General features: G+C 44.8%; 3 protein-coding genes across 5 annotated transcripts; all 3 read left to right on the forward strand.

Moving 5' to 3' along the window:
• The first annotated feature begins 4,350 nt into the window (after positions 1 to 4,350).
• Ampd1 (adenosine monophosphate deaminase 1) lies at positions 4,351 to 28,898 on the forward strand. Its single transcript, XM_059266604.1, has 15 exons — positions 4,351 to 4,372; positions 8,686 to 8,866; positions 10,725 to 10,890; positions 15,003 to 15,168; positions 17,677 to 17,896; positions 19,408 to 19,537; positions 21,815 to 22,009; positions 22,294 to 22,425; positions 23,007 to 23,170; positions 24,620 to 24,746; positions 24,920 to 25,083; positions 25,712 to 25,832; positions 27,643 to 27,816; positions 28,400 to 28,510; positions 28,722 to 28,898. The coding sequence occupies exons 1-15, from the start codon at positions 4,351 to 4,353 to the stop codon at positions 28,878 to 28,880; spliced, it is 2,232 nt and encodes a 743-aa protein (XP_059122587.1). The 3' UTR covers positions 28,881 to 28,898.
• Positions 28,899 to 31,663: 2,765 nt separating this feature from the next.
• Dennd2c (DENN domain containing 2C) lies at positions 31,664 to 106,692 on the forward strand. The gene is made up of 19 exons (XM_059265983.1): positions 31,664 to 31,770; positions 68,827 to 69,819; positions 70,774 to 70,904; positions 71,287 to 71,399; positions 73,506 to 73,676; positions 77,747 to 77,843; positions 83,356 to 83,400; positions 85,582 to 85,769; positions 89,359 to 89,468; positions 92,841 to 92,910; positions 93,735 to 93,812; positions 95,399 to 95,539; positions 96,485 to 96,633; positions 97,473 to 97,650; positions 101,107 to 101,148; positions 102,001 to 102,106; positions 103,966 to 104,202; positions 104,726 to 104,812; positions 106,061 to 106,692. Exons 2-19 carry the CDS (start codon positions 69,011 to 69,013, stop codon positions 106,090 to 106,092), a joined length of 2,784 nt encoding a protein of 927 aa, XP_059121966.1. The 5' UTR covers positions 31,664 to 31,770; positions 68,827 to 69,010; the 3' UTR covers positions 106,093 to 106,692.
• Positions 106,693 to 110,072: 3,380 nt separating this feature from the next.
• Bcas2 (BCAS2 pre-mRNA processing factor) lies at positions 110,073 to 119,707 on the forward strand. 3 transcript variants are annotated; one of them, XM_059265985.1, is made up of 7 exons: positions 110,075 to 110,212; positions 110,295 to 110,387; positions 112,556 to 112,626; positions 113,355 to 113,516; positions 116,541 to 116,591; positions 118,428 to 118,508; positions 119,422 to 119,707. In XM_059265985.1, the coding sequence occupies exons 1-7, from the start codon at positions 110,120 to 110,122 to the stop codon at positions 119,546 to 119,548; spliced, it is 678 nt and encodes a 225-aa protein (XP_059121968.1). In that variant the 5' UTR covers positions 110,075 to 110,119; the 3' UTR covers positions 119,549 to 119,707. The 3 variants fall into 3 exon arrangements, with proteins under 3 accessions (XP_059121969.1, XP_059121968.1, XP_059121970.1); XM_059265986.1 differs by lacking the exon at positions 113,355 to 113,516 and having other exon boundaries at positions 110,073 to 110,212; XM_059265987.1 differs by lacking the exon at positions 110,075 to 110,212 and having other exon boundaries at positions 110,296 to 110,387; positions 112,515 to 112,626.
• Positions 119,708 to 142,954: the final 23,247 nt, after the last annotated feature.

The raw sequence follows: 142,954 nt of genomic DNA on the forward strand, positions 1-142,954 counted from the left end.
CCATGGTACAGTTTTGGCTTCTTTGTCAAAAAACAGGTGTTCATATGTGCGTGGATTAATGTCAGGGTCTTCAATTCTATTCCATTGGTCTGTATGTTGGTTTTTATACCAGTACCAAGCTGTTTTTATTACTATAGCTCTAAAGTAGAGCTTGAGGTCAGGGATGATGATGCCTCCAGAGGTTGCTTTACTATACAGGATTCTTTTGGCTATCCTGGGTCTTTTGTTTTTCCATATGAAGTTGAATATTGTTCTTTCCAAGTCTGTGAAGAATTGTGTTGGGATTTTGATGGGGATTGCATTGAATCTGTAAATTGCTTTTGGTAAGATTGCCATTTTTTACTATGTTGATCCTACCTATCCATGAGCATGGGAGATACTTCCATTTTCTGATATCTTCTTCGATTCCTTTCTTTAGAGATTTAAAGTTCTTATCAAACAGGTCCTTCACTTGTTTAATTAGTGTTATCCCAAGGTATTTTATATTATTTGTGGCTATTGTAAAGGGTAATATTTCTCTGACTTCTTTCTCATCCCTTTTATCATTTGTATGTAGGATGGCTACTGATTTTTTTGAGTTGATCTTGTATCCTGTCACTTTACTGAAGGAGTTTATCAGTTGTAGGAGAGCTAAACAGAGAATTCTCAAAAGAAGAATCTCAAATGGCTGAAAGACATTTAAAGAAAGGCTCAACATCGTTAGTCATCAGAGAAATGCAAATCAAAACGACTCTGAGATACCATCTTACACCTGTCAGAATGGCTAAGATCAAAAACACTAATGACAGTCAATGTTGGAGAGGATGCAGAGCAAAGGGAACACTCCTCCACTGTTGGTGGGAATGCAAACTTGTACAACCACTGTGGAAATCAGTATGGCGGTTTCTAGGAAATTGGGAATTGATCTACCTCAAGACCCAGCCATACCACTCTTGGGCATATACCCAAGGAATGCTCAATCATACCACAAAGGTACATGCTCAACTGTGTTCATAGCAGCACTATTCTTAATAGCCAGAACCTGGAAACAACCTAGATGCCCGTCAACTGAAGAATGGATTAAGAAAATGTGGTACATATACACAATGGAGTACTACTCAGCAGAGAAAAAACGATGATAGCATGAAATTTGCAGGCAAATGGATGGAACTAGAAAATATCCTGAGTGAGGTAACCCAAACCCAGAAGGACAAACATGGTATGTACTCACTCATAAGTAGATACTAGATATAAAGCAAAGAACAATCAGACTGCAACCCACAGAACCAGGGAGGCTATATAGCAGGGGGGACCCTAGGGTGACTGTGGCTTATAATAAATTTTGGTTTTACTCAATCACTGGGCAAGCCTCAGTGAAACATTTCACTATTAGGATAAGAATTTATACTGTATCAAGCTGATACTAGAAAAAAATAATTAATAAAAACAATTAAAAAAAACAAAACAACAACAAAATCAGGTCTTACTATGTAGCACCTGCTTGCCTGTCCCAGAACTTGACATGTAGACCAGGCTGGCCTTGATCTGACAAAGACCAGATAGCCTCTGCCTCCTGAGTGCTGGGATCACAGGTGTGGGAGAGCTGGCCCTGATGGCATGGGCCTGTGAGAGCTGGCTCTGCCCCTCACCTCAGGGGCAGTCCCAGTGGCCCCGACTGGCCAGCTGAGCTACCACTCAGACCCACATCCGGGGCCTTGGGTTGGCCCACTCTAACAGCTGCCCCGTCTCTATGACCTGCTTGAGCTCGAGAAGGGACTGATCCTGCAGAAGGATAACTGTAGGATCTCCATGTCTCAAGGCAACAACAACAGGATATCTGAGAGGAGTTTTGATGAGGGCCCATTGATGATGGTGAGTCAGAAATCAGAGGCCTTGAACCAGATCAATGACTCACCGCAATGAACATTTGTGGGTGGGCCTGACTGGACAAAAGATGTACTGCGTTACATACCACAGCTCCAGATGCCACTAGGATGAATGAAGAGGGGTTGGAAAGGAGAAGCAACGTGGGTTTTTTGTTTGTTCGCTTGCTTGCTTTGTTTTGTTCTTCATTAACTGGGGTGGGGGCACACTGCAGGGGTGAGAGGGAAGGAAGGGTTCAGGGACCCTGGGAGGAGGCACACCCCAATGGGCACCAGGAAGGAGAAGTTTCCACTGCCTGTATCCCATTGGCCCACCCACCCAATAGCCACAGAGCCTATGCAGGAAGGATGGTCTGTGTAGGACTCCATAGCCTTGCCTAGGCTGAGGGACTAGGAGGTGAATGGGATAGGTGCATGATGAGAGATTTCCAAAGAATCAATAACGAATTATGTTTTTTTAAGGCAAAAAACAAAACAAAACAACAACAACAAAAAAAACTGTTTTCAGTCCATAGGAGCAGAATCCATAAGCATGGAGAGCAAGCTACTGTTCTTCTCATTCCATTCTGAGAGAAAGTGGAACCAAACTGCTGGCACATAGCTCAGGAAGCAGAGGAAGGAGGATGAAGAGTTGGAGGCTATACTGGACTTCATAGTGAGGATTTGTCTCAAGAAAAATCAAAATCAATGCTGAGGCTAGAGGTGTAGTTCAGTGGTAGAACACTTGTCTAGTAGGCACTGAGACTCTGGGTTTGAGAGACAGAGAGATATACATACATGAGTGTGTGCACCCAAGGAGGCCAGAAGAGGGTGTCAGAGCTGGAGCTAGAGTTGCAGGGGGTTGTGAGTCATCTGCTGTGGGGGCTGGGAATCAAACTTAGGTCCTCTGCAAGCACTCTTAACCAATGGGCCATCCCTCCAGCCCTAACTGTTTTTGAGAGAGGAGTAGGTGATCTGAGAGTGCACTATGCCATTCATGGATGGAGTCACTGAAATGTGTGCAGTATCTAAACTCCATACTAGTAACAATCCTGGGGGCCATGAAATGCCTCAGCAGGTAAAGGAACGCACTGCCGCGCCTGACAACCTGAGTCCCGTCCCTGGAATTCACATCACAGAAGGAGAGAACTGACTCTCAAAAGTTGTACTCTGTTTTCCATACAGCACAAATACATTTAAAAAATGTAATTTCGCCGGGCGGTGGTGGCTCATGCCTTTAATCCCAGTACTTGGGAGGCAGAATCAGGCAGATCTCTGTGAGTTCGAGGCCAGCCTGGTCTACAGCGTGAGATCCAGGACAGGCACCAAAACTACACAGAGAAACCCTGTCTCGGAAAAAAAAAAAATGTAATTTCAAGATTTTTAAAGATTTGAAACCAAGTTTAATGTATTTGTGTTGTGCCTGTGTGTATGTATGTGCTCTCTGTGTGTAGACTGGGTGCCCTAAGAGGCCAGAAGAGAACATTCAATTCCCTGGGGTTGAAGTTCCAGAAGGTTCTGAGCTGTCATATGCATGCCAGAAATCAAACCCAGGACCTTTGCAAGAGCAAGTGCTCTGAACCTCGGAGCCAACTCCAGCCCCCATTTTTCTTTTAGCACTAAGGAGTGGGCTACTCCTGTCCTGAGTCACAGCGTCAGCTGAAAGTCGTCTTTCACCAGTAGAAATCAGTGTGTTTTGTTTTCTTCACAGTACACCTATGTTAACACTTGATCTTAGAAATTTTGTTTTTGAGATGGTGTTTTATGTACCTCGAGTTTACATAGTCTTAACTTGCTATGTAGCTAAGGATGACCATGAACTTCTGATCCTGTCTCTACTTCCTGAGTGCACGTGTATTCCATCATGCCTGGTTTGAAAAAGTGTTTTATTGGATATTGTTTGTTAGAATTTCAGTAGGAGCTTTATCTTTCTTGCTCGCTATCCGCTACTGCCCAGGTCAGTCACAGTTAGCCTTTCAAATAATGAGGCCACACAGATAGTAACAGTGTGTGTGGGTGATGTGTAATGTAAGTGTGTGTTTGTGTGTGAGAGTGTGTGCTGAGGACTTGATGAATGTACCAGGGCATTCACCATACACAGAAAGCTCTCCTGGTGTTAGGACACCTGTTTTCAGAGCCCAGGAGACTCTGATGTAAGTGGGATAAAAAAAAAAAATAGATGCAGGTCACATCGTCTGAGAAAGTCACACTTGATGAGCCAGCATGATGTATGGTGGGTGTGGAATTTGATTTCCAGCCACTACAGCTACCTTCTCTAAAATCCCAAGATAAAGATTGGAGGCTTCCCCTGTTTGTCACTGTCATTGCCTAAAGCTATAAATAGGTCTGAAGCTCATCTCTCCTTTTAGCAGGGAAGGGTCAGGTTACAGGGGGCAAAACAAAATAACAAAATGAGTGTCCCAGTATTTCAAAGTGTCGGTCAGCCACCCCCACAGTCCCTCTCTCCTTCCTCTGCTGTGTTCTCCTAGAATCAAGGATCCCAGCCACAATGCCTCTGTTCAAACTTACAGGTAGGTGTGCAGAAAGTATTTGGAGAACTCAGGGATTTCTTTTCCATATGCAACCATTTCATTAACTGCCATGCCCGCTTCAGGAATCCTTTGTTTAGGATCCATAATAGCTTCAGATGTGCACGTCAGAGAGAGGCAAAGCATCTTCAAGTTGGCTTTCTTTCTGGTTGTAGGAAGAGGGTTATTTTCTCAAACTATGTCTTTGAAAGCTGAGCTGTGTCTTTGACTACTCTGAGCAAAAGCTAAGCTTTCACAGACCGGAGAAGGGCTGTTTGTCTACAGTGTAGGAAAGATCATGAGCATGGCGGGAACTTTAACCCAGAATCTTCCAGTGCTTTACAGGCCACACTTGCACTCAGAGGATTTTTTTAAAAAAGAAATCAATTGTATGTATGTTTCACTATAAAAAGCCAGGCATGTGAAATAAAAAGAATAATTACACCAAAAGTTAAAGTAATAAACACTCAGAGAAATTAGAAAGCAGTAGCTTTAAAAGTCATATTGTCTTGCCAATGGTTCAAGGATCCACTCAACATTTTGGAATTCAGCTTCTCTGTCTGTGTCCTATGTAAAAGTAAAGATGCTTTGAAGAACACAATTGTATTTGTGTTGCCCAGTGACTGTATAGCTTTTGGGCAGGAGTATGCTTTAGCTTACTGTTATAATGTGACTTATTATGTACTTATTCCAAACACTTCCTAAAACATTTGAAATGGCTGTATGGTATTCCAGTTTTCTTAATTTTTTAACCATATTTTATATGCATAAATGTCCTCTTGACCTTGTGCATCTAAAACTTTCCCTGTATTTCCATGGAACTGGGTCTCAGAAATGGTGGTTCAGTGGCTTACTAAATACGCTGGTTTTGTGTACCTATTCCAGCATTGTTGGAGAGTTCCTAGCCCTCCTCATCAGGTTCCTTTGTTTTGTTTCCTTTTCCATTTCCACCCTACAAAAAATACCTTTAGAGGAATGTGGCTCAGTAGTGAAGTGTGAGCTTGACATTGGCATGTGCAAGGCCCCAGGTTCAACCCCCAGCACCACAGCTCCCCAAAGAAGCACTTTTTAAAAGAGTAGTAATATGTGTTAAAGACACATGCTAGTAAGGAAGGGGATGAAACGTATGTAACGACCTTATTTATCCCTGTGATGTCCTTGGGCAGCCCTCGTGCGGTTTCCACGAGTGCTCAGAGTTGTTCACATGTTCTGTCTTGTTTTGTTTTACTTCACACAGGTCAAGGAAAACGTGAGTATCTTGGACTATTTTTCCTGCCACTTGCAAGTATCTGTAAAAGAAATAACAGTGTTTCTTAACTCGCAAAGGTGCTTATTGCTCAGCAGTGTTTAGAGATGGAACCACCAAAAGCCAGTAGCAATGAATAATAACCAGAGCTAGCAAACGGCCTTCGTGGATTCCCTGGGTTTCCAAAACACAAAGATTTAGTATATCTAAAACACCCACTACCCTTTCTCCCCCTAAAGGAAACATGAGCCTGACATGATGCTGAACACCTGTAATCTCAACACTAGGGAGGCTGAGGCAGGAGAATGGAGAGTTCAAGGTCAGCCTGGCCTCCATGGGGAGACCCTGTTTTAAAATACAACAACAAAACACACAAGAAAATAGAGGCTACCTCCCAAGTTGCTTGTTTGCTACTTCGAAATAAAACATACAGATGAGTCAGCAGAGGTCTGCTAAACCTTGCCTTATATGATCCTCAACTCTAGCGCAAAAAAAAAAAAAAAAAAAAAAAAAATCGTTGTGAATTTTTTGGCCAGATAAAACATGATTTTAGATAAACTAGCTTTAGTGGTGTGCTCCAGCCTCTCTCGAGTCTACTGCTCTTTTGCTGACTGATGTAGCTCTGCCTCCAAGTTCCTGTAAGATGAGATGTGGGAGGTGGGAGGCCTGCAAGCTGGCCTTCCCCACACAGGGATGACTCTGCTGGAAAATAAACCTGGGTTTCTGGGTCGGTTCTCGGTGTGGAAGCAAGCATGGTGATCTTTTTCTCAAGCCGTGTACTTCCTGCATTGGTAATCCCACATGTCGGGGAGAGACCTGCAGCATTTAAACATGTCATTGGAGATCTTCAGAGCAGCATTCTGAGGCTGACTTCTTACTAACGTTCCCCTTTTATGATGATGAACCCGAGGCTCCTGGTGACTGTGGTTTCCCAAGGCTACCCAGATGTCACGGACACCCTTTCTCACCTTAATCCAGTGCCCTAGTTTGCCACTTTACCTTTCTTTTTCCTCTTTGTCCTGATAAAGATGTCCTGTCTCCCGGACACCACCTCTCAGATGTCCCATGATCTCAAACAACATACTCAGAGGGAGTCAGCAATTATCTATGCAAGCCCGAGGAGACCATTTCTCCTTCCTGATTTGGGTTGTCTTCACATTTTATCTACTTACTTTTAAAATACGAGTTCCATTTTTCCTTCCCACAGCCACCACGCCCTGAGGTAGTTGGAAAGGCAAGGCTCTTGAATTAGAGATCAAATTTCAGCTGTGCTTGCATGGAGTCAAGACAGCTGTTTAATTCTGTGGAACCAAATATCAACCATATCATTTTTGGTAATCGTGTAAGCTACTTAAGATTGATTATAACGTTTACTTTCAACTGTTGTAGTGGTTTAGAGAGATACAACCTTAGTAAAGATATATGAGACAAATGTATACGAACAGTCCCAGGTAACAAACGATGCTCTAGAAGAGCCAAGGCATCCCCAGATGGGATTTCGTGTCTGTCCTTCCTGAGGTCTTCAGAAGCACTGCCACAGACCCAGCAGGACAAGCCATGGCATTGCCCCCTCCTTACCATCGCCATGACTGACTGGCCTGTTTCCATTTGCCCTTCGTGATGCATGAAGCGTCTTCTAACTTCTGCCTGCCACTCAGCTTTGAGGTGTCTGTGCTGCTATGGGAGGAAGGATGCTATTTCTAGGGATCAGCTGGTGGTAGGCTGGGGAGGGAGGCATGCTCAGCCATCACTTGTATCTACTCAGTGTTCCATTTGTTGCATTATGGACCGATGCGCTTGCCAGAGAACCACTAATAGCATCCAGACATGCTTCTCGGTTTCAGGAGGTGTTTGTGCTTAACAGGGCAAACAGATAGATGCTCGAGGTTCAGGCAGCGTCGTCTCTGCCCTGTTAACTCCGCCATCGCCAGCCAGGGTTTGGAACTAGCTTACCTGGCAGCATTGGTGAAGTGACGAGTCACTTGCTATCATTGCTAATGCATGCTTCATCCCATCCCGTCACAACTACATCTCAGCCTTAATGGCCCAAAGCTAAGCCAACTGTGAGCTTGCCCCATGCTGCCAAATTACCTCATTCGGTTGAATCTGATGCTTTGTTTTTCTGGAAGGGTTTCCACACACATTATCTCACTCATTATGTCACAACAGGCTGGCAAGTGAGGCTAGGCTGGCATTAGTGCCCCCACGTAACACACAAGGAAACTGAAACAGAGCGGGGTGAAGGAGTTGATAAGCGCAGGGCAGAAGCTTGCACTCATTATATCATGAAATCAGGCTGAAAATAATCACCATTTGGAGGCCTGCGGAGACGCTGGCCACAGAGGGTGGTTCTCTGTGTGGTGTGCTCCGCCATTTCCCTGGCAAGTTTCTGTATCAGCATTGCTCCAGCAGCCAGCTGTTGGCTGTCCTCATTCCTCACCAGCTATCTTCTGGAAGTACCAGGAGGCCGGGAGAAGAGCTGCAGCTGTGGGGAGTGGGGTGGCTAATGAGGTGTGAGCGAGCCCTGGAGAAGGAATGCCCCCCCCACCACCACATGGTCCTACGTTTTGGCAGCTTCCTTTCACCAAATCACACCATATCACAGTTGTCAGGTTCTTAAAAAATGGAGGTTGTTGTACGAGAGAAACTTTCCTTAGAAGGGGCTCTCGGGGCCACGTTCATTTCCTGTATCTGCTGATTTCTCAGTGACAAGCTCCAGGGATCAGCCGTCCTTCTCCTGTGTCTTTAAAACCACCAGGAGGACCCAGATAACCCAATGGAAAGGACTCTGTTGAGGATGACTATGAAATCAAACTTGGCTCCGCCAGGAACCAGCAATCTAACATTAAGAGTTTGTCCTGTAAGAGTCTAGCCGCATCTTTAGGGCCCTCCAGAAGTGTGCTCCATACACAGAATTCCACCAGTGGGAGAGCAGACCTGAGCTCTAGGTGAAGGTTAGCTAAGCCACGAAGCCAACACAAAGTATCCCAACCCTTGTGCCTGATGCCCAGAGACTCCTGGATGGCTTTTGGACGAGAATGTCAACTAATATGTGAAAAACCTCTTCTAGAAATCGATGATGCGATGCGTAGCTTTGCCGAAAAAGTGTTTGCCTCTGAGGTCAAAGATGAGGGAGGTCGGCACGAGATCTCCCCCTTCGACGTGGATGAGATCTGCCCAATTTCCCTTCATGAGATGCAAGCACACATATTCCACATGGAGAGTCTGTCCATGTCCATGGATGGCAGGAGGTAAGTGGTTAAGGCGAATGTGCAGCACCTTGGGAGAAACAGCAGGTCCTGATGAAGGTCTGTCTGAGTGCAGGTCACATAGAAAGGAAGGACTCTGCCAGGCTTCCAAGTGCTTCCTCCTTCCCACCGCCTCTGACCAGTGATGGAAAAAGAAGAGCGCAGTGGGGCCCCTACCCTCGTCTGCATCTCCTTGAGCTATATAAAGCCTTTCGGTCTGCCCCGGGGGACAGAGCCTCCAGAGTGGGCTGACAGCTGCAGCCTACACTCTTAACATAGACCCAGCCAGAGGGTGAACTGGAACTCAAATGCCTTCATCTTCACACACGCCCTAGTCAACAGCAGTGTTCTCCGGTGTGAACCCCTCTCCAGCCAGTCTGAGGGTACCTTGGCCTTGAAGGGACACTTCATCCCTGCCCATAGTACACCTGTTATACATGCCACCCTTCCTCCAGGAGTTATCAGTTATCAGTTATCTTTCATGAAAAGAATTATTCCCCTTGATTTCTAGCGCTCCCATAGCTCTTTACCACACAGTCCGCAAACCTTTCAGCCCTCCCTGATCCTGCCGGCCTCAGCCTGCTGTCTTCCTCCTGGTTTTATGCCTTCAAGGGAGGAACAGCAAACTCTTTTGGGGTCCCCTGAAGGATCTGGCCCAGGGCTTGTGTCTCTTCAAAGTAGAAACTCAAAAAAAAAAAAAAAAAAAGTCCATATAAGAAAACAGTATCAGCCAGGCATGGTAGTGCATGCCTTTAATCCCAGCACTGGGGAAGCAGAGGCAAGCAGATCTCTGAGTTTGAGGCCAGCCTGGTCTACAGAGTGAGTTCCAGGACAGCCAGGGCTACACTGAGGAATCCTGTCTCAACTGCCCCGCTCCCCTCCCCCCACATGCACACACAAAGAAGAAAAAAGAAAGAAAACAATATTAATAAAGTTTCTAATACTGTGCAAGCCATTCTATATACATTAAATCTCACAGAATCCAATAAGGTAGCTAGCTGTGTGACAAAATACCCAAGACGGATGAACTTAAGGGAAAAAGGCTTATTTGGGTCTGAGTTTCAGAGTTTTCAGTCCATGCTCAGTAGACCCTGTTGCTTTGGGCCTGTGATGAAGGGGGACATTGTGGAAGGGAATTCATGATAGAACAAAGCTGATCGCTTTATGGTAGGAGAAGGGAGGAGAGAGACTCGGGGTCTCATGTCCCCCTCAAGAGCATGTATCCGCTGGCTGATCTCAGTCCTTTCCACCAGACCACTTCAAAGCAGTTGTGTCTCCTTCCCTGGAGTGCCACAGACTGGGGAGCAAGCTGTCAGCACATGTGGGAGGGATTTCAGACGGGAGCCATAGCAGAACTGTACTAAGCCGTGGTACTAAGCTATGGTTCTAAGCTGTGGTTCTAAGCTGTGGCTCTAAGTTGTGGCTCTAAGCTGTGGTTCTAAGCTGTGGTAAGCTGTGGTTCTAAGCTGTGGCTTTAAGCTGTAGTTCTGTACTACTAGGGAGATGGAAGCTCAGAATTTAAGGAACATGAATAAAATGACACAGGCCACAGCTGCCGTTACCTGTGTTCACTGTAATAGCTGGATTGCCTATTCTATTCCTGCCAGACCATTGGGAAAGAAGGGTATAATGGTGAAGACCTTCTAGTATATTCCCTCAGGTCCCCTGCTCTAAAAGAAGCCGTCATATTTGTTTGGTGCGTTCTTCTTCCATTATGATGATATCTTGCTTCTGACACCCAATTCATATTTTAGTTTTTACCTTTTTTGCCTCAAAATAAACTGGCATGGTGAAAAGCGGTCTATTACAATGACCGTTCTGAGGGAGAGCAAGCTAATTCCTTTTGTTTGTTAATTTCAAGGAAAAGGTGCTTCCAAGGACGGAAGACTGTTAATTTGTCCGTTCCACAAAGTGAAACATCTTCTACCAAACTGTCCCACATTGAAGAATTTATTTCTTCATCCCCGACCTACGAGAGTGTGCCTGACTTCCAGAGGGTGCAGATCACTGGTGACTACGCCTCTGGGGTGAGTTGTGCTTGCCACGCCGATGTCTGCACAGCCAGCCAGACACGTGTAGCTCCGTGCCACCCTCCTTCCTGTCCAGGCAGAGGCAGCCTACCTCCTTTGCCATGCTCCATCCCCATTGCAGTACCAATGCTGAATGTCATGCTTCTGTGCTGCTCCATCATCCCACACAACACTGTGGGTGGCCCAGGCTACAGGGGACAGACTGAGCAAAGAGGGCTGCGACAAACAGAAGTTCTTTCTTGTGGACAGCATCATAAAGTAGGACAGAGGCGAGGGGATGAAGGGCAAGGGCATCGTAAGATAGCCCAGAGGGCAAAGACGCTTGCCACCAAGGCTGAAAACCAGAGTTCAATCCCCAGGCCCCATACGGTGGAAGGAGAGAACCAACTCCTGCAATTGTCTCTGACTTCCATGTGCACCATGGCACATGCGCAAAACAAAGGAAAATCCAAGGGAGGGGGCGCTGGAGGAATGGCTTGGCAATCGAGAGCACTTGTTGCTCTGGCAGAGGACCGAGGTTCACTTCCCAGCACCCACATGGTGGCTCACACTGTCTGGAGCTCCAGTTCCAGGGGATCCGACACCTTCTTTTGACCTCTGTGCACACAACTGTGGTGCACACACATGTATGCATGCAAAACATTCACACATAATAAACATTTTAAAAAGGAAAATTCCAATGAGACCATTGTCTCTAGGCCAGATAAAAGTCTCTGGGTTCATTACAGTTGCTTACACAGCAGATGTTGCTTGGAATGGATTCTAGTATGTCACAGGGAGACTGAACTCATGTTACTAACAATTTGTCCTGCTTGTCAATTAATAAATCTCTGCCACGCAGACTTGCAGTATCAGCATCGTATTGGTGAAACTGCAATCAAGCCCTCAGTCTCTGCTCCAAATATAGAATCAATACTGAGCCCCCTTCTCATGTAACTGCCTAAGATACTCCCCAGGCTCAGGGTGCCGAAATGCAAGTCATTCTTGTTTGTTTATTTTCTTCAGTATGGTAACCAGGGCGTTGGGCGAACAGCAGGGCAGGAGCAGACATTAAAGAATGGATGTGAAATGTTTAACGAAATGGTACATGCATGAGAAGCACAGACTCCATAGGCTTCAAAGGGCTTAAAAATCAGGAGCAAAGCTGGCATCTCTATGCTTGGTAGACAGGAGAACAGAAACAGAAAGGAAGATGATGCACAGAAGTCAGGGAAGCGTGACCCACATCGGAGACCTGGGCCCAGGGTCTTGTTGCTTCACTTGGCGGCTGAATATGGCTAAGCTGCTGAGCAATGTTCCACATGGCTGTGCTCTGTAGCCAACAGGGGCATCCTTGAAATGTAAACAGAGATGGAGAGGGTTGTCTCAGGGCTAAAGTCTCGGGCCTTTAGAACCTGATGAGCAATTGACTCAATTTAATTGGCCCTTACTGAGGCCAATTGCTAAGGCCTTGAATGCTAACGTGCTGAGGGCTGGGGACAGGGGGGTGCATGAGCTCCTTTGCCTGTGAGGAGCTGATGGGCCACTGGTCTACCACGGCTCTACATGGCAGTAGAACAGTGTCATTGGAAGCTGACCCCGAGATTTAGCACCTACTCCAGGCTCTTTGGGCTAAAGCTAGCGTCTATCTTTCAAAGCAGACTAACAGGAATGGAACTGTCTGGCTGTGATTTCTGCCATCCTGCTGATTGCCAGGGTTCATGTGCCGATCCGGCTGGCTGGCTGGGTGTCTCCTTCCTTACCAGCTCCATGTGTGTGTGCCGTTCCCTAAGTTGCACACTCCGTGTAAGAGGATCTGCCACAGAGGAGCATCCTTCTTCAGACAAGCGTGTACAGCAGCTGTGCTCCCCCATAGGCTTCGAAACGAGCTCTCAATAGACGTACCGCTCAGGATCTGTCGTCTGTATCTCCAGCCTTTGGGATCAGGCTTGTGCTGTGTTCAGAGAGAAGGTCTTTGGGGTCTGATAATATAGGAGGTGAGGCAGGGAATTTCCAGCTGCTCAAACCAAGTTTTATTCTAGAAGCTCTCTCTCTTTTTAGACAGAAATAAAATTCTCTAAGGCTATCTAAAAGAAGCTTGGCATGGGGACACATGCCTGTAATTCTAGGACTCGGAAAGATGAGACAGGAATTTGAGGCCAGCCAGGGCTACAAAGTGAGACAGTCTCGAAACATTTTTTTTTAAGATAGGCATGTTTGCTGGGCAGTGGTGGCTCACACCTTTAACCCCAGCATTCGGGAGGCAGAGACAGGAGGATTTTTCTGAGTTCGAGGCCAGCCTGGTCTACAGAGTGATTTCCAGGACAGGCTCCAAAGCTACAGAGAAACCCTATCTTGAACACCTCCCCCACAAAAAAAAGATAGGCATGTTGTCTCAGACCTAAAACCACAGCACTTGGGTGGTGGAGGTAGGGCGATAAGGAGTTTGGGGCTATCCTTGGCTACATAGTAAGTTGGAGGCCTGCCTGGCTACATGAGATCTTGTCTCTAAGGCAAGAGGATAAGGAGTTGGGAAGTCAAGCCTCAGCTATAAAGTGAGACCCTGACCCGACTCAACAACTGCTGACCCCTAGTCAATATATCTTGACAGTTTGAGATACTGGACTCCATTTACATTTTATTGTTTTGTTTTGTTTTGTTTGAGACAAGACCTTGACATATAGTGCTGGCTGTCTTGGAATGTCTGTGCAGATCAGGCTGGCCTTGAAATTACAGTGCTCCTCTCCTCCAGCCCCGGCCTCCTAAGTGCTGGGACTATAGACTTGGGCCATCACACCCAGTTTCCGAGGTTTGCACTTCCAATGTGCAAATGTCATGTGAAGGGAACAGAGCATATACAGTGTTAGAACGGGTTCTTCTTAAAAATGAAACCACAGGGCTTTGGGGAAGGCTCAGTGAGTCAGACCACTTAAAGTGAAAGAGGAAGGAACTGAGTTCAAATACCCAGCACCCATGTAAAAAGCTGGACATGGCCACACTTGCCTGTAACCCCAGTGCTGGGTGTAGGAGAGACAGGAGGGTCTCTGGGTCCCACTGGCTGCCAGACTAGCTCCAGGTTCAGTGAGAGACCCTCTCTCCAGGGATAAGGCAGAGAGTGATGGACACCCTGTGTCCTCCTTGGACACACATACCTGCAACATATGCACCTATTACCCCCCCCCACTATCAATTGTGAAATCATGACATTTTCAGAAGAGATGCAATTAGAAATCATTATGTTAAGTGCAATAAACCAGACTCAGAAAGACAATTATACCATATTTTCTTACATGCAGAACCTAGATTTAAAATTGTGTGTGTGACAAAACCAGAAATTGGAAAAGGGACCATGAAATGGGGGAAGAGATCTTTTTTTTTTTGGTTTTTCCAGACAGGGTTTCTCTGTGTAGCTTTGCGCCTTTCCTGGAACTCACTTGGTAGCCCAGGCTGGCCTCGAACTCACAGAGATCCGCCTGGCTCTGCCTCCCGAGTGCTGGGATTAAAGGCGTGCGCCACCACCGCCCGGCAGGGGAAGAGATCTTAAGAGAAGGAGGAAGTAGAGGACATGCAATAGGAAAGCAGAGGGAGACTAACTGGATGGGAAAGGGGTGCAGCTGTAGGAAGAGGGGGCACGGGGGAGGGTAACAGGCAAAGGAACCGGATAAGAACGAAATATATTGACACATATGAAGATGTCATGATGAAACCCACTACTTCGTGGGATAAGCTAAAAAAACAAACAAACAAAAACAGTGATAAAAAAAAAAGCCATCAGTTCTTTTAATCACTTTTTTAATTTAGATAATCACCACTATGTAGCAAAACCAAAACAGGTCCTGGAGATGCAATGATAGAGATTTGGCCTTGGATTTTGAGTCTTAGAACCAAAAACCTCAGAAACAAATGCAAAATTCATAGGAAAGATTCCTATCGCAGGTAAGGTATGGTAGAGTAATAAAAGAGGTGGAAAACTCCAGGAGTCGGTCCTAGGGAGAGTCCCAGAGTCCTGGGCCAGAAGGAACCAGCCAGGTAGTCAGGAGAGGCTCAGCAGGGCCACAGCACACAGGAAAGAGCTCAGCCTGACCACTTCCCAGTTTCTCACAGGCTCACCTCTGACACTTTCTTGGTAGGTAACAGTTGAAGACTTTGAGGTGGTTTGTAAAGGTCTCTATCGGGCGTTGTGCATACGGGAGAAATACATGCAGAAGTCATTCCAGAGGTTCCCCAAGACACCCTCCAAGTACCTGAGGAACATCGACGGCGAAGCCTTGGTAGCAAACGAGAGCTTCTATCCAGGTAACCTATTATTCGCTCATGAATGTGAGGAATATAGCTTTTGGCTTACCTACTCAATATGAATTTTAACCTATGTTCTTAGATTATCAGTGACCCAGCCTTAAGGTATCATAGTTGCCCATATGTCAATCACTGATTCTGTCCCTACAGTACCTCTCAATCTGTTCTTTTTTTAGTGGCTTCACACACCCTTAGGCCAGTGTGTTTCTGTGTTTCAGTGGTTATGAAAGCGTCCTAATTACTTGGCTACGATTTGGTCTCACTGTCTTTTGCTTTGCCCTCAATTCTATGCTGGTTATTAAAACACAGATCCAAGCACGTAATTTTCCTGATAAGGACTTTCCGCTGCTCCCCATCTCCTACAGAGCCAGTCCGTATCATCTGCCTTCATCCAAAAGGCATTGCAGCCATTCAGGTTCCTGCTTGCTCACTTAACCTGTTTCTACATTGATGATCTCTACTCCATCCTCCTTAGCCTTTGTTATGGACAGGAGTGTTTGTTTGAGACAGGATCTCAAGTTTACCCAGGTTGGCCTCAAACCCTGATCTGTAGCTGAGGATATCCTTGACTCTTAACCTCCTGTCTTACTCTCTCAAGTTCAGGCATTACAGGCCAGCATCTCCCCCTCAGCTTTAGTTGGAAGCCTTCCTAGATCTCTGTGTAGCTAGATCGGCATGTCTAGAGTCAACCTAAGCTTTCAGGGTGCAGCCCATACTCCATCATTTCTTACCTGCCTCTGGCCTCTGTATAAAAGGAATCTACAGGGCTGGTGAAATGGCTTAATGGGTACAGGAGACCTTCTGCTGAGCCTAAAGACCTGACTCTGATTCCCAGACCCACAAGGTGGGAAGAGAAAACTCTCACAAGTTGTCCTCACATGTGCTATGGCACACATGCACATATATTTACACATATGAATAAATGTAAAAATAAATAAATAAAACTTAAAAAAGAATCTAATGTCCTGACTTTCCTCAGCAGGTCTGTTTCATATAATTACAAAATTTAATAACCAGATTCCAACAATTTTAAATGTTTCTGTTGTATAATTGTATCACAATTGGTTTAGTCAATTCCTATTTTTAGGCATTTAGATTTATAACTTTTTTTTTTGGCTTTGGGCTCATGTAGCCCAGGCTGGCCTCAAACTTGTTAATATAGCCAAGATGACCTTAAACTCCTGATCATTTTTTGCCTTCATCTCCCAAATGCCAGGGTTACAAAAGTGTAATGCCACCAGGCAGCAGTGGTGCACGCCTTTAGTCCCAGCACTCAGGAGGCAGAGGCAGGTGGATCTCTGTGAGTTCGAGGCCAGCCTGGTCTACAGAGCGAGATCCAGGACAGGCAACAAAACTACACAGAGAAACCCTGTCTTGAAAAACCAAACCAAACAAACAAACAAATAAACAACACAAAAAAGATCCTCTTGCCAGGGATGGATACATACCTGGAACCCCAACATTTAGAAGGCTGAAGCAAAGGAATGGAAGGCTTGAGACCAGCCCGAGCAGCAGAGCAAGACCCTGGCACAAAACAAAACAGTTAAGACTCATAAAGGACACTGTTTTTTAAAAGGTAACAGTCTGTATCCTATTTTAAACTGGACTTTATCAGTACTTTATGCAATTATTTAATAAGCCAATAAGCTGCTCTAAGCAGGAAGCCTGTGCTGACCAATTTCAGGGAATTAAAAGTATCCATCACCAGTTATGATGACACCCGCCTGGAATCCCAGCACTTGAAGGTAGAAGCGAGAAATCAGGAGTGTAAGGTTATCCTTAGCCACAGAACAAGTTGGAGACCAGTGTGGGCTGTGAGACTCAGTCTCACGGATCTGACCCCACCCTATCTCCAAAGCTAACTATCTAAATAAACACACACATGAGTAAGTAGAAATAAGAAGTGGCTGCACACGCCTTTAATCCTGGCACTGAGGAGGCAGAGGCAGGTGGATCTCTGTGAGTTTGAGGCTAGCCTCATCTACATAGCAAGTGCCAGGCCAGCCAAGACAACATAATGAGACCTTGTCTCAAAAATAAATTTAAAAAAATGTATTTGTAAGTAGTATATTAATTACATTACATAAATACTACTTCTAAATAACTTGAAAATCATTCTTATTCTAGGTAAAATATTATGTTATTTATACTACCCACTTAGTCACTTTTGAAAAATCAGTGTGAAAACAAGCTTCATTTAAGAACAAGTGAGGCTAGGCACAGTGGCACACACCTTTAGTCCCAGGACTCAGGAGGCAGAGGCAAGAGGATCACTGTAAGTTCGAGGTCAGTCTGGTTTACACAGAAAGTTACAGGACAGCTAGGGATACGTAGTGAGACTCTGTCTTAAAAAAAAAAAAAAAAGACAAGTTAATAAAGCTGTATAATTATAACTCATCATTTGAGATGACAAACTAATGAGATATCTCAATATTTCTTATTTGGGTTATGTTTCCATGGTCCTTTGTCCTATATACTGATATATTACTCTGTGTTTTATTGAAAAAGTCTTTACCCCTCCTCCGAAGAAGGGAGAAGACCCCTTCCGCACAGAGGACCTTCCTGCAAACCTGGGCTATCACCTCAAGATGAAGGGTGGTGTGATTTACATCTACCCTGATGAAGCAGCAGCCAGCAGAGATGAGCCTAAGCCCTACCCTTACCCAAATCTGGATGACTTCCTGGATGACATGAATTTTTTGCTTGCTCTAATTGCACAAGGGCCTGTGTAAGTGTTAACTGAGATCTGAACATTAGTAACCAGTGTTATTGATGATTGTAAGAATGCCATCACATACTCACTATGTTAAAATACTACATTAAAATCCTTTATTCCTTGCGATAGCCTTATGCAATACATCTATTTTCTATCTATCTATCTATCTATCTATCTATCTATCTATCTATCACTCTGTCACTCTATCTATCCTATCAATCTATCAATCAATCAATCTATTTATCTATCTACTTTCTATCTATCACTCTATCACTCTATCACTATCCCTCTATCTATCCTATCAATCTATCCTATCTATCATCTATCATATCTATATATCTACCTATTATCTATCTATCTATCTATCTATCTATCTATCTATCTATCTATCTATCATCTATCCTAACCTATCTATCCTAAACTATCTATCTACCTATCTACCTATATATCCTAATCTATCTATCAATCATCTATCTATCTATCTATCTATCCATCCATCCATCCATCCATCCATCCATCCATCATCTGTTTATTTATTTGAAGTGTCTCAAACAGCCTGGGCTAACATCAAACTTGCTATGTAGTCCTGGCTGGCCTTGAACTTCTATCCCTCTGCCTTTACCTCCCAAGTGCTAGGACAGACTTGCACCGTCATGCTCCGTTTATGCAGTGCTGTGGATCGAACACAAGATTTCTTACATGCTAGGAAGGCACTCACCAATTGAGCTATAGCCCTACTCTGATATACTCGCTTTTTCTTTTAGATTTATTTTATTACTATTAATATTGTTTTGTTTTGTTTTGTTTTTTGAGACAGGGTTTCTCTGTGTAGCCCTGGATGTCCTGGAACTCATTCTGTAGACCAGGCTGGTCCTGAACTCACAGAGACCCACCCGCCTTTGCCTCCTGGGTGCTGGGATTAAAGGTGTGCGCCACCACTGCTCAGCTTATTTTATTTTTTTAATTACACGTATATGCAAGTGTCTGTGTGGGGGTATGTGCATGTGAGTACAGACCCCATGGTGGCCAGAGGCATCAGATCCCCTGTGCTGGTGGTAACAGGTGGAGTTGTGAGATGCCAGAGGTGGATTCTAGGAACCAAACTCAGGTCTTCTTAACCACTGAGGCACGTCCCCACCCCCACCATACCCTGAGATACTTTAATTACAGTTTAACAAGCTGAAGCATCTGAGAGATGAGGGACTTGAGTAACCAACTCTGTCTCACACAGTGCTGAAGCAGGATGGTGCCCAGTCTACTGGCTCCACAGTCAGGGACCTAGCCTTTGACCTACATGGTCCCCATAGATTTTTAAACGCTTTCCCAAGTCCTCCCTCAGTATTATGTCCAATTTTGCTGAAAAGCTGGGTACTTTAAGCTGGACTAATTGTGGAGGAATAAACAGTATTTCTTCCCACAACTGTTTCCTCCTGTGGGTGAAGAGAGTCCTGGAAGCTTCGAAATTGTTATTTTCCTTACCTGTCTGGAAAGATTTAAGAATCCCGTGCATTTACTTTTCACAGCAAGACTTATGCTCACCGGCGTCTGAAGTTCCTCTCATCCAAGTTCCAGGTCCATCAGATGCTGAATGAGATGGATGAGCTGAAGGAGCTGAAGAACAACCCCCATCGGGACTTCTATAACTGCAGGAAGGTGAGTGCACCCAGTTCAGAGCTCCCCAGGGAAACGCCATCTCTGATTTCTTCAGGGCAAGAAGCTGTTTGCTGATGAATGCGCCGCTTCTGCAGTTTGCAAGGATTGTAGTGAAGGCAGGTAGATCATATCGAGAAGATTTGAAGTGCCGTTCTGTTGTTTGCTCAAAAGGACAAGAAGATGACACTTGACATGGGAAAATTATCACTAAGAAGCAGCCCAGTGGGAGAGCAATTGCCCAACCTGAGGTGTGCAAGGTCCTGGTTTGGGGCCAATGCTGCGAAAATAAATCATAACTGTTGCCAACAAGAATAAAAGACAAGCCGGGTGGTGGTGGCGCACGCCTTTAGTCCCAGCACTCGGGAGGCAGAGCCAGGTGGATCTCTGTAAGTTCGAGGCCAGCCTGGTCTTCAGAGTGAGATCCAGGACAGCCTCCAAAGCTACACAGAGAAACCTTGTCTCGAAAAACCAAAAAAAAAAAAAAAAAAAAAAAAAGAATAAAAACCAAAACTAAATAGCATTTGAGTTCCAGTGTTTTGATTTGTAAAGCTGAGGAATAGATTTGCTCAACAAAGTTACATAAAGTTGCAAAACTCAGTCAGGAACACTTCCAATATATTTTCTGATCTTGCAAATGATTTCAAGGAAGTAGAAGTGGAAATATCTAAGCCATGTTTCAGGCTCAAGTCTTGCTTAGCTACCGTCAAATTTTGAACAAATACTTAGTCTATCAAAAATAAATTTATTAATAGGTTTTTATTTTATTTTTAAAAATAATGATTCCTTTAAATTTTTTAATTTTATTTAAAGTTGTATGTGAGTGTGTACTTAGGCAAGGGAGAGGGGAGAGATGTGTACATTGAGTGCAGGTACTCTCAGGGTCTACAGTATTGGATCCCCTGGAAATGGAGTTACAGGCAGCTGTGCACTACAATGTGCTGGGAACTGAACTCAGGTCCTCTGCAAGAGCAATAAGCACTCTTAACTGCTGAGCTATCCCTCTAGCCTTACCTACTGATTTTTGAGACGTGGTCACTGTGCGGCCCTGGCTGGCCTGGAACTCGTTATATATACCAGGCTGCCTTCCAACTCACAGTGATCCTCCTGCCTCTGCCTCCTGAATGCTGGGATTACAGCAAAATGGGCATGATAAACTAAGTGTGGTGGCCCACTTTTAATCCCAGTACTGGGGAGGCAGAGGCAATGGATCTCTGTGAGTTCAAGGCCAGTCTGATTTAGGTAAAGGTCTGTCTCTAAATAAATAAATAATGGCATGGACTACATGCCTGAAATCCCAGCCCTTGGGAGGTAAAAGCAGGAGGGTCAGGAATTTGAAGTCATCTTCAGCTACATATTAAGTCAGGGCCAGCCTGGGCTACATGAAATTGCCTGAAACAGACAAATAATATTATATTTATAAATTCCGTTTCTACCTCATCATCATTGTACCAAGACAGTTTTCGGGAGTCAGCTCTCTGTGGACATCAAGCTTGGTGCCCAATGCTTCTGCCTGCTGAGCCACCCTCCTGCTCTAACTTTGTTTGGTTTTGAAGCCGGGTCTCATGTAGCTCAATGTGGCTCAAACTTGATGTATAGTTGAAGATGACTTTAAACTCCTGATCCTCCTGCCTCCTCCTCCTCAGGGCTGGGATGTGGCTGGGATTATAGGCATGTGCCAGTGTAGCCAACAAGCTTCATAATTTCAATCTTAATTTCTTTGGGTGCAAAAGCTATGATAGTTACATTGCTTCCAATTGTACTTATGGAGTAGAGAATGAGCTATAAGAATTTTGTTTCAGGCCGGGCAGTGGTGGCGCACGCCTTTAGTCCCAGCACTCGGGAGGCAGAGCCAGGTGGATCTCTGTGAGTTCGAGGCCAGCCTGGTCTAAGAGCGAGATCCAGGACAGGCTCCAAAACTACACAGAGAAACCCTGTCTCAAAAAACCAAAAAAAAAAAAAAAAAAAGAATTTTGTTTCAAATGTAGGAAGCACATTGGGTGTGCTGATGTTTGGAAGGAGCAAACATCATCCCTGCACCCAGCTAAACCACTCACATTCTCGCACAGATGCAGAGAGGACACAAACAGGTCTTTACTCCTGGGCCACCTCCATCAACTATCCGTTCACATCTCTATCTGTTCTTTCTCCTTCCTCAGTGGGATCTGCAGACACTGTGGCCACTAACAGTGGTATAAAGATATATATATACTAGTTTATATAGTGGTATAAAATATATATATATGTTGCTGGTTTTTCTTTCTCTGAATGTGTACATAGGTGGATACTCACATCCATGCAGCCGCCTGCATGAACCAGAAGCATCTGCTGCGCTTTATTAAGAAGTCTTACCAGATTGATGCCGACAGAGTGGTCCACAGCACTAAAGAAAAGGATCTGACCCTAAAGGAACTTTTTGCTAAATTAAATATGCATCCGTATGACCTGACTGTTGACTCCCTGGACGTTCATGCTGTAGGTTGGAAAGATGCTAGTTCTACTTGCTCTAATGACACAGAACCCCAAATGTCCCGGCCCATCCCTCCCTTAGCATAGCCCTCTTAACTACCTTGGCTACTGTGATGACTGAAAGCACCCCTGATGAGTTTCGACGTTTACCCACTATCACTCACACCGAACCTCAGTCTTGGAGGCCATCCTCTTCCCCTGAGATCAGCCCCCTGCTCCACCTGGTCATTCCCAGGACTCTGTGTCCAGGAAGCTCTGGAAATCAAAACTGCTCTTGTTTCCTGATTCAGGGACGCCAGACATTCCAACGTTTTGATAAATTCAACGACAAATACAACCCTGTGGGTGCCAGTGAGCTTCGAGACCTCTACCTGAAAACAGATAATCACATTAACGGGGAGTATTTTGCCACTATCATCAAGGTGAGTAAAAAATACATAGTATGGCTCGTGAATAGGGGAGGAGAGAAGGAAAGGCAGGAAAGAAGGAAGAGGCAGAAAGGGAGGGGGAGGAGGGAGAGAGAGAGAGAGAGAGAGAGAGAGAGAGAGAGAGAGAGAGAGAGAGAGAGAGAGGAGGGAGGGAGATATCTCTGGGGAAATGCCTCTGTTTCTAGGGTAGAGAAGTTAAGGTGTGATTTAGGGGATAAGAACCTGGCCTTTGAGGTTTGGGCAGAGCTAGGAGCATCTCTTGTGATGCTGTGTTTTAAGAAGCAAGGGTAGCCTGTGCAGCCAGGACTTGTGTCCTGGGGGTGGGGGTATACACAGCTGTACTTGTCTTGCAGGCCCCATGGCTACCTCATCATCCTTAGCCTGACCCTTCCCCCGGTCTCTGTCACATCTTCTGAGTCTTTGTCCTCACCGAGTCTCTTCTGCTCCCTTAGGTCTTCGATACTTCTTGTCTCACTCCCTTAGGATACATTTCCTCTCCCTACATCCCACTGGTTTAGTCCTCTGCGGGGACTTGTGGGAATTGCCGGCCTCAGCTCCTTCTCTTGGCTTTACAGGAGGTGGGTGCGGACCTGGTGGAGGCCAAGTACCAGCATGCCGAGCCCCGCTTGTCCATCTACGGTCGCAGTCCTGATGAGTGGAGCAGACTCTCCTCTTGGTTTGTCTGCAACCGCATCTATTGCCCCAACATGACATGGATGATCCAAGTCCCCAGGATCTAGTATGTATCTGCCCCTCCCCATGGGGGGCAGGTTCTCAAGCCTGTTCCCCTCTCAACCAGACCAGAAAGCTATAGATCATTTAAATGAATGTCAGCTTTCCTGAAGGGGCTACACTGGCTTTTTTTTTTTTTTTAATTTTTGAGACAAGGCCTCACTATAACCCAGGCTAGACTTGAACTCATAATCCACCTGTTTCTGTCTCCTGAATGCTGGGATTACAGAATTGTGCCACCATGTCAGAATCCAATTATAGCTGTCTTGTATCCAAAACTTTACCACCACTGGCTGATTCACCCACAAGAGCCCAAGTTCTTTGTCATCAGCATTTGTCAGTAGGGCTGCTGAGGAAGTGTACTCCCTCCCACGGTATGTCCAGTCACCCCCTGCCTGCAGGGGTGGCTTCTCTCCGGTGTGCAGTATCATTGATCTTTTATCTAATTTACACACTCACGTAGTCTCTGGCAAGCTGCTCATGTGCCCTATGGCAATGCAAGGTTTCGTTCACTGGGACTGGAGAGATGGCTCAGCTGGCAGTGTTTGCCGCACAACCCCGAAGCTCAGATCATGAGTTCCGATCTCTCAAAATACCTAAAAATGGGACCTAATGTATTGAGTTGTTATGAGGATTAATGTAGCTAATATTTTTGGCTGTTTAGAAAAGTTTCTGGTGCTGGGCAGTGGGGGCACAAGCCTTTAATCACAGCAGAGGCAGAAATCTCTGAGTTTGAGGCCAGCCTGGTCTACAGAGTGAGTTCCAAGATAGCCAGGGCTACACAGAGAATCCCTGCCTTAAAAAACAAAAAACAAAAACAATAAAAAAAGTCTCTGGCATATATAAAGTGGTATAATTTATTGTTACCACAGATGAAGTGAGTGTGTGTGTGTGAGTGTGTGTGTGTGTGTGTGTGTGTGTGTGTGTGAATGAGAGAGAGAGAGAGAGAGAGAGAGAGAGAGAGAGAGAGAGAGAGAGTGACTCTCCCAGAATTATCAAATTCCAGGCATGCGCCACCATTTTGTCTGGTTTGTGGGGTTCAGGGGACTGAACCCAAGGCTTTGTGCACATTAGGCAAGCACTCTGCCAACTGAGCCACATCCCCAGCCCCAGAAAGGAACTCTCCATAGCAGCTTCCTGTTTTCTGTCTGTGACCACACGTGTATTTGATCGATGAGCTCCCTATGGCACAATTACCATACTCCTTCCTCATAGCTGGACTCGGTTGTAAAGGTTGAGTTTTCCTGCCACAGGGAGTTTATAGAAGAGCTGGGGTATGTGGTTCGATGTCCAGCCCAACCCAAACTCCTCTTCCTGTGTATGCAAGGAGACGATCGGCGTGGGTGCAGGATGAACACACTAGGTCCTTTTCTGACACATGACATCTCTGGCTTCCACACAGTGGGTCCTACTACGCTTCCTCTCCTCCTAAACTTCCCTTCCCTCTTGCCTTTAGTGATGTGTTCCGATCCAAGAATTTCCTGCCACACTTTGGAAAGATGCTGGAGAATATTTTCCTTCCGGTGTTTGAGGCCACCGTCAACCCCCACGCTCACCCAGTCCTCAGTGTCTTTCTCAAGCATGTAAGTATGACCCTTTGGGCTCTTCTGCTCCTTCTCATGGGCCAGCTGTCCTCGCTGGCCACCACCGTCTCTCTGATCTTTATACTGACCTCCCCTTTGGAGCCGTCTGAGGAGTTTCTCTGCGGGCAGAGCCTCTCGGACTGAACCCAGGGCATGGCTCCCTTTTCTGACAGATCACTGGCTTTGACAGTGTGGATGATGAGTCCAAACACAGTGGTCACATGTTTTCCTCCAAGAGTCCCAAGCCTGAGGAGTGGACAATGGAAAACAACCCGTCTTATACTTACTACGCCTATTACATGTACGCAAACATCACGGTGCTCAACAGCCTGAGGAAGTAAGTACAGGGGAAACGGGGCTGGAGGACTGTCTTTTGATGATGCATCTGCTTGCCAGTGTATGTGTGAGTGTGTGTGAGGGCAGAGGACGACTTTCAGGTGTTGGTTCCCTTTCTCCAGGTTACTGAGGCAGGGCCTCTCTTGTTCCTGGCAGGTCTTGTCTCAGCTTTCCTCCTCACCTCAGGAGTCCTGGGATCACAGACGCACATCGCTGCCTCTTGCTTTTATTTTATTTTTATTTTTTTAGTTCCTTTTAAAGATTTAACTATTTTTATTTTATGTGGATGAGTGTTTTGCCTGCATGTATGTCTGTGGACCAGGTATGTGCCTGGTATCCAGGGAGGCACGCGCTGAAACCGAAGATGTCCCTGCGTGGGGTACTCTATTCTCCATTGCCTCCGTGGCCCACCGTATCCCCCGCTGCCTCTTTTTTCTTAAAAAAAAAAAAAGAAAGAAAGAAAGAAAGAAAGTTTATATTTAGTAAGAATTACAATGAGGTTTTGCACGATGTTTTGCTGGATCTGTTTGGTGGCTGTTCCCTTCCCAAGTATTAACTCTGCCAAGGGATGCTCTTGTAAATCTCTCTGCCCAGAACCTGGGGTTCCCACAGCACTTTCCTTTTCACAGGGAACGAGGCATGAATACGTTTCTGTTCCGCCCTCACTGTGGGGAGGCAGGAGCTCTCACCCACCTCATGACAGCCTTTATGATTGCAGACAATATTTCTCACGGCCTGAATTTAAAGAAGGTGAGTTCGAAGCTTTTTTAATTAAATTTAATTTTGAGACAGGGTGTCATGTAGCCCAGGCTGGACTTGAATTTGCTATGTAGCTAAAGATGAGTTTAAATTCCCGATCCTCCTGCATCTACTTCTGACTGCTAGGATTTGGGATTACAGGTCAATACCAGCACATCTGGCTTAGAGTCTTTTCTTTTCTTTTTTTGAGACAGGGTTTCTCTGTGTAACAGTCCTGACTATACTGGAACTCACTCTGTAGACCAGGCTGGCCTCGAACTCACAGAGATCCGCCTGCCTCTGCTTCCCAAGTGCTGGGATTAAAGGCATGCGCCACCATGCCTGGCCAGAGTATTTTCTTTTTTTTTTTTTCTTTTTTTTTTTTTTTTTTTTTTTTTTTTTGGTTTTTCGAGACAGGGTTTCTCTGTGTAGCTTTGTGCCTCTCCTGGAACTCACTTGGTAGCCCAGGCTGGCCTCGAACTCACAGAGATCCGCCTGGCTCTGCCTCCCGAGTGCTGGGATTAAAGGCGTGCGCCACCACCGCCCGGCCAGAGTATTTTCTTAATAGTAATAACAATTCAATTCTATATTAGAGCCTGTAACAAATAAATCATTAGGTCCATTTTCAGTATGAGCTGTATTTTGAGCTCATCAGGGAATCAAGGATAAGGAGGAAATACTCCACCCATCTTCTCTAACTACCAGCTGGCATCTGATAGCCTGAATGCTCTGCACTTCCTCCTCAGGGTTGAAAAGCCCAAGGTATCAGGAGAGAGGAGGGATGGGCGGACTCAGGCCCCAGGAGGATGGGAAACTTGGGTTGGGACTATGCTAGACTATGCTAGACTACTGGGAAAGAGCGGAACTCCTTGGAGAACCCATGACACAAAGCGAGCAGGACAATTTCATGACCAGGGACTATGGAAACCACTGCTTCCCAGCAGCCACGGCTGCCTTTTCTCTGGGTTGCTACCCAGCTTTGTAAGGCTGAAACATGAACAGCGTCGACTTTGCCACTCTGAGTCTTTAGTACCCTTATTATGAAACGAGGCTCACTGAGCATCAAACATTTTGGGGGTTACTTAGGGAGCTCATTCTACAGAGAGTTGCAAAGGGTTTCTCTCAAGGTTACCTTGCTAGTTGCCCTCAGAGATGAATGAACACACATCTCCTGACTTCCATCTTAGAACTCTGACAGGTGAAGTCAGAGCGGTTTGGCTTCCCTGTAGCTCCTTTTTGCCAGGTTTCTTGTTGTAGCTTGCATTAAAATGTCTCTTGTGATAGTCATAACTTTGGTGTAGCCAAAAAAAAAAAAAAAAAAAAAAGCTGGTTTCGGGGAGACTTTCTTGAGCTGTAATTGCCCAGATCAGACTATCTAACTTTGATAACTTAATTCTCCGGTTAAAAGAACTGACTTTGCCCAATGCTTCTGAAAGCAATACCAGAACATTTAATTTTAAGTATTTACATTGAAAAACTACAATCAGCAGTGGCTGCTTTTCCAGAGGACCTGGGTTCAATTCCCGGCACCCACACAGCAGCTCACAACTGTCTGTAACTCCAGTTCCAGGGAATCTGGCACCCTCACACAGATACACATGCAGGCGAAACACCAATGCACATTTAAAGAAGAAGAAAGAGGAGGAGGAGGAGGAGGAGAAAAGAGAAAAGAAAGAAAGAAAAGGAAGATTATAATCACTTTCTAGGAGATTTAAGATATCTTGGTTGAAAGCTAAAGCCTAAGGCTGTCCATGGGATTTTTAAGGTTTCTAGTGTCTGTTCCCTTTCACTGTCCTCATTGTGACTTTTACTTTCTTTTCAGAGTCCTGTGTTACAGTACTTGTTTTTCTTAGCCCAGATTCCCATTGCCATGTCACCACTAAGTAACAACAGTCTGTTTCTCGAATACGCAAAAAATCCTTTCTTGGATTTCCTCCAGAAAGGCCTGATGATCTCACTGTCAACCGATGACCCCATGCAGTTCCATTTCACCAAGGTACACACGAAAGCCTGTTGAACACGAGTGTGCCTGCTGAGCTGGTGCCACACGAGTGTGTCTGCTGAGCCAGGGGCCCGTGCCACACGAGTGTGCCTGCTGAGCCGGGAGCCTGTGCCACACGAGTGTGCCTGCTGAGCTGGGAGCCTGTGCCACACGAGTGTGCCTGCTGAGCTGGGGGCCTGTGCCACACGAGTGTGCCTGCTGAGCTGGGAGCCTGTGCCACACGAGTGTGCCTGCTGAGCTGGTGCCACATGAGTGTGCCTGCTGAGCCAGGAGCCGGTGCCCCACGAGTGTGCCTGCTGAGCCGGGAGCCGGTGCCACACGAGTGTGCCTGCTGAGCTGGTGCCACACGAGTGTGCCTGCTGAGCTGGTGCCACACGAGTGTGCCTGCTGAGCTGGTGCCACACGAGTGTGCCTGCTGAGCCGGGAGCCGGTGCCACACGAGTGTGCCTGCTGAGCTATCACTCCCACCCGGAAACCGAGAGTCAGATCAAGGCACTTCTTTATTCTCTTTATGTAGGATGTGCACTGCTTCTTTTACTAATGCACCCCCTCTCCTTCTTTACACTAATAACTACAGGAGCCCCTGATGGAAGAATATGCCATCGCTGCCCAAGTCTTCAAGCTGAGCACCTGCGACATGTGTGAAGTGGCGAGGAACAGTGTTCTGCAGTGTGGAATTTCTCACGAGGTAGACTTGAGTTCTAGTTTCTGGCCTTGTCTCTCAGGAAATAATATACATTTGATTTCTCAGAAAACATGCACACAGAGGCACTCAATGAACAGGACACTGTTTTTCCTTTGGTTTATGAGTAACCTGAGGATTACGGTGGGGGGGTGCAATCACTGTCTAGCTCGGTGTGAAAAGAGACATTAAGCATTCCCCTCCCATTGTCTTACAGGAAAAAGCAAAGTTTCTGGGCAACAATTACCTTGAGGAAGGCCCTGTTGGAAATGATATCCGGAGGACAAATGTTGCTCAAATTCGCATGGCCTATCGCTATGAAACTTGGTGTTATGAACTCAATTTAATTGCTGAGGGTCTTAAACCAACAGAATAAATAAAGTAAATAAACTGAGTAACACTGTGAGTGGGGTTTTCATTGAGAGTTTGAATCCTATAGTACTAATTATTGAGACCCTACTCTTAAAATAAGTCAAGCATTGTACTGACGCTTCACTGATATTTCATCTACGCAGTTCGTTTCACACCTTTGTACAGTAGAAATCATTTCTGTTTTGGTGATAACGAGCAAATGTAAGTTAGCTAGATAATGAATGTCCTTAAGACAGTCTTCGTGAGGGGCAGCAGTGGGGACATAAATTTGTGTGACTCCAGAGCCTGAACGACTTTCCGGCAGGACAGTTATCAGAGGTAGCCAAGGACACAAGCCAATGACTCAATGCTGAGAGAAGATGGGCTTCGGTAAGGCACCTGGCCCCATTTTAAAGTTCTTTGACAAAGCTTATGTCAATAGGGGCGTTCTTAGGCAAAGTCAGACCAGTTATGTGAAAGTTTAGAAAATCGGCATTTGTGAATAGTACTGAGGGAAGATAAGATTTAGCAGGGGATTCTTAGCTTGTTGAAGCAGGAGACCTATGGGACTTGTTAGAAATATGCCTGCTAGGAAGAGTGGCACATGCCTTCAGTCCCAACACTCAGGAGGCAGAGGCAGGCACATCACTATGAGTTCAAACAAGCCTGGTCTACATGGTGAATTTCAAGACAGCCAAAGCTACATAGGCTCTTGTCTATAGAAAGAGAGACAGAGACAGAGACAGAGGGAGAGGGACAAAGAGACAGAGACAGACAGACAGAGAAAGAGAGAGAGAGAGACAGAGACAGAGACAAGGATAGAGATGCCAGGTACTTCAGGTCAGGAGATGCTCTGGTCACCAAGATTACATTTGTTCACGCACACTGTGTGGCCATCTAGTGGTTCGGTTGATATTTCACTCAGGGTACTTTAAAAAGTGGTCATAGATCAAATGTAAACGATCAGACACCACCTTAGACACCAAAAGCAAAAAGATGATTTTCATTCTGCTTTCCCGTTGTTCACCCTTGAGGCTATAAGAGGTGTGAAAAAGGGAACCCCTCAAGACATCTCAGAACGTAATGAGAGCAGACGCCTGCGTGTTTTCACTTTCTGCACAGGTAGCTAGCTGTGAGCTTAGGTGTGTCCCTGAGGACATGTCTGTACCAGCTGTGGTGTGACTCCTCTTCCTGATTTCCGAAGTTAAAAATTCTGTTTGAGGAGTATTTATTTGTCAAGAACCTGATTTTATGTTGGCTTCCTAATCACCAAAGTAATACAAATCACTAAATATTCTTCTCAGACTTAAATAGTAGTAGGACACTCACTATTAGATCCAGCTTCCTCTTACCCATGAGAGGGCAGTAGAATACACACATGAACTAATTTATCCCACTCATCTCGAATCCCCAGTCTCCTTCATTCTACTAAAGAATCTTCCTGGATGCAAAGGTCAAAACAGAAATTTCGAAAATACTGTTTTAGTCCCAAATTTCATCTTGTACAACTTATCTGGGATACTTTCCAAACAGTTTAGATTAAAAGCCGGTTGTGATAGCTCATGCCTATGCTGGCAATCCAGAAGCAGGGGTAGGAGGATAGGAAGTTTGAGGCAGGCCAGCCTGGGCTACACTATGAGACCCTGTCTATAAAAAATAATAACACACACATCTATGTATAAAGACTTGCTGGGCCGTGGTGGCGCTCGCCTTTAGTCCCAGCACTCAGGAGGCAGAGCCAGGCGGATCTCTGTGAGTTCGAGGTCAGCCTGGTCTACAGAGCGAGATCCAGGACAGGCACCAAAACTACACAGAGAAACCCTGTCTCGAAACAACAACAACATCAAGACATACACTTTAGGTAAGGGAGCAATGGAATTCATAAAGACCAGTGTCTACAATTTATTCCAAACAGGATTCACATTTATTTCCTCACTAGAGTTTTTTTTTTTTTAAGGCCCTGTCATTCTTCTCTCTCACCATAGAAAGTGATCCTTTTATTGTCCCTACCTCATGGCTTCACAACGGATTGGGACATGCTGCTTTTTTTTTTGTCTTGGTTAAGTTGGCTGGTGACAGTCATCTGCGATGTGTAATCAAACACCTCTCTGTGGCAGTCTTCTATTTTGGTGCCTCTGTGTGAACAAGCGAGGGAAACTTGGTTACCAGACACAAGATCGGATGGGATGGGGTGGGTGGGGTGGAGTGGGGCTGGGAGAGGTGGGGTGGGGCAGTTAGACAGTACTGGGAACTAGGCTCCACTCGTCCCAGTCTCGCAGAGTGAAACTGGGCTACTCTTGCAGCAGGCACAGAGCCATGTGCATACCTGAGCAAGATCGTGTTGCAGGCGGGAGCGCTTAAGCGTGAGTCTCAACCGGGTGTGGCGACCGAGTCGGCACCGGGAGTGGGCATCAAAGGCATCCGGCTCGAGATTCCAAACCCGGGGCCAGGTGCGTTATTGGCATCTCTCTACTAACTAACATTCCCGAGGAATGTTTGCTCCTTGAGCTGCTTTACGGTTTTATTAAAGGAGGTACTGTTTGGTTCCTGATTCAACTAGGCTCTCCTTCGCGATGCGGGTCTGTTGCGTGGGGTCAGTCCGACTGCAGATTCGGACATAGAGCTTTGGCTCCGGGCCTGAGCCAAGGTCGCAGCGTGGAACCAACGTGCACTCTCGCGCACCAGAGCCGGGGGCGGGGAGACCGCCAGGCGTGGGTTCTGGGCAGTGCGGAGGGACCTGGGAGGGGCGGAGCTTACTGGATGGGCTTGGGGGCGTGACCAGACCGAGAAGGGGCGTGTCAGAGGGCGGGGCCTGCGGGCCTGCGGGGGCGGGACGAAGAGGCCCGAGCTGGATCCCAGAGGCCACGGACGCGAGTGTCCCATCCCTGCGAGAGGCGGTGTCGCGGCCCAGGCAGGTAGGCGACGGGATGCGGCCGGGGAGTGAGGCAGTGGGTCCTCGGTCGCTCAGCTGTTGGCGTCGCCCCAGGGGCGTCCCGCGTGTCCGTGGTCGGCCGGGAGCTGGGCATTTCGGGCCAAGGGAAGACGAGTGTCAGCCTCCGAGCGAGCCGCAGGCGCGGGCCGGGGCGGGGGCCGAGGAGCCGGGGCGCTCGCCGCCGGGAGGAAACGCGCCTTTCAGGAGGTCTTGAACTTGGACGTGCCCGAACGGAGCACTTCAAACAGCGGGAAAGTGTGTATGCGCGCACTTTGCCTCCAAACAGCCTGGCAAGCTCAACAGTGGAAGTCGTCAAGTAGTTTTTTAAGTTAAAAATCCAGGAGTGGAACTGGAAGTACGACTATGGAGTAACCAGGAGAGAAGATGATGATTAGATTATGAGTCAAAAGGCTCCACTCTGGAGCTCAGACCCGCAAACAAAACGTCGCACCTCCGCCAGGGTAACTTTTCCCAGCTTGTTTCCCCTAAGTATAAAACTGGGACGCCCATGGCTGTTCTCACGGTCAAAGGAGAGGCGTGACAGCGTTCTGCAAATGTCAGGCATTGTTGTTTGATGCACATGCACCCAGGAGCATGTGTAGTCTGTAAAACTACTAAGTGCCTAGCACACAGTAGATGCCCTGTAAACTTTTATCTCAAAGCTACTGATTCGCCTACAGTATGTTAGATAAAGCCCTAACTTCTATCTACCATGTGAATAAGTCATTTAAGCTTCTTTTCCACACAATCACCATTGTTTGAAGAGCGAATCTATTCTTAACTGAGTCATGAACTTTTCTAAAATAGCATGCTATCTGTACACTGTTGTGGAATCATGTGCCATGAAATTTGTACCAATCAGAAAAATCTTACTTGGCCTTAGATAAGTAGTCACAGCTGAAGATATCTGGTAAAGTGAGCTGAGAGTATTGCTTCAGAGCAAGACTTTCATTTGTTTTGTAAATTAAGGGGCTGCTTATAGGAAGATCTGAGTCTTCTAAAACAGTTAATATGTGGCTGTGGGTTTTGTACAGTTTTTATTATAGACATTTGTGTCCTTTACTTGTGGGTGCGTGTGTATGAATTTTTAGGGGGAGATGGGAAATTAAAAAAAGGAATAACAGTCTGTAACCAAGAGGTTTCTACTAGGGATACTTAAGGGTGATCTGGAGTAATTTCAAAGGCAGAAACCAGGAACTGTAGTAATTGTGTCTCATGGCCTTTCATTAGTCTGTTGAATGTGGCAATAGACTTTTTTTAGATGCGGAAATATCAGTGTTTTTGATTGAGAGCAGTAGGTAGTCTTTTTCCTTTTCTTATTTAAAATTTATAATTAGGGATGTGGATGTAGCTGTTGGTGGTATATTTGCCTACCATGCACAGAGTCCTGAGTGCAATCCCAGTACTTTGTAAACTGGGCATGGAAGTTCATGCCTGCCACCCCCGCATACCAGAGGTGCAAGCTGGGGTTCAGAACTTCAGGTCACTCCTTACTATATAGTGAGTTTGAAGCCAGCCTGGGATACATGTGACTCCATAACAAAGCGAAACAAAACAAAGTAAAAAAAATTCCCCATATTGCCTGGCTAGAGAGATGGCTTGGGGGCATAAGGGCATTTGCTGCCAAGTCTGAAGACCTGAGTTCAATCCCCAGGACCTGTAGGAGAGAACCAGCTCATGCACATTGCCCTCTGACTCCAAATGTGTCCCAACACATTGCCTCCCCCCACAAATTAATAAATGTAATAACATTTATTTATTATGTGTGTGTGGGCACACAGGTCACACACACAGGGTGCGTGTATGGAGGTCAGAAGACAATTTGTGAGACTTAATTTTCTCCTTCCATCCTATGGGTTCTGGGGATTGAACTCAGGCTCAGTGGCACGCGCTCTTACCTGCTGAGCTATCTCATCGGCCCTTCTTTTCTCTTGCTTTGTTCTGTCTTGTGACTACTAGACAAGTACTCTACCACTGAGCCACACCCACAGCCAGAAATCCTACTACTTCTAAATGATCTGTAGTGATCCTTATGTTATAGACAAGGACGTTAGAGTACTGTACACCACTGTGGAATTTAGTGGAGGATTAGAGGGGAAATTACGAGAAGTAAATCATTTTGTGCTCTTTTTTTTTTTTTTTTTTTTTTTTTTTTTTTTTTTTTCGGTTTTTCGAGACAGGGTTTCTCTGTGTAGCTTTGCGCCTTTCCTGGAACTCACTTGGTAGCCCAGACTGGCCTCGAACTCACAGAGATCCGCCTGGCTCTGCCTCCCGAGTGCTGGGATTAAAGGCGTGCGCCACCACCGCCCGGCTCATTTTGTGCTCTTTTAAGAGTGGTATTTGTGAGGCTGGAGAGAAGACCCCACCCAGTGGTTAAGAGTACTTGCTGCTCTTCCAGAGGACCTGAGTTCAGTTCCCAGCACCTATGTCTGGTAGTTTACAACTGCCTGTAACTCCAGCTTTACGGGGTCTGACACCCTCTTCTGCCTTCCAAGAACAACTGCACATGTGCAGCATATGCTCACATAGACATACATACATACATACATGTAAATAAGAATAAATCTTCAGCCTAGTGTAATGGTGCATGCCTTTAATCTCATCACATGGGAGGCAGAGGCGAGTGGATCTCTATGAGGTCAAGGCCTACATAGTGAGTTTCAGGCTAACCAAGCTATATAGTGAGACCCTGTTTCAAAAAAAAAAAAATTACAGAAAAAGAGTTTTATTTAAACATTTTCAACAATTCAGTGGGAGAATAGATGTTTTGAAACTTTTTTTTTTAAAGATTTATTTATTATGTGTACAGCATATGTTTTTGCAGGCCAGAAGAGGGCACCAGATCTCATTACAGATGTGAGCCACCATGTGGTTACTGGGAATTGAACTCAGGGCCTCTAGAAGAGTAGTCAGTGCTCTTAACCTCTGAGCCATCTCTCCAGCCCAAAACTTTTTTTTTTTTTTTTTTTGAGACAGGATCTTGCTATATAACCCAGGTTACATAGCTCAGGCTGGCCACAAACCTGCAGTAATTCTATCTAGGTCTGAGTGCTAGGATTGCAGTGTTTGCCCCTGTGCATATCTAAAACTGTTTTAAAAACCAACTGCAAGCCTATACTGCATAATGAAGTCACTGAAAATTTATTTGTTGACCTTACAGGTCTGACTAATCACCACTGAGGGATGCTTCATCACTAGCTGCTCACTGAGAGGCATAGAGAAACCAAGTAACCTGCCTGCCACCAGTTCAAGTAGCAGAGGTGCCAGGCTGCCAGGCTACAGTAACACTGAGCTCAGCCCTCAATCTCTGCTCTATATGAGTTTCAAATTCTGTAAGACACAGTGAAATCCAACAGGTATTAAAAGACAGAATTTTTATGAACTTCAGATCAGACAGACAGAGAGAGACAGAGAGAGAGAGAGAGAGAGAGAGAGAGAGAGAGAGAGAGAAAGAGAAGGAGGAGGAGGAGGAGGAGGAGGAGGAGGAGGAGGAGGAGGAGAGACAGAAAAACTGGTATTACAAGATATAGAGGCACGTCCAAGCTACAATTTAATTATTATGTAAAACTTTTTTTTCCTCTGGTGAATGACATGGGATTCTTCTTGTTTTTAAACTCCCAGCCACTTAGGGCATTATCTTAGCAATATAAGATGTGTCTATTTTTCAGTAAGAAGTTTAAAATACCTGTTCTTAAACCGTGACTTAAATGTTAGATGCAAGAGAAGAAATGTGCCAGTCTTGATGGAGTATACCTATAGTCCCAGCACTTGGAAGACTAAGGCAGGCAGCCATGAAATTCTGTAGACTTGCTGGGGCTAAGTAGGGAAATCTGTCCCAAAACAAAACAAATAAAATAAAGTCACTATAGTTTTAGTATGATAATAGAGGGATAAACAGAATTTAATGGGAAACAATGATGAGAAACAATTATTCTACATGTGGTAGGGAGGAGGCTTATAGAAAAGGTTGAATCAAATACCATATTTGAATTGGATTTTGAAGGATGACTAGAGTTTGCCAAGCTCGGGGAAGGTATGAATGAGAGCCAGGAATCTGTGTGACTCTACGGTAAGTTTGAGAAATGTGTTCCAGTTACTAAAGTCAGAGGTACAGAGATGGGTGGTTGGGCTAAAAATAATCTAGAAAAGGAAAATCTCAGAGCACAGGTGTTTGTTACATTAGATCACTGCAATTGCTAGGTAAGTGTGGGGGTTCAGGACCCTGACTTGGAATAAAGAAATGAGTGATTAAGTTCAGTTCGGCAAAATCTTTCACTGGAGAATATGGTATTGAAGGTTTTTTTTTGTTTGTTTGTTTTTTTGGGTTTTTTTTTGTTTTTTTGTTTTTTTTTTTTTGGTTTTTCGAGACAGGGTTTCTCTGTGTAGCTTTGCACCTTTCCTGGAACTCACTTGGTAGCCCAGGCTGGCCTTGAACTCACAGAGATCCGCCTGGCTCTGCCTCCCAAGTGCTGGGATTAAAGGCATGCGCCACCACCGCCCGGCGAAGGTATTTTTAATACTTTGAAGTAGCATGTAATTTTTTTTGAATTTTCTAGAATGCTTTATTTCCTGAAGAAAATTCATTAAGCTAATGTGGTTGCACCATTTCTTCCATCTTCATGTCTACAAACTCAGCCATCTTTGCAAAGTCCGTAGCAGCAATGTCTAGATCAGGGAAAGGCTAACACGCAGACTCCAATTTTGAGGTCATCCTCTCCAATCTTTAGAGATGTGCTCCATGTTTCTAATGTCTGTCGACTTTGGTCTCATGAAAAGTGGACATATTTCATCACTCTTTAGTGGAACCAGGAGACTGTCTTCCAGTGGGAGAAGTTTGGGGTATTTGTCTTTCTCAGTCTCTTCTCTGAAGTAGCATGCATTTTTAACAAATACCCAGTATAAAGCTATGATTCGGGGGGAAAACGAGTCTGTTGACACCAGTTATGGGAAAGAATCTGTGTGTAAGGACTCTGCAACTGAGTCTAGAGACAACGGAGAGCCAGAGAAGGGTTGGAAGTAATTAGACCAGATTACACAGTGATGAATGAAGCCAGGCAAAAGGCAGCGGGATGAGTTTGGAGGTTGATCAGATAGGTAGGCCAAGCTTGCTATTGAGGTACTCCTGATGGAGCAGATGAGAGCTGGAGTAAGAAACAGCATCAACGAAGAGGACAGGGCAGCCAGGAAGGTACGGGTTGGGAGTGCTCCAGAATCCATTAGCTGAAAAAAGGCGATGAAGTTTTCTTAGCTTGGAAAACTCAGTGAATGCAGAGTCTGGCTTTATTGTTTTTTATTGTCTCTGTTCTGAACCTGTTGGGTTTGAAGTGTCTATAGAGCAATGAGATGCAGATGTCCGGCAGGATCCAGAGCCTAGGATGAGGGTGATTGGTGATGTAGGTCTCAGAGATAACCAGCTGAGGTTCACACCAGTACACAGACTCACGAAGAGATCCTGTCCATTGTAGTCATAAAGCATTCAGATGAGTTTTAATGGAAAGTTAAACAGCTTTCAAGCTGAGATGTTCCTGGTTGGTAGAGTGCCTGTGTCACTTGATTGAAGCCCTGTGATCAACCTCCACCATCACATGAGACTAGGTGTGGTGGTCCTCGCCTAGAATCTTAGCACCAGGAAGTGGAGGCAGAGGAATCAGAAATTTAAGGTCTTCCTGGACTGTATAGGAGTTTGAGGCCAGCTTGAGCCTTACCCTAGCCCTTGGTTATTTTTTGTTTTTGGTTTAAAAAAAAAAAAAAAAAAAAAGCCCTGCCGGGTGGTGGTGGTACACACCTTTAATTCCAGCACTTGGGAGGCAGAGCCAGGCGGATCTCTATGAGTTCGAGGCCAGCCTGGTCTACAGAGTGAGATCCAGGACAGGCACCAAAACTACACGGAGAAACCCTGTCTCGAAAAAAACCAAAAAACCAAACCAAATAAAACAAAATGAAAAACAAGCCCTTTCAAGTGTTTTTCAAAGAGGGGCGGGTGTAGCTCAGTTGGTAGAGTGGCCGCCTAGTATGGGAGAGGCTTTGGGTTTGATCCCAGATTCACATAAGCTGGATGTGGTGGTAAAAGTCTGTGCCCCTAGAATGTGGTAGGTGGAGATAGGAGGGTCAGGAGCTCCAGGTCGCCTTCATATACAGTGAGCTCACAGCCAGCCTGGACTACAGGAGACCCTGTCTCATAGACAGACAAAGACACGGGGGCTGGAGGGATTATTCAGTGGGTAAGAATGCTTGTGCTGGGCGGTGGTGGCACACGCCTTTAATCCCAGCACTGGGAGGCAGAGCCAGGCGGATCTCTGTGAGTTCGAGGCCAGCCTGGGCTACAGAGAGTTCCAGGAAAGGCGCAAAGCTACACAGAGAAACCCTGTCTTGAAAAAACAGGGGGAAAAAAAGAAAGAAAGAAAGAAAGAAAGAAAGAAAGAAAGAAAGAAAGAAAGAAAGAAAGAAAGAAAGAAAGAATACTTGTTGCCCTTGTAGGAAGGCCCTGGCTTCAGTTCCCAGCACTGGGCTGACAGAAAAGTCCAGGGAATCCTGATGCCCTCCACTGGCCTCTCCGGGCACTGCACACATGTGCCACATTTCTATACATGTAGGCAAAACACTCATACACATAAAAATAAGTCTTTGAAAACCCTAAGTAAACAGATATTTTCAAAGAAAAATAAAAAGACTTAACTTACTGTTCTTCCATGTATTTAAGGACAGTTTTGAGAAAGAGCCATTATTGGCTAATTTAGTTACATATCAGAAATATTTGAAACCTTGAAGGAAAATATGGCTTAAAAGCTTGACCTTGCCAGCCTTGGTGGCACACACTTCTAATCTCATCAGAGGCAGATGTGTCTCTTTGTTTAAGGCTAGCCTGGTTTACAGAGGGAGCTCCAGGCCAACCAGGGATATACAGTGAGACCCTGTCTCAAAAAGAAAAGATTCCTCTACTATCACATTAGCAGGTTTGTTCCAGAAGACATCGAATTCTTGAAGTTTGTTCTTTATTTACTCTGAAGAACGATGGCATGACATTTTGTATTAAGACTAAAAACTTGCATTACTAAATGTGTTGCTGTTTTTACTGCTCACGGCCGCTCATTGTTTCAGCTGGGATTTTCAACCCTTACCCAATTAAATGCAAAAGAATGAACCAGACTCCTAAGTGAACCTGATAAGCACATAGCATTGTCCGTGTGTTTTCCAGACTGGAATTAGGAAAAGTTCTTACATCATTATGGTGAATCTTTCCTAATTTTAATTTTACATTATTTATGTGAGAATTGAAAACAATGATGAGATAATATTTGATCTAAACTATATGCTGTACTTTATCTTATATGGTGATGAAGTTACTGTTTTGTGAACCGTGTGTGTGTGTGTGTGTGTGTGTGTGTGTGTGTGTGTGTGTGTGTCTGTGTGTGTGTGTGTGTGTGTGTGTGTGTGTGTGTGTGTGTGTAACCACAGTAGCATTCTCTTCTGCGGTTGCTGCCCCGAGGCAACTTTCCTTTGATTCTCCATGGTGGCCGCCCACTGTCATCTCCCACCCTCCATCATGGCCGCCCACTGCCGTCTCCCCTCCCCACATCATGGCCTCCCACTGCCATCTCCCCTCCCCACATCATGGCCGCCCACTGCTGTCTCCCCTCCCCACATCATGGCCGCCCACTGCTGTCTCCCCTCCCCACATCATGGCCTCCCACTGCTGTCTCCCCTCTTGTTGATGAGTCCCTGCTTTCCTCGTGTTTGTTGCTGACCTAGAACTCAGTTCCTCACCACAAACATTCCTTTTCTTAGCCTCTTAACCCAGGCTCAGATTTGTTGTTTTGAGACAGGGTCTCCTGTAGCCCAGGCTAGCCTTAAACTTTGAGGCATCCTCCTGCCTCAGCCTCCATAGCTCTGGGTTAGAGCTGTGTACCACCACACTGAGCCCAGACTTCACTCTTGCCCTATCGTGTCCTTGTCTCCTTGGCTCCACTGACGTTCTGTGTGCACTCTTGAGAAGCAAGACATTCCCCCATGAAGGGCAGTCAGTAATTTTCCTATCTTCGGCCCAAGTTTATTTTCTTTATTACCGTGCCCAGGTTCTGAGAGAGTTTAAGAATTATGTAGTCCATCCCCTCTAAAAATTGTGTTATCCAACGTCATCTAAGGAACCGTCCCCTAATCTGTTAACTACAGCTCATTGTTGAGCAGCTCTTCAAGATCGTGTCCTGGGGTTGAGACAGGAGGCTCAGAAGTTTAAGGCTAGCCTGCAGTACTGCAGTCAGGACCTATCTCAAAATAAACAAACAACTGAGCTATTCTCAGGTAGCTAGGCCGTTCATTCTTACATAGATACTCCTTTTTACTACAGTAGGGTCGTATGAACAGACTCAGCTAACTTGGTCTCACGTGTTTTCTCATCTTCCACTCTGTAAGAACTGTCGCTGTTCTCAAATGCCTTAGAACCTCTTTCCTTCATGAGACTTAACTTTATCCCCTTTCTTGCATGTTCTTTCTTCCCTCCTCTCCTTCATCCTTCCCTTAAAGCAGTGGTTCTCAACCTGTGGGCCATGACCCCCTGGGGGGAGTCAAATGACCTTTTCACAGGGATCACCTAAGACCATCGGAAAACAACAGATATTTACATTGTGATTCATAACAGTAGCAAAATTATAGTTATGAACTAGCAACAAAATAATTTTGTGGTTGGGGTCAGCACAACATGAGGAACTGTATTAAGGGGTCATGCATTAGGAAGGTTGAGAACCACTGCTCTAGAGTTTCCGAAAACATAAGATTTTCCCTCCAACTTTCAAATGTTCTATGTGAAGTTGTTCCCTGATTTTTGTTTTCATATCTCTTTTACTGACTTTCAGATAAATGTCGTACTCAGACTTTGTCCATTTTCTTCATAGTTTGCTGTCCCCAGTCTAGATCATCTATCTGCGTTAGTTACTTTTCTCACTGCTGGGACCAGATCCCAGACCAGAAGCAGTGGGTGAGGTGTTTTAGCTCCCAGACTTTAGGGATACAGTCCACCATGCTCGGGAAGGCATGACTGCCAGAGTGTGAGGCAGGTGGTCGCATATGTCTGCCATCAGCAAGCAGAGCAGACAGGAAGTCCAGCCAGGCTTTTCAAACCTTAAGGCCAGCCTCTAGTGACTCACTTCCTCCAGCGAGGCTCCACCTCCTAAATCCTCCATAATCTCCCGAAACAGCACGACCATCTGGGATTAAGTGTCCAAACATTTGAGCGTGTGGGGGACAGTTTACATTTAAATCACACCACCATCCTTTTGAAAACCTGTATTTTATCCCTGTGGCCACATGCAGGGACCCTCCCTCAACCCTTAGCTTTTGGCATGAGTCTGCCATGTCCTTTCTTTTAGGACCTTTCCTCCTGTGATAGCTCTGACCACAGATCCCTAGCTTGCTTTGTCCATTCTAGCTGGTGGATTCTAATTTGTGACACATGTTCTCAGAGATCCCAACTTTTGCCATTTAAAGCCCTCTGCAGGGCTGGGGCTGTAGTCAAGGGTAGAGCACTTGTGCAGGGCTGTAGTCGGGGGTGGAGCACTTGTGCAGGGCTGTAGTCGGGGTAGAGCACTTGTGCAGGGCTATAGTCGGGGTAGAGCACTTGTGCAGGGCTGTGGTCAGGGGTGGAGCACTTGTGCAGGGCTGTGGTCAGGGGTGGAGCACTTGTGCAGGGCTGTAGTTAGGGGGGAGCACTTGTGCAGGGCTGTAGTCAGGGGTAGAGCACTTGTGCAGGGCTGTAGTCAGGGGTAGAGCACTTGTGCAGGCCTGTAGTCGGGGGGTAGAGCACTTGTGCAGGGCTGTAGTCGTGGGTGGAGCACTTGTGCAGGGCTGTGGTCGGGGGTGGAGCACTTGTGCAGGGCTGTAGTCGGGGGTGGAGCACTTGTGCAGGGCTGTGGTCGGGGGTGGAGCACTTGTGCAGGGCTGTGGTCGGGGGTGGAGCACTTGTGCAGGGCTGTGGTCGTGGGTGGAGCACTTGTGCAGGGCTGTGGTCGGGGGTGGAGCACTTGTGCAGGGCTGTGGTCGGGGATGGAGCACTTGTGCAGGGCTGTGGTCGGGGGTGGAGCACTTGTGCAGGGCTGTGGTCGGGGATGGAGCACTTGTGCAGGGCTGTGGTCGGGGGTGGAGCACTTGTGCAGGGCTGTGGTCGGGGATGGAGCACTTGTGCAGGGCTGTGGTCAGGGTGGAGCACTTGTGCAGGGCTGTGGTCGGGGGTGGAGCACTTGTGCAGGGCTGTGGTCGGGGGTGGAGCACTTGTGCAGGGCTGTGGTCGGGGTGGAACATTTGTGCAGGGCTGTGGTTGGGGGTGGAGCACTTGTGCAGGGCTGTAGTCGGGGGTAGAGCACTTGTGCAGGGCTGTGGTCGGGGTAGAACACTTGTGCAGGGCTGTGGTTGGGGTAGAGCACTTGTGCAGGGCTGTAGTCGGGGGTAGAGCACTTGTGCAGGGCTGTAGTCGGGGTAGAGCACTTGTGCAGGGCTGTAGTCGGGGGGTGGAGCACTTGTGCAGGGCTGTAGTCGGGGGGTGGAGCACTTGTGCAGGGCTGTGGTCAGGGGTGGAGCACTTGTGCAGGGCTGTAGTCGTGGGTGGAGCACTTGTACAGGGCTGTAGTTGGGGTAGAGCACTTGTGCAGGGCTGTGGTCAGGGGTGGAGCATTTGTGCAAGGCTGTAGTTGGGGTAGAGCACTTGTGCAGGGCTGTAGTCAGGGGTAGAGCACTTGTGCAGGGCTGTAGTCAGGGGTAGAGCACTTGTGTAGCATGTGTGAAGCCCTGGGTTCAAGCCCTAGTACTTCTAGAAAAACAAAAGCCCCTTGTGCCGAGGGAACCCATGTGCTTTTGTTTTGTTTCTCCACAAAGCCTGATTGAAATACTCATTCCTCTCTAAGCCTTTGGCTTCCCCTCTCTCCCCTCTCAGCAGACAGTCTTGCTTATGCTCAAGGCAAAGAAGCAGTGAAATCCCTCCACTAGAACTTCCTCATCGCGTAGCTCCCGAGCCAGCAGATCTGCCTGCACTCCTGGTCCTTGGTTTGTCTATACTGTTCCAGGGGAGGAGCGCCCCGCTCCTGGGGACTGCTCACCCTCCACTCTGGAGGTTCCTGCCTTCTCTCCCTTCTGGGCCTCTGTTCTCTACCCTTGTTTCTAACCCCTTCCTTCCTGACGCCTTCCCACCCGGGTTTAAATATAACTTCTTTCCTGTCTTAAAGAGAAAAGCTCGCCTGAACCCGATGTCCCTTCCCAACTCTCACTGCATTGTCCACGCGCTGCCTGGGGTTAACTCATTGAAGGGTCGTCTACAGTTGCTGCTCCCGTTCTCCATGGCCCCATCCTCTCAGTTCACTGCCATCTCTCCTTCACCCTCCTCCTTGCCACTTAGCCTGCTCTTGCCCAGGTCCTGATCACCAACAGACACTCAAGTCTTGGTCTTCCTGGCTTCTTGGCTTCCATGATTCCAAACACTCCTGGTATCTCTCCCGTCTTTTGTCTACTTTTGTGATTGAGTTACCATCTATGATACATGTACACTGACTCAGAGTGTCTGAGAACTGGCCTGTTCTGGACTGGCAGTGCTTCTGGAATTTATGAGATACTAATTTCAACAGAGCGATGGCTTATAAAAGTAATTAAAAAATAATCATATTTGTATAGCAATGAAGAATGAATAAGTTTGAGCCAGATGTGATGGCATGCACATGTAATACCAGCTACTTTATAGAGACTGAGGCAGGAAGATTACAAGTTCAAGGCCAGCCAGGCCTGTATACTGAGGCCTCATCTCAATAAACAAATACAAAATAAAGAAACGAGGTTGAGAAGTTTCCATGGAAACCATGCAATGCCATTGTGTAGCAGAGGGGCTGGAGCTCAAAGACAACAGTTCTAAGTGGTGGCGAGATAAGGAGGGACTAGATTCCCATTTGCTGGTGAGAGTGTACTTGGGTCCAACCGCTTTGGAAAAGTACTCGGCTCTGTATTTTAGTAATAGACCCAACTCATAACATAGCAGTTCTAGATGATACCAAAAATATGATTATGTCTATCAAAGATACATGTAAGATGTTGATAACCGCTTTTTTATTTTGTGATGCCAGGAGCCAAATCAGTGTATGGCACGTGCTAGGCAAGTAAGTGTTCTACGAGTGAGCTCTACCCCATCCCTCCTTATTCAGCATAGGCCAGATCTGCAGTCCACACACATATCAGCAGGAGACTCGAAAAAGTAAATGCTGGTATTTTTACCATTAAATAGAATTCTATACAGCAACAAAAAAGGTAAAACCCTCCTGTATACAGTAAAGTAAACCATACAGATACTATTTTGGACAAAAGAAACTATGCATAAGAAAATACATACTGGGGCTGGAGAGATGGTTAAGAGCATGCACTGCTCTTGCAGAGCATCAGAGTTCAATTCCCAGCACCATATCAGGTGGCTCACAATTACGTGTAGCTTCAGCTCCATGACAGTCTGGCACTCTAGCTTCTTTGGGCACCTGCACTCATGTGCATACCCACATATAATCACATACACACACACACACACACACACACACACACACACACACACACTTACACATAATTAAAAATAATCCTTAAAAAAAAAGATGACATACTTTATTTATTTATTTATTTGTTTGTTTGTTTGTTTGGGTTTTTTTCAAGACAGGGTTTCTTTGGCACCTTTCCTGGAACTCACTCTGTAGCCCAGGCTGGCCTCAAACTCACAGAGATCTGCCTGCCTCTGCCTCTCATGTGCTGGGATTAAAGGTGTGTGCCACCAACGCCCGGCAGGAACGTATAAATCTTGATTATCAAACATTACTTATTTATCAAGCATATGTTACTTATCTAAATTTTCTAGCAGCTTGGTGTTAACTTGTGTGGGAATTGGCGAAGTTATCACGCTATATGGTTTCATGGTGGCAGAGATTTTTTTTCCAAAGAACTATTTTGTTTAAAGAGGCTGCCATTTGATACATTTTCATCCTTCAAGACCTACAAAAAATTTCCCAAAGGAAAAGGCATAAGGGAACTTCTATAACACATAGTGAGAATCATTAAAAATAAAGGTAAAAGGTGCTGGAGAATTGAGATCTGCAAAGTCAAAGTGCTGGAGCTTTGTTGAGCAGCAATAGTTGCCATGCAGTCCACGCCAGTTATACCGATGGCTCGGCAGGTAAGAGCACTCCTGCTTTTGCTTAGGACCTGGGCAGATGACAGCCATTTGTATGGGTGACCCCACACTCTTCTGGCCTCCACAGGCACTGCATGCATGGGGTACACACACATATCCATGCAGGCAAACACTCATTCACACAAAATAAAAATAACTAAACCTAAGAAATGGCTGGTAGTATGAAAAGTACTAGCACGTGGGTAATAAAACGAAGTCGCAGCTGACTGTGTACTGAGCTGCAAACGCCACACGGTTACAGCGGGGTCACTTCGTCATCGTTCTCTTCTCCACTCTGAGGAAAATGAGAACTTTACCCCTCACTCCACACCATTTGAGAAGAGGAGACTGGACGGAGGATAGGTGTTAGCTGTATGGCATCCTAATTCGCATTAGTGGGGGTTAAGTAGATAGATGCATGTATATCCTTAGAAAACAAAGTCTATAGGAAAGGATCTGAGTAGAGAAATGGTTTCCCCTGGCTTTTTTCCTTTTGTATTTGTGTATCCTTCCATATCGGCACACAGATCTCTAACTCATGCCTCTTGGTAGCTGTGTATACTCAGTCAGGGTGCTGTTTGCTTGCTAACTTTGTGTGTTAACATGAGAGGCTGAGGTGCACTTGACAGTGTTCTGCCCTGCACACTCTGACAGCTCACACACCACATTGGTCAGCCCACGTGGTGCATACCCTCTCTTTCTGTTCTGGCTCCAACAGCCCATGCTGGAGCATCCTTTCTGGGAATATCACTGCTTCTGCTCAAGGGACTAACCATCTCTTGTATGCGAAGGCTTTCCTCACCCTTCTCTGGTGTATCTGGGATGGGGACCTGCCTTCTCCACTCTATCTGATGGTTTTAGGGCTCCGCTGTTCAGGGAGAGAAATGCTTTTAGTAACAACAATAACTGTAGCCAGGCAGTGGTGGCGACACCTTTAATCCCAGCACTTGGGAGGCAGAGGCAGGTGGATCTCTGTGAGTTCAAGGCCAACCTGGTCTACAGAGCAAGTTCCAGGAAAGGCTCCAAAATTACACAGAGAAACCCTGTCTCAAAAAAACAAACAAAATAAAAACAAACAAACAAACAAAAAACAAAAAACCCAAACAAACAAAACAACAACAGCAATTACAACAAAACCCCAAAACAAACCAGCACACCAAGTGAGATTAAATATACAAAGAATATATTGTTTGGGAATGTGAGTTGAAAAATGAGAACTCTGTCTTCAAGCTTTTAGCTTAGTGAAAGACAGGAAGTTACATGTTATAATTGATATTCATGTTTTGGGGTGGGCCCTTTATGTCTACAGTTCAGAACTCTTGAAAATTGTCATCCTTTTAGGTATCTTGAAAATGAAAAATAAGAAGATACAATTACAAATACATTCTATTTACAGCTACATAAAAATACTCTCATAAAAAAAGACCAGGAGGAAACACCAAAATATACCAGTGACTATGTAGGCGGGGATAGACGTACAGCTGTTCCTTGGCCTTCAGTACTTTCAAAATTTCTAAAAATAATATTAGTGTTACTTTAGGACTTTAAAAGACGTTTTGCTTTATTTACTTATTTATTTGTGTGGGCACTCTGATGGAATGCGTGTGGTCTGAGGACACCCCATGGGAGTCGACTCTTTCCTCCCACCAGGAGTCCAGGGGCTCTGACGCAGGTGGTCGGGCTTGGTGGCCGGCACCTTTACCTGCCTGGCCCTCTCAGTCATACTTGGGACTTCTAAAACTTTCTAAATTGTATCTCCGAGTGTCTGGGGAGAGTTGCAGCCTTTGAATACTGGTGGAAGGGAGGGCTTTGCTGGGTTTCTAGTGCTGTGTTATGTGGCCATGTTCCAGTTCAGGGCAGTTAGTGTTGGCTTCAGAGAAGACTTCGTAGGGTAATTACATACAAAGATTAAGATTTGTTTAATTCTCTTTTCTAATATTGAATTAACGTAATGAAATTCTAAAAGCTTTGTGGTATTAAAGTTACTTTGTATATAATTTCCCACATTGTAGTAGTTTGTAAAACTTCCCATCTGCTGAAGCGTCATTTTCTTGTTTTACCTAAGACAAGTTTTGTTTATTCATTTGTTTTATTTTGAGATAGAGTCTTGCTATGTAGCCCTGGGTCACCTCAGACTTGAAATCCTCCTGCCTCAGACACCTTTGTGCTGGGGTTACAGATATGTGCCACCATGCCTAGCTTACCTAAGCCATTAAGATTTTATTTTTATTTATGTGTGTGTGTATGCCGTGTGTGTGAGAGTGCCCCAGAGGCCCAAAGGGGTCATTGGATCCCCTACAGCTGGAGCTACAGGCAGTTGTGAGCCTCCCAATGCAGGCGCTGGGAACCAGACTCTGGAAGAGCAGCAGGTGCTCTTAACCACCCCCAGCCCCATCACTTACTTACTTACTTACTTTATTTATTTATTTAGAGTTTTCGAGATAGGGTTTTTCCGTGTAGCCCTGGCTGTCCTGGAACTTGCTCTGTAGACTGGATTGGTCTTGAACTCAGAGATCGGCTTGCCTCTGCCTCTTGAATGCTGGGATTACAGGCATGCACCACCACTGCCAGGCTAGCCCCAGTGTTTTTAAAATCTAGCTATGAATCAGCTGTTTTTACCTTCTAGGAAGGTGTCAGATGTCAGGTCCTCCTACTTACACATTTCTGGGACCCTAGTTAAGTACTGTTATCTTGAGGCTCCCTTCCCTTGTTCCCCAGGGTTCCTGGCAAACACATATTCCCACCCCACCCCCCTTGTACCTTTAAAAGCTTCACTATTGTCCCTTGAGATTATCACAGTTTGTTGACACACACCCTTGAGAAGGATTGTGAAGTAATGATGTCTGCAGAGTCAGCTTTGTGCTGTTCTTAGATGTGGGCCATTTGACTCCTGTTGTTTGGATTTAGACCGCAGAGACCCAGCTGAGAAGACAGGAAAAGCTGCATATAACATCCTGTTACAGTAACTGGTATTGTTATGTCTACAGCCAGCAATAAGTAGGTAGTGGTTAAGTACAGGAGCCCGGGCTTCTTTTAACCAATTCAGGCAGCTTTTGCTTTCTTGGCTAAAAAGAGAACGAACACAGACTGAGAAATAAGATTCACCAGAGAGCAGAGGGCTGTGTGCTGGGGAAATCACCATCATCAGATTCCTACGTCAGAAGAGAAGGTGCTCCCTAGCACTCCTGCCTCTGGACTTTAGAAATAGCAATACATAGCAGGAGACAGCCTATTTTACAGTGTGCTCTCATAGTCAAGATATCCTAAATAGCTAGCTCATCTACAGGATGGTAGGCCATTACTTAAATCACTAATAATCTGCCTTTTTGAAAAGCAATTTAGTTAGCTTTTTAAAACTTAAAAATTTATTTTCCTTAATAAAACAACTATGAAAGGTAATCATTGTCTCAAGACAGTTGTAAGAATTAAATGCAGCAATGACAGTAGATGCTTAGAACAGTGTTTGGTACACATAGCCCTATACATGATACTATTATCACTTAAATATATTGCTATACAAACATACTTCTTTCAATCTTGGATTGCTTTCTTTCTTTTTTGGTATAATTTTTTTAAAGATTTGTTTATATTGTATATGAGTACTCTGTCTGCACATAGTCTGCATAACAGAAAAGGGCATCAGATCCTATTATGTATGGTTGTGAACAACCATGTGGTTGCTGAGAATCGAACCCAGATCCTCTAGAAGAACAGTCAATGCTCTTAACCGCTGAGCCATCTCCAGCCCCTTAATCTTGGGTTTTCTCTGTTTACATTTTATTTGCTGAGAATTATGGGACTGTGGCAATTGTTTTTGTTGCTGATTAGAAATCTTGTATGGTAGTCTGAGCACTTGCTGCTACAAGAGGACACTACTCTGTAGCCTTCTTTATGGGCGAGGGATAAATAATGTGGGTAATCAGTTGTATTGTTGTATTAGCTGGAAACAGTTTTAAACTTTGGGAGGGTTTTTTCTGGGGATGTCTGGAGCTCAGGTGGTCAAGTGCTAGAGCCCTGGCTTGGATCCTCAGCATCACACTAAACTGGGCCTGGTGGGAGGTAGAGGCGAGAGGATCCGAAAGCTCAAAGCAGGATCATTCTTGGCTACAGAATGATGGGAGGTTAGCCTGGGTAAAGACCTTGTGTCAACAAAACAACCCCCCCCAACAATAACAACAACACAACCCCCCCAACCATAACAACAACAACAAAAACAACCTTGGGAGAATTTTTTTAAAAAGTATCTTTTTAGGTATGTTTAGTTGAATGTCTTTAAAACACTGGTATTTGATAAAACGTGGCTTTATAGGCTTGTTTATTGTGTGAGTCTTTTTATCCAGTGTAATTACTATGTTTATTCCAGGGAGATGATTTAATCAGTGAATTAGCTTGTGTTATTAGCATACATAGGGCGTCTGCCTTAGACACTTAGTCGGAATTCCTTTTAACTCTTGGTTGGTTGGTTTCAGATGGGTCTTACAGGGTAGGCTTGGCTGTCCTGGAGGTTACAGAGATCCCCTTGCCTCCGCCTGCTGGGGTCAAAGGTGGGCACCACCACACCCTGTGCAGTTTGCGTTCCTTTTCTAAATTCTCACCAGCAGGAAGAGGCACCTGAGAAGGTAACTCAATGGCTTGGAAAACCAGCGGAATATTCTGTTTGAATAATAGCTAATCATCTTGGGAGCTATTTATGGTACCTTGACTATTAGGGTGCTCACTGTGTAAATTAAGCTGTCTCATGCTATTCGTTTTATTTCTAAGATATGTATCTCATTTTCCATGAAAGTTTTTCTTATACCTTTTCACATCACAAATGGGGTATGTAATGTAACTAAAGAAATCCCTTCATTTGTGAGAGAGACCAAGGATGGCAAGAGTGGTCGGAGCATCTTCTCGGGCAGGCGATGGTGCTTTCCCAGCACACAAAGCCCTCTGGGTTCCCATGAATCCAGTTTCTGCATCTCTGTTGGGCTCTAGGTTCCAGTGCAACGTTAGAAACCAGAATTGTCTTCCATCAGCAGTTAGATGAAGAGCTGGTTCACAGTCCTGGGGGTTTGAAGGGTTTTCCTTTGGTTTCGGTTTTACAAATGCTGGAGATTGAACCCACGGCATCACATACATGTGCTGCTGAGCTGTGTCCCCATCTTAGAACTCTAGATCGGGGCCTGGTTACTTATGAAGCATGGCTGTTGCTGTGTTTTCTGGCTTCCCTGTTATGTGGACTGAGAGGAATGTCTTTCTAAATACCATTAATGGGCTGAAGAGAGAGCTCAGCAGTTAAGAGCACTGGCCACATGGAACCCACATGGCAGCTCACAACCATCTGTAATTCCATCCCCAGGGGATCTAATGCTCTCTTCTGATCTCCACAGGCAGTGCATGCACACGGTGCACAGACACACACACATGCAGGCAAAACACGTAACATAAACGGTTAAAAGACAAACACGTTTCCTCTAACCTCTGGTGATTGTCTCTTTCATTTTAAAACTTTTGTTAGCCTGCAAACTAATGGGTTTCCTTGTGGCATTTTCATACTTACATATCATTATACCTTTTAAAGAGTCTTTGTGTGTGTGTGTGTGTGTGTGTGTGTGTGTGTGTACACATGAACTCACAGGTATGCATGCACCCACATGCACCACATGTAGACCAGAAGAAAGTGTCAAATCCCCTGGAGCCAGAGTTGATTGTGAACTGCCCAACATGGTGCTGGGAACCAAAGTCAGCTCCTCTTTAAGAGCAACAAGTACTCTTAGGCTCTGAACCCTCTCTCCAGGCCCTTCCCTAAGAATTGCAAGCTTTTGAATGAAATTGTACATCTACTATGTGGCAGGCAGTAAGAAAATTTGTTCTTACTATTCTATGCTAATTTTTGGTATTATTTGTACTAAAATACTCTAGGACGTTTTCTCATTAGTATTAGTTACTTTTTTATTGCTGTGATAAAACACCACAGTCAAAGCAACTTGTAGAAGAGAGAGTTTATTTTGGACTTGGAGTTCTAGAGGGTTAAAGTCCAAGATTGATAGCAGAGGTGGCAGGTGACTAGAGCAGTTCATATCTCACAAACAGAAGGCAGAGAAAACTGGAAATGTCACCATTCTTTTGAAGCCCCGCCCCCCAGTGACGTACTTCCTCCAGCAAGCCCACACACCCTTGGCCCTCCCCACATTCTTCCACCATGTGGGCCCCAGGGGTCAAACTCAGCCCTTAGTTTTGACAGCTGGTGCCTTTAACACCGAGTCATCTCACTGGCCCCAAAACTTATTTAAAACAATTTACATTCGTTTATTGTATGAGTGTACTCTCGTAAGTGTGTAAGTGTATGCCATGGGTATGTGGGGGTCTAGGAGGCCAAAAGAGGACGTCAGACCCCCTGTAGCTGGAGTTAGAGACAGTTATGAGTTACCCAGTATAGGTGCTGGGAACCAGACTTGGGTCTTCTGGAAGAGCAGCAAGTTTTCTTAACCATGGAGCCATCTCACCAGCCCCAAAATTTTATTTACAAGGTTATTTACTGGTTTTGTTTGTTTGTTTGTGACAAGGTCTTACCATGTAGCTCTGGCTGGCTTGCCTGGAATTACCTATGTGGAACAGGTTGGCATCTAACTCACAGAGATCTGCTTGCCTGTGCCTCCTGAGTGCCAGGATTAAAGGCGTGTGTCAGTAGGCCTGGCCTAAGTTATTGTTATTGCATATGTATATGTTAAGTGTGAGTGCAGGTGCACAAGAGCCATAGCATGCATTCAGAAGTCAGAAGAGAGTTCTTGGGGTTGATTCTCTCTGTCCACCATGGGCTGTGGGGAGTATTCTTAGATCACTTTCAAGGCAAGCACTTTTCCCTGCTGTCTCAGTTAAGAGTTTCTGTTGCCACGAAGGAACATCATGACCATGACAACTCTTATAAAAGAAAATACGTCATTGGGGCTGGCTTCAGTTCAGAGGTTTAGTCCATTGTCATCATGGAGGGAAACATGGCCGCATGCAGGCAACATGGTGCTGGAGAGGTAGCTGAGAATTCTATCCTCAAGGCCCATCCCTAGTGATTCACTTCCTCCAACAAGCCACATCTCCTAATAGTGTCATTCCCTATAAACCTAGAGGGGCCATTTTTTATTCAAATCACCACATTTTACTCCTTGGCCCCCAAAGACTTGTAGCCATAACATAATGCAGAAATGCATTTAGTCCAACTTCAAAAGTCCCCATAATCTATAACAGTCTCAAACTTGTTTAAAAGTCTTAAAGTTCAAAGACTCTTCTGAAATTCTTAACTGTAATCTCCTATAAAATCAAAATAAAAAACCAGATCACTTATTTCCAATATGTAATGACACAGGATAAACATTACCATTTCCAAAGGGGAAATACAAAGCAAGTCTGAAAACCAGCTACGCAAACTCCAAACTCTGCGTCTCCATGTCTGATGTCAGAGCATTCTTCAGATCTCCAACTCCTCTCAGCTTTGTTGACTGCAACACACTTCTTTCTCCTGGGCTGGTTCCACTCCCTGTTGGTAGCTTTCCTCCCATGACTCTGGCATCTCCAACATCTCGGGGTTGCCAAGGCAGTCCAGGCTTCACCTTCACAGCTTCATGTAATATGGCCTTTCTAGGCCTCCGTGCAGGGACACTCCTGACACATGCCTGGCCTCAAAGGCTTTCCTTACCTTTACTTCTGTACCCTTCATGACTCTAAAGCCAGAACCACAAAGGCCGAAGCTGCCAAGTTCTGCTGCTTGCTGGGGCTGGAACATGGCCCCCTGGGTCAAGTACATCTTCACCAGCTTTCTTTTTTCAATAATTTCCTTTACTGCCTAAGTTTGACTCTCCTGAAATTCGACCTGTAGATCTGGCTGGCCAAGAACTTAGAAATCTGTCTGCTCTGTCTCCTGAGTGCTGGGATTAAGGGTGTGCACCACCACACTTGGCTTTAAGGTTTTTTTTTAAAATTCCTTTTCACAAGTTGGAAGCTTAGCTGGGTGGGATCTTGCCCTGAGGTCACCATTCCTTTTATTCCAATTAACATCAGGATTTTAAAAAATTTGCTTGTCTCCTTGAACACAGGACTTAGCTCCATTCCCCTTTTCTCAAATTGTACATTTTGTAACTTTCCTTTCTCAGCCTACTCCTTTTCATTATAGATCTACATAAGAGTCAACACTAATAATAACCACGTGATAAGCGCTACAGACTTGACAGAACCGGGAAAGCATTAAATTTATACTTTGAAGCATCTTTCATTTTTCTTACTCTGCCAGTCATGTACAGTAACTGTGCAGTTTATGTTGTGTATTACAAGCACTTATTAAGAATTTTTTGAAGTTTCTTTGCTATTTGGGGAGCCATTTTCAGTTATTTATATGACAGTTTCCTCTGATGGGAGGGAGATAAAAGGCCCAAATCCTGAGTGCGCTTCTTTGAAGATTTGTTATTTAAGTAACTATCAGCATGATGGAAAAAGCTTAACAAGTAGAAGCCAGTTTGCTTTTATTTGTTTGTTTGTTTTTTTCCTCCAATGATTTGGTTGTTTTTCATTTGCTAGGAAGCATTTTTAGGTAAATTCAATGAAGAATTTTTCTGCAAGATTTATTCCTGTATATCAGAAATGGTGGCACAGGCCTATAATCCCAGAACTTGGCAGAAGCAGGTAGATCTGTGTGAGTTCAAGGCCAGTCTAGAGGTCTACATAGCAGGTGCCAAGCCAGCTGGGGCTACATAGTGAGTCCCTGACTGAGACTTATCCAGGGAGTTTACAGGTTAAATAATATTTACTGACATTTCAGTATAAATACACTTAATAGATTTTTTTAAAAAAGAAAAGAAGGAAAAACATGCTTAGTGGTTTAATTTCCTGCTGCTTCCCAAGCAGATTTTGTGTTTGCTTTTCTCTGCAGCATGGTTCAGCATCTCCTCGTGACAGTGTAGGGTGGGTGGCAGTCTGAGGTCCTGGTTGACTTCAGGTCTCCTCAGACAGCACTGCAGAGCCATTTACCCTGACAGTTCATGCTACCTCCTTTTCATCTCATCCCTGGTTTTTCTTTTTTCTCATTATCCCCAGCAAGAAAGACTCCAGTGGATAAAGGTTCCTGAGATCACAGAAAAGGTATACAATATGCTGTAAAGAATAATTCAAGGCCCTAGGTAGTGGTAGCACACTACTTTAATTCCAGCACTTGGGAGGCAGTTTGAGGCCAGTCTGCCTACTAAGTGAGTTACAAGACAGCCAGAGTTGTTACACAGAGAAACCTTGTCTCAAAAAGCAAAACAAAAACAAACCAGACAGAAAAAAACAAAGGAGAATTTAAATTTGGGAGGGAGCCATAGTATGGTAATGTGTACAGGAGGCACAGGCTTGATTAATACTGGATTAAGAAGTAAGGCTTCACAGAAACACTTTCCAGCTGCTCTTGAGTATACATATTACATGGTAAAATTAAAGGACTGTTGATATGGCTCAGGGGTAGAGCGTTTGCTTAGCTTTTGCAAAGCCCTAGGTTCAATCCCTACTATAGCCAGAAAATATAACAATGTGAAAAAGGTAGATTCTCACGAAGAAATTAATAGGTTCTGGTATTTATTGAGCAGTTATTTATATCCTAGGCACTGCACAGTATGTATACCTCACATTTAAACTCACACATTATAAAAATTTGAACAATCTGTATCTTTTGTGGAAAGGGTGCTGAAAGGTGTTGACCTCTTTGTGCCTGTGTCCCGTCTGCAAATGGGGCTTCCAGCAGTATCTAGCTTTGTTGTTAAACAATTAGATGCAGACTGGGAAAGGCGCTCAGTGGTAGATTGCTTGCCTAGCACTAAAAAAAAATAAAAACACATGAGTATTGCTAGAGTAGAACTGGGCGTAGCTCATATTGAATGCTCAACGTATATATGCTGCCCTCATTGTGAGCATCCTCTAGATAAGGAAGCAGAACTTACTTAGAAGGGTTCAGTAACGTAAGATTACTTACTCAGCTGAAAGCCAGATCTGCTGGTACGTGAACTCTGCCCGAGTTGTAGCTGTGTACTAGTAGTAGCTGCAGATGACTTGGTATGACTAGTTATGAGTAGCTGAGGAACACCAGTGGCAGGAGGAAGGGAGAGTTAGAAGCTGAAAGTCTTTGTTGTGTTAAATATGAACTTGCTCTTACCTGTACCACATCAGGAAATAAGTACACATGTAAGTTTATCATTTAAACCAGGAGCTAGTTTGTATTTGTTTATTTATTTTGTATGGCTGTGTGTGTTTGTGCACATATGCGTGTGTGCCTGCTCCCACAGAGGGCAGAGGGCAACTTGCAGTAGTCAGTTCTCTGTGAGTTTTGGAGGTCAAACTTAGGTTGTCAGACTTGGTAGCAAGCACTTTTACCCACTGAACCTTCTTGCCGGTCCCAGAAACTATCTTTAAAAGTAGTAATACCCTGACCCTCTTTTATGTATGTACTATAAAAGCAGGTGCGTTTTGAAAGCTTTGAAATTGTGTACGATTGGCTCTTCCCAATTTTTTTAGCTTATTAAGATTTATTTTTAATTGTGTGTGGTGTGTGTGTGTGTGTGTGTGTGTGTGTGTGTGTGTGTGAGAGAGAGAGAGAGAGAGAGAGAGAGAGAGAGAGAGAGAGAGAGAGAGAGAGAAAGAGGGCGCGGGAAGACAGACAGACAGATAGACGGAAGAGTGGACTGACTATGGATATGTCCATGTGAGTGCAGTGTGCAGAGGCCGAAGAGGACGTTAGATCCCCTGGAGCTGGACTTACAGGTGGAGTGAGCCACCAGATATGGGTGCTGGGAACTGAACCTGGGTTCACTGCAAGAGCAGTGAATGCTCTTAACTGCTAAGCCTTCTCCCCAGCCCTGCTTTTGCCAATTTTAAAATATTTGTTAGGTATATTTCTAATTTTGTGATTATTATGTTAGTGTTGCCTTGTACCCTGAGTAATAGTAAGGGTCAAACAATTAGATAGATTTGTTTAGCAATAAGTTAATAGAGTCATCCCTCAGCATCATGGGATTTGTTTCAGGACCACTTCATGGATACCAAAATCTGTGGATGCTCAAGATCCTTTTTTTTTTTTTTTTTAAAGATTTATTTATTTATTATGTATACAGAAGAGGGTGCCAGATCTCATTACAGATGGTTGTGAGCCACCATGTGGTTGCTGGGAATTGAACTCAGGACCTCTGGAAGAGCAGTCGGTGCTCTTAACCTCTGAGCCATCCCTCCAGCCCCAAGATCCTTTTATAAAATGGTACAATGCATCCTGTGGTCGTCCTAGTATGTGTGGTGAATCCACTCTGGGTGACTCAGAGCAGCTAATATAATGTGAGTGCGATGTGAGGACAGTTGGGATCATTTTTATACTGTGCTGGTTAGAGGATAAGGACACAGGACCTCTGTACATACTTAGTACAGACACGTTTCCCTTTGAGTGTTTTCAGTCCACAGTTGGGTAAGTCCGTAGATACAGAAAGGCAACTTAAAGATCAGATGAGTAAATATTGATAGAGTGGAGCTGTGCCTGTTTCATATTAATTGAGGGAATTAAGTTCCCTAACTTAATTTATGTCATATACCAGAGATGATTGGGAGGTATTAATTCAATTTTGATAGCAGAACCTCGGTTCACTTCTAAAAGATCTGCTGCTCCTTGGAAGTGTTGTAGACTTGTGGAGCTCCCCCAGACCAGTGGTTCTCAGCCTTCCTAATGCTACGACCCTTTCGTTCAGTTCCTCAGGTTGTGGTGACCCCCCCCCCCCCAAACCATACAATTATTTTGTTACTACTTCATAACTGAGATTTTGCTACTGTTATGAAAACAATGTAAATATCTGATATGCAGATGGTCTTAGGTGACCCCTGTGAAAAGGTCATTCGACCCTCAAGGGGTCGTAACCCACAGGTTGAGAACAGCTGCCTTAGAGTGTGAATTGATAGGATCTGAGCTTTAGAAACAGCAGCCTGGCAACATTAAGTGAGCGAGATTGAGACAGAGGGCGGGTAGGCCAGGTAGGGTTGAAGAGAAGTAGGGTAAGGGCATACATTAATGTCATCATTCTAAGAGAGAAAAAGAATGAGACGTTTGTCAGGATGTGCACTGGCTCAGCCCCACAGACTGTGAGGTAACGTTCTATAATAATGTGATAACCTTTATCACATACTTTGTACGAGATGCTTTTCATATTATTCACTGTGTCCTCCATGTACTGTGCTGACAAGTCTTATTCCCTTGTTATAAGGGAAAAAGCTAAGGCTCTTGAGAGGCTAGAAGAATCTGTGCTGCTGGGTGAATTAGAGAGGACTTCCATCCAGATGTGTGTACTGCATGCCATGCGCCCTCACACATGGAATAACATGACTCCTGCTGGAGTGGCACAGCATACTTGCTTCTGCGGCTTGTCGCCTTCATTGCTGAAGCAAGTGATTTATTCTGTTCCCTGAGAATAGGTTACAGTCAGAGAATCATCTTGTCTCTCCACTCTTAAAGAAAAAGATATTTTTATTAATTAATTAATTTATTTATTTATTTATTTTTCTGAAACAGGGTTTCTCTTTATAACAGCCCTGGCTGTCCTGGAACTTGCTGTGTACACCAGGCTGGCCTCAGACTCACAGAGATCCACCTGCCTCTGCCTCCCAAGTGCTGGGATTAAAAGTGCCACCACATCCAGCTTATTTAATTATTTTTACTGTTCCTTTAAAAAAATACTTATTTTTACTTTATGTATATGAGTGTTTTCCTGGCTGCATGTATGTGCAACATGTGCAAGCAGTGTCCAAGGAAGTTAGAAGAAAGTGGTAGATCCCTGAAACTGCCACCGTGTGGGTGCTGGGAACTGAACCCAGCTCTTCTCCAAGAGCAACAAGTGGTCTTAACTGCTGAGCCATCTCATGACTCTAAAAAGAGATCTTAAAGATTTTTATGAGCCATCAAAATGGCCAGAGGTCAAGGTACTTACTACAAGCCTACGATCTACACACACACACACACACACACACACACACACACACACACACACACGGGGGGGGGGGGGGGACATGAATGAAGGAATGATAATCTTAAAAACTAAGGAGGGAGCCAGGCAGTGTTGGTGCTCGCCTTTAATCCCAGCACTTGGGAGGCAGAGGCAAATGGATCTCTGTGAGTTTGAGGCCAGCCTGGTCTACAGAGTGAGTTCCAGGACAGTCAGGTATATACAGAGAAACCCTGTCTCAAAAGCCAAAAAACAAAAAACAAAACCAACAACAATCTAAGGAGGGGCTGGAGATATGGCTCAGTGGTTAAGAGCATTGACTGATCTTCCGGTGGACCCAGGTTCGATTCCTAGCACTTACATGATGCTCACAACTTGCCTGTGACTGTGACTCCAGTTCCAGGGGACCTGATACCCTCTCTGACCTCTTTGGGAAGCAGACATGTGGTGCACAGATATACATACAAACAAACCCATACACACACACAAAATGAAGGAAAAATATTACCAATTCAGAATCCTATGTCCAGCAAAACTGTTCTCCCTTCAGGTTCCTGCTTTTGGGCTGTGACAACAGTGTAGGGTACTGATGGGGAAGCAAGCGGAGTCGGCACATTCATGTTTGAACCCAGGGCCACCAGCTCTAGGGCTTTGCTCTTCATGGGGGGGGGTCATTTATCTGTCTCCATCACAGTGACAAATGTGGCAGGGAGAGATTAAGACACACCTTATGACCAGGGAAGTGTCCTTCTGTTTGTTAAAGTGCCGCACACACAGGACATGGAATACATATTATCTCTCTTCACCATGCCATGCTGCTTTTTAAAAGTAATTAATGGGGGCTGCCTTTTTTCCCCCCAGAGATTTTTATCTCTTATCTTTTTCCTGAAATGCCATCCTCAGGACGCCAACAACAATCCCCTTTCCATTTGGCTGTGTTCCTTCAAGTGCTAAGTAGCTGGCAGCTGTTTTCTTCAGATAAACAGTTACTTTGGCTCTAAACATAAAACAAGTGTTATTAAAATAGCCATCTACGCCTAATTCCCCACTTTTCCCACGACCGAAGAAGAACAAGAGCTTAGGTAACCATGGTGGATGGTGTAATGAATGTGTGTGTTCTTCTGGAGCTGGAGCCCCTGCTAGAACTTACACACAAGGCCCTGGGTTCAACCCCAGCTGTGTAGAGGAGGAATCATCCAAGTTTCTCTGTTCCCTGTCATTTATGTAACTCCTCCCCACTCTGTCAACACATTTTTTTTTTTTTGTCACTACAGAAAATTCCCTCATAGTCTTCTGGCCTTCGGCAACCACACTGACCTGTTTTATCCCTGTGAATATCAGTTTTGACTGTTACGAACTCTGATTTAATTGGAATCGTGTAGTATATATGCTTTTGTTTCTGTGGGTTTTGGTTTTGTTTTGTTTTGTTTTTGAGATACATTGAGCTTAATAGTTTTTTGTCAGCTTGGGAAGAGAGAACCTTAATTGAGGGGTTGCCACCATCAGATTGGCCTGTAGTCAAGTCTGTGGAGGCATTTCCTTGATTGATGTGAAAGGGCTCAGCCCACTGTGGGCGGAGCCATCCCTTGGCGTGGTCCTAGGTTGTATAAGAAAACAGGCAGAGCAAACCATGGCCAGCAGGCCAGTCAGCAGCGTTTCCCCATGATCTCCAGTTCCTCCCTGGAGTTCCTGCCCTGACTTCTCTTCGTGATGAACTGTGAACTGTAATAGAAATAAGCCTTTTCCCCTTGGATTGGGTCATGTGTTTATCACGTGATGAGAAGCAGTCTAGGGCATGTATGTGTTTGTCACACATACTGTTACTGTGTTCCTTTCATTGATGGATGGCTATGTCACTATAGTTGGTTTATGCATTCAAATGCTCTAGCTTGAGGCTCTCAGGAATGAAGCTGCCTTCCTGAGAGCTTGTGTCTCTTCCATCTAAAGTCTGTTAGTGGAGTTGCACGTGTGCGTGCGTGCGTGTGTGTGTGTGTGTGTGTGTGTGTGTGTGTGTGTGTGTGTCGGCCATGTCTGAACCGTGTAAGAACCTCTCTGCTGTTGTCTACAGTGGCTGTGCTGTGCTCTGTCACCATCGTCGCTTGAGTTCCAAGCGTTCCAGTACTTAGCCCTGCGGATGGGTTATATAATGGAGACTAATGCTGGTGGGAATCTTCTCATGTGCGTTATTGTGCTTATTGGCTGCTCGTAAGTCTTTGGTAAAGTCTCATCTTACCCACGTGGTTTTGACTTAGTTATGATTGATAATGTGTTCAGGATTCAAGTTCTTGGGTGAATGTGTGTGTGTGTGTGTGTGTGTGTGTGAGAGAGAGAGAGAGAGAGAGAGAGAGAGAGAGAGAGAGAGAAAGAGAGAGAGAGAGAGAGAGAATGTGTCTGTGTTGCTTTGTGTGTATGTGAGTCTATATGTATAAGTGTGTGTATGTGAGTCTATATGTATAAGTGTGTGTATGTGAGTCTATATGTATAAGTGTGTGTATGTGAGTCTATATGTATAAGTGTGTGTATGTGAGTCTATATGTATAAGTGTGTGTATGTGAGTCTATATGTATAAGTGTGTGTGTGTGTGTGTGTGTGTGTGTGTGTGTTACAAGCCAATTTGTGGCTTGCCAGTTCATTTTTCTTTTTTCTTTTCCTTTTTTTTTTTTTTTTTTGGTTTTTTGAAACAGAGTTTCTCTGTGTAGCTTTGGAGCCTGTCCTGGATCTCACTCTGTAGACCAGGCTGGCCTCGAACTCACAGAGATCTGCCTGCCTCTGCCTCCCGAGTGCTGGGATTAAAGGCGTGCACCACCATCTGGCGCCAGTTTATTTTTTCAAACCAACATCTTTAGATGAGCTAAGGGTTTTAATTTTCATAAGGTCTAATTTGAACGTTTTTTCCCCCTTACAGTTCATGCATTAAAACAAACAAACAAACAAACAAAAAACAAAAACAAAAACAAAAACATGCCAGGCGGCGATGGTCCACACCTTTAGTTCCAGCACTCAGGATGCAGAGGGATCTCTGAGTTTTGAGGCCAGCCTGGTCTACAGAGCAAGTTCCAGGATAGCCAGCACTGCACGGAGAAACCTTGTCTCGAAATAAAAATTAAAAAAAAAAAATTAAATGTAAGAAATCTTTTTCAACTTTTAGGGCAGTAGATCTGCAGCAATAAAGTACTTTGAATTAAAAGAGGGGGCAGTTTTTCTTCTTCAAAGTTTTTTCTCCTGTTCCTTTGTTTCTCAAGTTTATAGTTTTCATTCTTAATGCTTAGGTTTATGAGGTACTTCAAGTTAATTTCTGAAGTGGTGTGGGTAACAGTGTGTTTCCCGTGTGGGTACACATTGGTGCCAGTGCTGCTTCAAGGGCTTTCTTTCCCTGCTCTGTGAAAATCCAGCCAGACTCTGTGAGCTGTACTGTTCCATTTGTCTCTGGCTGCCAGTGTGCGTTGTCAGGATTACTGTAGCTGTTGTATCTTATTTTAACTTGTGTTTGTATGGGTATTTTGCCAGTGTGTATATCTGTGCACCGTGTGCGTGTGTGTGCGTGTGCGTGTGCGTGTGCGTGTGTGTGTGTGTGTGTGTGTGTGTGTGTGTGTGTGTGTAGTGCTTGCAGAGGCCAGAAGAGGCATCAGATCCCCTGCTGAAACTGGGCTTGCAAATGGTTGTGAGCAGCCATGTGGGGGCTTGGTATCGAACCTGGGTCCTTTGGAAGAGCAGCCAGTGCTCTAACCACTGAGCCATGCCTAGTCTATTACTGTAGCTTTGTAATGATGTTCCATAGTCACCGTTTTTGTCCCCGAGCTCATTCTTTTGTTTCTGACAGTCACTTAGGCCATTATAGCTCCCTTACACTTTCTGTTCAAAGTTAAATCACCTTGTTGATTTCTGTAACAACATCTGCTTGATTCAGATTGAGAGTGTTTCAAATCTAGGGAATCAATTTGAGAGAATTTGATGTCTTAACAAAACTGAATCTTCAGTTCATTAGTGTATAATATCTAATTTTTATTTTTTTCTTAGCATTATCTTGTCATTTTGTCCTTCCTGTTTTTATCCCTTTCTCTTTTGTTCTCTTCTTTTCTTCTACCATCCCTCTCCCCTGCATCTGGTCCCCATTCCCTCCCACGTAGCCCAGGCTAGCCTTAAACTCAAGATCCTTCTATTTTAGTCTTCTGAGTGCCGGTGTTAAAGGCGTGTGCCACCACAACTTTCCTAGGTCATTCTTGAAATCTGGCCATGAGCTGGCTGCTACCCTCCCAGAAGGAGCTAGGCACTAGTCCCCAGGACTCTCCACTCCTTGTTACACGTTCTGAGTACTTAGCTGGGTTTATGGTTTTCTCCTTTAATACTAATGCGGTTCCCTGTGTGGTGTGTGTGCATGAGCATGCCATAGGTCAACGCTGTGTATCTTCCTCTATTGTTTTCAGTTTTATTTATTTATTTTTTCGAGACTGGGTTTCTCTGTGTAGCCCTGGCTGTCCTGGAACTCTGTAGACCAGGCTGGCTTCAAACTCAGAGATCTGCCTGCCTCTGCTTGCTGGAATTAAAGGCACATGCCACAACCGCCCCACTCTCTCAGTTTTATTTTTTGAATTTTTTTTTTTTACTTTGTATGTGTTTGGGTGTTTTGCCTACATGTATGTCTGTGTAGATGCATGCTTGGTATCCCTGGAGGTCAGAAGAGGGCGTCATATCCTCTGGAAGTAGAGTTATAGATGGTTGTGAACCACCTTGTGGGTACTGGGAATTGAATCCAGGTCCACTGGAAGAACAGCCAGTGCTTTTAAGCACTGAGCCTTTTCTCCAGCCCCTCAGTCTTATTTTTTGAAACAGAGCCTGTCATTGAACCTGGAGCTCACTGATATAGCTGGGGTGGCTATCAAGTCAGCCAGCCATCTCCAGGAATTCTCCTGTTTCTGCTTGCCGTGCTCGCCCTGCCCAGTGCTGGTCCGGACTATATGTATGCACTGCAGTGCTCACCCTGCCCAGTGCTGGGATTATATGAGTGCACTGCAGTGCTCGCCCTGCCCAGTGCTGGGATTATATATATGCACTGCTGTGCTCACCCTGCCCAGTGCTGGGACTATATGAGTGCACTGCAGTGCTCACCCTGCCCAGTGCTGGGACTATATGAGTGCACTGCAGTGCTCATCCTGCCCAGTGCTGGGATTATATGAGTGCACTGCAGTGCTCAGCTTTTATTTTTTGTAAGTGCTGGGATTGAACTCATGTCCTCATGCTTGTTTGGCAGGTGTTTTACTGACTGAAGCCCAGGCCCTTGTCTTCCTGTTCGTTCGTTCTTTCTTTCTTTCTTTCTTTCTTTCTTTCTTTCTTTCTTTCTTTCTTTCTTTCTTTCTTTCTTTTTCTTTCTTTTTCTTTCTTTTTTTTTTCCAGACAGGGTTTCTCTGTGTAGCTTTGCAACCTGTCCTAGAACTCACTCTGTAGCCCAGGCTAGCCTTGAACTCACAGAGATCCACTTGGCTCTGCCTCCCAAGTGCTGGGATTAAAGGTGTGCGCCACCTCTGCCCGGCTTGTTCTTCCATTTTTAGTTATGTCACTTCTTTTTTTTTTTTTTCTTCGAGTCAGGGTTTCTCTGTGTAGCTTTGCGCCTTTCCTGGAACTCACTTGGTAGCCCAGGCTGGCCTTGAACTCACAGAGATCCACCTGGCTCTGCCTCCCGAGTGCTGGGATTAAAGGCGGTCACTTCTTTCTTTAATTAATTAATGGATTTATAATGGCTGACGTGGAGTCTTTGTCTGCTAACCGCCATGTCTGTTGCTTTTTTCTTTTTTTAAATTTTATGCTTTGGCAATGAATATGATCAACATTAATACTACAATTATGACTCAACTTGCCATTTTAAGAAGATTTATTTTATTTTAAATTATGAGTATGTATATGGGTAGTGTATATGAGTGCAGGTGCTCAAGGAAGCCAGAGACATTGGATCCCCCAGAGCTGAAGTTCCAGGTACCTTTGAATTGCCATGTGGGTGCTGGGAACTGAACTTGAGTCCTCTGCAAGAACAATATTTGCTCTTAGCCACTGAGCCATCTCTCCAGCCCTGTCTGTCTGTGAATTTGAACATTTCCTGAGCCTGTGTGAACTCGGTGTTGGTCAGTTTACAGTTCCCTCCTGGTTGGTCTTTGCCTATGGGTTGTTGATTGCCCAGCCACATAGTATTTCCTCTCCATTTGCAGCTCAATGCTTAGCCAAGGCTTCATGTAAATTGTGTAAATTGCTGACTCTCCCCCATCCCTTCTTTTTCGGATAACTTTTCCTGGAAAGCTCTGTTTGCTTTTAGCCTTTTCAGACTTGAGTCTCTTTATCTCCAGTTTAGCAAGGTCACCACACCCTGTGGGGCTCCCCAGCTCAGTGTTGTGTTCTGGAATGCCTCCAGGGAGAAAGTGAGGCCCAGCTTCCTTGAGGGATCACAGTCCTGTGTGCCTGTATACAATATAGAAAGCATTTATCTTCTGTACAGTTGTGTGGCTGCACAATCAAGGCAAGTCCACTCATCATTCTATCATGGCTACAGGTGAGTTTTCCTGCTTGTTTCCACTAGTTCTCTCTCTCTCTCTCTCTCTCTCTCTCTCTCTCTCTCTCTCTCTCTCTCTCTCTCTCTCCTTTCCCTGCCCCCCTCTTTGGTTCTTTGGTTTTTCAAGACAGGGTTTCTCTGTATAACAGCCCTGGCTGTCCTGGAACTTGCTTTGTAGACCAGACTGGCCTAGAACTCACAGAGGTCCTCATATCTCTGCCTCCCAAATGCTGGGATTAAAGGCATGCGACACCACTTCCAAGCCATTGGTTTCTTTGTAATTAAGGTGAAATTTTTATATCATAAAATTGACCATTTTGTCTCTTTATCACTTAGTGAGCCAGCTTTTAGGATGATCTAAATTGGAGCTTAAAAGATGGCTCCAGGGCAAAGTGCTTGTCACCAGTACCCATGAAAATGCTAGGCAGGTGTGGTCTCCAGCCTGTAATTCCAGTACTTGGGAAGTGGAGAGAGCAAGCTAGACTAGCCGAATGGGTAGACTAGCCAAATGGGTAGACTAGCCGAATGGGTAGACTAGCCGAATGAGTAGACTAGCCGAATGAGTTAAGCTCTAAGTTCAAGGGAGAAACCCTGCCGCAGTAAATACTGAAGTAGAGAGCAGTTGAGGAAGAGTCCAGGTGTCAACCACTGGCCTCTGCTCTACAAATGTACACATGTAAAAAATAAGAAAAGAAGAAAGAATGATCTAAATTATTATGGCAAGTTCATCCATTTAATTAGATAGTTGGGAAGGATCTGAAGAAACTTGCTCTGTACGAGACTTTGGTAAATTGAGCATCCATATTCTCTTGTCCAAAGAGAATTTGTTACCTGACTGGAATCACATTGCTTCCTGTAATATGGTGAACACACGTGACATTTTAAGCTGATAACTGCGTTTTATGTATTTATTTGATCGATGTAAATACACTGGAGAACAACAGAAAATAAAAGCAAAGAAGCCTGATTTAAAATCCTCTTCGAGGGTTGGAGAGATGGCTCAGTAGTTAAGAGCACTGACTGTTCTTCCAGAGGACCTGAGTTCAGTTCCCAACACCCACATGGCAGCTCACAACTGTCTGTAATTCCAATCCTAGGGTACTAAAACACCAATGTACATGAAATAAATTAGTTTTTTTTTAAGTGCACTAAAATCCCCTTCGAGCATTCTGTTTTCTACTTTAACTTGAGAGTGCTTAATTTGCATGTTTTTGCTCTCCCGGAGTCCTGCTGAGTCGCTGTGCCTCCAGCTGTGATCACCGTCTGTGATCACCCACTGTGACCACGCACATTCCCTCTCCGCCTTCTCCTTTGAGTCCTACCTGACTTCAGAGGTCTTTCGTAGCCACAGAAGTCCTTTGGTTCCTGTGGTTTTAAGAGAACACGCAGTGTTTAAACTGTGAAATGTTTGCAGTGGTGTGCTTGCAAGAAGTCTGAGCAAGTTTGAAAAGGCGATCTGTGGTAAATGTGAATAAGGTGACCTCACTTAGGGAGGTTTTAAAAAGATGAAGGTTGGAAGAGACCTTGAAAACTGACCTGCATTTATGGGGCAGACAGAGGGTCTGTTCATAGTAGAGGTCAAGACAGGAGGCAGGGGGATCAGGCATGGGGTTTGAAAGTTCTTTTAAGCCAGGAGAGACATGGAGAAGAGGTACTGGGGAGAATACGAGATATCTGAGGCAAGTTTTGTCTGACAAGTTAGTTATTTTTAGTGAGACCATATTAGGCAAGTCATATAATAAAAGGAATGTACTAATTTGGAAAGCAGGTGGCTTGCACCTGCAATCCGGTCTAAGCCGCCTGGGCTATAGAATGAGACCTTGTCTCAAAAAGCAAGCAAAAAGAAAAATACAGAACCTTCAGTTTTGCAAAAAGAACTATTAGAACTGTGAAGTTAGCTATAAAGGGTTTGTCGTCGTCGTTGTTTTTTATTTTATCAGTGCAGTCATAAATGTGCTTAAAAGGCATCAGAACTTGTGTGCTTTATTTTGAGACAGGATCTCTTTCTGTACTTCAGAGACTGGCCTCAAATTCACAATCCTCCTGCCTCAGCCTGAGCGCTGAGACTGTAGGCATTGTATCGCTACACCTTGGCTTTAAACTTGATTCACTTGTGAAAGCATACAATGAGAACACGTAAGGTTTCTCTCCTGTAGCTAAAGCTGCCTGCTGCTACTTGAAGAGCACCAGTCTACAGGGTTTATATGTGGGGGGAATGCTTTATATGTGGGGGGGATGCTTTATATGTGGGGGGAATGCTTTATATGTGGGGGGGATGCTTTATATGTGGGGGGGATGCTTTATATGTGGGGGGGATGCTTTATATGTGGGGGGGATGCTTTATATGTGGGGGGGATGCTTTATATGTGGGGGGAATGCTTTATATGTGGGGGGGATGCTTTATATGTGGGGGGGATGCTTTATATGTGGGGGGAATGCTTTATATGTGGGGGGGATGCTTTATATGTGGGGGGAATGCTTTATATGTGGGGGGGATGCTTTATATGTGGGGGGATGCTTTATATGTGGGGGGAATGCTTTATATGTGGGGGGGATGCTTTATATGTGGGGGGGATGCTTTATATGTGGGGGGGATGCTTTATATGATGTGGGGGGAATGCTTTATATGTGGGGGGAATGCTGCAGATTTAGCCATTTGTTGCCAGTTAAATTTTCAGGTTAACCAAAAAAAATTTTTTTCTTTTTTTTGGTTTTTTGGAGACAGAGTTTCTCCGTGTAGTTTTGGTGCCTGTCCTGGATCTCGCTCTGTAGACCTTTGCCTCCCGAGTGCTGGGATTAAAGGCATGCACCACCACTGCCCAGCTTAAATAATTTTTGTAGCTCTGAAAGTTTTCACTTCCCCTCTGTTTTCCCCGAGTAGACCGGAAGCCTTTCGGAAGCCAGTCCATCCTGTCTGTAATGAAGAAAATCCTAGTATCAGAGACTCTCGAAAGTATCAGGAGCAAGAAAAAGAAAGATGTTTGCAGTCTTGATCAACGGTAGCTGAATGCGGTGTCCTGCGTTGTCCTGCTTCAGTGTTACTGTTTCATCAGGGGCTCTCGCTGGGTGCAGTTATCCAGTTATCCAGTGTTCTAGAGGCTGGAACAGAGGATTGTGACTAATCTGAGGCCAGTCTGGGCTCCAGAGTGAGTTCTAGGAAAGGCACAAAGCTACACAGAGAAACCCTGTCTCAAAAAACCAAATAAATAAATAAATCTGTGTGTGTGTGTGTGTGTGTGTGTGTGTGTGTGTGTGTGTGTGTGTGTGTATCAGTCCAGTTTGGTCAGCTGTACTGACAGAGCCAGGCTAAGATAGTTTCCTGCTTGTTAATCGGGGCCACGCAGATGAAGCAGGAGGAAGGATGACCCTACCTCGGGAAGTTCTGAATCGATGCTATTTATAACACTGTGCAGCGGAATGGGAGAGCAGCTCTCTGCTCAGTGGCAGGAAAAGTTTCAGCCAGCCTTCACATGTGAGGAAGCGGTTTATGGAGCTGGCTGAGTGAAGCCTCTGTGAAAGGAAGGAAGAGCAAGGTGATTGTGCTGATCTGAGTCTAGGGCGTGGTGACAGAGACGTGGGAAATGCAGCCGCGGACAAGATAATGGGGGCCTTTGGATTGGGTCTCTTCAGCAGCCTGTGTGAAATCCTGGGTTGCTAACAGTTCAGCTGAAATAAGGGTATGTGAGGGCTAGTAGATGTAGCAGCAGAAGACAGGAGGAGGAAATTAGCTGCTGATGTGTTTGTGAATTGGTTCCTGTCTAGACGTGTAAATTCACTTTTTAATTACTGGATGCAATTCTGCTTCTGTGTGCTTTTTGTTTTGAAACAGGGTCTCACTATAGCCCTGGCTGTCCTGGAACTCACTATGTAGATCAGGCTGGCCTCAAACTCAGAGAGCTCCTCTGCCTCTGCCTCTTGAGTGCTGCCATTAAAGGCCTGCATCACTATGCCCAGCCTTATGTGTGATTTCTGTAATGTTACATTGGTCCTTGTTTCATTAAGAGAGAGTTTCATAAAGAATAGATTTATGAGCTGGAGGTGTATGTTGCTCAGTGATAGAGTGCTTGCCTAGCATGCATCAGGCTCTAGTACCACATACACAAAAAAAAGAGTTGACTCATTACAAAATAATGTATATATTTTGCAAAGTATTAAATATAGCAGAGTATTAAAGCTGACAGCTGGAAATAGCATCAGGAATATTTTCTTAGTAGGATTGGCTTCATGGAGTTGAATTACAGGCACATTTTTTACAAATTCAATATAAATGAATTATTTAGTGCTGGGTGGGCAGTGTTCAGTGGAGTTTAAAGTAAGAAATGATGAAACTATGTTAATATTCCTGTCTCATTTTAATAGGATCATTCACGATACAGCTGTAGCTGTTTTCAACAAAGATCAGTGATGAAAATTGTTTTTAACAAGATACCTCCAAGTTAAGCATGAAAGGAAAATACTGGAATCATTTCTGTTCTGACATGATAATGAATACAGCATTTTCCAGCTAACATGTAATGGCAGCTTTCTGAGACCGTCCCTTGTCATGCACCCCACCGGGAACATGGATGTTGGCTTTACTCGGTCCTCTGTTCAGACCCTGTCCCGAAGTCACTGCAAAAACATCAAACAGAAGATTTCCCAGTGGGAAGGAAGGGCCAACGGTGTAGCTAAGCCAGCTAGGTTTCACCCCAAAGACTTTGGGGTGAGGTATACTAACTGCCACCAAGAGGTTCCTCCTCATAAACGTCCCGCTGGTGACGAAAGCAGCAACTCTCAGAACGGGGCTTTACCCAGGAGTGCAGATGCCGACAGCCGTGATCAAAGTGAGCGTGAAGGCGAGCAGCGAGACTCTAAAGACGCCCACCCCTCAGAAACTGGACCAGACTCCAACCGGGTGTGTGCTCGGGTCAAACAGATTGAAAGCCAGAGAGATGTCGCTGTGGGTCCAGAGGCTTCATTACCTCCAGGAAACTTCTATACCTCACAGATACTGTGGAAAAGATTAGAAGCGCTTCCCCCAGATAAAGTCTTGAATTTGGCTTTAGCCCCTTGTGACTCTACAGAGAAAGAACCGAATTTCAGAGTTCTGGATAGTTCTTATGGGATGACCAAGAGCTTGGAAAATATTTATTGTGAACCCGAGGGGCAGGAATGTGGACCCTCTATAAATCCTTTGCCCAAACCCCGTCGGACATTCAGGTATTTATCTGAATCTGGCAGTGTGCCATATAAAGAAAGAAACTGTGACCAAAAGTACTGTGAAAAGAATTCCTGTGCGGAGTCTTCTTTGCCTTCTTCTCAGGATCCTGAGCCAAAGAAATACGGTGGGAAGATCAGAGGGAGATCCAAAAGGTGTGTCTTCATCTTGCAGGTCGTGATTTGTAGTACGTGATTCTTGAGTGCTTCCCCCGGTAATCCAAGTTCCCTTTCCCAATGTGGAATCCAGGCTTCAGTTGAGCATGTCAGGATGCTGACAGCCTAGAGGGGAGGTAGGAGGGGGAAGCAGAAGTGTAGAAATACAGCTACCTTCTACCACCCAGGAGCATCAAGTGGCGTCTTCAAGAACTCCTAAGGCTGGGTAGGGTGGTACATACTGTATTTCTATTACCAGGAAGGCTGAGGCAGGAGGATCACCACAACTTTGAGGCTAGCCTGAGCTATATACATAGTGACTTAGAAACCAGCTTGACTTCCATAGCAAGACATTATCTTATCCCCCATTGCCCAACCCCAAAAGAGCTTTTAGGTAAGCAGGTCCATTCTTTTACTTCATTTAGGACATGGTGGCCTCAGCCTCACTTTTAATTAAGGAGTAATTCTTGGGGCTGGAGAGATGGCTCAGCAGGTAAGAGCACTGGCTGCTCTTCCAGAGGACCTAGGTTTTATTCCCAGCACCCACATGGCATCTCAGAACCATCTGTAACTCCAGTTCCAGGGGATGCAACACCCTGTTCTGGCATTTATGGGCACCAGACACACAAGTGTTGTATAGACATGCTTGTAGGCAGAACATATAAAGTAAAAATAGTTACTTTAATTAATTAATTAGTTTATTTATTTATTTATTTATTTATTTATGAATCTTCGAGACAGGGTTTCTCTGTATAGCTTTGGCTATACTGGCCTCAAACTCACAGAGATCTGCCTGCCTTTGCCTCCTGAGTGCTGGGATTAAAGGCGTGTGCCACTATGCTGGAGCATTTTTGTAATTTTTACACACAAGTCTTTAAAATTTCTGTCTTCTCTTATCATTTAGCGATCACAGTTTTTGAAGGTGTAACTTTAAAATGTATCTCCTTTCTTAAGGAAATCCTTTGAATTTGAAGATATTCAGCACTTTCGGAATTCACGGAAGATACATGAAGAACTTGGGAGAAATGCTGGGTCAGCACTTTATTACACACAGTCTGAGGATAATATCTACGAGGATATTCTATGTAGGTGTCCATGCTTTGCAGTTAAATTTAATGAGTATTTGGTGATGCCCCTCATTGCACAGTGGTCTTTCTTTTACAATCAAACATCTTGTTTTATCTTTGTTTTTCTAATATGGAAACATCTGGTGTATAAAGTTTTTCATCATTAATGAGTTTTACAACTAGTATAATGGATGACTCAGTTGAGAAGTAAATGTTTACAGTATAGTGTTTTGAAAGTTCTTTAGCTTGGTTGAACATTGGAGTGATGTATAAACTTAAAATGCCATTCATTGCTCTTACGGCTTTACATCCCCGCAAGAATGTGGATGTTCCTTACCGATAGCCACTGTTCCCACTCACATAAGTGTTCTTCTAAGCAGTGTTCATGTGGTTTTTAAAGATCCAGCCAAGGAAAATCCCTATGAAGATATTCCAGTGCAGTCTTTCCCCGTTTGGAGATCCCCTTCAGCATGGAGGCTGCCACCTGCTAAGACGGCCTTCAGAGCACCCAAGGTATAACAGAGACTTCACTGAAGAACACAGGAGACCCCTGTGCATGATCCATATAAAAGGTGGCGGTGGTTGAACTGGGGCCCAAACTAGGAGGCACTGAAATGTAGATTTTGTTGTCTGTGGGGGTGTTTTGTTTGTTTTAAAGTTTAGGTATGCAAGTTTCTTTTTAAAATTTCTTTGCTTTGCTATTGGTTGCTTAATCTTAGTGTTTCAAAAATAATTTAGTATAAATAAGTTTGGACTAGAGCTCTCTCAGCTTTTCTACTTGCAACCCCTTTTCATCCAAGGGGAAAAGTTGTTTTGAGAAAGGGTCTCACTGTGTAACCCCAGCTGCTCTGGAACTCACTATGTAGACCAGGCTAGCTGTGAACCCACCGATATTAGCTGCCTCTGCCTCCAGAGTGCTCAGATTAAAGTTCTGTGCCACCACACCCATCCACCCAGGAAATTTTTACATGACCACAGATATATAGGTATGTAATTGGTATACAGATTAAACCTTTGTTGACGATAAGTCATAAAGAAATACATTTTACAACAGTTTTTTGTATATATAGCATGTAATTTTACCATTTATTAAAGACAAAAGCAAATATACATGCTACTGAGATGGGTGTGCTTATTTTCACATAAAGGATTGAATCCTGGCTGGGTGTGTAGGAGGTGGATCTCTGTGCATTTGAGGTCAGCCTGGCTTACATAGTGAGCTGCAGACCAGCCAAGGCTGCGTAGTGAAACTCTGTCCCAACCCTGCCCCCTCCCCCCTGCAAAGGATTGAATCTTGGCTCATACTTGATGTTGTAGTACAAAATGACAGAAGTTCATGGCTATTACAGACATGGGAAATTCTGTCCTAACCCAAAACCAAAATTCATTTAATGATGTTTAAATGTTTTTATTATGTGTATGGGTGTGCATCACCTGCCTGTGGATATGTGCACATGAATGCAGGTGCCCTTGAATGCCAGCACGATCTGATTCCTAGGAGCTGAGTTACAGACCTTGTGAGCTTCCTGACATGGGTGCTGGGACCTGAACGCAGGTTCTCTGGAGAGCAACAGCACTCTTAAACATTGAGGGATTTCTCCAGCCCCATCATTTAATTTTTTTCTTCTTTTCTTTTTGATTTTTTGTGACAGGGTTTCTCTGTATATCCCTGGCTGTCCTGGAACTTGCTCTGTAGACCAGGCTGCCCTTGAACTCAGAGTTCCACCTGCCTCTGCCTCCCACGTGCTGGGATTAAAGGCATGTGACACCACTGCCCAGCTTCATTTAACGACTTTTATGAAACTCAAATTATCAACTCAAATAGCAATTTTAAAATCAAACATTCTAACACAATAAAAATCCACTAACTTGAGACATGCTGAGGCACAAGAGCAGGGAAATATGGAAATCTTTGCTTTTCACAATTAAACTATCATGTTTGCAAAGACGGAAAGGACACTGAGCATGTGAGATGGAAACGTTGCAGTTTATAACACGCAGTAGTCTCACATCTCAACCAAGCGTGTAATGGAGGTGTATGACATGAAGCATGTGAGTGCAAAGGGCATGTGCTGTGTGTTCAGAGCCGAGGCTGCAGTGAAGTCACCCCATGCGGCACACGTGAGCACTGCCAGAAACCACCTCAGATTCTTCATGGCCTGGATTTAAATTAATTTTTGGTTGTTGGTGTGCAGAAACCTTTTACTGTGGCTGAATTTCTTATGACTCCCCCGTTCAGTTATCAAGTCAACAACCTATGGTTTAAGTAGCTGTGCTTTAGACGGGCTATGAACTTTTCAGTTCTCTGTAGTTCCCAGTGCTCTGTATATGTTCACATCAGCCTGTGGCCTCAATTACCCACCCACTCCCTGCAAGCTTTGAGAACCGTTGTTTGAGTTGGTAGAGATGATGTGCTGTTATCCCTTGGGAATTTGATTATATCACAGGCCTTGAGCTTTGGATTAGAAAATGGAGAAGCTACTTACAAGATGAGAAGGAATTGCAGAATCCCCATTTGGGATGGGTTTCAAGGAAAGATAGCATTTTTCAGGGTAGACTTTGATTGAAAACAGGCATTACTAGAAACGACCTTATCTTACCAGTATTCTCCTGTTCCAGCTTCCTCCAAAGCCCCAGTTCCTTCAGCGGAAGACTATGGAGCTGAAGAACTCTCAAGCTTACTTGCGATCAAAGCTCACCAAGGACACCACTTTGCCTGTCACGTTAACAGAGTGGAAGCTTTTCCGAGCTGGAGAAGTGGTTAACAGGAAAAAGAGAAATCTCCCAAGGGTGAGGAGTCCAGAACACTCATTCTTAAAACTTTACCCCAGCATTTTAATAAGGGAGAATGAATAAGCGTTAGAACGAGCGGAGTAATAGGTTAGACCTTGCCTGCTGGAGTTAGCTCTGGAAGGCAACCTTGAGTTTGGAATTTTTGCTCACTCAGGAAATGACACAGATGGCTTCTGTCGTTCCTCGCGGGTTGGAAACCTGACGTCAGGTGGAGGGCTTCACTTGAGGTGTCTTGGCTCTTGTTGATAATCAGCTGTCTGTCTCAAGGAGATGCCAGCCTCAAACAAAAGGAGAGTCTGTTGATTCATTTCTTGTGCCAGAGTTTACAGATTTTCTGTAATGATGAAGTATATGCCATTTATTAGGACTGAAATGGCCATTCAGAGGTGGGGAAAAGAAAACCAGACTACAGCTTGGTACTAGACATTATCAAAAACATAGGAAATAAATGAATGACCTTGCCCTCAAGGGAGGGGAAGGGTAGTAAGTGCTCCTCCACCATTTTGACCAGAATTGGTAATAAGCAGAATATTTTTTTAAAATGAGATTACTTGTAGCCATATCTTCTTTTAGGAGAGACATTTATAAAGTTATGTGATTTTTTTTTTTTTTTAAATTTTGCCATGGGTGTCCAGGTCCCCTGAAACTGGAGTTTCAGACAGGTGTGACCTGCCATGTGGGTGCTGGGAATTGAACTCAGGTCCTCTGGAAGAGGAGTCAGCACTCTTAACCCCTGAGCCATCTCTCCAGCCCCCGAAAATATTTTTAAACTCTGTTTAATTAAGATGTTTTCAGGATTGATATAGTAGCAGTAATATGCATAATGAAGAAATCAGATCACTGAAATAGTTTTCCTTCCATAATGCCAGGTGGATTAGCTCATATATTCATTTAGCACATGCATTTTGTACCTGACTTTAACATTAAACAAAAGTCACAGCTGTTTCTTGGTTAGTGGCCACTGATTGGTTCCTTGGCAAATCTTGTGTTCCAGAGTTAATTTAATTCTTCTGGTCTGTTTCCTGCCCTTGCTCTTGGGCAGGCATCCTGCCGGAGCTTTCTCTCCAGGAAGATCACTCTGGCACCCCCAGAAGCCTCTCCTGTGACTCCAGAACAGCAGATCATGTGTTCCTAGAGCAAGGATACAGACTCCTAAGGGATTCTGCTTGAGATTTCTAACCCTTGAAATGGCATTAGCAGCTGTTCAGGAATTTCAGACACGGGTTAAATGAGGGAGAGCTGGGGTGTGGCTCAGTGTTAAAGCTGTTGTCCATTAGTGTGCGGCTCTGAATTCAGTCCTCTGCTTCACAAAAGAACAAGCAAGGGACAGCCCAGGAGAGTCTGCAGGGCTTCCTGCCAATCACCTTCCGGTTTGGGCTACTTTATGTGCTTCTGATATCCGGAGGTGATTCACTTTCTGATAACCGGATAGGACCAACTCTTCCTTTTCTTTAAAAAAAAGAAGAAGAAGAAGTTGATACAAGGTCTCATATATCTCAGGCTGGCCTTGAAATCACACTCTGTAGCTGAAGATGACCTTGAACTTTTTTGGGGGTGGGGAGTTTTGTTTTTTTCAGGACAGGGTTTCTGTGCATCCCTGACTGTGCTGGAACTCACTTTATAGACCAGGCTGGCCTCGAACTCACAGAGATCCACCTGCCTCTGCCTCAAGTGCTGGCATTAAAGTCGTGCACCACCATCTGGCTATATCCCCAGATCTGTGTCATAGAATTTTCCCCAAAGTTTTTTTGGAAAATGAAGAAAAAGAAAATGGTATTGCCTTTTTTGGGGGGGTGGAGGGAGACACCACTCTCACTGTGTAGCCCAGGTTGGCTTTGAACTGCCATCCTCCTACTTCGGCCTCCATAGCTCGTTCGTTGGTGAGATTATAGGCAGGTGTCTGTCCTCATCCCCAAGCTGGTGGTGTACTTTTGATTGCTGGCAGAAACAAGCCATTAACACTATTTATGACTCTCTAGAGTAAATCTCTTGAAGGGGCTGGAGAGATGGCTCAGCAGTTGGGAGCCATATTGCTCTTTTCAGAGGACCCAAGTTCACGTCCCAGCACCCACAATGTGCAGTTCACAACCACCTGTAATTCCACCTGCAGAGGATTTAACACCTCTGGCCTCCTCAGGCAGCTGCACTCACATGCACAAACCCACGAGTGCCTGGACCCATACATTTAAAAATAATAAAAATAAACCTTGCAAAAAGATTTTAAGTCCTTTTAGGGTGTCCCAGATTCAGTATAAATTTTGGTGGGGTTTTGTTTGTTTGTTTGTTTGTTTTTGAGTATATTCAGAGACATAGCATAAGAAAAGCAGTTTTCTTTAATCCCAGCAATCAGGAGGCAGAGGCAGGCGGATCTCTGTGAGTCCGAGGCCAGCCTGGTCTACAAAGCGAGTTCCAGGAAAGGCACAAAGCTACACAGAGAAACCCTGTCTCAAAAAAAAAAAAAAAAAAAAAAAAAAAAAAAAAAAAGAAAAGAAAAGCAGTTTTCATTTATGTCCTCCTCTCTGATGACTCCAGCTGTCCCTGGAAGGGACATTGCTTTCTGATCTAGTCCATATGCCTGGTCCCCACCCTTCCTTCCTTTCCCTGCTGTGGAAGCCTGTGTGGGATTGCTGGTGCCGTCCCTGGTGCTTTGTTGTTTGTGGCTGGCAAGTAAAGCAGCTGCTGTCACTTGCTTCTGCCATCTCACAGTGTGTGCTGCAGCTGCAGAGGAGGTGTAGGCTCCTCGTCCGAGCTCATAGCCAGAATTTTAGGTTCCCTTAATCCGCTATTCCCAGAACAGTAGTTTCCTTCAAAATATGTGGGCATGCTTTTGCTTCTACTTTGTAAGTCCACGTTAATATTTACTCTGTCCTAGGTGTTTCTGCAAACCTAAAACTTGTTTGCTCTCATAAATCTTTTCTGTAGTCTGTAGAAATACCTTTTTCTTTTGGATTCTCCTGCTTGCTTTTGTGTAAGGGCAACACCGAAGAATACTGGCGAGTTTTCACTTGAACGGCAGCTCTAGAAATCCTCTAAGAGAGCAAGTTCGTCTAGAGATGTGAAGACCTGCCCGTGTTTCTCCCCTGCTTTTGTAGTGGACTGATTGAGCTTGCTGCCTTAGGGACGCTGCCTTAGGGAACGCTCTCCTCAACTGTCTGGACCCCTCTGCACTGTGCGCTTACTGTTCTGTCTAGGCCGATAAAGCAGGATGAATACTTAAGCCTGGAACCTTAAGAAAAGAGAAAAGTAGGCGTGGAAAAGCTAGTCAGCTCCTCCTTTTAAAACGTCTGTTGATGTCACGGCTCGGAGGGACCCTTCTTTCCACCTCAGTCTCAGTCTGTGTCTCTCTCTCTGACTCTCCTCCACACACTCACCTTTTCCCCAGTATTAGGAAAGAATTCTGAGTAATGCTTACTAAATAGAAGCAGCTATACAACGATTTAAAAATAAATGATCTGATTGCAGTTCTTGAGGTGTAGATTGATGAGTGGAGAGAGGGGAAGGCATAGTTTTGTATGGAATAATTTGAGAGTTTCCCAATTTTATGACATCTCTAAAATAAGTTGCAGTATTTATACCCACAGTGGCAAAGAGTGTGCTCCTTTTGACAAAAGCTCCAGAAGCGTGATTATCTCCTCTTGGGAGGGACTCCTGGAGCAGAGGCAGCTAAAGCCCCACCCTGCAGTGGGTGGACTGTTCCCCTTCCTGCTCCGAGCGAGCAAGTGAAAACTTGAGCACTCTTACTCACCGTAGGCAGTGCAGGAGCACATTCCCTGCGTGTTGTGACATGGGGTGACACAGGATCTCCTCAGGAAGCTGTATGGGGTTCATCTGAAAGGGCAGGGTCCTCCACGCTTCCCTTCCCTGCTTGTAGACACTCTGAAAACACTCACCATTCAAGGATACCATTTTAATGCAAAATTGAAAAATGTGAAGGGTTTATTATTCAAAGAGGATTTCACATTAAAAGAACCTTTACTATATTAACGCCAGTCATCAACGCCACCTCCACCGTCTTCCTAATTTTGTAATTATACCAGCTTTGTAATTTTCTTGTCTTTTTTTTCCAGCTCGTTTTGAAAATAAATGATACATTTGAGTCTAAGCGAGGGAAGAAGAGGGTAAAGTTGCAGCCTTACACTGGAAAAGAGGCAGCCTCCTCCAAAGGTGAGGGCCGTTTCTGCTCATCTGTGTGTAGCTTCAGTGTGCTTGTTAGTTCCCTGCTCCTGTGACCAGGGTGTCCGGCAGGCACAAGTTAAGGATGGGGAGATTTGTTTGGCTCTCTATGTTGGCCAAGCTGGCCTCAAACTCCTAGGCTTAAACCATCCATCTTGTGTGGTCTCTAGAATGTTCTGGACTACAGGCATCCCATACCTGCTCAGGACAAGGTTCTGAAGAGTCACATTTTTGCTTTTTAAAAACTTATATCATTGGGGAAAAAACATTTCTTCTGTATCTTAAATTGCTAACTTCTTGCACCAAAAACAAAACAAAAATAATCAAAAAGGAACAGTCTCTAGACATTCCATGTCAAGCTTGGTTTCCTTGGTAGCTTGAAGACAGTTAGTGTTGCCCCGGCTTCTGAGACAGCCCCTCCCGTGAACCGGAGGAGTTCCACGTGTCTGAGGATCCCCTGACTCTGTCAGCACAGTTGCTCAGGTTTCATCTCTCGCTGCCTTTGTCAGCAGCGCCCGTGGGCCTGGATGATTACCTATGCCCGCGCCGCACTTCCGCACTGGGTTTACTCGACTACCTCCAGCCTGAGCATTCTTAACTTCAGTCTCAGCTGTTACAAATGACACCGCTTTTCTTCAACTTCGGCATTATAATTTCGTGTGTTGAAATCGAAGAGAGACAACCCAGGCTTTTCGTACTCCTTCAATCTCAACAGGTTTCATTTTTCAGTTGGGTGGTGTGACTCACGCCTTTGATCCCAGCACTCGGGAGGCAGAGGCAGGTGGATCTCTGTGAGTTTTAGGTCAGCCTGGGCTGCAGAGTGAGTTCCAGGACAGCCAGGGTTACATAGTGAGACCCTGTCTCAAAAAGCTAACAACAACAACAACAAAGAAAGATTTTATTTTTAATTATGTGTATGTGTGCCACATATGTCCAGGTGCCGAAGGAGGCCAGAGTGAGTGTAACTCCGCAGTTGGAGTTACAGGTGGTTGTGGGTCACCTGACAAGGGCACTTGGAATCCAATCAGACTCGATCCTTAGGAAGAGCAGAGAGTGCTCCTAATCATTGAGCCACCTCTCCACCCCCTCATGACTTTTTCTGTATAAGGAGTCTCTTGGTATTCAGATTTTATCCTGTGCTTTTCTTTTAAAAAGACTTAATTAATGCACCTCAAAATTCTCTCCATATCAACATGTAGAGACCTGAAAGCTCTGCTGTACTTCATGACACAGAAATGAAAGTCCCAGTTCTGCATGCTTATGCTGATCAGTGAGACCCTCAGTCCATCCCCAGCACCTCAGTGTTTTCAGATCTAGTTGGTAGACGTTTTGGTTATTTCTAACATACTTAACCTATGGAGAGAAACTGTCTGTAAAGATTTACACATATATTCAAAGAATATTGCGGTGCTCATGTTTTACTTGTTTTTGTATATTATATTTGTGAACTAAGTTCCTTGTAGTAGACTCACCTGATTAAAGAATATATGGACTTGTGCCAGCCGGTGGTGGCGCACGCCTTTAATCCCAGCACTCGGGAGGCAGAGCCAGGCAGATCTCTCTGAGTTCGAGGCCAGCCTGGGCTACCAACTGAGTTCCAGGACAGGCACAAAGCTACACAGAGAAACCCTGTCTTGAAAAAACAAAACAACAAAAATAATATATGGACTTAAAACAGTTCTAGTACTTGAGAGACTGAGGCAGTTCAAGGCCACCCTGGGTTATGTGGTGAATTCCAGAACAGACTGAGCTGCAGAGTGGGACGCTGTCTCAAAGAACTAAAATCAAACATTTTAATAGCTGTTGCCAAATTGTCTGGCAAACAGCTGGTGACAGCCTGTTTCTGCACACAACATTTGAACATGCTTTCCCATGAGCTTCATCAGGGAGGTTCATAGTTTTTTGTTAATGGTTAAAATGTATTATTTTGTTTATTGTTTTATTTATTTTCATTATGAACTTGGGAAAGTTTTCACATTTATCCATATTTTGTATATCTTTTCTGTGGATTGCCTATTCCTAACCATTTATCTTTTTTTCTGCCATTGCTCTTTTTCTTATGTGTGTGAATGTTCCAGACTTTCTTTTTTGGGGGGGGCACCAAGCAGCTCCCAGATCACGACATGGAGACTTACGTTTTGAATGCTCAGCCTAGCTTAGGCTTGTTTCTGGCTAGCTCTTTTAACTTAATTAACCTGTTTCTCTTTATCTCTGTTTTTGCCTCAGAGCTTCTGACCTTCTTTCCTTCTGTCTGTCTGCTTTCACTGCTTCTCCTGTCTGCTGGCAGCGCCTGGCTGGCCTTGGGGTCCCCCTCACTCTCCCCTCTTCTTTTGTCTCCTTCCCTTGTTTTTCCTGAGCTTAAATTTCTCCTCCTGTTTATTCCCTCTGCCCACCAGCCCCGCCTGTCCTTTCTCTGCCTACCCATTGGCTGTTCAGCTCTTTATTAGACCCATCAGCTGCCTTAGGCAGGCAAGGTGAGACAAATGCAACACATCTTTACATAGTTAGACACACATCCTTACATGGTTTAAAAAATGCAGCATAAACAAAAGTAACACACCTTTACACAGTTAAAGTAATATTCTGCAGCATAAACAAAGGAACACATCTTTGCCCAGTTACAGTAATATTCCACAACGTATGTATGTACACGTGTGCATGTTTGTGTGTATGTGTGGACATTTGTGTACATAGATGTGGCGGCCAGGCGGTTCAGTCTACCTTGTGTTTTGAGACGGAGTTTTGGGCTGGCCTAGACCTCACTGAGTAGGCGATGCTGGTTGGCTAGTGAGTCCCAGGGGTGGGATTATAAGTGCCCACCACTGTAGCTGGTTCTTTACATGGATTCTGAGGATCAGACTCAGCTCCCCTCATGTTTGTGCTGCATGAATTTTATGCACGATTCTTCCTCGCCCATGTGCTTTTTTCCATTTGGGTTGTAATGGCTAGTCAAATATTAAGAAACTTAGTTTTGATCCAAACATAGTGGCTCATGCTTTTAATCCCAGCACTCAGAAGGCAGAGTCAGGAGGATCTCTGTGAGTTGAGGCTAGAATGGTCTAGAACAGAGATACTCTGGCTCAAAAAAAAAAAAAAACAAAAGAAGAAAGAAACTTAGTTTTAAGCTACCAGACATGGTGGTGCTTCTCCATAATCGCAGCATTTGGAGGCTGAAGAAAGAGGGTTGTCCCCAGTGCGAGGCCACCTTGTGCTGCCCAGTGAGTCCATGCTAGTCTGGGCTACAGAGTGAGACCTGTCTCCAAAAACACAGTAAAGAAGAGAAAAGGTCTGTGTCTTTGGTATGCTTACAAGTATTTTCCCAATTTATTTTTCAGTTTTTGAGTTTACTACTGAGTTTTGTATCAAACAGAAAAATTGCAGTTTTTTTCTTCCTGGTTTTTGAAACAGTGTGTCCTGCAGCTCAGGTTGTCCTAGAACTCACTGTGTATAGCTGGAGCTGGCATTAAACCCTTGATCCTCTTGTCTCTCAAGTATGAGGTTACAGGTGTGGCCACCAGGCCTGACTACATTTCAACATTATATAATCAAATTTACAAATAGTTTTGACCTATAAATGTTAGCTCTGATTTTCCTGTTATAGTTAAAGCTTTTTCTCGTTTTACAGTTTTTAGTTGGCTTTAATTTATTAGACTTAATCTAGAAGTTCCTAAAAAAAAAAAAAACAATTTATTACATTTTGTTTGTTGTTGTTGTTATTATTGTGCGTGCGTGCGTGCGTGCGTGTGTGTGTGTGTGTGTGTGTGTGTGTGTGTGTGTGTGAATTTAGAGGTCAGAGGACAATTTTTGAGTGTTGGTTGTCTATGTGGTCCTAGGATTAAACTTACCAGCTTTTTTTTTTCCCTCTTTTTTGAGAAACCTCAATATGTAGCTCCCTGCCTGACCTGAAACTCCCTATGTAGACCAGGCTGGCCTCAAATTCACAGAGCTCTACCTGCCTCTGCCTCCCAAGTGCTAGGGGCTAAGGGCAAGAACCGTCACACCCAGTGAAGTGTTTTAATGTGCTTATTTAAAACCATTTCTGAGGGCTGCGCACACTGTGTAAGAGTGATGCTCTTCCGCTGAGTCCCTAGCCTTTTTTTGGGGGGGGGGTTCAAGACAGGGTTTCTCTCACTCTTCTATCTTTTGGTAAATTATATTTTCAGAATTATGGTATAGAACACTCCATTGGTAGCCAGGGTACACAGCCCCTACATTCAATCATTTGTAACACACACCCCTAACACTCCCTTGTGAAAAGAGCGTAGCCCCTAAAATATGAGTGGGGAAAATAAGAACCGTTCAAAGCGGTGCTATGGCTGTAGCCTTGAGAACAGAGGAGCAGGCGGAGTGATTACAGTGGAACCATAGAACATGTCCCCCTGGTCGTCTCTCACAGTGACCACATTTCATAGTCTAAATTCATGGTGTTCAGAGTTTTGCTCTTCATCCTAGTGTTAGTACTTTAAAGCTGTGCAGACAGTTATTTGAATGAAAAATAGACCTCACTCTGAACTAGACTTAGAATTATCCAGAACGCTGGTTAAAACCAGCTGAGGCAAGCATGGAGGGAGATAGAGGTGAGTTCCTTTATGACCTTTTACGTTAGTCCCTCCTCACCACTTCCGGGGTCACTTTCTGTAGCTGCAGTTATCTGTGGTCAGCTGAGATTTGAAAGTATCCAATGGAAAATTCCAGAGACACTCTGAAAAGCTTCAGGTTGAGCACTGCTCTGCGCATCATGGTGGAGGTGCCATCGGTCCTGCTGCTTCTTGCCCAGGATGTGAGTCAGGCCTTTGTCCTGTGTGCTCTCTCTGTGTGCCACCCACCTGCCAGTAGCCACGCAGGCCTTGAGATGAACTTCCCTGAGTCACAGAGCTTGTGTTCAAGCTTTCCTTCCACAGGAGCCCGGTGCATCATAGTGCCTCCATCATTCCTCACTTCCATAGGAGCCCAGTGCATCATAGTGCCTCCATCATAGTGCCTCCATCATAGTGCCTCCATCATAGTGCCTCCATCATTCCTCACTTCCACGGGAGCCCAGTGCATCATAGTGCCTCCATCGTTCCTCACTTCATTTCAGTACATAGACCCCAGTCCCAAATGTCACCCCAAGAACTAGGTTAAGTACAGTGTTAAAGTATCGGGAGAGAGGGCCATATTCACATAACTTTCATTTATATATTATTATAATTGCTATATTTTGAAATCAGTTATTAATCTTTTACTATGTTTAATTTATAAATGATCTCACAGACCCATACAGCAAAATCCCCCTAGTTATGTAGGGTTCGGTACCGTCTGTTTCAGGTCCTCTGCAGACAAGGAGGATCTCCTGTTTTGTCCTGTGCTCTCTTTCAGCAGCTCTGCTGATTTAACCTTTACTAACTTGACCCTCATCCCTCACCGGAGGCCCAGATGGTGGCCGTTTTCCCTTGTCCTCATCCTCATACACTTCCTACTAGTAGACAATACAAACGGAAACTCTCTCTCTTCCCTTTTCCAGGTGAAACCAGTGGGAACGAGAGTGATGCAGAGTACCTGCCAAAGAGTGAGTGAGTCAGCGGCCTGCTCCCTCCCGTGATCCTGGCTGCGGGCGGAGCAATGCCTGCCTTTGTGATTAAGCATGTTTTCCCCCATGTGAAGTTCACTTCATAGGCCATTGCTTCATTCTCAGACCCTGTTGAGATTTGCGGAGCTAAATAGTCCATTCAGCTGTTTGACAACATGACAAATCCCTCCTAGTGGAGTGAGGTAAACCGGGATGGTTCTGAGGACGAGTTCTGGAGGGAGCAGGGTAGCATCGCTTGTCCAGACATGTGCAGTTTGTAGCAGCCAACAGTGTGTGAGTCATCCCCACCAACAAGTACTCAGCCCAAAATAGCTGATTTTTCTCTAGTAACCCAAGCATAAGTGTCAAGTGCATTTTCTGTCTCTGCCATTAAGAAAGGACATAGATATTTACATATAGGTACCTCTATTCCAAATTATATGTAGTTCCTATCAGGGTTCAGAATCCATGCACTTCTGGCTCTTCCTTGTACAAGCACTTAATGAGCTCTGTATCTTCCTCAGACAGTTGTCACAGCAGGGTTTGTTTTATTTCGTTGTTTAACTGGCTGACGTACAGCAACACTTTTAAAGAGAAGGAGTCACAAGTTATCAAAGCCGAGCGGAGGGCAACCCCGACACCAGTCTCGTGAGTAATAGCCTTGTGCTTCTCCGCTGGCCTAAATTGCTCCAGGTTTTGGATGTTGTAGCCTGACTAAAGATGAAACTTAGAGCGTCATGGGGTTCAGCATTGATGTGTAAGGATGACTAATTTATTGCAGTTGCTAATGAGAAGCAAGACCCGAATGTGTCTTGACTTGAACTCAGCCCTCTGGAGGGTCAGCACACCTTTCCCCACAATATCCAGGAAACGGTATTTCTAGGGAAACATTCCTGGTTGTGTTTTTACAGAGTTCTTAACATTTTGATCCACAGTGGCAAAAGTCATCACATCTGCGGGAGGGGTGACAGTCTCAATATGGTTGTGATTTGCATTTTTCTGATGGCCAACAGTGTTGAGCATTCTGTCACATACTTTTTTTGGCTCTATGTATTTCTTGGTTGAAAAGTGTCTGTTTGGTCTGTTGCCTAACAGTTGAGCCATTATCTACTTGGTTGTTTTTTGTGTGTTCTAGGTTTTCATCTTCTGTCAGATGAATACTGGGCACAGCTTTTCTGTTCAGTGGCCGACTCTTCCCTTTTCCTTTTGCTGCTCGGACGCTGTTTACTTTCTTGCAGTCCTTTTATCCATTCTTGCTCTTCCTTCCTGAGCTGTCTGTGTCCTAGTCAAAAGTCACTGTCTGTCTGTATCTTGAAGTGTTTCCTGTGACTTCGTCCCAGAGGTTCAGAGTGTCTTACATTAAGGTCTTTGATCCATTTGAATCGTTTTTATGGAGTGATAGGGGTCTAGTTGTGGCCTTTCCTATGTAATGGATATTCAGTTTTCTCAGCATCATTTATTAAAGATGGCTTTATTGTTAGTTCTTCTGTCCCAGAGGTCTACATGGTTGGTTTTTAAAAATGATTTCAGATTTATTATTTTTAATTATGTGTTATCAGTGTGGGAGTATGTGCATGTAAGTTCAGGTACCTTGCAGAGGCTAGAGGTGTCAGATGCCCCTGGAGCTGGAGTTACAGGCTGTTTTGAGCCACCTGATGTGTTGGGAACAGTACATGCTCTTACCCACTGAGCCATCTTTTATTAGTAATCCATGCCAAGGAGGAGAAGGGAGAGGGTTGGTTCTTTAATGTGAGGTTGGCTTTGGTTTTGGTTTTCCCTGCCTGCACTTGGTCTCTGTGTAAGACTTGGTTCTTCTGTGAAGTCCTCCCCAATTCCATGCTTGCACAACATTACCAGAAATGGCATCTTCTGTCAGTCTAGTATTTTTCCTAGACATTTTGTATGTATCCTGGTGCACTGCCATGAAGGATATATGTAACACATACAGAGAGTGTGTTATACATATACAGTACGGCAATTAGGATGTCAGTCCCACCGCTTGCCGGGGTGGAAGAGGACCCCTGAGCATTTTCCCAAACAGGAATATTTGTGTAGAAGAGTATTTGTGTACTTATCTGTCTTCATCCAACAAGTGACCACAAAGGCTTCTCCCAGTGAGAGCCAGGACTTGTGGGGCTAGAGGGAAGGGCCCCGGGAACCTGAAATGTGACCTCATTGCAGATCGCCACAAGCGCTTAGCACAGCTGCAGCAGTCCTCCAAGAGGAACCCCCACTACCAGACCTTGGAGCGGGATCTGATCGAACTGCAGGAGCAGCAGCTCTTTGAACTCTTCGTGGTGGTGTCTCTGCAGAAGAAGCCATCGGGGACAAGCTACATTCCCCAGGTCATACAGCAGTTCCCTAGCAAGGTGGGTGCAAGGTGGCCAGGAAGCGTCGGGAAGGTTCCTGTTTGCTCCTCATGTGGATTTCCTCTTGTTTACTGTTGTCTCTGCCAATTTTTACCAACACTGAGACAGGATCTCACCCAGGTTCTCCTTGAATGGATAGTCCTCCTCCTTCAGCTTCCCACCTGCTGGGAGCCGCCAAGCCCAGCCTGGCTGTCCCTCACACTATTGGTGGGTTTGCTCTGCCTGTCTCACAAAGGCGATTCTCATATAGTCACCTGTTACAGCACTTGCAGTCTGTGGGTCTGCACTTGACCCCTTGAACTCTGGCCTGTAATCCCAGTACTTATTAAATAGCAAATAAAACCCATTGCAGGTTCACAGACCACACATGAAAGGAAAAAGGTTTCCATTTTAATTTTTATATTTGGTATTCTCCCCACCCCCGACAGGGTTTCTCTGTGTAGCCCTGGCTGTCCTGGAACTACCTCTGTAGACCAGGTTGGCCTTGAACTCATAGAGCTCCATCTACCTCTGCCTCCCAAGTGCTGGGATTAAAGGTGTGCACCATCATCGCCTGGCTATTTGGTATTCTTTTAGTCTGTTTAGTTTTGTTGGTTTCTTGTTTGTTTGCCTGGCTTGAGGAGACTTTTTATTGTCTGTTTGTTTTTGAGGTGAAAGTTAGTTCTTTTCTATCTTGTGGTTTCTAAGGATCAAATTTGGGTCATCAGGCTTGGCAGTAAATACCTTTATCTGCTGAGCCGTCTCACTGGCCCCCTGAATTTATTTTGTATTTTCTATTTAATTTTCCTCACTATTGCACAAAAATCTGTCCTCTGTGAATCATGTATTCAGCGTGGATGCGGAGGGACTCTTTGGAGATTCTCTCGATTTCTCTTTTCTTACTTGCACCAGATCACGTCTTAGGTCTTTAGAGACAAAGTTTTGTTGTGGAACTCAGACTGGCTTGGAGCTCTGTAGCTTAGGCTGGCCTCATGCCTCAACCTCCCATGAGCCACCATGGCCAGGTAATACCTCTTATTCAGGGTAAGCACTTGGCCACTCCAGGACTGTGGATCTGTGACCCTGGATTGCGTGTTTCACCAGAGCCACTAAAGCACAACTGTACTGGTATCTAAGATGTTTCCTGCATGTGTTCCCATTTCTAAATGGCCTCAACACAGCTAGGTGTGGTGATATGTCTGCAATCCCAGCACTTACGAGGTAGAGGCAGGACCATCAAGAGTTTGAGGCCAGCCTGGGCTATGTAGTAACACTTATTTCAAAGAAGAACCTGCATAAAGGAAGGGGAGAACCTTAGAAACATCCCAACATGGCTAGAGAGATGCCTCAGAGGTTAAGAGCACTGGCTGTTCTTCCAGAGGAACTAAGTTCAATTCCCAGCAACCACGTGGTTTACAACCATCTAGAATGAGATCTGGCGCCTTCTTCTGGCTTGTAGGCATACATTGCAGGCAGAACACTGTATACATAATAAATAAATCTTTAAAAAAAGAAAGAAAGAAAGAAAAAGAAGCATCCCAACAGTAACTGTATAAATTAAATTTCTCATAAAAAATTTTAATGTCACCTAGGAATGCTATTTCTCAGCAATTCATGGTGAAATGATACTATTATAGTCTAAATAAATAATCCTTGAGTAATCTACCTAGAGGAACTTTTTTTTTTTTCTTTTAAACATTCTTTAACTGTAGTCTAGGTTAGTCTTCAGCTCGATGTGTGTCTCAGGCTGGCTCTAACCTAATGACCCTCTGCCTCAGCCTCCCAAGTATTAGGATTACAGACATGTGCCACTATGCCTCTCTTAGGAACACACACACACACACACAGAGAGAGAGAGAGAGAGAGAGAGAGTTTTAATTAATTTTATAGCAAAGCTAAGCTTAGATTAATAGGGATAGTACCAGAGAAGGGCACACTTACTTCAGCAGATGAATCAAGAATGCCTCCAGTGGGGCTGGAAATTAACTCAGTGGTTAATAACTACTCTTGCAGAGGACCAGAGTTCAGTTCCCAGCATGCATGTCAGATGGCTCACAAACACCTCTTGATCCAGAAACCAGGAGTCCAGTGCCCTTTTCTGGTCTCTATAGACAACTGCAGTCATAGGCACATACCCACACAGGGATACACAGGCATACACATAGTTAAAAGTAAAATAAGTAAATAAATAAAAAAGAAGGTCCCCAAGTAAATGGCTTGCTGTTTTGTGCCTCAGATACCCATCATTTAGGGGGATGAAGCGAGCCCTGTGGAGCCCTGTCTAGACTGGTTATGGAACACCTTGACTGAAGATGATTGGGACCACACCATGTTACAGCTAACAACATGTGTGAGGTGCTTTTTTCCACATCCAGTGCTTGGATCAAGGCCACCTCTATGCTAGGCAGGTGCTCTGGAAGCTGAACTCCCAGTCCTGATGCTGTCCTGTTGTTTTTAGAGAGGGACATCCCAGTGACATAGAATACGTGCATTTTGTCGTTCTTGTTGTTGTGTTTTGTTTTTCAAGACAGGGTCTCACTATGTAGCTCTGGTTGTTCTAGAACTCACACGGTAGACCAGGCTGGCCTCCTGACTGCCTCTACCTCCCAGGTGCTGGGATTAAAGGCATGTGCCACCACTGCCTGGCTTAGCATATTTTTTTATTTTTTTCGTTGTGGCCTAGCCTTTAATGGCTGAGCCATCTCTCCAGCCCTGATGCATATTTTTTAAAGAAAGAAATATATAGAGAACTTTGGTTAATTCTCGTAAAAACAGTATGCTCATAAGACTTTTGTGCTGGTTTTTATGGATAGTCCTACTCAGTTTCTGAATGTCTTTTCATTGAACTAAATTTAGAAATACAATGCCACTTTGTTTGTTTGTTTGTTGTTATTTAAAGTAGGGTCTTATGTAGCCCAGGCTGACCTTGAGTTCTCTAGACAAAGTTGGCCTTGAATTCCTAATTCTCTTGCCTCTACCTCCCAAGAACCTGGGTTACAGGTGGGCAGCACCAGGCCTGGCCTAACCACACTTTTGTAAGAGTCTTCCATGCTAAAATTTTACAGGAAGTTGCAAACCTGTAATTAGGTAGCAAAGCTAAGGGAATGATTATATACAGAGTAACATTTAAAAATAGCATCTTTCTAAATAACATTCATCTGCCTTTTTAAAGTTCCTTGATTATGAATCAGAGAATGCTTTGAGCTGCCTAGGTTTTTGTTGTGTATAGAAGGGATTTTTGTTTATCTTAAATTCCATGATTCATAAAATACTGGCCTCCCGCTAGTGTGAGAATCCTGAGTGTAGATTCTCCCTGGCTGAAAAGCTCTTTGGCGTTGCCTGCCTTACTATGTATATATAGATTATAGAGTCTTCACCAGGGTCTTCACAGGTTCACTGCTGTGTCAGATGGGATTCTTTGTTCTCAGCGTCTGCCCTCAGTGCACAGTCACGGATTTTCAGTCTTCTCCTTCCCTACTGTTCAGCAGTACAAAGCCACACTGCGGGAAATCTCTACGCGACCCATCAGGCTTCCCCAAGACCAGACTGAGGAGTTTTGTTTTGTTTTGAACTTGTGTTACCTATTTCATAGGTTGATGTTCTTTTTCAGGGTGATCATGGCTATAAGCAATCCAGAGACACTGAAGAGAGGCTCAAAGTCATCCCCAAATTTTGTTTTCCTGATTCAAAGGACTGGGTGCCAACCTCAGAACTCAAGAGGTAAATTGGCTCCTTCTGATTTCAGTTTGCTGGAACTGTGCATAGAATCAGTTTGTGATGAATGGGTAGAGTCGGGAGTGGAGCTCCAGGAATGAACAGGGGCGGACCTAGCTGCAGTGGGCCGGGGTGGGGAAGATATGGAACATTTCCTACGAGAGCTCAGCAAACACAGAACACAAGTTTGTGCATCTCCTTAGCTCAGCAGTTCTGCAAAGCAAGATGGGTCCACATCACCTGCCATAAGAAATGGCCCAGAGTAGGTGGGAGGCGGGGACAGGACACGGCGGTGACTACACCTGTATCTCAGGGGTTAAACCTAGAAAGAGCAGACAGAACAATTGTCATTGTCTTATTTCTCCTTCAAGCTCATAGACGAAGCCACAGCCTGGATTCTGTGTTCCCTTGTGGGCCCTGTACAGATGGAGACTCCAGCTTGATAGGTGTGGGTAACAGAAGCATTAAAGAATTGTGTGGGGTTGCAGGGATGGCAGATGGCTCAGAGTTAAGAGCAAGTGCTACTCTTGCAGAGGACCTGAGTTTGGTTCCCAGTACCTAAGGTCCAGTGCCTCACAGCTGCCTGGAATCCCAGCTCCAAGAGGATCCCACGCCTCTATTCTCTAAGGGCATCTGTACTCACATGTGTACACTTAAAGTAATAAAAATAAATCTTTCAAAAGGAATTTAGTTAAGGTATCTAGAGGAAAATACCAATTTTAGTTTTTAAAACCATTATCACTTCCAAATCCTGCTTTTGTTTGGTTTGGTTTGGTTTGGTTTTTGAGACTGAAAATGTGGCCCTGCCTGGCCTAGAACTTAATATGAAGACCAGGGTGGCTTCAGACTCACAGAGAGTCACTGGCTTGTGCCTCCCGAGTGCTGGGATTAGAGGTGTGCCCCGCCACGCCTGCCTCCAGTCCTGCTTTGTAAATCAGTATCTTCTTTACACCATAATCTGGGTGTGTTAAAATATGTCTGTACTCATAGTTCCTCAGGGGTCCTAAGACAGGAGTCACTTGAGCCCAAGGTTGAAGACCAGTGTGGGAAACAGTAAGACTTTGTGCAAAACACAAACCAGCAAGGGCCAGAAGAGATGGCTCAGTGGTTAAGATCACTGGCTGCTCCTCCAGAGGACAAAGATTGGCTTCTCAGCACCCACACAGCGGTTTACAACCAGCTGTGACCCTAGGCCCAGAGGATCTGATGCCTTCTGCCCTTCAGGCACTGCATACATGTGGTGCACAGACATTCATTCAGGCAAAACGTCTGTACACATAAAATTTAAAAAAAAAATAAAGAAGCAAGGAAAACTAAATTATAATGATTAATTATGCCTTTCAGGTGAAAACGCCTGTGTAACTGAACCATGTCGTATGTCCATGACCTGTTAGATGATAGTCTCAGCTATTGCCCTGATAGTCCTGCCTCACCTCGAGACCTGGCCCCTGCCTCCCATAACCGGTTGAGCCTGAGCACAGCGCTCCATCTCTCAGCTGTCGGCGTTGATGCTCTGTGCTGTCACGTGCACGGCTACCTTGTGCAGTCTCTCCCACTGGCCTGCTCTGGTTGGCTTCCTCTTGCGTTGTGTATGTTCTAGAATGTTTAGGAAATGCAGAAGAGTAAATCAAAAGCAAAGTCGGTCTGACTGCTCAGGAGTCACCACTGTAGATCAATCCTTTCCAGTAATTTTTATTTTACCGTATTGAATACAGATTCCTCAGCTGCATAGATGGCTTAGAGAGGAAGCACTGGCTGCTCTTGCGCAGGACTAGGTTTGATTCCAGCACCCATTGAGCAGCTCACAACCAGCTCAGATTCGGGCTCGGAGGACCTAAGGCTCCTTTTGGTCTCTGTGGGCACTGTACATAGTGCTGCACAGATGTTTACGCAGGCCAAACATTCATACACAGAAAATAAGTTTAAATATTGATTCACTATTCAAATTGGAGGTTCTTTGATCATTAAGTGAGTTTTTTGGGAGCATCTTTGGGTATTTTGTAAGGGTTTTGTTTTATTTTTGTTTTTTGTTTTGTTTATTTTTATTTTATTTTATTTTATTTTATTTTTATTTTTATTTATTTTTTTGATTTTTCAAGACAGGGTTTATCTGTGTAGCTTTGCGCCTTTCCAGGAACTCGCTTTGGAGACCAGACTAACCTCGAACTCACAGAGATCCGCCTGCCTCTGCCTCCCGAGTGCTGGGATTAAAGGCATGCGCCACCACCGCCCAGCAAAAGTGTATGGCACCATGCTTGGCTTAAAATGGCTTCCCCCTCCCCCCCCTGGAGCTGAGGACCGAACCCAGGGCCTTGCGCTTGCTAGGCAAGCACTCTACCACTGAGCTAAATCCCCAACCCCCCTTGCTTAATTTTTTGGTTTTTTGAAATAGGGTTTCTCTGTGTAGTCTTAGCTGTTCCAGAACTTGCTTTATACACCGGGTTAGCCTTGAACGCACAGAAATCTACCTGCCTCTGCCTCCCAAGTGCTGGGATTAAAGGCATGTGCCACCACTCCCAGCTGTGATGTTCATTTTTGGCTCATATTTAGAAGGAGGAGTTAATATTTTTCCTATTGATTTGTATATGTCAAGGATATAATCTAGCAGGGCAGTGGTGGCACACGCCTTTGATCGCAGCACTTGGAAGGTAGAGGCAGGTGGATCTCTGTGAGTTCAACAGAGTGAGTTCCAGGACAACAAGGGCTACACAGAGAAACCCTGTCTCAAACAACAACAAGGAAAAGGGTATAATCTTTTTCCCATCCCTGTGTGTGGATGAGAAAGAGAAGGGCGTGCATATTCCTGTAAGAGGTTAAAGGACAGCGTTGTTCAGTCCCTGCCTCTTCCTTGTCTGAGACAGGGTCTCCTCTTCTCCGCTGTTCATGTCAAGCTAGCTGGCCTTGGAACTTCTAGGGTTCCCCTGTCTGCCTCCCATCTCACTGCAGGAATGCTAAGATTGCAGATGCATGCTAATGCGTCCAGCCTTGTGTAGACATGTGGGTCTGTACCCAGGCCGTGCTGTGCGCCAGGCACTCTCTCCAGTGAGCCGTCTCTCCAGCCCAGGATCTAGACTCTCTTCTGTCACTGTTCCATATGACTTCTCAGAACCAAACACAGAAGAATTTGCAAGGGAGAATATCCGTTACCAAAATCCTTTATAGCTCGATTACCCGTATATTTGGCTAAACTAGATGTTCAGCAAAAGGAGACCACAATACCAACAGCTTATCCCATACCCACTGACTCACCCAGGACAAGGCCCGGGATGCTCTGTGGGAATGTGACTTGAAATAAATGAGTATTTCTGCTTCCTCTGAGGTTACAAAGGGACTCCTTGGTCTGTGAGTAATGTCTTAAGCAGCTGTTTTTGTTTCCAGTGAAACATTCTCCTTCGTGTTGACTGGCGAAGATGGGAGTCGGTGGTTTGGTTACTGTAAGAAGCTTTTGGTGAGTACCAGATTGGTGCAGAGACGGCTAAGGAACAGGAAAGGCCGACTAGGAACTTGAGGAGCGCTGTCTCTCTGTGACTTTAAGGGCTATTTAATTCTGTGCACGTCCAGGAAGCTGTATTAGGCTTGGCATGGCTCAGTGGTTAAGAGCACTGATTGGTCTTCCAGAGGACCCAGGTTCGACTCCCAGCACCCATGGGGAATGTGGCTCACAGCTATCTGCTAACTCCAGTCCCAGGGGATCTGATGCCCTCTTCTGGCACTTCACGGGCACTGCACACACATGGTGCACAGACATACATGCAGGCAAGACACCTATAACACATAAAACAAAAATGGAGTTTTTAAAAAAGAAGCTATGCTGTTAGTTTACATAGCAGGAGCGAGGTGAAGGTCGGAATAGAAAGGCTGCGGGTTTCACTGAGTTGTGTCTTTGCAGTAGAGAAAGGAGCCCCTGACAGAGATTGACTCAGTGTGGCACACAGGAATGCTGTCCAGAGAGCCAGTGGAAGAGGCTGAGTTCCTCCCCACCTGTTTCAGGTGTCATGTCTCGTTTAGGCCATAAGCCCGAGGAAATCATGCCTTCCTCCTTAGTACTTCCTGCACCTTTAAGTGCTCATCGAGGAGGAAAGCCTCACTCCTGCTGACTAGACAGTATTGAAAGAAGCCTGTGCACACCTGTTGTTCATCAGCTTTGGTGTCTGAAGAGCATTGCTTGAGTCCGGAAGTTTGGGGCAAGCTTCTGCCGCATAGAAGGGGCCTGTTAAATGATTATTAATAGTTAAGATTGTAAACCCTTGTCTGCTTGGTTTGTGTTTCCAGCCGGAAGGCAAAGGCAGGCGGCTCCCTGAGGTGTACTGCATGGTCAGTCGCTTGGGCTGTTTCAACCTCTTCTCAAAGGTGAGTGAAGCATGGGCTCCGGGAAGAGCGTCTCCGTCTGAGGTCATCTTTATTGCTGGTGATTTCACCGGAGAATATTGAGTGGCATAGACTTTAACATAGTCCTTGAGAAAGCTCGCCCACAGTGGGTTACGAACCACAGACTCAGACTCTCCAGATGGCTCAGCAGGTCAAGGCAGGGTCCATCGAGGCTGACGACCTGAATTTGACTCTTGGAACCCACATGGTGGGAGGAGAGAAACGAGCTACCAGCTGTCCTCTGGCCCACACATCCGTGCGGTGACAATTGATGTCCCTCCCCAATGGGTTTGTTTTTTTAACACAATTCTTTATTGATTCTTAGGGAATTTAATATCATGCGCCCCAATTCTGCTCATCTCCTAGTCCCTCCATACCCTGCCCCTCACCCCTGCAGTGTATCCCCCAAAAGAACCCCCCCAAAGAATCTTAATTAAAAACAAAGTAACAACAAAAAACCCACCTTGCTCCTCTGTCATTCTAACACCTCTTCATCCTAGTGGCATTGGGAGCTGCAGTGTGTCACACAGTACACTCTTTTGTCCACTCAGCTTCACCTGCAAAGTGTTCGTTGCAGTGAGTCATTGGTCTGGTTCAACGACTCTGGCACACAGTCATCCCCCAATGAATTTAAAAATGAAAAATACAACCATAGGCCCGAAGGCTTAAAATTAGACCACTGATCAGGTTGCCATTGCTGCTCTATTACGGTTTTGGTCTGCTAAAACTCCCAGCTTAAATGAATAAATAATGAAGATTTATTTATGTTTATTTTGTGTGTATGGTGTTTTGCCTGCACACATGCCTGGGTAGAACGTGTGTGCATGGTGCCCGTGGGAGCCAGAAGAAGGTATCAGATCCCCCAGAAGTCGAGTTACAGCCAGAAGAAGGTATCAGATCCCCCAGAAGTCGAGTTACAGCTGGTTGTGAGCTTCCATGTGGGTGCTGGGAATTGGATCCAGGTCTACAAGAGTAACAAGTGCTCTTATCCACTGAGTCAACCCTCCAGCCCCCAAAACTCACACTTTTGAAAGAACATATCCTGAAGCGTATCTTGCCTCTTGCTTTTTCTAGACCCAACTTGCAGGATATCACTGTCAGTGTTTATTTATTTTGCCCTTTAGTGAAATAAAAATGGTCTCCAGTTTTGGTAAAATGGCTAAGTGGTGGTAAGGCACCCGCCACCAAGCCTGAAAACCAGACTTCAATCCCCAGGACCCACACAGTGGAGGAAGAGAACTAAGAACTCCCACAAGTTGTCTCTGACTTCCACACTTGAGCCATGGCATGCCCACACGTACATACACACACACCTACACACACACACTCACACACACACACACACAAGGAATACAATTTTTTTTAAAGTAGTTTCTAAACATAAGTTGACTTGTACAACTTTGGGGTGTAAAGAAAGCCTCACGGTGTACTTTGAGCTTTTATCAGTTGCAGAGCTTGTTTGTCTGAATCTACTGTTATTTATTTATAGTAGGATTTCTTTATGTTTCTGGACTGAGGTCTTAGTAAATTACTGTGGGTTTTGTTTGTTTGTTTGCGTCCCCATGCAGATTCTGGATGAAGTAGAGAAGAGAAGAGAAATGTCTCCAGCCCTTGTTCACCCGTTCATGCGAAGTGTCATGGAAGCCCCTTTCCCAGCTCCCGGGCGCACCATCACAGTTAAGAGCTACCTCCCTGGGGCTGGAGATGGGGTAAGTTAATTCATCTCACCACGGTTTGGTAACCACCTAAAAGCAAGCCTTGTACTATGACAGGCACTGTAGACAGATTTTTCTTTGGGCTGCGAGCTCACAAATAATGACACAGAGACTTCTTATTAATTATGAAAGCTCAGCCTATAGCTTAGGCTTTTTCCTAATTAGCTCTTAGAACTTAAATTAACCTGTTTATATTAATCTTCGTCCTATCGCGTGGCCTTACCTCTCTTCCATCTTGCATCTCCTGTTTTCTCTCTCTGTCTCCTGGCTCCTTTGTGTCTCTATTCATTTCCTACTTCCTCTCCCTCTGACCAGAAGTCTTGCTTATACCTCCTGTCTAGCTATTAGACGTTCAGCTATTTTAAACCAATCACAGCAATATATCTTCACACAGTGTAGAAATATCCCACAGCAAGGCACAGTTTCCAGAAGCCCATGTGTGGGGAGGAATAGTTTTTACCTTTTCAAGGTAATAAGTTTTATTTCCTTGAAACTCTGAAGAAACACTGAATGAATATGTGAGGTAGTTGATCCTCAGCCCCAGGTTTCCTACCTGACATAGATCGGTCCCGTTATAGTGCAGTGTCAATATGGTAAATGACAGATATGTGTATGTATATACATAATGTATGTATGTATGTATATATTTATCAAATGGAATGATTTTACCCAGACTTTACAGCAGCTTCATAAACTCTATGCAGTCGACTTTTTCATTTTCCCCAAACAGGATATCACTATGTTGCCCTAGCTGGCCTTGAACTCATAGGGATACACCTGCTTCTAGCTCCTGAGTACTAGGATTAAAGATGTGTGCCACCACACCTGACCCAAGTAGCAGACCTTTTTCAGACTAGAGAAGGAGCGAGAAGTTCTGTTAAAGGTGCCCTTAGAGGGGCTGTCCAACATCGGCTCTTCCAGTTCTCTCTTGCGTTTCAGTCCGTTGAGCTCTGCCGGCCGCTCGATTCCCGCCTGGAGCACGTGGATTTTGAGTGTCTTTTCAAGTGCCTGAGTGTCTGCCGTCTCATCCGGGTCTGGGCCTCTCTCCTCTTAGAGCGGAGGGTGATCTTTGTCGCCAACAGCCTGAGGTAAGAAGTGAGTGGAATCTGATACTTGATGCTGGTGTTGGGCTTGCATTTGTTTATTTATTTATTTACAATGGGACTGTATTTAAAATATCTAGAACTGGAGCTGGAGAGCTGGCTCAGTATGAGAGAACTTGTTGGTCTTGCAAAGGACTCAGGTTCAGTTCCTGTGACCCAGATGGAGAAAACAGAAATTGTAAAGGCTTGTGTGTAAAATTACACAGATGGCTAGTTGTGGCGCACACCTTTAATCCCAATAATGGTATTGCTTTCGGGGCTGAGTGGTTCACACCTGTGTCCCATCTACTCAGGAGGCCTGAGGCAGAAGAATCACTTGAGCCTAGAAGTTCAAGGACAGGCTGGGCAATGTAGTGAGATTCCCCCACATCTTTTACAAATATATCAGTATTGCTTTCCTATGGGAACACTAGTGGGTTGTTTGTTTTTTGTTTTTTGGTTTTTTTTTTTTTGGTTTTGATTTTGAGTTTTTGGTTGTTGTTGTTATTGGTTTTGGTTTTTTGAGACAGGGTTTCTCTGTGTTGCCCTGGATGTCCTGGAACTCTCTCTGTAGACCAGGCTGGCCTCACAGAGATCCGCCTTCCTCGGCCTCCCGAGTGCTGGGATTAAAGGCGTGCGCCACCACTGCCTGGTGAACATTGGTTTTTTAGTATGATAAATTGTGATGAACCAGACTGAGATGAATCTGCTAGCAATTAGTACACATTCACAGGGTTATTGATCTGTGAAGGCCAGTGAGGTCACTGTATAATTCTTTAGCATAATATTTGAAATATGTTCCATGTGCTGCTCCATCTGTGACATGTGCTTTCTCCTCTGTCTAGCACCCTGTCAAAATGTGGCCATGCTGTGGTGGCTACACTCTATCCATTCACCTGGCAGCACACCTACATCCCAGTGTTACCAGTGTCCATGATTGACATAGTGTGCTCTCCCACTCCATTCCTTATTGGAATCTTGTCTTGTTCCTTACCCCAACTCCAGGACCTTCCCATTGAAGAGGTAAGATGGAGTACATTCGGGAAATGTGAGAGCATTGTCGAAGGAAACCAAATGATCTTTTAAGAGGGGTAGAATTGTTATTAATATAATAATTTTATCATTTGGGCTTCAGAAATGTCTCAGCAGTTAAGACCTTTTGTTCTTACAGAGGACCCAGATTCAGTTCTCAGTACCTCTTGGCGAGTCACAACTACCCATAACTCCAATTCCAGGATGCACATGATAACACAGACAGACATGTGCGCAAAACACTCATACACATGAAATAAAATAAATAAATCTAAACATTTTTCAGATTACAATAATTGATGATTTATTACACTATCATGTTTTGTATCTTAAAGTGAAAACAATTCCATGGTACATTTGCATCTAATGCTCACTTTACAGTAGTGAGTGGTAGACCCATCTATGTATAAAAAGGAGGTTTTCTTTTTCCGTTTTTTTGAGACAGGGTTTCTCTGTGTAGTTCTGACTATCCTGGAACTTGCTCTAAAGACCAGGCTGGCCTTGAACTCAGAGATCCACCTGCCTCTGCCTCCCAAGTGCTGGGATTAAAGATGTGTGCCACCACCATCTGGCTTGGTTTTCTTTTTTAAAAAAAACACTTGTGTGTGGTGGGGTGGTGGTGCCATGGCACACATGTGGAGGTCAGAGGACAGTTTTGTAGGTCACTTCTCTCTTTCACTTTAAAATAGAATTGTTTTCAATTGTTCCTATTTATTTATTTATTTATTTATTTGTGTGCATTGGTGTTTTGCCTGCATGTGTGTCTGTGTGAGGGTGTCAGATCCCCTGGAACTGAGTTACAGACAGCTGTGAGCTCTGGAAGAGCAGCTGGTGCTCTTAACCTCTGAGCCATTTCTCCAGCCCCGCTCCTTCACTTTTCTGTGGGCAACAGGGATGGAGAGCAGGTCATCCAGCTTGGTATTGCTGGCCCATTTTTTTTTTTAAATCAATACAAAATCTCTCAGGGTTGACTTTAAAAAAGTTGTTCCAAATATAGCACATGTATAGATAATTGCCCTAAACAAACAGAATATATACCTTAGTGAAGTATTATTACAAAGTGACTATTTATATAATTCAGGATTGGGTTGTAATGGGGCATCACAGCAAAAGATTCAAGTCTCTAATCTGGTGGTCCCTTCCCCACTCCCCAGAAAAGGTCACCACCGTCTTGACTCTTATAGTAGCCATCTGTTTGTATTTCTTTATAATTTTATCTCGAATGTGATTGCACCCAAACCTGACATCCTGAGTTCCACCCAAAGGTAGAGGAAGAAAACTCACTTCTATAAATTGTCCTCTGTACGCCATGGCATACCAGGGCTTTGTGCATCACACACACACACACACACACACACACACACACACACACACACGTACACACGTGATAAATAAATGATAATAACAGTTTTAAACAATGTTATCCTGTGTTCAGTTTTGAAGCTTGGTATAAAAGAGTAATGTAGCTTTTCTCTGTTAGGCTTGTGTGTTAAGATTCATCTGTAGCCGGGCGGTGTTGGCGCACGCCTTTAATCCCAGCACTTGGGAGGCAGAGCCAGGCGGATCTCTGTGAGTTCGAGGCCAGCCTGGGCTACCAAGTGAGTTCCAGGAAAGGCGCAAAGCTACACAGAGAAACCCTGTCTCGAAAAACCAAAAAAAAAAAAAAAAAAAAAGATTCATCTGTATAGGTTTACCAATAGTTGGATGCTTCTGATCACCTAGAATATGCCATTGTGTGAGTGTACCACAGTTTTCTTACCCATTCTGCAGTTGATAAATGTTTAAGCTATCTCCAGCTTGAGGTTTTTATGAATAATCCTGCTGTAAATATTTTTATGCATCATACTCAGTCCCTACATGCTCGAGTTCTGTGGGTATATGCTTCAAGATAGAGTTCTGGCCGGGCGGTGGTGGCGCACGCCTTTAATCCCAGCACTCGGGAGGCAGAGCCAGGCGGATCTCTGTGAGTTCAAGGCCAGCCTGGTCTACCAAGTGAGTTCCAGGAAAGGCGCAAAGCTACACAGAAAAACCCTGTCTCGAAAAACCAAAAAAAAAAAAAAAAAAAAAAAAAAAAAAAAAAAAAAAAAAAAAAAAAGATAGAGTTCTGAGCGATAGGATAAGCATGTCTTCAACTTCAGTGAGTTAAGTCGAACTTCTTCAAGGATTGCCAATTAAACTTCTCCCAGCAGCACAGGAGAGGAGCTGTTGTCCCCACGTCACCAGCTCCATCGTCAGCTGTGAGGTTTAGCTGCCCTGGCTGGTGACTGTGGAGCTGTACATATATGCTCATTGTAGTGGAATTTGTGTTCCTTGATTGCTTTTGAGGTGTGTTTATTGGCCATTGAATATCATCTATTATAAATCATATTCTATATTCCCCCTGGGTTATTTATCCTCCATAATTTGTAAGATGTCTTGGTTTTTTGTTTGGTTTTGTTTTTATGGTGCTGGGGATCAAACCCAGACTACCTACCTAGATGAATGCTCCAGCCCAACCCCAAAGCCTCTTTTTTTATTAGTTCTTTTTTTTTTTTTTTTTTTTTTGGATGGGGGTATCTTCTTTTGGAGGCCTTTTTATGGAGAGTTAGGGTCTCAGGAAGCCCAGGCTGGTCTCAAACGCACTTTGTAGCTATGCATGAGTTTGAACTTCTGACTGTCCACCCTCTATCCCCCTAGTTCTGGGGTTACAGGCATAACACCTGATTTATTCAGTGCAAAGGACCAAATTGTGGGCTTTGTTCATGGCTTGGCTTTTCATTTTCCAAAACCATGTTCTGAACTCGTTCTCTGGTGTGTGTGTTTTGTTGGGTTTTAGGGTGAAGGCCATTTGTTCATTTTTGATGCAGGGTCTCCCTCCGTCTCCAGGCAGGGTGGGGCTTGGCAACCGTCCTGTCTTAGCCTCCAGACTGCTGGTATTTTATCTTGCATCACCACACCCAGCCTAAAATGACACTTTTTAATGGAGGAGAGTTGTTCATTTGTATGTGGTTAAGATGCCAATGTTTTCATTTAAGACTGATGTTTTCATGGGCTGCTTACATTTTCACATGAATGTCCTCCTCTGTTATCTCCCTATATTTGCCTTTTTTCGTACTCCACCTAGTACTTCATTTGTTTGCAAATCGTGTGGCGTAGATCCTTTGGGGATTTTCCCTCTTTGTAGCTACCTACCTCCTCGGTATCGCTTGCTGAAAAGGCTTCTCTCCCCACTGCTCTACCACGCTGACCTGGTAAATCTCTGTGATATGTAATTGTGTACATCTTTTTCTTTTCCCAATTCATTTGTTGTTTTGATGGATTAACTTTTAAATTGGCTGCAACTCGGAGTTAATTTTGTTGAAACTGTTCCCATGGCCTGAAAGAACCAAAGTGCCCATCCCGGTCCAGCAGTGCCGGTGTGTCTGTGGATATCTCTGGTTGAACCTGCCCGTCTCCTTTATTCCTCAGGTGCTGATAGTTGATCTGTGTGCAGACAAGTTCCTGCAGGAGGTGAGTGACAAAGGAGAGGCTTATGTAACGTTTGGGGACATAGGTGTCTATAGGCACTTAGACAGAAAATACGTGGAAGTGCTTAGAGAACATGACTCAGAAAGGACTTCTAGTACATACCCATCTGAGTTGACACTGTAGCTAACCATACAAGATCGGCCTGAAAACTTTGGCTTGAGTTTATAGGTGTCCATCCCAAAGGAGGAAGGAGGAAATAGCATAAATGTCATTCTCAAGAGAAGTAACCAACTCTAGGAGGGTGGACATATAAGCCTCTAAGTTAGTTAAATTTATTGGGCTGAGGATGCAGCTCAGTGGTAGAGTACCCATCTAGATACATAGGCTCCTCTGTCCAGTTCAGCACACAGAAAGCAGAGACAAGCACTTCACTCTGGTTATGTAGCTGCTCAGTTAGGAGTTAACGTCTAAAGATGATGGTAAGACAGCGGTCTCGTAGACTGAGGGCAGTGGGCGTTCCTAGAATGCTTTAGAGACGGCTTTCTAGCAATCCTAACAAGTGGTCCTTTCTGTCGGATGGGGGGACGGGGCAGCGATGAGTCTCAGAGCAGCTCTCTGGGTGTAAACTGAGTGTGGAAACCAGATCTTTCTTCCAAAGCAGTTGGCTCCTCACATTTAACTACCATTTATAGGGCAATGGCTTTGGAGACAAAGAATAAAACTTGTAGATGAAACATTTTGTTAAAAAAAAAGTGCCAGAGAATTTTACAAGGTGTTCCTTAAGTTTTAGAAGTAAAGTTAAGGCAGAGTCCACAAAGCTGCCTGTGGGGTGGGGGCTGTTAGCTAGTGCATGTGTGCACTCTCGGAAGGCTCACGCAGTGTGCTTCTCTCAAGGTGACCGATGAGGATGACATCCTGCCACCTAAACTTCAAGCTGCCTTGGTACAGATTTTAGAAGACCGGAAGGAAGTCTTGGCCCAGGAACAACAGTTTTCACAAGGTGTGAGACTTGGGCTGAGGCCTTCAGGTTAAAGCCATGAGCACACTAAGATCAGCACTCAGCTAAGGGACATGCCAACCTAGTGCACCTGGAAAATCTCCCGCCCTTTCTTACAGACCCCCAAAGTGCCAGCCCCAGTCCTGTCCGGGGACCTCTGAAAGTGACATTCATAGAATGCTTTCTTCCTGTAGGTCTGTCTCATAGTCATTTTCTCTTTGAGTTCTTGATCCTGTCTTTTAAAAAATGTCCCCCTCTCCCCAGTATTTATTGACTTCTTCCCCTCTCCTCCCCATGACTCCATATAAAGCATGTGTCAGTGGGCATGGTGACACACACCTTTAATCTCAGCACTTGGAAGGCAGAGTCTTTGGATCTTTATGAGTTCGAGTCCAGCCTGGTCTACACAGTGCCAGGCCAGCAAAGGCTACATAATGAGGTTCTGTCTCAGAAAACAAAACAGCAAGAAACAGGGTCATCATGGACATATCAGCTGGGAAACCAAGGCTGTTTACTGATAGGAACAGATGGAAGCTAGAGAGTGATAAAGCGTTGTTTTGAGGCAGGGTGTGGTACCATGTGCCTTCAATCACAGCATTCTGAGGCAGAGGCAGGTGGATCTACATAGTGAGTTCCAGGCCAGCCTGGAGAACCTTGTCTTTAAAAACAGACACACAAAAAACCCACCACAAACGGAAGTATTTCCAGGCACAGTAGTTCACCCCTGTAGTCTCAGCACTTGGGAGATAGTAAAAGATCCAGAGTTTTGAGACCAGCCTGGGTGACAGAAAGATCCTAAAGAGGGAGTATGGACAGACGGATGGACAGTCAGAGAGCAGTGGAATCGTATCTGATTATTGTCTTTGTATGAGTATTTGGTGTAGTGCCTGACATGCACTAAGTACTCAGTAAATTATTTTTATTAGAATAAATCATAGTGCAATATTAGGTGAGAAAGTTGAGGAGGCAAGTGATATATAGAAGAATATAGTGCATTTGTGTTTTGACATATCTTATTTTAATTGGCTCATAGCCTACCAAGTTTTATAAAGGATCTGATATGGTGACTTATAGACAAATGGAATTTATGCACTTTATAAATTAGGCAATTTATAATGGGATAGCCAAATAATGACTGCATTGACAGCCTGAGAACGGAAAGGGTGAAATACTGGTCTGGAGACTTGAACTGCATAGCCAGCTCGGTCTCTGTGCCAGCTGGCTTTGTTTGTTGGCTGCTGCTGCTGCTGCTGCTGCTGAGGACAGGATCTCATGGAGCCCAAACTGGCCTCAAAGCTCACTGTATATTTGAGGGTGGTCTTGAACTCCTGGTTCTCCTGCCTGCATCTCCCAAGTGCAGGGAATACAGGTGTGAGCCACCAGACCTGGTTGCCAATTAGCTTTGTAAGGAGTAGACTGCTGAAGAGAAGTGGTCTGAGGACCGTATTCAGGGGAGGAGGAAGGGGCAAGAGAGAACCAAATTGTCAGTCACACAGGCGAGACGGGAGTCAGGAGGCCAGGGGAGCGGAGAGGGGGCAGATGCAGCGCAGATGCAGCGCAGATGCAGCGCAGGAGGAGCAAGAGGGGACAGTAGAAAGACAGGTTGCATTTGCATGAGTAGTGAAGCCACAGTGTGGAAGCCAGGCTGCACGATGCAGTACGAGTACCGTGGGAGGGAAATGTCAGTCAAGACAGCGGCGTTTGCTTTTGGCATGCCATGGGCTGTGCAGCCAGCTAATAACGCATATTCCTACGTTGATTCTTGGTTTTTCACGACTCTTTAGACATGGCTTCCGTAACTAGTGTCAGTATTCCTCCATTCACAAAACTTAGCTTTTCCTCTTTATCTCATTTTGAAACAGATGTGACACTCAATTCTCTGGTGTCTGAAGCATTTGTAAGGTTTTTTGTGGAGCTTGTGGGACATTATTCTCTGAATATGACTGTCACAGAGCGTGGGGAGCGTGTGTTCCAGAGGGAGCCATTCCGAAAGTCCCACACTTCCCGAAGTGTCCGCCATTTTCTAGATCTCTTCATGGAGACGCAGATGTTTGCAGGATTTGTTCAGGACCGGGAGCTTCGGCAAAGCGGAGTTAAAGGTGGGCTCTACTATAAACCAATCTCTCCTTAGTTGGTGAATACTTAGAAGGATTGAATAATAGAGAGATGTGTAGACTTTCAAGGGCATATCTGAGTTACTGTGGGAATTATCTGTAACACTGTTTAACTGTACAATAATACACTGGTAATAAGGACAGGGTTAGGGCTGGGGAGATAGGTCATCTGGTAAAGGCATTTGTTAATAACCGTGACAACCTGAGTTCATTCCCTGGCTCAATATGATGGAAGGAGAGATCAGACACCCACAAGCTAACCTCTGACCTCTACATGTGTGTTGTGGCATGCACATGCCAACCCCACACACATACATAAAAGCATGAACATACACAAAGTTAAGTAAATGAGTAAGAAAGGGGTGTAGCTCAGTAGTTCAGCACGCCTAGCATGTGCAGACCTGAGTCCGCCCACAGCACTGCCCAAAATCGAAAGAAAAAGGAAGGGCTCATTTAATTGGTTTCCAGGGTGGAGTGTTGGGCAGTCTCACCAACGTCTTCTTCCTAGGTTTATTTGAAGTCCGGGCTCTCCAGTATTTGGAAACAATTCCTGAGTCGGAACCCAGTGGGGTGAATAGAATTTTGCGGAGTCTTGGTGAGTTACTTTGCTCTCCTGTTAGATAAAAGGGCCGTAAAAGAGCTCTGCGGTAAACAAACTTCATCCCCAAGACTCATAATCCAGTCAGCAATGCAACCTCAAGCTGGCTGCCTGGACACTGTGGCCCTGGCTCCTAATGTTTCAGAAAGCCAGTCACCTCAAACGCTGGGGCTTCCCCACTAGGGTGGGCCTGGGCTGTCTCCCTTAGTGAAACCCCTAATTAGCCTTATGGTATAAGTTTCCATTTCAGATCATGAAGCTTTTCTAGGTTACATCCTTTGAGCATGCTTTTTTTTAAGTCCTATTTGCCAGAAAAATGCATACAGATATGTTTTACATATAGTTTTAGAGGGTCCATGGACCCCTGACTTGTGTCCATGGACTTCGGACTTAAAAAATACCTAGTCTGAGGGACTGGAAAGCAGAGAGGATGCCTCACTCTAATTTTGCATTTCCTTATGATTTTTAAATTCCAGTATTATATGAGAGCAGTGATGTGCCTATCCTAAACAGTGCTCTTACACTCGGAGCTTCGGAATATACGCTCCTGATAAACCCTGTCCTTACTAGCAAAGTATGCCGAAAGCTATGATTTCATCTGTACCTTGGGGTTAGATTAGATCAGGTGATAATCTTTAGGGACTTTAAAAACGTTTTCTTTGGGCTCTGCAGGGAGTAAGGCAGGTAATTAGAAATTCCAGTTTAGTTGAAAACCACTTGTATTAGATTATGTCTTGAGTTCTTTTCCACCTCTGCAATTAGACACTCGTGGGTTTTTTAGTGGCTAAACACATCAACTGATAACTTTCCATTAGGGCAACAGAATGCCTAAGATGATAAGAATGAGACAGACACCTGGTTGGGCTCCTAGTTTGGGGAGTTTCAGCCCGTGGCTGAGTGGCCCTGATGCTTTTGGGCTCATGGCAAGGTAATAATACATCATGGCAAGACATGCAGCTGTGATGCCTGCCAGGAAGCAGAGACAGGAAGGGGCCAGGTACCTGCAAGGGCACACTCGCGACCAGACCTTCTCCCTCGAGGCCCCTCCTCTTTAAGGGTCCGTTACTTTCAATAGTACCACAAGCTGGGGACCAAGCTTTTACTTGGGGGACACTTACCCAAACCACAGCACTTGACAAGGCAGCTACTCTGAGTGACTCTGAACGGCTAGGCTCTTGGTGCCTTGCCTCAGTGGTACAGCGGGTGAAGGTAAACAAGGCACTCATTCTCTTCTCCTCCTTCCAGGAAGCAAAATGAGATTTCTCCACAAGAAGTGACTCTGCCTTCATCCTAAACATAACTGAAAGTGCCAAAGAGAGCATCTCTCCAAGGGCCTGGTGCCTGGAGTCAGTCCCACGGAGTCCTTGAGAGTGTACAAGGAGAAAGGCATCAGAGGAGGTCTCTCCTGCTGCTGCTGCTGCAGGCAAGCTGGGAGCAGTCTAAACCAGTGTGCTCTCTTCTGCTTCGAATCTGAGGACTTTTCTTTTGGTTGGTTGGTTTAGGTTTTGTTTGTTTGTTTTGTTTTTGAGACAGGGTCTCTCTGTGTATCCCTGGCTGTCCTGGAACTCATTCTGTAGACCAGGCTGGCCTTAAACTCAGAGATCTGCCTGCCTCTGCCTCCTGAGTGCTGGGATTAAAGGCAGGTATCACCACTCCTGGCCAAGTTGTTTACTGTGGTGTTTTCTCTTTGGTTATTGGTGGTTACAAGAAGCTCTGTTTTGTGCTTAGTTGTCTTTTACGAGAAAAAGACTTGGAAACACTTGGTGTTGCATGTTTTTTTATTTGTTTGTTTGGTTTCTTTGGTTTTTTGAGACAGGGTTTCTCTGTATAGCTTTGGAGCCTTTCCTGGAACTCTGTAGACCAAGCTGGCCTCGAACTCACAGAGATCCGCCTGCCTCTACCTCCCGAGCTCTGGGATTAAAGGCATGCGCCATCCCCACCCCCCACCCCAGGCTGGTGTTGCATGTTTTAAAAACAATGCCAAGATGAGAATAAGGAGAAAAATGCTGAGTGTCAGGACTAGAGAGGCTCGGTAGAAATGGAGGACACTACGATTACACCTTACACGATTCTCAGCAGGAAAGCATCCAGTTGCTTTAATTCCAGTGTTTTCACCATTGATATCACCCTTTTTTCCCACGGCCTATCTTGGAGAATGTCACTCATGTTAGTACCTTAAGAAAGCAGAATCCATGCCGATCCTCCTCAGAACACGTCCTGCTGGAATAGCTTGCCTCTCACCTGTCAGCATTATTATGCTTTGTGGAATACAGCCAATATGAAAATGTCCTTTTAAGGACAGAAGCTACCTGTTTGTTGGCTTTTGGTGCCACAGTTTGCTGCACTGTGATACATTTACATATGTCATTTTATTCCAGCTTTCGATCAGCTTCATAATATTTTGCAAGAAACTGGAGTTCAGAGAGGTTAAGTAATTTGGCTAGTTATACACTCAAGGTAGAACTAAGCCAAACCACTTGACTTAGGAACACAGAGGAAGCTAGTTAGTCCTGCAGATGGAAACTTGGGCTCTTTAGTGTTGTAGTAATGTTTAAAGTTCTCCGTGGAGTGTAGCAGAGCCACCTCCAGGCCTTGATGAGACTTCAAGCTCTGGGGGTCTAGATGAGGCCCTGTTTCCTTTGCTTTGTTTTGGGTGCTGGGAATAGAACCCAGGGCCTTCTGTGTGCTCTGCCACACTACTTATTTTTCCGTTGTTGAGTTTTTATTCTAATTAGACTCAGAGTATTTCCTAAGCCTATACCTCTTCATCAACCAGATGCTGAAAATCTAATGTATGAGCAGTGCCTGGGAAAAAGGAGTTTTATCAGTGAAGGTGCAATTTTCATTGATAAATGATAAATGTTGTGGCAAATGTCAGTTGTTTTCTTTAAGCTTTGCTAAAGACGTTACCTAGCGTGGAAAAGATTCATTGAGACTTAGAAAGTGTTGTACATTGTATTGGGATACATTTGACTGACTTGTACAGTACTGTCATTATCACCCATTCAAGTGTGTCTGAATGAATCCATGGAAGACTGGTGCTGTGCAATATAGTTCCCAGATGTGGGTCCAGGGAAAAGAGCTGAGCCTGTGTCTTAAAGTGTTGGTGCCGCTTACCACGGTGGCCCTCTTCTCAGACATCTCCCCATTTGGTCTTTTCTTACACTCCAGTCCTGAAGGAACAGTTCGTATCGGTTCTTTATAAGATGGGAATAGGAGTGTTTACTGTGGTTGGTCATGGCTGTTCCTCTGCAGAGAGACTGTGCTTTGGGGGATGAGAGTCTTACCTTCTTACAATCTAAAGCTGCTTCCTTTCCTTGAGTTTGTTGTATTTTGTTTTTGTAAAATATTGTGAATTCTGAATATGTTTGTAAAAAGAACTGTTCAAGATTTCTATCAAATGTTTACAGGTCTTTTAATGAATAAAGGCATTTTAAAAATCCCACAAATCTCTTGGAGAATTTAAAATAAATCCACAGCCGGGCGGTGGTGGCGCACGCCTTTAATCCCAGCACTCGGGAGGCAGAGCCAGGTGGATCTCTGTGAGTTCGAGGCCAGCCTGGGCTACCAAGTGAGTCCCAGGAAAAGGCGCAAAGCTACACAGAGAAACTCTGTCTCGAAAAACCAAAAAAAAAAAAAAATAAATAAAATAAAATAAATCCACGTAAGATGTGTATTAGTTACTTTTCTGTTGCAGTGATAAAAACAAGCAACTTCAAGAAGAAAGCTTATTTAGCTTACAGGTCCAGGGGGTAAGAGTCCATCATGGTGAGGAAGCATGGCGCCAAGCCAAAGGCATGGAGGCAGGGGTGGGGAGCTGAGAGCTCACATCTTCAGACAGCAGTTTGGAAGCAGAGCGCCAAAGGCCTTAAACGCCCACCTCCAGTGACTTACTTGCTCCAGCCAGGCGGCAGGCACCGCCTAAACCACTGCAACAGCGCCACCCACTGGAGGCCGAGTGTTCAGATACCCAAGCCGAGGAGAGGCAGTTCTCATTCAACCACAAGTTGTGAAGCTCTTTCACTTAAACCTGTAGGCAGTACCTTTACATAAAGTCATAAACACCATGTCCATCGTAGACTAACCAGGCGTATAACTGGACCCACTTTTCCACAGCCCTTAAAAGATAAGCCTTGGTTGAATGCACATTAGGCAGAACATATAGTCCAACAATCTTTTTGCATTTACCTCTTAGTCTAGGAGATGCTTAACAGAAAATGTATACTAGCTACAGCCTGAGGGGTTGAGAGCCAATGAGGATCACTATTACCACAAATCCTAGAAGCAAAATGACTGGTTTTTATGTAGGCTCCAAAGACAAAAAATGGCAAAGCTTTTTAAACGAGGCATCCCGTAGATGTAAGTCCAGTCCTGGAAGGGATAAGGTGTTTGTCTGCAGTGCTGGGGATTGAAATGGGGCTTTACCACTGAGCTACACCCCCAGCTTCTTAAGTAAGTCTGTTAGATCTGAAAACTATCATTTTCATTAGAAACAGGCTCCCATTTGTGGTGTCTATAAAAGAACATTCTTAAAGGACCCGCTGTGACATGAGGATAAAGCAAGGACTGTGAGAAGCCCAACACTATGCGAGAGTTTAGAAGGTGAAAGGTTAAAGAGTGTGGGGAATATATTTCTCCCCTCCAGTGAAGTCCAACTTCCGAAGACCCCATGCCCCGAGTGCTCTGAGCGTTCTCACTCTTTTAAATCCCTCTCCCTTCTGCTATGTGGCTGCTAATCTCACCTGCATTGCTAGCCTCTATGCCTAACTCAAAAGGCATGGTTTCTCTGGAAATGCAATCAGTGCTCTTAACCTCTGAGCCATCTTTCCAGAGGTCCTGAGTTCAATTCCCACATGGTGGCTCACAACCATCCGTAATGAGATCTGGCGCCCTCTGCTGGTCCGCAGGCACACATGCAGACAGAACACTGTATATATAATTAATAAATCTTAAAAGAAGGGGGGGGGGGTTCCTCTCCCTCTCCCCCATGCCTTGCTTCCTGTCTGCCCTATTGTTTTTCTCTTCAACTCGAATAAAATTGCCCTCGGAGCTTCAGAAAAAAACACGGTACCCACGAAAAGACAAGCAAGGTGCCAGGCCTACTGGGACGTCAGTGCGTGAGGCCTCGTCCACCCTAAACAAAACAGTCCCAAAGGCCTAGCGGCTACACCATTAGCAGCTGAGCATGCGCCCGAGCCGAAGAGCCAGCGACGTGCATGACGTCAGCGCCGGGCGCAGGCGCAGTGGTACGGAGCTGAGCCCCGCGCAGACTCAGACGGCGCCCGTGGAGCAGAGCGCGGCGCAATGGCGGGCACAGGCTTGGTAGCGGGGGAGGTGGTGGTGGATGCGCTGCCGTACTTTGATCAAGGCTACGAGGCGCCCGGCGTGCGGGAAGCGGTGAGTGCGGGGTGTGTGCGGTGGGGCCGCCCGAGGCGCGCTGCGCTTTCCCGCCGCGACCCCGGCCTGTTCTCGTTCTTAGGCTGCGGCCCTGGTGGAGGAGGAAACGCGCAGATACCGACCTACCAAGAACTACCTGAGCTACCTGACAGCCCCCGATTATTCCGCCTTCGAAGTAAGTACGGCGTCCTGAGCCCCGCGTCCCGACCAGGATTCCTGCGGACTTAGATTTCGGGTTGAGGGCTTTAGCTGTGTAAAACGGACGTCTTCCAGGTTAACTGTTGCTTGCTGCTCATACTGCGTGTCATGGAGGTATCAGTTGGCTCAAAATAGCCAGATGAGCTTTCCGCAGGGTTCGTATTACAAGAAATACTTTATTGGTTTCTCCAGACTTGTTTAATAAAAATATTTTGGGTCTTTTATTTTTTGAGAGAGTCCCTAGTAAATTTCACAAAAGGACCCTTTACTCTTTATTCTTAGGTCCACTAAAAACAGGTATGGATCACGGGATTTTAACATTTATAATCGTAACTACCTGTGCTCTTTGCAACCACTGGAGGGAGATTTTTGAGCAAAATTGAGACGACACTTAGCAGGTGTATGAATGCCTGAACAAACATGCCTGAACAAACATGTCTAACTGCATACATTTTAAATGGTTATCCTACAAGTGGAAAACACTGTTTAGGTCCTAATCAGTTATTCAGTTACAAACTTTTAAATGCTTTAATACATTTTTTTCCTACCCTTTTAAAATGCAGCATGATTCCTTAATCCTTTCTTAATAGTTGCTAATGGTGTATTGGACTATCTTCCCTAGCTCAGAAAACAGTCCTATGAATTACATAACTGTTCATTTTTGTTCGTCTGTCAATTAACATTGGTGTTTTTGAGACTGTAGCTCAGGCTGGCCTGGAACTCAACTAGGACAGGTCAGCTTTGAACTTGGAATAGTCTTCCTGCTTCGGGCTTGTGAGTGTTGAAATTACAAGTGTAAGGCACCACATCCAGCTCTTGATGTATGAGTGTGTGTGTGTGTTTAGACAGTGTCAAGTAGTTCAGGCTGGCATTGAACTCAACATGTTGCCTGGGATAGCCTCGAACTGCCAATCTCCTTACCTGTACCTCCAAGTGCTGGGATTAAAGGCATGACCACCACTCCCAGATTTGATGTAGTTTTGATTTGCATTTTCTGACTGACTGTTCAGCTGATTTGCCTGTCTGCTTATTGTGGGACTTGTCCTTTGATTAGGTTTTTCCTGTTCTCTATATATCATGGACATTAAACCCTGTAAGATAAATAGCTGGCAGAGATTTCCATTCTATGAGGTCTCTTCATTCTGGTAATTGCTTGCTTTGTTTTGCAACACACACACACACACACACACACACACACACACACACACACACACACACGATTTCTCTGTAGTAGCCTCCAACTCACAGAGCTCCACCTGCCTCTGCCTCTCGAGTGCTGGGATTAAAGGGGTGCACTTGAGAAGCAGAGGCAGGCAGATCTCTGAGTTTGAGGCCAGCCTGGTCTACAGAAGGAGTTCCAGGACAGTCAGACTACACAGAGATGCAACGGTAACTGGGTGGCTGTCATCCAATTAATATTGGATGATTGAGAAAGGCCTTTCAGGCCGAGAGACTGCTCCCTGTGCAGGTTAGTTGTTGTGATAGCTTCCTCATCTAGAACCCAGGTTCTTACACTGTGTTGTGATCCCTCATGGGGGTCTTATAACTCAGTGTGGGTAATTCAGAGATCAAGTCCCAAATCCAAGGTTCTACAGTGCTGGTACGTATTGCAGCGTGTGACTTCATTGAAGTTGGGGGTTTTAAACTGGAGCATGTGGGATTTACACTGTGTCAGACCACACAGCACCAGAGACTGTCTGAAACATTTGTTGTGAAATGCAGTGTGACGTGTGGCTGGGGTTAAAGTTGTCTTCAGAGCTCCACAGCTGATTGTAATGCATTGAAACTGCTGGTTTAGAGTTAATCTTTGACACATGGGTTCTTCTGTGTCTGCCTCCTTTTGTGCCTAGGCAGAATGTAGAATTAAAGTGTGTGCCTATTTCTAGAGACCCTAGATAGACAAGCTCAGAACAAAACTGGGAGATGACAAGAGTTTAGCATCATGGTAGGACATGTGCGAGACCCTGGGTTCAGATATTAGTGTCCTTGGGGGGACATGTGCGAGACCCTGGGTTCAGATATTAGTGGGGGGGGTGTAACTGAGAGAAGCAAGAAGATCCGTTATAATGTAGTATAAAGTATAAAATCTCAGCATTATTTCCAGCATGATCCTGGTGCTGATTCTTTGTGTTGTTTGTGCATCAGACTGACATAATGAGAAATGAATTTGAAAGACTGGCTGCCCGCCAACCAATCGAGTTACTCAGCATGAAAAGGTAAGTGAGCTTAGGCTGGGTGACTCCGCAGTAGTGGCCGAGTGTCGCCAGCTGTGTGCGGGCAGTGGGTTAGACGATAGAGTGCTGCGTGTTATAAACATGATTGGTGTTTATAACCAATTATATTATATTAGATGATAGAGTGCTGCGTGTTATAAACATGATTATGGCCTTTTTAAAAAAACAAAACCAAAAATGTTAGCAGATATATATATTTTCGAGACAGGGTTTCTCTGTGTAGCTTTGGAGTCTGTCCTGGAACTCACTCTGTAGACCAGGCTAGCCTCAAACTCACAGAGATCCTCCTGCCTCTGCCTCCTGAGTGCTGGGATCAAAGGCGTGCGCCACCAGAGCCCAGCCAAATATAATATTTTTAAGCAGCTTTTTAAAAAGTTGATAAGGCAGACTTTACCCAAGATGGGGGTTTACATGGTGACAAATAGGGATGAGAGATGTCAGAGTCTCTGTGGCTGTTCCAGGTTACTTAACTAGTTCACGTTTATGGAAATAATTTTTGTTACAGTATACAGCTGTATATTTATTTGTATATTAGTTCTAGGGTAATAGGTTTCTTCTACTGCCTCAGTCATTTTGTGCGTGGGTGGGTGTGGGTTTGTTAATTTGTTTCTTTTGTCTTTATATAGTGGAAATATAGCCATGGGGATTCTGTTGGAAGGAGTGATTAAGGCTTGGCAAGATATGTTGGTTTATTTGTTGTATAATTTCAGATATGAACTTCCAGCCCCTTCCTCGGGTCAGAAAAATGACATTACTGCATGGCAAGAGTGTGTAAACAATTCCATGGCCCAGTTAGAGCATCAGGCAGTTCGAATTGAGAATCTGGAACTGATGTCCCAACACGGGTGTAATGCCTGGAAAGTATATAACGAGTAAGAAGCATTGGTCATCCTCCCTTTTTTATCTGTCCCATCCAGAGTTTTCAGTGCCTTTTAAAAGTGTGATATTCAGCCAGGTGGTGGTGCCCAGCACTTGGGAGGCAGAGGCAGGCGGATCTCTGTGAGTTCGAGGCCAGCCTGGTCTAAAAAGTGAGTTCCAGGACAGTTAGGACTGTTACACAGAGAAACTCTGTCTTGAAAAATTAAAAGAAAAAAAAGTGTGGTGTGCACATACTTAGAATCTCAGCACTTGGGAAGCTTAGGCAGGGGGGCTGCCACAAGTTCAGGGCCTGACTAGTTTATATATTGAGTTTGAGGTCATCCTAGGCTTATATAGCAAAATCCTGTATCCAGAATAACAACAACAATGCTAGATTTGACTTGGGAATGTATCAGAACTACACCAATGAAGGGCTTGAAAACTGCCTTAGAGTTGGCGAGTGCTAAGCTAGCCTAGTTCACATAACTAACCACGTGTTCACTGTACAGTGTAAGGAAATGAGCTTGCTCAGAGTGATTGACAGTGCAGTCCAATTCTCTCATTCACGTGTCATGTTCTCTAAAGTCCTGTCCAGGATGGTTGTTCACCTGTGGTCCAGCAGTGCTCAGCAGGCCAAGGCAGGGGGCTCACCATGACTTCCCAGCCAGCTTGGGCTATAGAGGGAAATCTTGCCTCAAAAAAAAAAAAAAAAAAAAAAAAACAGTAGCTGGGCCGTGGTGGCATGCACCTTTAATCCCAGAATTTGGGAGGCAGAGGCAGGCAGATCTCAGACTTTGAGGCCAGCCTGGTCTACAGAATGAGTTGCAGGATAGCCAGAGCTGCACAGGGAAACCCTGTCTATTAAAAAAAAAGAAATGAATAAAAAATTTTAAAAACAATTAAAAGGTGAAGTGGCCCTTGGGTAGCCTTCACAACTGGCCAGCAACCCAAACTGTTCACTGTTGTGCACATGTTTGTGAATTACTGCACACAGTAACAGTAGCTTAGGCAGGCTTAGCAGTTTAGTGGTGTAGAGTTGGGATAATGAAGATCAAAGCTGTAAAGAGATGCTGCTAGAAAGGACTCTGCTGAGCTGGGCGTGCTGGTGCCACCAGTTTAGCGCCAGGTTTCATAAGAGACCCTGTCTAATGATAAACAGAGAGAGGGGGCGGATACCCAGATCCTTCTCCAGCGTCTGCATGGGCAAATGTAACTGTCTGCTCCACTACAGAATGAGAATGATTAGCCAGGTATGGTAGTGCATGCCTGTATGCCTGTGAGGTCAGCACAGATGTGGTGTGCATGCCTATATGTCTGTGAGGTCAGCACAGATGTGGTGTGCATGCCTGTATGCCTGTGAGGTCAGCTCAGATGTGGTAGTGCATGCCTGTATGCCTGTGAGGTCAGCACAGATGTGGTGTGCATGCCTATATGTCTGTGAGGTCAGCACAGATGTGGTGTGCATGCCTGTATGCCTGTGAGGTCAGCTCAGATGTGGTAGTGCATGCCTGTATGCCTGTGAGCTCAGCACAGATGTGGTGTGCATGCCTATATGCCTGTGAGCTCAGCACAGGTATGGTGGTTCATGCCTGTATGCCTATAAACTCAGCACAGATGTGGTGGTGCATGCCTGTATGCCTATAAACTCAGCACAGGTATGGTGGTGCATGCTTCTATGAGTTCCAAGCCCACCTGGTCCACGTGGGTAGACCCTGTCTCAAAAAAAGAGAGAGTCATTAAAAAGGACCTAGTAGCACCTTGAATCCAAGCATTTGGGAAGATCAGAAGTTCAGTGCCAAACTGGGTTGAGACCTTTTCTCAAACAGATTTTTAAAAGGGTGGTGGAGTCAGATGGTAGCAGTGGTAGTGCCAACAGGCATGCCCAGGCCGAACACCACACACACAAGTGAGATTTGGAGTCATCAGACAGCAAGGAAAGTAGGCATGGTGACCCAGCTGAAGGTCAGCCTGAGCTGTAGGGTAGGACCTTGCTCAGGCGAGCCAGGCAGTGTGGAGAAGAAAGGACTAAGCATTCCATTAACTCACATTCTACTGCAGTGTCTTTTCCCACCAACTGCTGTGCACATCACCTGCTTTCCTTCAGAAATCACATTCAGAGCGTATTTTGTCTCCTCCAAACACATAGATCCTTTTCCACAGGAAGCATATGTTATCAAAGTAAACCTTCAAGAAGAAAGTTCAAACACCAAAGATCCTTTTTAGTGATCAGAGGCCAGAGTAGCACTAGAGTGATACTCTTCAGCATGTGGGGCGTGGGGAAGCTGAGGGAAAAGCTGGAACGGTACCACCGTGTGATGAAACAAGTTGGTAGAGGAGAGAAATGAGCATGAGCAGCAGCATATTGAATTTAGAAGCCAGGAAGCCAGGGTGAGGAGCCCTGGTGTCAGTGCCGGCCACACAGCCTGCCCAGGGTTGCTCCAGGAAACCTGAAAGGTGATGGATGTACTGTCATAAGTTGTTGATGTGGCACGTGGGTCTGGCAGTACCTTCCTTAACTTTGCAGCTGTCTGAACATAGGCTGAGGCAAGGGGATTGCCTGAGCATAGGAGTTCAAGGCCACCCTGGTCGGCATAGTGGGACACTGTCTCCAAGTCCTGAGAATTTAAGAAGTAACATCAGGCCAGGTGGTGGTGGTGGTGGTGGTGGTGGTGCAGGTGGTGCAGGTGGTGCAGGTGGTGCAGGTGGTGCAGGTGGTGCAGGTGCACGCCTTTAATCCCAGCACTTGGGAGGCAGAGGCAGTGGATCTCTGAGTTCCAGGACAGCCAGTGCTACACAGAGAAACCCTGTCTTGGGGTGGGTGGGTTGGGCGCTGAGTAACATCAGTATGCAAAGTCAAACTGTCAGTGAAGTGCTGGATTAAACAAGCTAATAGTTATTAATTATCTGACATACTGGACACAGAGATCCCAGGATTTAGTATTTTTAGCAGAAAAACTTGACTTTGTAATACAAATAGGTAGTTCAGTTTTCATTGATGTTACCAAGATTTCAGAGTGTATGTGTTCTTCCTTCCTTAGAAACCTCGTTCATATGATTGAACATGCGCAGAAAGAGCTTCAGAAGTTAAGGTAAGTTAGTTTTTTCTAATGAATAAAATTTAGGTGATCCCTGATAGAGCAGTGGAAGAAAACCATTAAGACTATAGTCCTATGAAAGTAAATAGCTAATCCACTTTCGTTAAGCATTTTTTAATTGGTATTGGTGTCAGTGTGTGTAAAATAATTACCTTTGAGAAATAGAAATTCATAAATTCCAAGAGGTAGATATCAAGGAGTGGCAAAAGTCAAAGTTTGTATGTTGTGGTATGTATTGAAGGGAAACTTGGGGTAGACTTCCTTGAGTGATTCCTGGTTTATAAGAAGTGGGTTGGGAAACCCTGAACAATCAATCCATAGATTGAGCCAGAAGTGTGGAACACAGCTGTAGCCCCAGAGCTTCAGAAGCTCACAGCTGGCTCCATAGTGAGACACTGTCTCAAACCCCCCAGGGGACATATGCCTGCGGGCTGAAGGGGTTTGTACCTGAAGCTACTCCGTCAGCAGGGGTCATGTGAACAGTTGGCAGGAAACCTGGGGAATTGGCCTGGCCTCCAACCAGAGGTGCTGAAGCACCTTCATAGTTAACAACTTGGAAGAGCCACACATGCTGCATTGGCAGACAGCTCCTTGGTGTAAGGCTGGTAGATTGTGACTGACAGGACCTCGTGGCTGGACAGCAGAGTGTCACACACTACCGTGTATGTTACTGAATATGTTACAAGTGCAAGAACCTGTCTGCATTTGGGCTTTTGTTTTGAAGTTGGTTTGGTTTAGACAGTAGATCATTTAACAAATCACCATTCAATATGTAGCAACTGTGATCTACCGTGCTCAGCATCTGGCACTGAGCTTGCTGTGTTCCTCAATGGAGACGAGGATAAGCTTGAAACCTGAAAACGTGTGCAACTCACAAATCTGCAATCTACAAAGAAAGAACACCTTGGGAGTTAGGCAGGACAATACCCCTGCACACGTGCATATAGGAAAGAACCTGGAAGGCATCCACTGTCTTAGTTCATACTCTGGTGCTAATAATACCACAGACTAGATAAGTGTGAAAGAAAAGATCTTTATTTTGGCTTATAGTTGTGGAGAGTCAAGGCTGAAGAGGTGCATCTGTTGACAACCCGGTTAGGGACAGATATCAGCGTGGTACGTGGAATCATATGACAAGAGACAGGAGGCTGCATGTGTGTGTTCTGGGCTCTGATTATAAAGCCACTAGTATTCTGTTCTTGCAGTTCTGTTCTGATAACTTTATCTAATCCAGCCACCTCCTTAAAGTCCACCTCTAAGCACTGTAATTGGACCCCTTCCACCCCCCAGCATCTCACAATGGCAGTCTGCTCCAGTGTGAATGTTAGACAGGGTAAGCATTCGAAGCCTAGAGGTACTCAGTGAAAGTCCCACAGCCATTGCCAGGAAAAAGTTCATGGAAGGAGGGATTTGTAATCTACATATGTGTTTGTGGGTTGGTTGGTGTTTTGTTTGTTTTGTTTTCTCCCACAGAGCATATTTTCTGAAATTTGTAATTGAGAAATAATTAGAAGAAAGTTAATTCTGAAAGTGAATTCCTAGAATTGGCCTATAATTGTGTTTGTGAGTCCTAAAGAGTTTAAAGATCCTTTCTTGCCAGGTGGTGGTGCATGCCTTTAATCCCAGCACTCGGGAGACAGAGCCAGGTGGATCTCTGAGTTTGAGGCCAGCCTGGTCTACAGAGCGAGATCTAGGTCAGGCTCCAAAACTACACAGAGAAACCCTGTCTCGGAAAAAAAAAAAAAAAATCCTTTCTTGTATTATCTTGTTCTGTTGATTTTTGTCGTATGTTAAAATGTCATTGGGTTGTATAAAATATTTTTTTTACAGGAAACATATTCAGGATTTAAACTGGCAGCGAAAAAACATGCAGCTCACAGCTGGATCTAAATTGAGAGAAATGGAGTCAAAGTAAGTGTAGGATTTCATGTGTTTTAAGTTGTTCAGTGTGTTCTAAGAGCAGGAGTTAAGATTACAGTCGTCGTAGTCACGTGGGGTCCATGGGAATCAAAGGCAGGCTGTTGATGTGCCTGTTGTTTGCTGAGTGAGGCACATGTGGAGCAGCTGTGACTACAGACCAGGGCTGAGCCACTGCTAAGTGGTGCTGGTTTACAGCCCACACTCATTACCCCAGGAACTCTTGAGGAATGAGGGATAAGAGAATTAGTTAGAAAGAGGGAGAGAGAAAACACAGCATAGACTCGGGTAGGCCTGGATCCTTATCCACCAGCCCAGAACTTTATTCCAAAGGTCCATTTATAACAGTGCCCAAGGGTGGAGCAAAAGACCTCCCCCTTGCTAGTTACAGTCACCTGGTACTCAGGCCCGTGCTCCAATCAACCTCTCCTGCAGTCCTGCTGGGTACAGCCACTAGGAAAGCTAGTGGGCTCCAACAACCTTCCACATTTTTCATCAAGCTGATGCTTCTGTTAAATTCGTCCTTGAGATTTATTTACAGGAAATAGTGATGGCGACCTCCTTAAGTTTTGTTTGTTTTTGTCAATTCTGCAATCTTACCCACCATTTTCTCAGACTCTGCCCTGTTTTCTGTTCATCTTAGGCTTTCTTCCATCACCCCTTCCTGGAAGTCTCTTTGTCTCACTCATTCTGTCCTGTTTCTGTTTATTTCCTGGGGAAAGCTTTCATCATGAGGCCATTGTAGGTTCACTTAGGGTTTTAAGAACTGATGCAGAGACATCCTGTGTCCCCTTCACCTGCTGTCCCATAAGTGTGCTTCACTTTGTTTTAACAGAAAGTTAGAAACGTTGGTGCCCCGAGTGAGACTCTGTGTTTAAGAGAAACTCCTTGTTTTTCCCTTTCCCAGTTGGGTGTCCCTGGTAAGTAAGAACTATGAGATTGAGCGGACGATCGTGCAGCTGGAGAACGAGATCTACCAGATCAAGCAGCAGCATGGGGAGGCGAACAAGGAGAACATCCGCCAGGACTTCTGACCGGGCGGAGGGCAGAGGAGCGGGCTCCACAAAACCTTCGGCCGCGGGCTTTCTCAGAGCAACTGTCTGGTTAGGTGTTTAGAGACTGTGGGCTGTGTGCACTGTTGTGTTGCTTTATATGTGTGTCGTAGCAAAATAAAGATTTTCAACACGTGGCTATTTTTGTAGCTGTAAGAATCCAAGTATTCAGAGTTTAGAATAATCTCATATTTTGTAGCAGAAGTCCATTTCTAAGGCTTCAAATCTTGTGATGAAGCTTCTTTAAGATTTCCAACGTGTTCAGGAAGCTGGGAACTTTGAGTTATGTCTTTGTGGAATAAAGTACAGTTCTAACCATTTTTTGTGGGTGGGTACAGTGAACTTTATTGATGGTATTCAGGAGAGTGGCGCTCCCTTCTGGGGATTTGTGATAGGAACAGGACATGCTCAGTGTTGGGGGCCGAGTCGGGACAGGAGCTCCTTAGCAGCCAAGGGCCTCTGTCTTCCTCACTGCTGCTGTGGTGTGTGGTTCAGGGATTCGTACTCCTCCTTGGGAGCCATGTGGAGCCATGGAGGCCATGCGGTTCACCACCCTCTTGCTATAGCCGTAGTCATTGAGTATCAGGAAATGAACTTGACGGAGGTGCTGAAGTGACGCAGCCCCAGCTGATGGTGTTCTGTGTTGAGCAGGACAGTCAGAGAAAGAGGGCCACTCCAGAGTGTAGTTCAGGCTCTTGGGTAGCAAAGCAGGAGGTCCAGCCTCTGATGGACTGAACCTTCAGCCATTCAGAAGTGGATTGATTGATTGTAAAACAAGTTCCTCATATCAAAGCCTCTTTGAAGAAAAACATCACAGCCCTGCAACCTCAGTCCTGATTGTGTACTGTTTGCAGTACCCAGCAGTGCAAGATGCTCCAGGTGTGCCAGGATAGGCTTGTGACCAGAGTCATGCAATGGTTGGAAAACTCCTTCAGAAAAACAACTCTGAATCTTCAGAAAACAATCTCTGTTCTCTACTATGATTTCCTCAAGGTCTAAGTACCTCCAACAAACAACTATTCCATTCTAACGTTATCCTGGATATGGTAAAGAACAACTATTTCATTCTAATGTTTACCCTAGATACAATTGACTACTAGATTCCCACTATACTTAGCATCAAAACTGGAGGAGTGGTCAACGGTGGTAGCACACGCCTTTAATCCCAGCACTCGGGAGTCATGAGGCAGGTGGATCTCTGAGTTCGAGGCCAGCGTGGACTACTGAGTGAGTTCCAGGACAGCCAGAGCTACAGAAAAACCCTGTTTCAAAAAACAAACAAAAGCTGGGCACTGGTGGTGCCATGCCTTTAATCCCAGCACTCTGGACGCAGAGGCAGGCAGATCTCTGGGTTCCAGGAAAGGCTCCAAAGCTACACACACAAACCCTGTCTCAAATAAATAAATAGATAAATAAGTGTTGAAGATAGTGGAAGGGCGGGCATTGCTGTTAAAGTTGCATTAGACAAGCTGGTGCTAGTGTAGCCCAGGATGACCTTTATCGTGTGTCACCACCTTATTAAACATGTCATCTTGGCAGCTCAGGTGGCATGTCAGATCCACAATGGACACATTGGGGGTGGGGACACAGTTTTCCATTTAGGTCTGGGATGACCATGCCCACAGCTTTAGCAGTGCCAGTGAGTGCAAGGATAATGTTTTAGGCAGCCCTGTGTTTTCCAGAGAGGTCACCTGCAGTCCCCTGGGTGGCGATGATGGCATGAATTGTAGTCATAAGTCCCTTGATGGTGCAAAAGTTGTTACAGCTAACCTTCATGGTGGGGGAGGGGTTGCGCTAAGCCGCTGGTGATGCAAGAAGCATTGCTGACAGTCCTGAGCTGGCTGTCATACTTCTTAGGGTTCATATCCACTGCAGACATGAGAGGCATCAGCAGAAGGGGAAGAGCTCCACCTTTCAAGTGGGCCTTGTTCTCCCTGGTGGTAGAGGTGCCAGGAAACCCCACAACAGACTCGGCATTTGATGATGGGATCTCACTGCTGGAAGATGGAGATGGCCTTCCCGTTGATGACGCGCTTCCCGTTCTGAACTTTGTGCTGTGGAATTTGCCATGGGTAGAATTGTACCGGAACATGTACACCATGTATTTGTAGTCAATGAAGGGATCATTGATGTCAACAATGTCCACTTTGCCGAGAGTTGAAGGCAGCCCTGATAACTGAAATGGCTGTCGTCCCCCCCATATAACAGGACTGACCCTAACAGGGCCCGTTGTTTTTGTTTTTGCTTTTTTGCCAGGGGCCAGTTTGCTAAGATCTCTGCCCCATATTACCTCACTATCCTATGTTGACTCATGTCTGGCTTCAATCAGATCCTCAGGAAGTACATCCAGTCTGGTAGCCAATCAGGGTCCTACCCAGCCACAAACTGGAATTGTTCTTGCTATTTTCAGTCGAACAGACCCCTGACACAGCAGACAGACCTCTGACACTGCAGCCACAGTTGCTGACCAGATGTCATGAGCCAATCATAAAATGATTCCTGTACCAGTAAGGGTCTATACCCAATCACTTCAAAATCCACTTAACCTCAGCTGGAATTCCCCTAATCCTGCTTAAAAGGAGCCTGTGAGCTTCTCTTGGGGTCACCATTTGCCACTTTGTCAGATGGTTTGACCCCCAGCATGCTGGAATTTTTTTTTTTATTATTAAATACGGTCAAATCCAGTCACTGAACTTCATCGTGTCTCAGGGACTAGGCTGGACTGCACAAGAAAATGCTGCTGTCTCTGGAAAGGGGAAGAGCAGAGGACCTAAGTGTAGGGTAAAAGGGCCAGTCAAAGAAATACACACTGGCCCTGAAACCAGAGCCAGTGAAAGAAACACACTTTGACCCTGAAACCAGAGCCAAAAGGCTAAAAAGGGCCCACTAGAAACACACTGATCCTGAAACAGCTGAAGAAACACTGCCCCTGACCAACTCAACATGAAAACCAACCAATCCCTGGGCACAAAATCCACCAATCTCTGAGTTTGTCCAAGCTCAGGGATTGAAATCCAACCAAGAAGCCCTATATAATATGCGCCGTGGTGGCACATTATATATGCCCCCAAGAAGCCCTATATAAGCCCTGTACCTGCTCAGTTGGGAGCTGCCTTTTTCCACTCTGGCAGAGGCAGCCACCCTCCTGGAGTCTTCCCTCCCAATACATCTCCTGAGTGAGGTTTGGGTGAGACCCCCCTGCCCAATAGAGGAACTTTCCCTGGAGCCAGAAGAGCTGAGCAGAACTCTAACACTTTCTGATGAGGAAACCCTCCTCTGCCAGAGCAGAGTTCCCCTGTGGGAGGGACTGGAGTTGTTACACTCCGGAAGAACCCGAGCAGAACTGTAGCAACTTCACTGGGGAAACCCTCCTCTGCACCAGGTAGAGTTGTCACACTGGGGAAACCTTTCTCTGAAGCAGGGCTGTAAACTGCTATCCTTATGGTGACTCTGTGGTATTCCTTGCCTCCCATCCCTTTCCATCCCAGCTGCAATGTTTACACTAAGAGTTTTGTTGATCAGCAAATGTTTTAACTCATCTTTGATGTCAACCTGACTTGTTTGGAAGGCACCTAGAAAGTTGTGAAGTAAGGTGGCAGTGACTTCTTGACAATATGGACAATTCGGACCCTGGAATTGGCTTGTGATGGTGTCAGGTCCAAAGGAAACTTCAGATCCCCAAACTCCAAAGGGCAGTGCATACGTTCAGAAAAGACAGTCTTGACTTGGCTCAAGCTGCACTGAAGAAGGATTTTGGCAGGTAGGTAAAAGTCAGCATTCCTCAGGAATTTGTGGAACAGGTTTAGCAAAAAAATCATTTCCACTGCGCCGTGGTGGCACACGCCTTTAATCTCAGCACTTGGAAGCAAAGGCAGGCAGATCTCTGTGAGTTTTAGGACAGCCTGGTCTACAGAGTGAATTGGGGCGGGGGAGAGAAAGGAAAAGTCATTTCCCTTACCTCTGGCCGAAGGGACATATGGCTCTTCATCTGACATATACCTGTGGTTGCACATCAAAGCCCATGCCAGCCTCCAGGCACCCTCAGTGCCCTATTTATGCATACTTGTTGAACACATCAAAGCCCATCCTGGCCCTTCTCACCACCTCCTCTACCCTGAACTCCCTCCAGCTTCCCTCCCCAGGACTCACCTTATCTTTACTACCCTCCTTATTTCCCACACCCCGCTTTCCTAGCCCTGGCCACATCTCGTCCGTTTCTCTTTCTGCGCTGGACTCATTCCGATACCTCTGGATGTTCTCTCTCTCTCATCCACAATAAAAAGCTACCCCCTGACCATAGAGTGGCCATTTTGATGGTTTCTTTATTGCACCCCTCGAACACAGTAGGAATTGGGGACTATTTGGAAAAGCAATCGAGGGGACATAGAACACTGGAAGCAGAGCTCCATGGGCGTCCTGGTGAGGGCTTATACAGTCAGCAGTGTAAAGATTACGCTTATGGGGTCTCAAGTGGGAATAAGAACGGTTAGTGTGGGAATTCCTGGCCACTCCCCCAGCTACATGACCGTGCATGCGCTGGAAAAAAAAAAAAAAAGATTAGTCATTCCAGGGCTTTATGCCCTGCATGGCGTAGCTCCATGACCCCATATGCCCATATGCAGGGGAATCCATAAAAGCGGTCACAGATTCTCCCCCCCCCCCCATGTCTTCCACAGGCCTGATCACAGTCTCTTCCGTCCCTCCCTTCTAATAAACTCTTACAGTGGGTTTTGTTGTGCCTCATGACTATTCCTTGCACGGTAAAAGCCCGGCATAAAACCAACAGTTAGGAAGCCGACCGAAGGCCACCCCTGCAGCTTTGAGGGAGGCTGGGTTTAAATGTAACAAACTAACGCAGGAGAAAGTCAAGGCAACAGTGTTCGGGGTTTAGCCTGGGTGTTTGTTTCTGGCTCCCTGTAGCCATTTTTACAGTGAGAATCAGGAGCAGCATACGGGGGCAGAACTGTGGGGGAAGTACTGCCAAGGAGTGCGTGATTACTGAGAGGGAGAAAAAAAGTCTAGGTGAGGTTGCTCAGCACGAGGTCCCAGCACTTGAGGGACTGACTGGTGTGAGCTGAGACCAGTGTAGGCCCCTGTCTCAAAGGAAGTGCTTAGAAAAGGACAATAGAGAAAAAACAACGTTGAAGCGATTTTCCACAATTAGCAAGACCTTCCATCATGAGCTGAAAGGCAACACAGTGTATCAATTTCGAAGCCTTTAGGAAGGGTCCTGGGACACGCTGGTTGCACTGAGTCATCTAGCATTCTCTGGGATTTTCCCTCCCTATTCAGCCATCAAGGCGTTCAGAGACGGCTGGAGGTTGAGATGGGCCCCAGTCCACTAGCCCCACCCCCACCCCAGGGCCGCTGCCACGTGCTCTAGTCCTCGTGATGCCGGTTTTGCTGAGGAATGCAAGAGTTAGAGGTTCCAGAGACCTGGCGAGAGATTTCCAACCAGAGCCTGAGGCCGGCTGTGGCTGGGTCATGCCCCACAGCGGCTCCTGGTGGTGAAGCAGGAAGGTGGGCGTGAGGCCAAAACTGAGGGGTGGAGAAATGCCTGCCAGGTGGGGATGGAGCCGGCAGCAGAACCAGTCTGAGAGAACCAGCAAAACCAGAGGGGTGCGGCTATCACAGGACACCCTGCTACTAGTCACCAAGCAACGAGTTATGTTAGCGCCACCGAGTGTCTATTTCTGAGGATTCTAGTCAAACGCTCCCTTTCTGGGCTGCTATTCCGATTGGGAATGGGAATGTTCGGCCTGTACTGTATCTTGGAAGCACGGAACTTTTTTTGATTTTTACAGTGTTTCAGAACCAAGAGTGCTGATTGCCAGAACCTGGACTTTGGAACAAGGGAGCTCTTAAGACTTTGGGGATTCTTGGAGATGAACTGACTGCATTTTGCATTGTGAAGTAGAGATGAGCCTTTGGAGCCAGACATGAATGCTGTAGATTGAATCTTTAATGTCCCCCCCAGAAGTTAGAGGCTCATTCTCCTGCTAGTGAGGGTTGGTGAAACCCTTAGTGGGCAGAGTCTAGTATATAAACATTAGGTCATTAGGGGCACGTGCTTGACGGAGATATTAGGGCCGTGACTTCTTCCCTTTCTTTTCTGCTTCCTGACGTCTGTGAGGTGAGCAGCCTCCCACACCCTGTCTCCACTGACAGGATGGGTACTCACCATAGGCTCAAAAGCAACTGAGCCAGCTGTGGACTGAAATCTTGGAAACCATGAGCCAAAAGAAGCCCATTCCTTCTTACAAGGTATCTGTCTCAGGTACTGATCACGGCGGCAGAAAGCTGCCTAACACACCAAATGAGACGGAGAATCTAGCAGTTCTGCTGTCTGTCATTGCTATTATCACAAATAACACACCAAGCTTAACCTGTGTTGAGCCGTAACCCCAAGCCTCTTCCTTTTTCTGTATGTTGAGGGACAGTCTCATTAAGCTGCCTGGGCTGGCCTTGAATTCACTGATTATCTATGTAAGCACGTATCTAGAGAAGAGTCATCATGTCAATCAATGGGCAGAACTTACAAGTACCCACAATCAAAAGACACAATCAGGCCAGTGATCGGGCTCTGTGGCTGAAGGCCCACATCCATGCTCCCAGGGCTTCCAGACCCTTTTGGGTGCCCCCTTTTAAGTATTAGTGGAAAACAGAAGGTCACTGAGTAGATAGCTAAGACCAGCCTCAGCCTCGAAAGAAGGAACAAATTAAACAGGAAATATAGAGAGAAAAACTTTCTTCTTTTAGAAGTTACTACATACAGCCAGAAGATAAAATACAGATTGCTGTTCTCCTAAGACTACTGAGAAAAAATACAATTCTTGACGGGCAATGGCGGGTGGTGGTTCCTGCCTTTAATCCCAGTGCTCAGGAGGCAAAGACAGGATCTCTGTGAATCTGAGGCCAATATAGTCTACATAGTTAGTCCAGGACAGCCAGGGCTGTTATGATACATCACTCGGGGACCCTGAGGGTATCTCTCACGTGCAAGGAAACATGCTGGCATGCTGGGCAGATGCACCGGCAGGCTCTCGGACAACCCACTCCATGTGGGCATGGCAGCAGGTGGCTGGTGGACATTCACAACCCAGACACTACATCCGAGAGGAAGTGGTTTATTATAACAGAGAGATGGAGAGAAGATAGGAAAGAGGGAAAGAAGAGAGAAAGAGGGGGGTTGAGGGGTACATACCTCGTAGGAGTGGAGAGAAAGAAAAGAGAGAGAAAGGGGCGGAGTTTTTCCTTAAGAAGAGGCTTCTACATCAGGACACAGGGCGGCCCCAACGGACTGGATTTCAAGGGGCGGATCGGATCAGAATATTAACAAGGGCTACCCAGAGAAACCCTGGCACTGGGGAAGCTGAGCCAGGAGGATCACAATTTTGAGTCCAGCTTGAGCTATATAGCAAGACCTTGTTTCAAAACTGAAGAGGAAAAAAAAAAAAAAGGTGGCAGAACTTCAATTCAGAGGAGCTGAAATTAAACTTGGTTGAACTAAGTGGTGGTATATGCCTGTAGTCAGAGCTGTCCCAGAGGCTGAGACGGGAGGACACAAGTTAGAGGCCACTGTAGACAATGTAACAAGGTATCGAAAGTGAAACTGTAAAGGACCCGTGGAAGTTGTGAATGGAGTTGGTGGTAGAGCACTTCCCCAGAGTATGCAAAACTAATAAGAATAAATAAATAAGTGGATGACCAGGCATTGTAACGTGTTTGTAGTTGCAGATACCCTAGAGGCTGAAACAGGAAGGTTACTTGAACTCAGGATTTCAAGGCCAGCCTGGGCAACAGTAATCATTACAGAGCTCAGTGGGAACCTCCAGAAGGGCTCCAGATTCTTCTGTCCGGGAACAAGGAATTGGATGAGATACATGGATAATAGCGAGTAGAGCAAGGATATTTATTAAGGGGCTGGAGAGATGGCTCAGCGGATAAGTCCCTGGCTGCTCTGTCAGGGAGCCAGGTTTTGATCCCCAGCACCCACACAGTGGTTCCCAGCAGTCGTAACTTCAGTCCCAGGTGATCTGATGCCCACTTCTGACCTCCGTTGGTATTGCACCCATGTGACTGACTCACAGACACACATGCAGACAAACACCCACACACAGAAAATGTAGCTAAAGTTTTGATTTTTAAAACATATATAAGAAAGAATGACCTTCTCAGGAAGGAGGTGGGCCCAAGGTTTAGAAGGTTGGCACTCACATTGTACAAAGGACAGGGACTTTTATGTCAGGTTTCTATGGCTTTTGGGGTCATGTGGATTATTTTGTTATGTATGGTTGGTACACACAGCCTCATGAATTGTATCTCATTAACATATTAAATTCCCAATCAGGAATTTTTTTGTTACAATGAGCCACAGGCCACCTTCAGACACAGACACTGCAATACCTCTGTGCCTGTGATAAGAGTTCCAGCCATTTCTAATTAGCCTCAACTTGTGGGGGTGTCTAAGACTTCCTTTTTGCCAATAGTTTTTCTCATGTGCTAATTTTTTTTTTTTTTTGGTAGAAATATATGCTTTAGCTGGATGGTGGTGGCACATGCCTTTGATCCTGGCACTGTGGAGGCAGAGGCCAATCTGTGAGTTTGAGGCTAGCCTGGTCTACAGAGCAAGTTCCAGCATAACCAGGTGGTTACACAAAACTTTCAATCACTATAGACAGTGAAAACAAGATATTCCATGCCAAAACCAGATTTAAACAATACCTACCCACAAATCCAGCCCTACAGAAAGCACTAAAAGGAAAACTCCAACCCGAGGAAGTTAGCTGCACCCATGAAAACACAGGCAATAGATAACGTCACTCCAGCAAATCCTGAAGAGGAAAACACACACATACTACCATCACCTCAAACAAAACCAAAAATAACAGGAATTAGCAATCACTGGTCGTTAATATCTCTCAATATCAGTAGACTCAATTCACCTATAAAAAGACACAGGCTAACAAAATGGATATGAAAGCAGGATTCATCCTTCTGCTGTATACAAGAAATACACCTCAGCCTCAAAGACAGACATTACCTCAGAGTAAAGGGTTTGGAAAATATTTTCCAATCAAATGGACCTAAGAAACAAGCTGGGGGTGGGGTGGGGTGGGGATTTAGCTCAGTGGTAGAACACTTGTCTAGAAAGCACAAGGCCCTGGGTTCGGTCCTCAGCTTCAGAAAAGAGAAGAAGAAGAAGAAGGAGAAGAAGAAGAAGAAGAAGAAGAAGAAGAAGAAGAAGAAGAAGAAGAAGAAACAAGCTATCCTAATATCTAACAAAATAGACTTCAAACTAAAATTAATCAAAAGGGATGGAGAAGAACATTTCATATTCATCATAGGAAAAATCCATCAAGATGAAGTCTCAATTCTGAACATCTATGCCCCAAATACAAGGGCACCCACATTTGTAAAAGAAACGTTACTAAAACTTAAATCATACATCAAACCCCGCACACTAATAGTGGGAGACTTCAACACCCGGCTCTCACCAATGGACAGGTCTGCCAGACAGAAACTTAACAGAGAAATAATGGAACTAACAGATGTTATGACTCAAATGGACCTAACAGACATCTATAGAACATTTCACCCAAACACAAAAGAATATACTTTCTTCTCAGAACCTCATGCAACCTTTTCTAAAATTGACCACATGCTCAGTAATAAAGCAAACCTCAACAGATACAAAAAAATTGGAATAACCCCTTGTATCTTGTTGGATCACCATAGCTTAAAGTTAGAATTCAACAATGACACAAATTGCAGAAAGCCTTCAAACTCACGGAAACTGAACAATGCTCAACTGAATCATCACTGGGTCAAGGGAAAAAAACAAAGAAAGAAATTAAAGACTTCCTAGAAGTCAATGAAAATGAATGTACAACATACCCAAACTTATGGGACACTATGAAAGCAGTGCTAAGAGGAAAGTTCATAGCAATAATGTCTACACAAAGAAAGTGGAGAAATCTCACACTAGTAACTTAACAGCACACCTGAACGCTCTAGAACAAAAAGAAGCAAACTTACTCAGGAGGAATAGACATCAGGAAATAATCAAATTGAGGGGTGAAATCAATAAAATAGAAACACAGAGAACAATACAAAGAATCAATGAAACAAAGACTTGGTTCTTTGAGAAAATCAACAAGATAGACAAACGCTTATCCAAACTAACCAAAAGACAGAGAGACAATATCCAAATTAACAAAATCAGAAATGGAAAGGAGGATATAACAATAGACACTGAGGAAATCCAAAGAATCATTAGGTCATACTTCAAAAAACTGTACTCCACAAAATTGGAAAATGTAAAAGAAATGGACAATTTTCTGGATAGGTACCACATACCAAAATTAAATCAAGACCAGATAAATAATTTAAGTAGACCTATAACCCCTAAGGAAATAGAAGCAGTCATCAAAAGTCTCCCCACCAGCCAGGCGGTGGTGGCGCACACTTTTAGTCCCAGCACTCAGGAGGCAGATCTCTGTGAGCTCCAGGCCAGCCTGGGCTACAGAGTGAGTTCCAGGAAAGGCTCCAAAGCTACACAGAGAAACCTTGTCTCAAAAAAACATATATATATATATATATATATATATATATATATATATATATATATATATATTCTACCAGAATTTCAAAGAAAAGCTAATACCAATACTCCTCAAATTGTTCCACACAATAAAAACAAAAGGAACAATGTCAAACTCTTTTTAAAAGGCTATAGTTACCCTGATACCCAAACCACACAAAGACACAACTAAGAAAAAGAATTACAGACCAATCTCCCTCATGAACATTGATGCAAAAATACTCAATAAAATACTGGCAAACCGAACCCAGGAACACATCAAAAAGATCACCCACCATGATCAAGTAGGCTTCATCCCAGGGATGCAAGGATGGTTCAATATACAAAAATCTGTCAATGTAATATACCATATAAACAAACTGAAAGAAAAAAAACACATGATCATTTCATTAGAGGCTGAAAAAGCCTTTGACAAAATCCAACACCCCTTCATGATAAAGGTCTTAGAGAGATCAGGAATACAAGGAACATTCCTAAACATAATAAAGGCAATTTACAGCAAGCCAACAGCCAACATCAAACTAAATAGAGAGAAACGCAAAGCAATTCCACTAAAATCAGGAACAAGACAAGACTGTCCACTCTCTCCATATCTATTCAATGTAGTACTTGAAGTTCTAGCTAGAGCAATTAGACAACAAAAGGAGAGCAAAGGGATACAAACTGGAAAGGAAAAAGTCAAACTTTCACTATTTGCAGATGATATGATAGTATACATAAGTGACCCCAAAAATTCTGCCAAGGAACTCCTACGACTGATAACATCTTCATAGTGTGGCAAGATACAAGATTAACTCAAAAAAAATCAGTAGCCCTCCTATATACAAATGATAAACGGGCTGAGAAAGAAATCAGAGAAACATTACCCTTTACAATAGCCACAGATAACATAAAATTTCTTGGGGTAACTCTAATCAAACAAGCAAAAGGCCTGTATGACAAGAACTTTGTCTTTGAAGAGAGAAATTGAAGAAGATATCAGAAAATAGAAAGATCTCCTTTGCTGTTGGATAGTTAAGATCAACATAGTAAAAATGGTAATCTTACCAAAAGTAATCTACAGATTCAATGCAATCCCCATTAAAATCCTAACACAATTCTTCACAGACCTTGAAAGAACCTCAACTTCATATGGAAAAACAAAAAACCCAGGATAGCCAAAAGAATCCTGTACAATAAAGGAACTTCCAGAGACATCACCATCCTTGACTTCAAGTTCTACTATAGAGATACAGTAATAAAAATAGCTTGGTATTGGCACAAAAGCAGACATGTGGACCAATGAAATTGAATTGAAGATCCTGACTTAATCCATATACCTGTGAACACCTAATTTTTTACAAAGAAGCCAAAATTGTACAATGGAAAAAAGAAAGCATCTTCAACAAACGGTGCTGGCATAACTGGATGTCGACATGTAGAAGAATGCAGTTAGATCCATATCTATCACCATGCACACAGTTCATTCATGACCTCTTCCTGTTAAATATGGAGAACCACTCTGCCTGGTAGCCTTGCCGGAACCTTCAGAATATACTAAGCCCTTTCTTTCCCAGAACTCAGTTACGGCCCGTAACAGGAAATTTCTCAGTCCTACCCAGTCCTGCAGCCGTTTATAAAATAATCACCCAGAGGCTTTCATTAATTACAAACTGTATGGCCTATGGCTCAGGCCCATTATTAACTAGCTTATAACTTATAACTTAATTCAACCCATTTCTACTAATCTGTGTTTTGCCACGCGGCTTCATAGCATTTCCTGTTCTCTCACATCTTTTTTCTCTGGACAGTGGCTCCAGCATCTCCCCTGACTCTGCCTTTGTCCTCTCTCTATCTTCAGTTTGAGTGTACTGCCCAACCTTATTCTGCTTCGCCATTGGCCAAACAGCTTTATTTATCAACCAATGAGAGCAACACATATTCACAGCATAGAGAAAGACATCCCATAGCAATGGCCCTTTTCCCCAACTTCATCCAAAATAAGCTTTGTAACCATCAGTGAAACTGAAGCAGACCATGTCCTATTTTTGTTCAGCTTGTTTTATCCTGAGAACTTACCTTCATCCATTGCCGCAAGCTGCAGGAAAAAATAATGGAATCCAGCTACTATCACAAAAGCTACTACTTGGAAAGGTCAAGGACTTTTCCGAAGGTCAAGCCATGTTTTAAGAAGTCTTGGTGATATTTTAGCTTTTGTATATGTAGCTTTTAGCTTGTTCCTATATTGATTTTCTTGTATGCTATGTGTGCTTCCAAGAACTCGTAATAGTGTATTTATCTAAAATACCTAACAAGCATCCAAGGCCAAACAATCTCCTGAACTAGGGTAACACCCTTATGGAAACAACACCTGTCTCCTAGGTCAGGAAGATAGCTTTATTTCTTGTGCAATTTAAGCTGAGACCCTCCTTTCTTATACAGCCTTACTAACATTATAGACTCCTAACTTCTTACCTAACCACTTCTAGGAATGTAGACTGAGCACATAAATTCCCTTTTTGATATACTAACCGATCATCAGCTCTCAGTTAACCTCCTCCTTTAACCACTCCCTTTTGGGTTGTAAAAGAAAGCCTGGTGGTCACTGCCTGAGGAAAATTCTTACCTGCCTTTATGACCCTGTAAGAATTCAAGCCTGGTAACCTTGCTCTGCCAGAGGATTGCTATTGCTTGAGTTTATAACTGAATACTGGAGAGATGAGAGGATGGAGAGGGGTAAGGAGACTTGCAGGAGGATTTGAGAGTGAGAACTTGAGGGTGAGACAGAGAAGAGAAATGAGAATGGAAGAACTAGATGAGTAAGAACTGGAGAAGAACGAACTGAGATGGGAAAGAACTAGATTGAAGGGCTAGAAGAGAGTATTAGAGGAACGAGATGGAAGATGAGGAAGAGCCAGATGGGGAAGAACAAGATGAGAAAGAAGGAAATGGGAGAGGAGCTAAGATGGGAAGGACCTAGATGGGGCAGAACTCAGATGAGAGAATTAAGACAGTACTTAGAGGGGACAGCAGATAAACGTAGAGAGAAGTCAGGCAAGAAAGGAACTAGGCATGAGAGCAGAATAGAAGCTGTGTAGAGAGAACTGACACAGAATAATAAGGTGTATGGACTAAGGAGTTTCGTGTACATAGATTCATTTCATATCATCAAAGATTAGATTATCAACTGGTTGTAGATTCTTCCCGGACCCTGGGAGAGGACTATCAATGGGCAGGATCCCCATAGTCTTTGTTAATCCATCCATAGAAACAGTGACTTTTCTTTTTAAAATAAAAAATTATTTATTTCTCTTCATTTTTTTTGAAACAGGGTCTCTCTATATAGCCCTGGCTGTCCTGGAACTACTTAGATCAGACTGGCCTGGAACTCACAGAGATCCACCTGCTTCTGCCTCATGAGTGCTGGGATTAAAGGCATGAGCCACCAGGCCCATTTACTTTTCTCAGCATAGCAAAATCTTGCTTGCAACGTGGTTTTTATACTTGCTATCTTTCCCTTCTTTTCCAGGTAGATAGCTGCATTAGGCTTCCTACTGGTCCCTGAAGATGACCAGACTCAAATCCTTAAGTCAAAAATCATTGTGTAGACCTAGGTAGACCCAAAGTAATGACAAGGATGCTAATAAAAGGCAGATCGAAGCCAAGGAGACAGAGGATGCTGATCTGCTTGTAGCTTTGGAAATAAAAGGGAGTCATGGGCCAAGGAATGCAAGATAGCTTCTAGAAACTGGAAAAGCGAAGAAACAGATCTACCCAAGTATTCCCAACTTCCAGAACTGGGGGGGAGACTTGTTTGTTCTTAAGCCTGAAGTTTGGGATAATTTGTCACAGCAGCAGCCAGAAACTAATACGAGTACTGGCAGATAATAACTGTTAAACATGCTTACAAAGTGGGTGTTTTTTATAGGCAGCTCACAAAATGCCAGCAAAAAAGAAGAAAAATGATTCATTTGTAAGTTTGCCAATGGTAGCCCCTTTTGGCACCATGGAGAATGTCTTTGTCACTTTTTGGTGCCAGGGTTCAAGCCCCAAACTTTGCACATGGCAGGCAAGTGTTCTGCCTGTACTAGAACCCAGATGGCACTGCTTTTATTTAATGCCATAAGAACACATATTACAGATAGAAACCCCACATTTCCTTTTATTTCAGTAAAAATTGGTTGGATATCATGGAATCAAAGATCAAATAAAATAGGACCTGGGCTTGTAGCTCAGTGGTAGAGGTCTATCCAACATGTGCAAAATCCTAGTTCCAGCCCTAGCAATCAATACCCACACCCATAAGTCAAGCTAATGAGACGCTCTGTAATATATTTTTTTAAAGATTTATTTATTATGTATACAGTGTTCTGCCTGTATGTGTCCCTGCAGGCCAGAAGAGGGCACCAGATCTCATTACAAGTGGTTGTAAGCCACCATGTGGTTGCTGGGAATTGAACTCAGGACCTCTGGAAGAGCAGTTGGTGCTCTTAACCACTAAGCCATCTCTCCAGCCCTTCTATAACATACTAATGAATGGATCTTTATGTTTTTGTTTTACCCTGCTTTGTGCCCTGAGGGCTTGTGCATATTACATATTACATTAGATCTTGCTTCTTCTACCCTTATAGTGTGTTTCTCTAGATTAGAATTTTGAAATTCCCTGTAAGCTGTAAAAGGGGATTTATTGGTTTATTCATTTAGCTGGCGAGGACAGGAGTGGAGCTCACTGCAGGGTAAACTACATCCCGACGGTCCATTTTACTCTTTTTCATCTGCCTCTCTCTGGTTTCTTACTGTCTCCTCCTCTTACCTGCAGGTTTCCACTATGCAATGAGCCAAAGCCACAGGCAGTCAGGCATCCATCTTGACAGGTTAGCAGCAGTCGAAGAAGGCAATCACGTCAGTAGATGTAATTCCAGAGAAGGGGTACAGTCTGTGTTTCTCCTCGGATTTAGAGATGTGGCTGGGGGCTTGGGGTTGCACGGTTGCCATCCTGGATAGGGTGGTCATGGAGGTGGAGCACTGTATTGATTGGACTGGATAAGGTTTCATCAGAATAAGCAGAGTGAAAGGAGGAAGCTGCCAGGTAAAGATAGGAGCCCATTACATGCAGGATCTTCCCGGGGTAGGAGATAGCCCCTTTCCCTTAGCTGGCCCAGAATGATAAATTGGTCACCCTTTACCTCCTGGGTTTTATTTTATTTTATTTTATTTTTGCTGTAGAAAAAGAACACACACAAATACACACACACACACACACACACACACACACACACACACACACACACATATATATGCGTTTTTTATTTGTTTTTGTTTTTGGAGACAGGGTCTCATTATGTAGCCCTGGCTGGGCCTGAAACTAACTATGTAGACCATGTTGGCCTGGAACTCACAGCGATCCACCTAGCTCTAGCTCTGTCTCCTGAGTGCTAGGATTAAAGGCATGCACCACCATGCCTGGGTAGACATGTTATATTTATTATGGTATAATTCCTTTAGTTGGAAAATTAGGATGTTTTTACTGACCTGAGACATGGTTTGGCCATGTCAGAAGCTGACAGCTCTTAAGCACATTGAGTTGTTGAAAGGGATTAAATAATTCATGATTGACAGTTGACATCTGCAGCCTTGTGGGAGGGAGAGTTGGTTTTTTTCCAGTGCTAGGGATCATGAGTGCCAGGCAAGCACTGTACCATTTACTTATATTCTGGCCCCAAGAGTTTCAGGTTTTAATTCACTCTCTCTCTTCCTCCCTCCCTCTCCCTCCCCCTTTCCCTCTCCCTCTTCCTCTCTCTCCCCCTTTCCCTCTTCCTCTTCTTCTCCTTCTTCCTCTCTCTCTTCCTCTCCCTTCGTTCCCCTCACCCTTTCTCTCGCTCTCTCCTCTTCCTTTTCTTCTTACTTTTATCATGGGATAACACAGCAAGGAGGCCCTCACTGGATTTTTAAATCCTTCCTAGCCTTCAGAACCATGAGCCAACAAATTCATGATTTTTTTAAAAAAATTTTAAGACTCTCTCTTTAAATATATCATACAGGTTCAATACTATACTTTTGCTTGGTTAAATTCTAACATGTTTTGAGGTAAAGACAAATCCAGATATTATTGTCTTGATTACTGTGACTGGGACCACTTGTTCTATTTTATTAATAGCTTCGCTTGTTTACTTTCTGTGTATAATAGTTTTGCCTGAATATAGGTCTGAGATCCACTTTTTTGCACAGTGCCTTCAGATGCTAAATGAACAGGTCAGCTCCCCTTGAACTAGAGTTACAGACGGTTGTGAGTTGTCATGTGGAAATTGAATCCAGGTCCTCTAAGAACAACTAATGCTCTTAACCACTCAACTGTCTCTCCAGCCTCCTACTTGTTCATATGTACATATATGGTCTCTGTCTGTGATAACAAAACTTTAATTAGTTTCACCTAACCTCCTAGTTTCCCATCCACTATTCACTTAGGTCATGTGAAAAGATTGAGTCCTTTAAGAAGACACTGAATCTGCATATATAGTACAGATTTCACCCTCAGTTTCCACACTCCACCAACCAGGAGTCTTGTGATTGGACGGTGATGACTTATCATCAAATGAATCACCATCAAGCCGTAGGCTCAGGCTGCGTCTTGCTCTGAGTTACTTCCTGATGTATAGAACAGTGGCTTGCAGGCTGTGCCTTGCCCTGTGTGACTCAATTTTATAAAGCAGCAGCAGTTTGCTGTACTCCAGTGCTGAATAAAAGTGCTAAGGAAAATAACGCTGCATCTTTTCAATTTACTTTTATTTTATGTAGATGGGTGTTTTACCTGCATGTATATACACCATTTATATGTAGTACCTGAAGAGGCCAAAAGAAGAAACCAGATCCCCTGGGACTGAAGTTACAGACCGTTGTGAGCCCTCACATGGGTTCTGGGAATCAAACCCAGGGCCTCTTAACCTCTGAACCCTCTCTCCAGCCCTGTTCAACTCTGCATCTTGTTCATGCACATAAACAACCATCGTCTGTCCAGATCACACCATGAAGAACCCACTGGTAAAGAATTTATTAAGGTGCTGGGCAGTGGTGGCACATGCCTTTGATCCCAGCTCTCAGTAGGCAGAGGCAGGTAGATCTCCGAGTTCAAGGCCAGCTTCCAGGACAGCCAGGACTACACAGACACAGAGAAACCTTATCTTGAAAAATAAAAAATAAAAATAAAGAATTTATTAATGCGAATTTAAAAAATGCCACTGGCCGGGCAGTGGTAGTTCATGCCTTTAATCCCAGTGCCTGGGAGGCAGAGTCAGGTGAATCTCTGTGAGTCTGAGACCAGCCTGCTCTACAGAGCTAGTTCCAGGACAGCCAGAGTACACAGAGAAAGCCTGTCTCAAACAAACAAACAAACAAACAAACAAACAAACAAACAACAGAAGAAGAAATTGCCCCTGGTGAAATTAGCAGATTCCATGAAGAACATACAGGCACATGAGTATGCTAACGTCGCATCGGAGAAACCAGGCCTGTGAGTAAACACACTAGGCTAGTGAATGACACAGACCCACCACCTGGACCATACAATAGGACAGGTACCTGCCAGGTGTGGCAGCTCCCCCAGACCACATGGTGAATGAGTCACCACATCCTGCCCCACGACTTCAGGTCCTCCCATGGCCCCATTTGATTCGACCTCGCCTACAACTTGACAGCTCTGGCTAGGGCCTCTGTGGTGGGCTCCTTAAAACCATCCTTAGCTAACCACCTGCAGTGACTTGCTTTGCACCAGTCCCCTGCCTCTACCTTCCAGAAGGCCCCTCGGACCTGTGCCTCTTTAACCCTAAGATGGTCTATAAACTATAGCATTATTGGGTAAATATGTGTGATATGAAAGATTTTGAGGCTGGTATCTAAAATTTGAATGGAATAAAAGAAATGAATTGCTGTGGTGGTTTGAAAGAAAATGGTCCCCAAAGGGAGTGGCACTATTAGGAGGCAGGGCCTTGTTGGAGGAAGTGTGTCACTGTGGGGGCAGGCTTTGAGGTCTCTTTTCTCAAATTTCACTCAGTGTGACTGTCAGTCAACTTCCTGTTGCCTCTGAGTCACAATGTAGGACTCTCAGCTCCAGCACCACATCTGCCTGCATGTTGCCATGCTCCCCACCATGATGGACTGAACCTCTAAACTGTAAGCGAGCCACCTCAATGAAAAGTTTTTATTTATAAGAGTTGCATGGTCACAGTGCAATTAAAAAACCCAAACTAAGACAATTGCCAGGCAAAATCTAGAGTACTTGGTGAATTATACCCCACAAAACAGTCTATGTGGTGGTGCACTCCTATAACCCCGGCTACTTGGAAGGCTCAAGTAGGATTCCAAGCTGCATAGTAACCTGGGTAATTTGATAAGACCCTGCTGGGAACTTTGAGAAGGAGTGGAAGTGTAACCCAATGAAGGGTCACTTGCTGGGTACATGCAAGGTCCTGTGTTCAGTTCTCAGTGGAGAGGGGGTGGCAATGAAACTGATGTATCTTGTGAATTTATTTTTTAGTATTTATTTTATTTTGTATGTGTGCGTGCTTGAGTGTATGTATGTGTAACACATGTGTGCAGGAGTCTGAGGAGGTCTGAAGGGGCATTGGATCCCCTGGAACTGGAGTTACAGACAGGTGTGAGCTTCCATGTGGGTGCTTGGAACAGAACCTGGGTCCTCTGAAAGACTAGTGTGTTGGCTAGTTTTATGTCAACTTGATCCAAGCTAAAGACATCTAAGAGGAGAGAGCCTCAATAAAGAAAATGGCTCCATAAGATTGGGCTGTAGGCAGGTCTGCAGAGCCTTTTTTTAATTAGTGATTGATGGGGGAAGGCCCAGCCCATTATGGGTGGGGCCATCCCTGGGTTGGTCGTCCTGGGTTCTGTAAGAACCCCTCCATGGCCTCTGCATCAGTTCCTGCCTCCAGGTTCCTGCCCTATTAGAGTTCCTGTCTTGACTTCCTTTGATGATGAACAGTGCTGTGGAAGTGTAAGCCAAATAAACCCTTTCCTCTCCAAGTTGCTTTGGTCATGGTGTTTCACCGCAGCAATAGTAACCCCAAGACAGGTAGTAAGGGCCTTAACTGCTAACCAATGATTGCTCCCCCCTTTAAAATTCATTTGTATTATTTTAAATTATGTGTAAGTGTGTGTGTCTGTATATGGGAATATGCACTTGAGTGCAGGTGCCTGCAGAGGTCAAAGGTGACAGCTCCCTCTGGAGCTGGAGTTACAAGTGGTTGTGAGCCATCTGATGTGGATGCTGGAAATAAAATCTTTCTGAAAAAGCAGTACATGCTCTTAACTGTTGAACCGTTTCTCCAGCTGTGAATTTACTGAATATAAAATCCACAATGTCGATTTATGGAATAAAAATGAATTGTGAAAACACAAAACCATGTCTGTCTGTGTTAATGGCATGACGTGCTCTCGCTACACAAGTCACAGGAGAAGAAAGCCTGTTAACGAAGGGGAATACTGTGCTGAGGAGAAGATTGCTCAGAACTCATGTAAAGATGGGGGGGAACTGACTCCAGAAAGTAGTCCTCTGACCTCCACATTCATGCTGTGGAGTGTATGCATGTAGAAACACACCGTATACACATGTTAGGGTCTGTGAGAAGTTCCCCAAAGACCACCAATCACAATGCAATCAGCAAGAGCGTTTATTGTCACATGCATGTGGGGTCACTCACCTGTACAAAACGGTGGCAACCTTGAGATGGGCGTGTAAGCTCCTTTTACACACAGCTAAAGGGATTTTAAAAGCAGTGTGACCGTTCTACTTAGGATTGGCTTACGCAAGTGGCAATTATATTAATATATTTATAATTGGTTAGAGCTAGTGGAGATGGGCTAAGACCATAGCTTTTCATTCTTGGACAAGTCTGGACAAGTCCAGGCTTTGTCTTTATTTGATTGTCACCTATGGGTGGGAGAAGGGGTTGGTCCAGGCCTAGTACATGTAGGAACTGAGGCCTAGTGCTTATTGAGTTATTAGGGCCTGTCATGATATTTGCCTGGCCCTCTCATTACACACGATAACAATATTTGTTTAAATTTAAAAACGGAAACCATAATAACAAAAATAAAACAATGAAAATTAGCATAACCACATAAGATTTTACCACAAATAATCACACTGGTTCCCAATTTCTTTCTAAAGTCACTGAATATAATCAGTCACAAGAATTTATTATTATTATTGTTGCTGTTGTTGTTGTTTTAGGGTTTTTCAAGACAGGCTTTCTGTGTAATCCTGGGTGTCCTAGAACTCTCTCTGTAGATCAGACCACCATGACCAGTTTACAAAAATATTTTTTAAAAAGATCAAATATCAGTGTTTTCTTTTAAAGATTTGTTTTAGGCTAGACATGGTGGCAAACTCCCTTAATCCCAGCTCTCGGGAAGCAGAGGCAGGTAGATCTCTGAGTTTGAGGTCAGCCTGGTCTACAGAGCAAGTTCCAGTACAGCCAGGGCTATGTAGAGAGACTCTGTTTCAAAAAAATAAAAAATTACTAAATAAAATTTTAAAAAGAAAGAAAGAAAAGTCACCATTTCTATGTATGGATAAAGGTAAGTCTCCAGGAAAAAACAAGCCTGTCTTGAAAAAAAAAATTATTTTATTTTTGATTATACGTATATGTCTGCATATGGATATGTGCATATGTGAGTGCAGTTACCTGTAGTGTCCAGAAGAGGGTACTGAATTTCTCAAGAGCTACAATTACAGGCAGTTGTGAGCCACCCAATGTTGGTGCTGGGAGCCAAACTCCAGTCCTCTTTAGAGCACTATGCACTCCCCCCGCCCTCCCCTGCCAAGACAGGGTTCAGGGTTTCTCTGTGTAGCTCTGGCTGTCCTGGAACTTACTTTGTAGACCAGGCTGGCCTTGAACTCCCAGAGATCGGCCTGCCTCTGCCTCCCAAGCACTGGGATTAAAGGCATGTGCCACCACCGCCCAACACACTATGCACTCTTAACCACTGGGCCATCTCTCCATCCCCATGTCAGAGCTTGTGGCATACAAGTATAATACAATGAGAGCATCTTTATATGCTAATCGATTGTAATTGGTGTAATTATTACTTTACTATCTTCTTCTAGTGTTCATTACTGCCGAATACATAATCACAGAATAGAACCTCTTCTTTGGCAGCATATCAGTGGCAGACCCAGCATTTTCAGTGTATTTCCCTTTATACAATGTGCATGTATTGTAAAGAATGAAATGTAAATGCGTCTACTTCAATGTTAGAAATGACCATAAAAGCCAGGCATAGTCACGCACGCCTTTAATCCCAACACTCAGGAGACAGAGGCAGGAGGATCTCTGTGAGTTCAAGGTCAGCCTGGTCTACAGAGTGAGTTCCAGGACAGTCAGAGCTACAAAGAGAAACCCTGTCTCAAAAACAAAATGAAACAAAAAAGTAAAAATAAAGAAAGTGATCATTTCAGAGAGCACTGGATGTTATTTGTCCTTCCAATTGTATCAATTTACACTCCGGAGGACAGGGCATTTGAGAAACCAGGAAAAAGAAACCACACTGGCAATATTGGTGATCGGCTTTGCTACTTCCATCCCCTTCTTTCTGGGAAACCACCACCTGGAATCTGGCAAGGGCCTGTTGCCTGTTTTTATTTCAGAACTTTGTCCACGGATTTTTCTTTGTGTTCAAGATGGTCTGGATATATAGCCCAGGCTGGCTCCAAGCCCAGGCTGGCTCCTTAGTGTCCTGAGTGCTAGGAGGACAGGAGTGTGTCACCACAGCCAGCTTTCTCTGAATGTTTAAAGAGAGTAGCGTCCTCAGGAGAGTGCTGTCTGCCGGAGTGATTTACCAACAAGCAGGGCAAAGCTTGTGTAACTGAGACTTTTGGGGGCTGGGGATGTACCTCAATAGAGCGCTTGCCTGGTGTTGTAGGGATTTATCAGACTCGCTGTACGGGGGAGATAGTAGAGCGAACAGCTGTTTTTCAGAAGGACCTTGACCTCGAAGAATCCTTGTAGAAAACAGTGTTTTGCTGAAGTGGCTTTGCAACCGTCCCTGGACTAGAGTCATGGAGGGATGTGGTGCTCTCCTTTAGTAAGACACGTAAATTAAGATCAGGGACCTTGGTATGAGGAAATACTTTGTGTAACTTTCAATAAATATGCCTTTGTTGGAGGCATGTGGTGCTCTCCTTTAGTAAGACACGTAAATTAAGATCAGGGACCTTGGTATGAGGAAATACTTTGTGTAATTTTCAATAAATATGCCTTTGTACAGCTGTTTGGGGTTCAGCCCATCAGAAGAGGCCGGACCTTCCTGCTGCCACACAGGCCTTAAATTTTTATCTTGGAATATCTTCTTTCTTCAACCGACCTGAGCTACACGGTGCACCCCAACAGCCTGGCATGCATAAAGCCTGGATTCAGTACCCACCACTAACTGGGTGTGGTGGTACATGTCTGTAGTTCTAGGCCTTAAGGTAGAGGCCAAAGGATCAGAGAAGTTCAAGGTCATCCTTAGCTACATAGCCAATTCAAGGCCAGCCTAGGCTACATGAGATCCTGTCTCAAAAACAAAACTAACTACAAAAGTCAAAAGCAAATGATGTCACAGTTCCTTTAAGACCCTAAACGATACTAGGTGAAATTTCCAACTTTGTGAGTCCAATTATGGACTCCCTCTTAGTGTACTTGTGGCCTTCAAGTGATTGTCATATAAATACCCAGCGATATGTTCTGTTAACCAAGGGTATATCCTCCCAAGCTGTAGTTACCAATTCATTACTTTCATTATGAATGTCTGGCTGA

This window comes from Peromyscus eremicus, chromosome 6 (genome assembly GCF_949786415.1).
Source record: "Peromyscus eremicus chromosome 6, PerEre_H2_v1, whole genome shotgun sequence".
Taxonomy (NCBI): Eukaryota; Metazoa; Chordata; class Mammalia; order Rodentia; family Cricetidae; genus Peromyscus; species Peromyscus eremicus.

Bases quoted from the DNA above. Each gene is read 5' to 3' on its own strand.
- Ampd1 (XM_059266604.1), top strand. From the start codon at position 4,351: ATGCCTCTGTTCAAACTTACAG. The intron at 8,867-10,724 runs GTAAGTGGTTAA...GTTAATTTCAAG, and splicing joins ATGTCCATGGATGGCAGGAG to GAAAAGGTGCTTCCAAGGAC. The intron at 22,426-23,006 runs GTGAGTAAAAAA...TTGGCTTTACAG, and splicing joins ATTTTGCCACTATCATCAAG to GAGGTGGGTGCGGACCTGGT.
- Dennd2c (XM_059265983.1), top strand. From the start codon at position 69,011: ATGCACCCCACCGGGAACATGGATGTTGGCTTTACTCGGTCCTCTGTT. The intron at 73,677-77,746 runs GTGAGGAGTCCA...TTTTTTTTCCAG, and splicing joins AAAAGAGAAATCTCCCAAGG to CTCGTTTTGAAAATAAATGA. The intron at 96,634-97,472 runs GTAAGAAGTGAG...TCCTCTGTCTAG, and splicing joins TTTGTCGCCAACAGCCTGAG to CACCCTGTCAAAATGTGGCC.
- Bcas2 (XM_059265985.1), top strand. From the start codon at position 110,120: ATGGCGGGCACAGGCTTGGTAGCGGGGGAGGTGGTGGTGGATGCGCTG. The intron at 110,213-110,294 runs GTGAGTGCGGGG...TCTCGTTCTTAG, and splicing joins CGCCCGGCGTGCGGGAAGCG to GCTGCGGCCCTGGTGGAGGA. The intron at 112,627-113,354 runs GTAAGTGAGCTT...GTATAATTTCAG, and splicing joins GAGTTACTCAGCATGAAAAG to ATATGAACTTCCAGCCCCTT.